Source organism: Urocitellus parryii, chromosome 10, assembly GCF_045843805.1.
Source record: "Urocitellus parryii isolate mUroPar1 chromosome 10, mUroPar1.hap1, whole genome shotgun sequence".
Classification (NCBI taxonomy): domain Eukaryota; kingdom Metazoa; phylum Chordata; class Mammalia; order Rodentia; family Sciuridae; genus Urocitellus; species Urocitellus parryii.
In genome coordinates this window covers 96,727,596-96,871,774 of record NC_135540.1, presented here as the reverse complement: position 1 = coordinate 96,871,774, position 144,179 = coordinate 96,727,596, and the positions used below count along the sequence as shown (strand labels likewise).

Genomic DNA, 144,179 nt, shown 5'->3' with positions numbered 1-144,179 from the left:
ACTTTAAGTGAAAGATTTAGTTTGTGGAAAAATAAAAATCATATTATTCAACAAGGAAATTTCCATGTGCATGGTACTACATACTTCAGATGTTATTACTTTCTTATGTTTTTAAGTTTTAAAAATACTATTTAACAATAAGATAATCTTTTGTTTTCTGAGAAAAATATATTTCATAATTTGATGTCTTGCATATTTTTCTTTATTTACAAATGAAAAGACATTCATTCATTTTGAATCAACACTACATATCTGATATGTAAACCAATGATGATTTTACCATAATCTGATTACTTTTATTCATGTGTTCTCCAAGCACAAGCTTTTAAATCAAAAGCGAACAAAACTGAAATATTTTTGTCTTGGCTTTGTGATTGTATACACTTACAGTTACTTTTAGAACTCATGGGAAGATGTTTTTGCATAATTTTGTGTCTTTCAAGTTCTTAAAAAAACTCAAAGCAAAATCTACTACTGAAAAAAATACAGTACAATAAAATAGATGCTTTTGCAATTTCTATTAATACTTTATTCAAAATGTTCAGACATGAAGAACACTAGATGATAAGAAAAAGCTATAAAGGATGCCTCACTGTGAAAGAAAGAAGAAAAAAAATTCTTATCTGTACATAAATAATGGCCAAGCTGTTCTATCCTACTGTTCCTGATAAAGGGAGAGGTCATTTTTGTACATATTTTCTGACAGAATGAGGACATTCATGTTATCCCTGATTAGGTGAATAATGTCCCGTGGCATTTTCTCCATTGATGCAACTTAGCAATGACAGCCTCATTTGCTGTTCACCCTGACCTTCCTTTTCTCCTCTTACTATATCCCTCTCCTCTCACAAACAGACTTAAAGTAATCTGTGTGTCTGAAGCTTCAAACAGGAAACACAACTTTTTTTATGCCTTAGTCTCAAAAATAAAATAATTCTCATCAACATTATTATATTTTTAATTTTTTAGAAATGCACATTTCTAAAACAAAAGTCATTAATCTTTACAAAATTAATTCCCCAATTAGATTAAAATTTAAGTGAAATTTAATTTAATTTTAATGATTTTTTCATTAATTTTTATACATACAAAATAGGTATATATGTATTGTATTTTAACTATATTTACATAATTTAATCTCTAAGTAGCAAACATGGTTTTGAGATGTTTGTAAAAGAAAAATATGTGCAATCAGAATTCTAAACAATATCATGTCTTTTAGGTTTCCATTTGTATCATTTAAAACTCTTTATCAGGAAAACTAAAGGCAAGTTTGATAATGTTGTATTTATAGAATAAAATAAATGTGTTATTTTTACAAACAAAAACACACCTTACAAAAATTCTTTTTTACTATCAGTCTAATCTTAAAGTTGATAAGATGATATTTCATAATTATACTGTACAGACTGTGGATACAGTTAGAACTTGCTTTCCTATTAGAAGCAATTTTTAGCCAGTGCATTTAATACTTCATGTAATAATATATATGGGACAAGATACATTAATAGATGCATAAAGAGATGAAAGAAACACTAGGCTGGGAATATAGCTCAGTTGGTATATAGCCTAGCATGCATAAGGCCCTAGGTTCAATCCCCAGCAACACACACACACACACACACACACACACACACACACAAAATTCAGATGAAAGAAACACGAATTAAAAGAAAGCAGATATTGTATTTATGGAGAACAGTGGATTTTTTAAAAATGTTTTTTAGTTGTTGATGGACCTTTATTTTATTCATTTATTTATATGTGGTGCTAAGAATCAATCCCAGTGCCTCACAGATGTGAGGCAAGTGCTCAACTACTTAGCCATGAACCCTGCCCCAAAAGAGTGTATCTTAAGGTTAAAAATACTACTGAATATAAATAAGAAACAAGAATAATTTGATTTTTTTCCAGTAAATTTTATAAATTTTGAATTGTGTAAACAAAAATAACAAATTATCAAATTACATAAAGTACAAATACAAAATAGATTTATTAATCTGGTAGTGTTTTGGAAAGCCTCTGTCAATAATTAAATAAGGAAAGCAGGTGAGAAAAACTGGTATGATGAAGTATGTAAATGTAACAGGTCCATATAATTATGCAGTCAGCATGTAGAGGCTATTAGGATATCCTAGTAAATTTTAAATTACTTTAATCAATGAAACTGTGTTGAACTCACAAAAGATGAGAAACAAAAATTGAACTTCATATTATAGACAAACACATATAATTTCATATAATGCACTGAATAGTATCACATATGATATAAATTGATTTTATATTTACCTTTAATTATATGAAATATAAAATATTCTACTTGTCCATTCATGGAAGTAGCTGTCTTTCAGATGGTCCAATAGAAGTATGCATTATTCTTAAATTAATATTTTCTAATTATATTTTCCTTCAGTAACTTTTTTGTATTTTTTTCTGTTAGGGTATTCCTTTTTCTTCCTCTCACCTCTCAATTTCCTAAGTATGGTCCAATGTATTCTTGTTTATTAAACATCACAACACATTATTATTAGAACCAATTATCACATTATGCTGCACTTGTCCAATTGGATATGGCATTATTTTGACACATCTCTATCATTCTTTTGCACTTTCTTACCTACTGATACCGGAGGTTTCTGGCCTATCTTTTACATTATCGGTCTTAGACCTGATATTAGGCATTTCTTCAAGTACATGGTTGCTAGTTGAGCTTGTTATAACTGAGCATCATTGCTTCTGGGAATATCCAGATTATAGAGCTAGGAAATTCTTACCACATATATGTGGTTTCAACTTTCTTCTCTGAGAGAAATCTGGTTCTCCCTACAATATCTAAAATCTAATTTTGTGTGTGTGTGTGTGTGTGTGTGTGTGTGTGTGTGTAAATAACCATTCCTTAAGTGATAGTATATTACTAACACAAGAACAGAACAGACTAATAGACCACTTTTATGGAATGGTAAGCTGAGAAGCAGCAATGCACGTATGCACACACACACACAAACACATGCACACAAATGTGCATGGACACACAAAATTTATCATTTGCCTTACAAAAAAGTTTCTACTTGAAGAAAATAGAAAAATTAACTTATTTTTAATAAATAGTTCTAAGTACATTGGGTATCCTTAACCATGTCAAATTAGACAACCTTAATCTCCACTTAATATCATTGTAAAAACTGCAGATAATTAAAGTTGTGAGAAAGATACATAAGGACAAGTTTTAAAAGATAAAAAGTAGAGGTATATTTTAATAAGTTTATTAAAAAGCAAATTTCCAGTATGAAAAGCATTAAGCATGGTAATAAATAGAAGACATAGATTGTAGGTGCTCATATTCACAAAGATACCCAAACCATATTATTTAATTTAATTCTCGCAAATTAAAGACATTACAACTGAGTGCTCCTCCCCTTCTAGACCACCATAGATAGAATATTTAAAATGGAACTTCATATAATACAATAAAACTTTCAATATTGTAAAGCAACAAAATGGACTTTAACATTTTGAATAATATAATTATGTACTCAGAGAAATGACTGAGCAAAAAGTAAACCAGACACAAAATCTTATGCAATAAGATTTGTTCTTTATAAATAAAATCCAAAAGTAGTTGAACCTAATAGATAAGGAAAACATTTTGACGAGAAACTGACCAGGGGCTAATGACATGATCCAGACTTCTCAGAAGTAGGTAATATTTTATATTTTACTCTGTAGAATGGTTAGAAAAATATTTTCACTGTAAAACTCCATTAAATTTACACTTGTGATTAATTTAGTTTTCTGTAGATAACTTATACTTTAATAGTTTACTTGAAAATTACTTCATGGGGCATAATCAATACTTACGTAAACTGATTTCATGCACATTTAACATAAATCAAATTAGTCTGTAAATTAATGAGTTCAATAATCAATTCTGAAAATTGGAAAAAGAGTATTTCAGGGAATCCAAAATAGGAAGGCAATTTTAACAAATAAGGCAGAAAAAAATTAAAGAGAAAAAAGCAAACACATTTAATAAAATCAAATTTAGAGTTTTTGAAATGACTAATGATATGAACAAATCCTTGCCCTAGCCTAATACATAAATAAGCATGAGAGATAAATATATAATAAAAATTTTACTACTAATCATGGGATAATATATTTATTATTATATGACACTGGAAGGAACAGCTCAAAACAAAAAAAGGTAACAATAAAAACACTAAGTCCCTACTAAAAATAGTATAAATAAGAGGATATCTATATGATTAAGGGTAGTATCTTAAATGTGAAGATCAATAAAATAAAATGTTGTTGAATATTTTTGAAACAAATGTACAAAATATCTTCCTAAATAACTTGTATAACCATTTGGATTTTAAAAATAATAAATTTAATTTAGTGGATTTAATTAATAAAGTTTTTACTTAAAGTTAATGATTTCTGTTTATGAAGGACACAATGAATAGAGTTAATGAACATATGCCTGATTAGGAAAATAATTACAATGTGTAAAAATAGCAAGGGATCAATAATTGAAATACTTTCAGAAGTAGTCAAGTGACATAAAAGCAGGAGAGAACAATGAAATACATAAAGGATTTGAAAGTTCACTGAAAAAAATAAATAAATAAGCTAAAAACAATATGAAAGACTGCTTAATCTAAATGGCAATCAGATAAATGATAAATATTATTATTATACTGAAAAATGTTATAATGAACAGTTAATATCAAGTGAGAATTTATAACACAGAAAGACATTTCCCAAAGCACCTCTCAAAGATGCCCATTAATGTGATAGTATTTATTATTAGAGTATTCCTTATTTTAAAATAGGAAATTCATTAGAAACAGGATTTTGTTTATTCTATTCATTCATATTTTCAGGAACATAGACAAAAGTTTTGGATATAAAAAGTAAAAATATCAGGGCCTGGGGTTATAACTTAATTGGCAGAATGCTTGCCTAGCATGTGCAAGGCCCTGGGTTCAATCCTTAGCATCACAAAATAAAATAAAACAAAACATCAAACTTAAAGGATATTGTACAAATTCAAATAATTGATAGAATAAAACCTCATATTCTGATTGAAACAAATTTAGATATTATTAGTGAAAAATTGAAACTGCATTTGAAGTTTATAAACATAGTTGAAAATAATGCATGAGTCAAAGAAAAAGGCAAATTTTAAAATAGTATAAGCTGTGACATGAGGAGAAATTTTTTTTAACTTTGATTCCCTTTATCTGAAAATGTCTCAGATTTCAAAGAAAATCCAATTTTACAAAAATTTTGAGAAAATTTATAGTCCTGAGTGATGGTATCAGGAAATTAGATCCCAGCAGCTTGAGAGGCTGGGGCAGGATTGCAGGTTCAAAGCCAATCTCAGCAACCTAGTGAGACCTGTCTCAAGATAAAAATAAGTAATAAAAAGGATTGGGGATGTTGTTCAGTAATTAAGCACCTGTGAGTTCAATCCTGATGCAAAAATAAATAAATAAATAAATAAAATTTTACCTAAAGTGTACATTTCCATTTAAGAAGTGTTTTAGTCACCTTTTTTTGGTTGTTGTTGTTGTTTGTTTGTTTGTTTTCCTTGCTGATGTGACTAATAGACCTGATAAGAACAATTTTAGGAGGAAATTACTTGGCTTACAGTTTCAGAAGTCTTAGTTCATAGAGAGCTGGCTGTATTCTTTGGGACTCTATGTAAAGCAGAACATCATAGCAGAAGGGTATGGTGGAAAAAAGCAGGTCAGAATATGATAAGCCAGAAGCAGAAAGAAAGACTTCAATATCCACATATAAAATACACACCTGTAAGGCAGGCTCCCAATGACCCACCTCTCCAGCCACACCCTTCCTGCCTGCAGTTACCATTCAGCTAATCCCTAGCAGGGGATTAATTGACTGATTGGGTAAAGCTCCCATAATCCAATCATTCACCTTTAAACCTTCTTACATTGTGTCAGACATAAGCTTTTGGGGGATACTATATATATAAAAAATAACAATAAATTACAAAAATAACCAAAGAATGAAAAAAACAATCTTGGCAGATTTCATTTTCTAAATTCAACCAATAATATATGCTCTTCGAATAATGTGGTTGAGTCTTTTCTGAATAAGAGGTATATTTTTTATTTGCTTCATGATGGCTGTAATCTTGTCAGTAGCTTAATGATAGTTGAAGGGACACTTAAGAGGTGGGACCTGGATGGAGGAAGCAGATCACTGAGGCATAGCCTGGAAGGATCTATTTTCTCTCTAGTTCCTTCCTCTCCCTCTCTGCTTTCTGTCTGCCATAAACTGAATAATTCTCTTCCCTTATGCCCTTTCACTGTGATGTTTCATTTTGTTTCGTACTGGGGATTGATTGAGCCCAGGGATGCTTAACCACTGAGCCACATCCCCAGCTCTTCTTTTATATTTTATATAGAGACAGGATTTCACTGAGTTGCTTAGGACCCCATTAAGCTGTTGAGGCTGGCTTTGAACTCATGATACTCCTGCCTCAGCCTCCCAAGTTGCTGCAATTACATGATGTTTCTGCCTTGGAGTCAATTAACTATGGACTAAAACTCTTAAAACATGAGCTAAAATATATCTTTCCTCTATTATTATTATCTATTTTGGTAATAGATAATAAAAGCTGACAAACACAGGTCTTTACTTTCAGAGATGTCAGAAACCACACAATTGAGGACAAGATATAAAATTGTCCAATATACTCCAGAATTCTAATGATCTTCAAAGTTCTGGCTCTGGCAATGAACAGTGGATCCAAGTCAACAGCTAAACCCTTCACTGTAGTTTCCTCCAAACAACAACATTCACAGATCTGTCTACCAATTCTCCTGTTTCACTTTTAGATATGCATAGCATCTAGGATTTTATTTAAAGCTCAAATGTGCTCAACCATTTCAACTATCCAAGGGATTGTTGACAGTGATTGTACCTTATCTTCCTGTTCTCATTTTTCTTTAACTTGAACAATTCTTCCCACATTTGTATAAATCCTAATTTCAATAGTAAACCTTATATTCCCAAATTTTTAATACTTTTACTGCCATAACTAAACAGTGGTTAAAACAAACATGAATTTATTACATTATATTAAACTATTTATAGTAAATAAAAACTTGTTTTTTAACTCACTAACTTACACATCATTGGATAAGAAATCTTAAGCATAAAATATCTACAAAATAAATGGCATGAGTTTAACCTTCAATGTTTCTCATATACATAGAGTAGGAGGGTGACAATATTTTTGTAAAGTGTCAATCAGTACATATTTCTAAAACATTTAAGTAACAGACATTATAATTTCTGACACAGCTGCTCAAATCTCCAGAGGCTTTGTGAAACTAAATAATATATTAACGAAAAATTCTGACTGCATTTCATTAAAATTTTATTTAAAAAATTTAGTCCAAAATTGGTAGTTTTCTGAATGATGGTCTGAGAGTCATATTGAAATAATGAAAAAGAAAAGAATCAAAATTCTTCTGATTTAGAATCTACTCAATTTCAACATATGAAACTGCCATGAATAAGAAATATTACTCTTTTCTTCTCTAGTCATTCATTATTTTTAAATTGCTATCACACAGGCATTTTCCTTCTGAAACTGGATAATTTAGATTACTCTACTCTTCAGCTTTGAAGTTCCCAGCCCATTTCCAATTTAGTTCTAATATCACATGTCTATTGACAAATACTTTGAGTTATGCTCACACAATCTCATGTTTATCAGCTCACTGTGTTCTATATCCTGCTATATTGATTATGAAAACCAAGTAAATGCATGGGATACTATTATCTAAAATTTCAAGGGAAGCAGGACACAAGAAATGCAGATTGATGGAGCCAGTAGTCTTTCTGTCACACAAATGTAAGAATTTATTCCCTTTGCTCCAATCTAATAATATAGCACTTAAGAATTGAAAAATAGAACAAAGAAAGCCAGTGATCAAAGAGCCTGAAGAGTTTGTTAATATTTACATTATATGGACTTCTTTCAGGCAATGGAATCTCAGATGAATTTTGTTTTCCTTAGAAGAGAGCAAATTACTGAGATATTCCCAAAACATTTGTAATTCTATCCACAGGCAGATTTAAAGCCTCTCTTTCATTAAGACTTTGAATTCTGTAGCTGTTGTTCTATGTTAAAGTCACAGTAAACACTGCTGACAACCAGCTGTTCCTTTCTTATGCCATATCAAAACTGCTTAAAGTGTATCCTTAATTGGCTGAAATCCACACACATTACACATGTCACTCAAATAAAAAAAAAATATGTGAAAATACTTCTAATGTGAGTTTTGTATAATATAATATACTTCCCCCAAAAGAGAATTACATTTTCAGTTAAAAATACATTCTTACAATGCAAGAGTTAAGATATTATTGAATATTCATTTTGCTATGTTTTGCCTTTGAACAATGAGTGGTTAAGAGGAATTTTTTCTTTCTTCCTCAAGAAGTAGCAACATTAACAACTTTAAAGACTATCAGCTATAGCTGCTGATTGTATGACATAATTTTTAGATATTTAAAATGAATGTCAGACTTCCTAAGGCATGATATTTTGTACTTTAAATTTAATTAAGGCAGGAATTTTGAAGCTAAGCCTACTGAGATATATGAATAGATTTTAGCACTCTCAAATCCCTTAAAATTGTGGGAACAGTTGAGGGTATGATTTTATTTTCTTGTGGAAAGTGCATATAGGTATTAATAGATTAAAAATGAAATTATGAGCCAAAATGATCATAAGCAAAAGAATCATTCCTATGGTATTAGAATTAAAATATAACTTTTAATTTTTCTTATTGTTTTAGTCATATTTTTCTCCACTCTGATAAAAAGACCTGACAAAAACCATTTTAAATGCAGAAAATTTTATTGGGGGCTTACATTTTCAAAGGTTTCAGTCCATCTGGATGTGATTGTGCATGCCTGTAATCCCAGCGGAGTGGAAGGCTAAGGGAGGAGGATGGGGAGTTCAAAGCCAGCCTCAGAAACTAGGTGAGGCCCTAAGCAACTCAGTGAGATCCTGTCTCTAAATAAGATTTTTAGAAAGGCTAGGGATGTGTCCTAGTGGTTAAGTGCCCCTGGGTTCAATCCGTAGTACCAAAAAATGATGGTGTCAGTTTATAGATGGCTGGTTTCGCTGGTATAAGCCTGAAGGAAGGCACAACATCTTGGAGGAAAGGTGTGGAGAAGGAAAGCAGTTTTGGACATTGCACCAGGGAGCATAAAGAGACACCCTGCTCCACAGGGACAAAATATATGCCCAAAGTCATGCCCCCAAAGACCCACTTCCTCCAGCTCCCTTGAGTTAACACCCAGCTAATCCATTCAGTTGATGAATACACTGCTTGTATTCTTAATAATTTCACCTCTTAAATTTCTTGCATTTTTTCACATGGGAGTTTTTATGGTATACCTATATCTAAACTATAACAATTACCTGAAATATTAAGAAAATCACAATGTAAATGCTTTAAATTCTGTTTTGAAACGGTTCTAAAAATATCTCTATGTTAAAATTCCTTCAGTGTTAGTCAATATTTATCTCACATTCAGATATATTTTGAAAAAAAATAAATAATAAAAGCATATATCTTTCAAAATTAGTTATTAAATAATATTGTGTGATATATTTAAGTATTGTCAACAAGAGGTCTTTATTATGCTTCTACTAATGATGTGACTTCATTGTATAGGACAAGATTGTGATTTAATTAAGTTTCCCAAAAGTGTGTGTCAGTGAAACAAATGTTACTTGCTTATTTTATTTAGATTCCCATTGCTATGACAAAAATACCTGACAGAAATCAAGTTTGAGGAAGGAAAGAGTTATTTGGGCTCATGGTTTCAGAAGTTGCAGCTCATGGTTGGCTGGATTCATTTTTTCTAGGCTTTTGGTGAAGCAGAAAGTAGTAGTGGACCCAAGCTGCTCATGGTAGGCTTTGGAAAACAGAGAGAGAGAAAAGAAAGGACTGGGCACAAAATAACTCTCAAAAGGCACATCTGTGACCTACTTCTTATAAATAAGTTCTTCCTTCTAAAGTTTCCACCACTTTCCCAAAGCATCCAACCTTCAACAAATGGGCCTTATGGAACATTACAGATCCAAACTATAAGATTTGTGGTCCGGCACTGTAAATGCTCAAGTAAATTTTTGCTGGTTGCTTGATTGATTTTGTTGTTTGAATAGCTCTCTCACTCAAATTTAAAACAAAAATCAAACCATTGGAACACATTCAACTACAAAATAGATGTGAGCTGATTTAAAAGAGATCTAACAGTGTATATTTCTAGTCATCCTTACGTAAGATTCAATTCAAAAATAAAACAATGCAGTTTCAGAAAAGTGAAGAAAAGAAGACATTCATTTTTTTGTACCTTTAGTTTTATCATTTTAAAATCACTTTCTGCTTCAAAATTATATAATTTCTATTTCAAGATAAGAATAGAAAATGAATCATAAAAATAATATTGAAATGATCAAGATAATGAATAGAATAAGATGTAATAAGAATTGGTGATTCCTTCTCAGAAAATTAAACATCTAAAGTCAATTTTATTCATCAGCCACAAGGTAAATATTTGAGCAGAATCTTGGCCTGTGTACTTGAATCAGTGATGTTGTACAATGAACACATTTAGGTACAGTATTTAATTTTACTGAGGCAGATGGCCAGTCTTTTCCTCTAGGCTTATTGGATTGACCTGACTATAATACTTATCAAATATTATAATTGGAAGGATGTTCCATTCTTTCATGCCATAAACCAAGACAGAAAATAAACTTTAGTAGTGTAACATCAGAGAAATGAATCTTCTGAAGTGAAATAAATATGCAAGCACTTCCATGCCAAGATACTTTGGTGAAAAATAATTATAATGAAATACTTGATTGTTTGTTCAATATTGAAATATATAGAGTGTTTTATATATGGAGGTTTATGTTTCTTTTGCTTATATTATTATTACCACAAGAATTGACTCACTCATTTTTTAGTGAAATGGTAAAGTTAATTATTTACATTGGAAAACAAGTAGCTACAATATTCAGCATTATTAAAGTAAGTTCAAGTAAACTGATAGGAGATGCCTACCTCCATTAAAATATGCTTAAAATACATGAGCAAAATTAATGCTAGTAAATATGAATATAACATAATACACCTGGGGAAAATAATTACTAGTATAATAGAGAAATAGCACATGGTTTCCCCTCTTTGCCGTTGTTTATGATTAGTTACCAATGCCTTTAGATAGTTTAGACCACCTTACTGAAATAGTTTCAAAGTATTTTTGTCTTTTACTAGCCTTTCATAAGACCTATGAATATTGTGGATTAACTTTGCAATAAATAAATAAATGCAAGCTATAAGTATTGAATATCTAAATTGATTTATATTTTTTAAAATCATGTTTCTAATTATTTTTAAAAATAAAAATCCATCCTACAGACTATGTAAAATAATACTACCAATTTAGAAATCATCTTAGAATTTTTTATGTGATTTAATCTTATAGTTAACCACATGAAACATCTATCACATTTTCAGGTATTTATGCATAAATATGATCATTTATAAATTTATGTTCAGACACACACACAGACTCCTCTATGCAAATATGTATATATATACACACACATATATGTAGGTGTATTTTATATATATGTGAGTGTGTATATATATATTCACACACACATACATACATACATACAAAGACTTTATCTGTATATCAAAACTGGAAACATGAAATATTCTTTACTGAATGAATACTGAGTTCTAGTACATTGGAATACTACTTAAAAATGAGGAATATTTCTTGATACACACACTGATATGAATGAATTTCAAGTTTATTGTGATGAATAAAAGGATTCAAAAGTGTGCTTATTATATGATACCATTCATGTGACATCCTGCCATCCTCATGATTAACATAATGACAGTGAAAAACTACTGGTTTCTAAGATTAAAGGATTTATGGAGTGGTTGAATATCAAAATACCATTATGGAATTGTCCTGTATCTTGGTTGTGGTAGACTATGTTCCTTGAGTTTGTGCATTTGTCAAATTCATAGATTTACCTATTAAAGAAAATTAGTTTTTGACCTGAAAATTTAAAACAATAAATTGCCTATTGTTATACAATTTTCATAAAAACTGTACATATGTATCAAATGCTTAATTTGGTTGATACAACCACTTTAACTTTTAAAACTTCAACTTGTCTAATACTTACATTGTTTCTGACGTTTAGTGTTATAAATAGGTTTAAAATGAAAATATTCATAATGTTTTTCTTCCATTCTTCATATTTTAGTAATTTCCTAAACAAAATATTTAATACTTACATATTCTTTAAAACATTGTCTACTTATATTCTGATAAATTTGAATTTAATTATAGTATTTAAAAGCTATTATGGTTTGGGTATGATTTGAGCATGTCTTCTGAGGACTCATGTGTTGAAACTTAGTCCACATTTTGGCAGAATTAAGAGGTGTTAGAAACTTTATGGAATGGGTCCTTGTGGATGTAATTACGTGATTGAGGGCTCTTCTCTCAGAAGAGGTTAATGTTGATATCCTGGAGTTATTAGTTCCTGTGAGAATTTGTTATTGTAAAAAGACAAGATTGGTCTCTTTCTACTCTCTGGTTTCCTGTACCATCATGTGATTTCTTATTTATGCAATTTTGATGCTATCATGCCACAATGAGGCTCTAACTAGTCGGCCATAATGATGAAGTGTAATCTTGGAATTACAGCTTTCAAAACTGTGAGTTAAATGAAACTTTTTCCTTTGTAAAAGAATATTATTGTTTTAAAACTAATTTGTTCTCCAAAACTCAAAACATCCAGACGCTGTTCTTCCATGCAGGAGACTGTAAAACTTGAATTACAGGTATATTGTTATAATAGAAGAAAATAGACCTATACACTCACAGGACTAATAATTGTGTCATTTTCTACTCATCTTTACCCAGATTTGGTATTGTCAACTTTTCAACTTTTTCATTGTGGTAAAATACAAATAACAAAAATTCAAAATGCAAACCATTTTGAATTATACAGTTCACTGATATTAGTACATTCATATCGTTATGTAACCATCATCACCATTTATTACCCTTGCTCTTTTCATCTCATGAAACTGAAACTCCATTAAACACTGACTGTACATTCCCCTACCCTTATCCCTTGTCAAGCACCATTCTACTGCTTCTAGGATTTGGGTAACTTTAAATATCTTATAAATGAAATCCTATGTATTTATGTTATTGTATATGCATTTATGTGATTGGCATAGTTCACCTTGGATACCATCCTCATGGTTCATTAATGTTATAGCATGTATTTGAACTTCCTTTCAAGGTTTAGTAATATTTTGCTGTGTGTATATATTCCACATTTTCCCTATTCATTCACCTGTTATAGATGACTGCACTCCTTCCACTTTTTATCTGATGTCAAACGTGCTATCCATGAATATGTTCATACAAACATCTCATTGAGCTCCTCCCTTCTATTTCTTTGGGTATGCACTTACAAGTGAAGCTTCCGGATTATATAAAAATTCTATTTGTAATTTTTTTTGTTTTATACCTGCTATTCAGTTTTACGTTCCCACCAACAATGCCCAAGTAATCCAATTTCTGCATATCTTCACAAACATTTTTATGGTATTCATCTAAATTTATGTGTGATAGTATGTCATTGAAATATTGATTCGCATTTATCTAATGATTAGTAAGGTTAAACATCTTTTAACATGATTATTGATCATTTTCATGTATATTATGTTTGTATAAATGTTTTTCTTGAACTTTGCCATTTATTTATTAGTACTGGCCACTAAACCTAGGGGTGCCTGCTAGATATTGTTCTTCTCAGGTGTTTTGGTCATAGACACATAAAGTTTACCAAAACATTACTTTGTATTTGGTGGATATATTGAAGTGAAACTTATTTTTTGATTATATCCTGTCTTCTTTATATTCTCATGTTCACTTTTCTATATTCTGTAATTATTTTCTTCTTAAAAAATTCTGCTCATTCATAACATCATTGATACTCCTTTCAATTATTTATTTCACAAAGTTATAGGCCTATATATTATATGTCCAAAATTATAAATATTTTTGTGAATCATTCTCTTAAATTATACAGAAAACAAAATATAGAGTTCTAAGTGCAATTTCAATAATTATAACTTTCAGATAAATAATTTAATTTAAAATGTTTATGCATTTCTTAAATCACTTAATAAACAAAAATAGTGTTGTAAACCATGGTTACAATAATTGGGCATTTTGTAATTGTTCCTGTAGATAGAATTATTGAGATCTTTATCTCTTCTCACACTTCAGGGTAGTGTCTAGTTTATTCATTTTCACCTTCATGGCTAGTATAATCTTGCAAAGGAGTTCTTATGATACCACATTTCTCTTTGTTTTTGTTTGGAAAAATTCCAATATCTTCCTCACTTTTGATGGACACTTTTGTTGTATGTAAAACTCTTGATTGGAAGGTTTATATATTTACTACTATCATTTTGGATATACTGGACAGTTTGCTCAGTATTTCCAATGATAGATTTCCTGTGGTCCCCTGTATCTGATAATTTATTTCTTTCTTATTGTTTTCAAAATCATCATTTTGTCTTTGTCTTTCAAGATTTGATTATAATATGTCTTTATGTGCAGTTTTTTTGAGGTCTTCAAACCTGGAGTTCTTTGATTCCTTGGATATTTATGTTCATGTCTTTCATCATGTTTTTAATTAAATTTTATTAAATAGTGCTGTTTATAAATTACATATTTTTGATAAGTAATAAAATTGATATGTTTTAATTTATCTTTATTTGGATTTTAAAATTGATTTTCTGTGATTTGGAAAATTGTTTTTGTTCAGTGAATTAAAGGGAGTATACAATGCATGTTTTATAATGTATATTTATTTTGCCAATGAAACCATCATAATTTTTTGAGCAATGAAATCAACTAATGCTATCAGGAAATGCAAGCAGCAAAAAAATTTGGAAAATAAACAGTGCAAATAAACTTCTAGATTAGGATGTTATTTTAATCACTGATAGACTAAAACATCAATAGATTTCATTATCATCTCAATTGTCACATTACTTAATTCTGAATATAAATGTGGTATTGGCAATTCTATTGATGTTTAATTTTGATTATATGTTGTCTATTGTTTTCAGCTTAATACTGAAAACATTTATTAGCATTTTGAGAAAACTTCCAGCCTGTTTGTTCAATTCATTAAATAATCCCACAAATGACAGTCTCCATTGTCTGCTTTTTAAATTTCCAATTATTTAATTACTTGTCTGTGATGAAACATTTGGAGAAATAGAATTGTATCTCTATTTTCCAAGTATTTTAAGAAATAATGTTCTCAGTGCTTCACAGGGTCAGACTTCTTGTCATCATGTTTTATAATGCATTAATCACAAATAATAGTATAGAAGCAGTGTGATCATCCATTATATGTACTCCAAGATTGTCAAAATTTTAAGATATTTTCTCAGATGATGTATTTTTATAGCCTTCAAGCCATAAAACTGCTTGCTTTGCTCAGCATTTCCCAGTAGTCTGTTTCAGCTGTATAAATTTAGTACCCTTACGTGAACTGAGTTAAAGCGGATGGAAGTGATCACTTCTGTTAACACCTACTAAATGACAGTCCAGTTCAGTGTTTTAAAATTGGACTTTTCCTTATGTTTTAGTTGCAAGAAAAATAATTTACCTGAATTATACAATGGTGGATAGACAATGATTTCATATTAGCAACTCTAGCTTTAACATTCCCAATTGAAATAATAATAATAATAATAATAATAATAATAATAATAAGCCCTACAAGTACATTCTTACATACATTCTTACAGAGGTGGTAACTCCATAGTCTGAAACTTTGTAATGTTCCATAATCATTTAGCATCACTCCAGATATAAAGTGATTAAGGCTCTATCCCTGCCTTCAATAAATATCTAGAATACTTCTATGTAGTAAAACAGACAGGCAAGAAGTACATATAGCATGAGAGATGGTATATGAACTAGTATAACAAAATATACTTGAAAATAATATAGTATGTATATTTGGGAGCCTAGAAGAAATGACAACCATAACCTGTCATATGAGAATAAAAAAATAAAACATCAATCGGGGAAAACTTTATAGAGGAAATCAACTTTAAATTTGATTTTGTAGCTGTGTGTTTTTGTACTTTGGAAGAAATGCGTACACACATACACACACACACACACACACACACACTAGTTAATTTCAATGAAGCCAAGTAAAAGCTGAATTAGAGAAAAACCTTTACAGGACATTTTAAGTATTAAAATTTGGCCCTGTTTTTTTACTGTTTCTTTACTCCTGAGGCTGTCTTACCAGAAGGCAAAGCATTGTTTTCACTTATATTTAATGTATCTTAAATCCACATGTTAATTGAATTGCATATGCTTAACAAATAGTGACAGGTAATTACAATGAGTCTTAACATTTAAAGACATTTATGTGCCTATTACCTGTAATGGGATGCCTTTATTATGAACAGAGATGTGGGGAATCAGGAGAAAACTGTTATTTAAAACAAAATATGTAAAACTGTAAATAAATTAAAAGATAATTTGCTTTCACTTATTTTCATTTGGTTTATATTGTTTTCTGGTTATTGTTTTTTTTTTTCATGAAACATTTTCTTTGGATAGTAGTGAAACTGCAACATTAATGGAGATTATGTTTATTCAAATGTTAAATGTACACAAGGGGATTAGTAAACTGAAGATTTTCTGGACCAACAAGAAATAAATTAGGGAAAAATGTGGAAATGTTCCAGTAGATGTAAGAACCTAAAGTGTCCAGGAATTAGAAATTAGGCTGTAATTAAGATTTGCTGCTATCATGGGATGACTTTATACACTGAGTTTTCAATTTCTAGCAAAATCATTTAACATGATTTTGGCAAGATAATATGTAACATTCTGAAGAGTACTGTGAAAATGGCTTTTACATACGTACAACTTTTCATTCATGGAATTAAAAGCGAAATTATAACAATACAGTATTCCAATGTTGAAAGTCATTTTCACTGAGTACACATAATATACATATCAATGCTACTTATACATCATGTAGTTGTAAAAATTTTTCCAAATGCAAAATTTATACACACATATTTTTTCCTCATGAAGTTTTAAAAAAGAGATTTTGATATTATTTTGCATGACTAACAAATATAGATAGAAAAATATTTAAAATATAGTCTTTCTTTTTCATTTTTTTATATTCAGTGTAATTAACTTCAGAGTATTTGGAAGGAGTTTACTGCTTTATAATTTCCAAATAAGTATCCCTATAGTGCTTAAAATCTAAATTTGATGAGATTTGTGTTAAAATCTAAATCCAGTAAATAATACTATGTAAAATACTAATTTCATATATATTAAATTTTACATTTAATTTATATCTGCATTTTCAAATAATTATTCATATAATATTTACAGGAGCATTGTAACATAAACACACCCTGAGGAGGTATAAAAGGTAGTAACACATAATGTAAACTTATTGGAGTATATTACCATGGGTCTTTCTTTATATATATATATATATATATATATATATATATATATATATATATATATATATTTATATTTTAGTTTTAGGTGGACATAATATCTTTATTTTATTTTTATCTTTCTTTCTTTCTTTTCAGTGCCAGTAATTGAATACAGGGTACTCTACCACTAATCTGCCTCCCAATCCTTTTTTTTTTCCCCAGTTTGAGACAGGGTCTCACTAAATTGCCCAAGTTGGCCTTGAACTCACAATACTTCTTCTCAGTCTCCTGAGTTTCTGGGATAAGAGTCATGTGTCATTATGTCTGGCCCACAACTGTTTGTTGAAAAGTCAGCCATATACAAGCAGACCAAGCTACATTTGGAGTTATTGATAGAGAATAAATCAGCTATTATTTTCATTTCATATTTGTTTTTAATCATTGACTCCCATTTTCTATTTCGTTCTGATTTGAACTAGATTTAAATATGCCTTTGCCAAAGTTAGTCTGTTGATATTTTGTTTCTCCCTTTGTGTTCATTTTATCTGACATGCGTATGGAAGAAAACAAAGCCTAACTATCAAATTCTGCCCTTAATCCCTAAAGTAGCAAGAGAATAATGTTCAAAAATATTCTTGCATAGTATGCTGGAGATATGGTTCAGCAATAGAACCCTTGCTTAGCTTGCACAAGATCCTAAATTCAATTCCCAGAAAAACAACAACAAAGCTTTTATATTTACAATTGTTTATTTGCATATTTATTTATGCCTTTATTTAATTGCCTTACTATTTCCACAAAATTTTTAAGATGTCATAAAGAATAAAACAGTTCAAAAATGCCTCAAGTTTATAATGTTGCTAATTAAAAATATCAACAAAGGTGCAACTGGTTATCTTTTGAAGGCTATAATTCAGTCATATGATAATCATTAATGACTTGAAATATTATATAAAATAGTCGTGCAAAGTAAGCATATTGGAAACTACTATTTACACTATTATTAGTTATATTATCCCAGTAGAATTGGTTTTATTATTCCTTTCCTATGTATCAGGAATATACTTATACTTAGCTTTGTCCTTATTTAGTTCTTAGTCACCTTCTTTTCAAGCCTCCCCCTCTGTTTTCTTTTCTCATAGAATTAAAGATTTCATATGTATACATAAGTAGAGTTATTTGGTATTGTGATCATTTTTGCAAAAATTACTTGCCTCTGGTATTTGCAGAAAAAGGAGGGTATTATGCCACAGTCTGGCTGGGCAAAATCACCAGGGGGGTGAGTGACAAGGAACTTGTGAAGGTTGATACAGCTGGAGCTGCTTTATTGCAGGACGGCAGAGGTATATATACTTAACTAAATACACAAAGCTTATCTTAATTAACATAAACTAGACACAGCAGTCAACCAATAAGGAATCATCATCTTAATGATCACACACAGCTTAACTTAATTGACATAATGTAGACACAGGAGTCAGTCATTAAGGAATCTCTATCCTCTTAATCGCTCCCTGGCTTTACTTCTCAAACCACTCCTCTTGGCAAAGTGCCAGGAGTCATCTTGACTTGTCTGTGGCTCTCAACAGTATTAAAACCCTAATGTGAGAGTATATAAAGAGAAAATCCCATTAGTTTCCAAGCATTTATTTATTAATAGTCTTATACATTGTAGTAGGGTTTAATCATACATAGATAAAAATTATGTAGTTCTTTTTCTAAAAGGTGGACAAATTAGTGCCTAAGACAAATACTTTTTTTTTGAGGTTAATGATATATGCCTGAAATAATAATAAAACTATAAAAGCTATAATTTATATTTTATGGATTCAGCACCAGGCCAGACATATTATTGTGATTTAATCATTTTTGTCTTCATTTTATTAAGTCCTAAAAATTTTAAAGTCTTTATCAAATAGAATTTAGTAAGTATGAGAGTTCAATTTGAAAACTACTCCTCAAAGAGGATATTACAATCCAAAATGTACAAAGAACTCGAAAAACTTAACACCAAAAATACAAATAACCTAATCAATACATTGGCCAAAGAACTAAACAGACACTAAACAGGGAAAAGTTTTGAAACATCAAAAGATAAAATGCAAATGGTCAACCCATACATGAAAAAATGTTCAGCATCTCTAACAATTAGGGAAACGTAAGGATGTAGAGAGAAAAATATACTCATATTGTTGGTGGAACTGCATATTAGTGCAACTACTCTGTAAAGCAGTATGGAGATGCCTCAAAAAACTAGGAATGAAACGACCATTTGACCCACACCACAAGATATATCCAAAGGAGTTAAAATCAGCATACTACAGTGATGATACTACAGCCACATCAATGTTAATAGCAGCACAATGCAAAATAGCAAAGCTATGGAACCAACTTAGGGCTCTTCAACAGATAAATAAAAAATGTGGCAAATATACACTTGGCCATAAAGAAGAATGGCTTTATAGTATTTGCCAGTAAATGGATGGAACTTGAGAGTAGCTTGCTAAGTAAAATAAGCTGGTCCCCCCAAAAAACATGTTGAATGTTTTCTCTGATATGTGGAAGTTAATCCAAAATGGAAGGGGGCAGATAAAAAAGAGAAAGAAAGAAAGAAAAATGGAGAGAGTATTTAATCAAAATAGAGGAAAGATCAGTAGACAAAGGGAATTAAGGAGGAGGAAGAAGGGACAGCAAAATTTTCAAACAGTGGAATGACTCTGAGCAAAATTTTCTATGCACATGATGAATTGATGTGTCATGGTGATTTCCAGCATCAGATGCATCCACAGAATACTTACTACAAAAATGTAAGAAGTAAACTGTAAATGGATTGAATAGGGATCAGTACAGTGAAGAGAAGAGATATGGGGAGGGATGTGGAGGGAACTGCTGGAGACTGAAGTAATGGGTTGTGTTCCACACTTTTGTAACTGTGTCAGGGTGTATCCTGGTATTGCATATAACTAAAAATAATAAGTAAAAGTAAATAAAAACGTTTTAAAACATCATAAATACAGAGAATGATAGTTATTTTAGATTTTTCTTGGAAGTGAAAGAAATGAGAAAATATGATTAAATTGAATGAGCATGATACACATGTATGTTTTGAGATGATGGCTAAACCAAACCTTCAAGCAAAGACTTAATGTTTCTTATGAAATTTGAAGCCTCTGGATGATCCTATTAAATGAGGAGATGGTAATTAGATGAATGCAATTAAGCAGAAGTCACTTCATATAATCAAGACTGAATAGGTAAGGGAAGTAAGAATGTAACTGTTGGAGTAGGAAAAGGGATGCCAAGCAAACAGGAGGTGCTGTAATTCTGTATTTGATATAAGTGAGACTCTGTATTGTCTTTTTGGTTCTCAGCTAGAATGCAACTTATTACAGACCTTGAATTCAGAGAGATTAAGAGCATCACCTGTTATACCTCTTCTCACTTGTTGCTAGTGGGGATAACTCTGTGTATCATGGCTGGAAGACAGTCACTCTGGCCGTATTGGATTTGGTTAAATTTAGTGGAACACTAAAATTAGATTTTGGCATTTTCACATTTTATTTGTGTTTGGGGATGCCACTAATTTAAAAAAAGAATAAATGAGGGCGGTAGTTTCTGGGATGCTGGTGATATTCTGTTTATGAAATAATCTGAAGTGCTTGGTTTGAAAAAAATTCATTTATACATAGAATAATGAAGAATTATCCATATATATTTTATATATGAATTGAATTTCAACATAATTTTCAAAAAGAAGATCACCTTAAAGAGATTTCACACTGTGTGTGAAAAATACAGAAATTTAGTCACATAAAATCATATGAAAATTCCAACACATATTATTTGTCACTATGGAACATAGGGAATATGAAAAGTCATGTTTAGAATAACACTAGACAGTAAACACAGGAAACTGTGAATAAAGACTTTGTTGAGTTCAATACAACATATTTTTTTTCAAATCTCAAAGTGGAATATATTACCATTTTTAATAGAAAATCTAGAAAACAGAATAATAGGAAGAAAAAATATTCTTAATATTTCAAGTCACAAGTTATTGCAAATATTATGATTGCATCTTCTGTGTTAATCCTGCCTTACATTATGACTTTAATATGTAAATTTGATTTTGTCTTCTTTAGTAGTTTTTCAAAACTATTATTATTAATAGTTATAAAATACCTGCACACTCAGATAAAGTGTTTGTCTATTTTTATACTTGCTTGAACTTTGATAAAAGTCTTATTCTGCTAATAAAAATTCACAGGATATTTATTCTAAAAGCTACATAGTGTATCTCATGACTTAGTAATAGTGTGAGTTGATTTGTTAGACATATTCTCCTTCTCGTCCACATTTAATGTCTGCCTAAGCATCATTACCATGTATATACATATAAATTTGAACATACATTCCCTTTTAAAATACAGCAAATCTTTTTTTTTGGTGGGGCAATTATTAGAAATTATTTGTTCTTACAATTAGTAATTACAATTTGATCAAGGTTGCTGACTTTATTTTTTATTCTGAACCCCTAATGACACTTTCTTGCCTCAGAAGGCCCAGAAATCTCAAAAAGATAATCTGACTGTCACAATGTGTCTTTGATGATTGCATTATTTGGACTGGTCTACATATGACATTGGTAGTATTGCTACCATTGCTTCACCACCATTGCTGAAGAGACAGTTTGTGGTTGGAATATTTCACTTTTGCACCCATTCAGTCTTTCCAAAAAGATATATTTGGGCAGACTTACAGATTTTGAAAAAAAATCCTACATTGCTAATGGGGAATGTAGTTCTGGGGTACTTTTGGCAAATACACATGTGACAATGGGCAGGAACAACAACAGTTGCTGACTCTTGCAGGGGCATGGAATTATTGACACTGAAATGCTTTATTGTGTACTGAGCTAATGAAAATGCTTCTGTAAGACTGGAAATCAGGGGTACACTGATTTCACTCTCATACTCCCCTCAATTTAAATGACCCAGTGTTGGGGAGCCTATATAAGTTTCGTTTTCTTTTTAAAGTAAAAGCCAAACCCAGAGAATTGCATAACAAATAAATAATTCTTTCTCTGGATATTACTGCATTCTTCTAAATGTTATCTATGTTGTCTTTTTTTCCCATTATCTTAATTTTTCCACATAAGAAACAGAATAAGGGATGTTAAAAAGTATATATGATCACATAATGTTTTTGATTGTCTATCATACATTTTTTTCTTTCATTTAGAATAAAATAGAAATTATTTTTCAATCTTTTGTAAATTTGCTAGATGTCATTTCTTATGTTTTTTTCAAATTCATATTTTCTTCTTTCCTACAACAGAATGGATTATTCTAAACTAGCATGTCAAAGTAAGACTCCTCTAAGGGCCATGCATGACATCTTGCTTCATGCTCTTTCCAGCTTCAGAATGTGCAGACTCTTCTCTTTTTATTCAGTACACTGCAGTCACACTAAGTGTCTTGCAGTTTCTCAAGGAATCCAAAGTTTCTTGTGTCAGTGCCTCAAGCTAGAGTTTGCTTTTATCTTTTCCTTCTTTCTGCCTTCTGGCCTTCCCATTTCCCTTTCCTTGATATCCTTTCCCTTCCTCTGGCCTCCAGTACCCTGACTCCCCTTCTACCTCTTTTCTTCCCCCGCCCCCCACCCCCTCTCCCCGCCCCTCTCTCTTTCTCTCTATTTTGGTCTATAATCTAAAATATTCTACCTGCAAAATACTCCTCCCTGAATACTCTGTAAGTGTTAGCTGAAAGTTCATGCCCTTTACAGGAAATGTAAGATCACAGACACCACGTGATTCATCATATCTCATACATTGCTCTCTATTTTGTCATAATTCATATCTACTTTATTTTTAGCATTTCCAGTATAAAGTTAGTTATCACTCACTTATTCTTATATTCTGATTTTCTACTTTGAAAAGAAAACTCCATTAAAGCAGGAATCCCATTTATTTTCATAGAGTTTGGACTTGGTTTTACACACAAAACGTTAATAAATATTTCCAATAAATTTATAAAAATTATGTTATATAAAATAAATGCTGTTCATATAATTCAAAAACGGATAATAAATGTAATTTTATACATTTCAAAGAGAATTGACAATTATTTGAATCTACATTAGCTTCCTGAAATAGTATATAGGAAACAAATATTATCGGTTGTAAATATTTCATTTTATAGGTAAAAAAATACTCATGTGTGAAAACATATGCGAACTTAGCCAGTGTCAGTTTTAAATAAATTACATATATTTCCAAAATGAATTACTTTTTAATGTTATTAACTTCAGTTTAAAGTAAAATTACTTGAATTAGAAAATTGCTATTGGATTTACATATAGTATTTTGTTCTCATTTGATTTAGTTTTAGATGATTAAAGCATAACATCTTCTACTTGGATATTCTATGAGGAAGTATGAAGAGCTTCATCTGGATAAGGGATCATTGAAAGAGGAAGAATGAATTATGGGTTAGAGTTGATCAAAGAAATCACACTGATTTTTAAGCTGGTAGAAAGAGGGAATACAAAAGAATTATGCTTTGAGGCTGTTGTGAATGTGATGTAAATAATGTTTTTGACAGCAGGCTTATAAAATTTAATTACTCAAACAAAAAATATGAAAATATGTCTTCGCTATTCTTAAGAAAATAAGTTTGTGATGACTGTCCATTCATTTTTTTTCTATCTCACATTTAAGCACCATTACCAACTAGAATTAAAATCCCAAAATTCTGTTTTAGCCCGGAGTCTGTCTGTGGAGATGATTTTGTACATTGCCACAACCAAAATTCCTTTGAAGGAAGGCAAATTATAGGCTTCAGTTTGCACCTGGGTGAAAATTAACTTTTAAGCAGCCTTTAAAATAAATGTTTCTTAATTATTATCATTATGCAAAAACTGGGTAAATGCCTTTAATTGTGCTTATAGCGCAACATTTGCTATAATCACCTCTAAAATCCAGGAGCAACTGCAGGGTTTTCTTCTCCTTTTTGTTCAATATAAATAAAAATAGAAGAAATCCTCATTGTTGATTCACAGATCATTTTTTCTTAAATTTGTGAGCATAAATGTTATAGTTGACCAATAATTGCTAAAAGTCAACATGTGCTGAAAGCTAACTACTTAAATTTGAACCTAAATATCTTGAAATGTGTTCAATTACTGGAAGAAGGCTAAAGGTCAACATACAAACATGATTATGAATTTTATGATTTCATTTGGCTTAGGTGTTATGCATAGCATTTTCTAGAGAGATAAGATTGAACATACACATTTAAAACTGAGAATATTTTCATTTTATATATTTTGTGTAAGAAGTGATACTACTTAGAGTTGATTCATGTGTGTGTGTGTGTGTGTGTGTTATGTGTGCTTGTATGATTCAGAGAATAATTTTTTCAGAAAAGTTTGATAAAAACCAAAATCCTTACACGTCTATTTTTAATCAAATTTAAACAAAGTAATTAAAAAATACAAAATACACTTTATATGTAGCAGTTCATGGTAGAAAACAGTTTAGGGGAAAAATAGAGATGCAGCATACTGTAACAATATGGGTTGGATTGGCAGCCAATTCCTTCGTTTATGTTTTGATATTTCTCTCTCCAGGTAATATTTGTAAAAACATGTAAGAGATGAAGATGTGGTACTTGTAAAACACTTTTTTTTTTGCAACTTGTTTTGGAATAAAGTATTATTCCAAAAGTAGTTATCAAAGGGGCTGGGATTGTGGCTCGGCAGTAGAGCTCAAAAAAACACATGTGAGGCCCTGTGTTCAATTTTCAGCACCACGTAAAAATAAATAAGTAAAGGTATTGTGTCCAACTACAACTAAAAAATAAATATTAAAAAAGTAGTTATCAGGGGCTGGGGATGTGGCTCAAGCGGTAGCGCGCTCGCCTGGCATGCGTGCGGCCCGGGTTCGATCCTCAGCACCACATACCAACAAAGATGTTGTGTCCGCCGAGAACTAAAAAATAAATATTAAAAAAATTCTCTCTCTCCTCTCTCACTCTCTCTCCTCTCTCACTCTCTCTTTTAAAAAAAAAAAAAAAGTAGTTATCAGAGTAATGATTAGATCAAATGAACTTTCCTGTTGTTTTTAATAATATATGAAATCAAAACTGTGTTAACCAGAAAATGTACTAAAATATATTAAATTTCATAGGTTAAATTATTTTTAAGCATTAAGTTATTAATTTATTGGCTACACTTCTTAACAAACTCCAAAAGCAATGTGCAAAACTGTCACCTGGGAAACTCAAAAGCAATGTGAAAAACTATCACCTGGAAAAGTCATAATCATCATTATTTTTAAAAATTTAATGTAGAAACTGAAGTCTGGATTTTATTTTCCCCTTCTAATTGATATAATTTTCAGTTTTTGCTTGGAGTAGGTACTTTATCTAAGTGTATCTAGAGAGTCCTACAATGATGGGGTAACAAACTGGTCCAGTCTTTCTTTGAGGAGGTTCATCTTGAATCATCTTTGAACATGTGGAAAAAAGTTACTAAACACCAAGTATATTAATGGAACAAAATTTGTGAAGGTTTGGAACATGAATGTATGTATCTATACATTTCTTTCAAAGAAAAATTTAGAGGTAGTCGTGATCTTTTTAATTTTTAGAGTTTTTGTTTTATTTTATTTTTCAAAGGGTTATTCCCTATAAAATTAATAAAAATGGAGAACAAATTCACTCTAAATACTTATAATCCTAGACAGAGAAATGGTCAGAAGACTGATAATGTGAATCAGATTCACAACAATTCTTTTAAGATAATGGTATTATCTTTTCCTAAGAAATTTCAAAACAACATTTTCTAGTTAAAATATATAATTTTGGTAGTACATACAGGAAATATCCAGCTATATAAGAATAATTCAAAGCTGCACTCCACATATAGCTGATATATGATAAAATACTACCAAGAGTCTTGGAAATCTATTCAAATAATGCATAGTCAGAAAAAAAGAATTAGCAATTGACAAAATTACTCTATAAAATAGCACTCTGGGTCATCACATACTACCAGTGACATATTACATAGAAGAAAATTAATAAGGCATATATATCTTAATGGGGCATATGTATCATATGTATCAATTTAGAGTTGCTTATAATGACTAATATCAAGATGATGAGTCTGTCCAAATAGAGGATTGGGGAAGATTATATACAGAGTCCCTATATACCACCACTTCCATCTCACATAACTCAAACATTTGTCAATCTTAGTGATTTTTAAATAAGCACTGGCAGGTTGGGGCAATATCCATCCATCACTTTACATCATCCCCTGTACTCAAGGGACAAAATGATGAAATATGGAGAAAATTTAATATCGCTTTAATTACATGCATTTTAATTATCTTCCTTTAATTCTCCTGAAGATTATTTTATTTTTATTAATAATGCTATGTTTATATTAAAACTGTGGTGTGCTTGTATGACTTTATTTCCTGTTTTTAAATAATGAAACAACCTTGGCATAACAATTTTCAAACTGCAAATTGTTGGTTTGATTGTAATTCAAGTCTTATAGTCTCCTGCGAGGAAGGGACAGTGTGCAGGTGTTTTTTTTTTTAATATTCATTTTTTAGGTGTAGACAGACACAACACAAAACCATTATTTTCATGTGGTGCTGAGGAAGGAACCCGGGCCCCGCCCGTGCTAGGAGAGTGCAATACCACTGAGCCAGAATCCCAGCCCCCAAGTGCAGGTGTTTCTGAGTGACACATAGATAACAAATTGGTTTCAAAACAATAATATTCCTTTAGTCACAATTATTGACAGATTTTAAGAACGTTTGATCATCCAATAGTAAAATTAGAACAAAACAACAAAAAATCCATGAAACTCTTAAGACATTAATGAAAGGGACAGGCATACTTCTAAGGGTCAAAAGAAATGTAGGATGCTTAGAGAAGAGCATGTACTTGTGAGGAATCTGAGTCAAATGGATCCCAGGAGTGTGGGAGAATTACATGGCTGCAGTTATCAACTTTATCTTGTTTTTGTGCATATGCATATTTTAAAGAATATTTAAGGTTTAAATATTCAATAATCAAGCAAGGATATAAGCAGAATTTCAATTTTGGTTTATTTTTTTGTCTCTTCAATGAGCAAGTTACCTAAAAAGTTGAGGCTGTTTTGGTCCCTTTTCTATTCTTATTGATTGTTCACATCTAACACTGAATTCCATAAACAGATCTATCTAAAAATGGAGTATGAAAAATTGGATAGGGAGTGTCAGAATCCCTGTACTGTTCTCCAATTGATATGGTTGATGATAGCAATAGACTTGTCCCTTTCCCAAATGTCAAAATTTTTTGGCCCACCACTTACCACTTTTATGAAGATAGCAAGTATATACATCTTTCATTAAATTAGAAATACACCTTCATGTATTTATCTGTTAAAATCATGGAATGTATTAGTTATTAATATCATTAGAATCTTACCTTAACATAAAAATTACAAGTATTGAAAACACACCTACAGAAACTTTAGAGTCTGAGAATGTAAGTACTGTTTTATAAGAGTAGAGGGTAGGCATTTTGTGAAAAGAAGGTGCAATGAAATACATGTAGGGCAGGATATTACTTCAATAACTATGTTAGCAATGTTATAGTTAATTTATCTAATGTATGTTTATATAGTTTTCACCCTTAAATTATCCTTGTTTTTTTTTAAAGCGAGAAAGAGAGACAGAGAGAGAGAGAGAGAGAGAGAGAGAGAGAGAGAGAGAGACAGAGAGAGAGTGTTTTTAATATTTACTTTTTAGTTTTCGGTGGACACAACATCTTTATTTTTTTATTTTTATGTGGTGCTGAGAATTGAACCCAGCACCCTGCACATGCCAGGCAAGTGTGCTACCACACGAGCCACATTCCCAGGCCCTATCCTTGTTTTTATAATGGATATGGTCAAATTATTACATACACTTTAAATGAAATATGGCATATATTAATTTTCACTTTAACTTTATACTTAAATGCCCAATTTTCTGAACTATCTCCAGAAATTACACTCCCCCTTAGCACCAAACCCACAGAGATCTAAAACCAGTAAGGACACCTAAAATGTATGCAGTAATGAAATTTTTTTTTCTACAAAAGATCCCATAAGCTGAAATTAAGTTATCTGTTTCAAAAGAACATCTGGGCTAATGTATGATGTTATCATAGAGATTTGCTTTGAATCAAAAGGAATGGCAAAGTTCTTAAATAATAATACAAAATATTATGTAATGAATACATATTATTAGAGTTTCATTCTAGTTTTTATTTTAAATTTAAGAGAAAAGCCATACACATTCATTTAAAGAGTTTAAATACAGAGGAAATCATAAGAGATCTGTTTCTGCTCCCCATCCTACTTTTCAAAGCATGATTATGAACATGTATCGAAGTCCAGAATTAGGAAACAATTGAGGTAAATATACTGGGGATGAAAGTCTTGGCTAGAGAAAGCTAGAGAAAGAGGAAATATGTAAGAAATTACACAACTCAAAGAAATTATAGTCTGCCTATGTACATTCATTGATGTGTGTGGGCAGTATATATGCCCTGAGGTACAGCAACTCTATGAAAGTCTATGAAAAAGAAAAGTTTTAAACTGAAGGTGTATATGTGGCTGGTGCAGGATTTTATATGCTTGTCCACCATCATAAAAAAAAAAGTGGTATAATTTTATCAAGCTCTCTTAGTGATGTGTTTGACAATAGAGAAAAATACAGAGAATAATGTAGAGAAAAACACACAGAAACCCAAGAAGTAAAAATAATTAATAAATTTTGAAAAACTTCATAATTGAGGTATCTGTTAACTAAGGCATGTCTACAACAATAATTGAGAAGAAACAAATATGAATGAACAACCGAGATAAGGGCATATATACACAATACAAAGAGAAAGGTCAGTTGGATATGAATTCCTTCCTCTTTGTGACAATAAAGATTTCCTACTTGCAAACAAATGTGCACATTTTGCCTAGGTTTACTCAGGATTCAGGCATAAAAACACCAATTTCCCTTAATGTTTCCAGGAAGGATATTTATGATAGATAGTTAATTACATACCTATATGAGACAAATGTGGTTTAATACACTAACCATTACTTTTAAGACCATTATATGGATGTCATGCTATTTTGCTGTATGGGTATTAGAGAGTTAGTGGTGGTTGTAACCTGAGATATTTTAACAGTAAACATTTAGGAATGAAGCTAAAGCTCTTAAAAGGGATGAAACTTTTATTTCTTAAATAATTGACCACATACAATAAACAATTACTTGGCACATATAAGTCTACCTTTCCCAAGATGTTTTTTCATACGTGTATATGATCTAAGAGCTTTGATTAGGATATTTTGTTACACAATTATAAAATCTGAGAATTAGAAAGGCTTTTGAAACTTACCAATCTAAAGAATCCCAGTTTTAAAATGAAGAAACTGAGAATTTCTTCCAAATATTTTAACAAGTATACACTTTGGTTTTTATAACATCAGTCTTCTCTGAGAAACATATGTGCATAATTATATGCACAATCATACACACACACATACACACACACACACACACACACACACACACACCTGCACACAGACCTGAGAGGTTATAGGCATTTAAAATATGTAAAAATAAAACATTTCCATTCTAAATGCCCATGAATTACTAATGTAATTTTAGCCATACAATCCATTTGAATTACATATGTGTATATATCTGAAAATATCCTATAATTTATCTTATAAAATAAATTACATATAGATATAAAATAATTTATACATAAACTTATCAAAATGCATATTTAAAAAGATTTAACAAATAATGTTTTGAAAATATTTTCATTGTCGTGTTTTCAGAATGATAATATACAATGTGTAGATTAGGAATAAATAAAATGTGATTATTTATGTAAAATTCACTTTCGAAATGAGTATTTCAAAAGAAATTAATAACATAAGACATTTCACAGAGTCACAAAATAAACAATAAAGGAAAAAATTAAATTGCTCTCAATATAATGTATGAAATTCCAGGGATGTAAAGGCTATGACTTTCAAAAACATTTATTTTAGAATTAAAATATTTTAATTGTCGTATGAAAGAATGTTGTGACATAATAAATAAATTAAAAAATTTATTCTAAGATCAATCTCTTGAAAACATATTCAGTGTCATTCTTCTTTAATTATATTTATTATTCTCATTTTTAACCTCAAGTTTATTATTTTAATTTCGGTGAATTTTAAAATTTTATATTTTTATTTGGTAAAAATGCCATTCATGAATTGCTAGAGCTTAACAGTCAACTATCTTTCACAAAGTCTTATTTAGTGAATTTATATATTGCCTTTCTTTATACAAGATAAGAATCTTTTTTCTTATAATATGAATGGAATTATTGCTGATTTCCTGTGCATATATGCGTTGAATTTCTTCACATAAATCTTATGTTTCTTTTGTGCCCACAAAGACATCTGGATACTCATCAGAAGTGTAAATATCCCAACTAGAAGAAAAAAAAATTATCCTTTCTTATTTCTATGATGAATACAATAACTTATTTTGAACAAAGAACCAGTATCAGACAGAACTTTTAAAACATTTCTGAAATATTGCAGTTTCTTATCAATATCCTTACATTCATTGACTAGCATAATGTATATTCAATCAATGTTTATTGCATTTATGAATAAAGATAAAAATACATAGCAAGGTTCAAAATTAATCCACATTTTTAATATCTTATTGCTATAAAATACTTCCAAATATAAATTTTTGATCTGAAATTTTTTCAATAATACTTTTCCATATGCATGTAATATGACTTTACATATATAAACACACACATAATATGATAAATCACATTAATTATGGTTCAAAATTGTACAATGGAACAAATAGATGAAATGGATATTACCTATATTTCTTCTAATATATAAAGAAAGCACTGCAATCAAATTTCTACCATGCACTAAGATGCACTATATTTGAAATTTCACATTCATGCTCCCCAGTTGTCCCTTCTTAGATTCTCATGAAAACTTCCATAAATAAGACATAAAAGGGACTGTATAAGTGTACAAGAGAAAGTTTCAAATGAAGTGCATATTATCACTATTTTTAACAAAATCTCATTGCTTTATATACTTGAATTACATTTCCTAGCTTGGTTACAGCAATAATCATATAGAGATAAATGATGTTTCAGTATTTTTAATACTAATAAAAAATAAAAATAAAGAAGTATTAAAATCCATTTGCAAACACACCAAATTAGTACAACGGTATCTTAATCTCAGAAACCAATCTTTTTTAAATATTCATGCACTTTGAGTAATTGTCAATAAACCTGTCAATTCACTTTGAGTTATGTCAATAAAAGTCTTACCTGGCAGTGTTTGTGTCATGACTGTGAAACTAATCCATGACCCAATCTGTTAAATTAAAACATAAATTAACACATGCATACAGTTAATATAATAATTTGTTTACTTGTGCACTTAAACAGGTAATTTAAAAGATTAAATTATTAGAAAATATAGACATAGACTAAATTTCCAAAACTAATACTTCAATTTTTACATATGAAAGTCCAAATTTCCAAAAATAGTACCCTATCCATAATAAAATAGAGAATATTGCTTAAAAATTTGGATAAATATTAAAATTCTTAAAATCTCTAAAGACATTTTATATAAAGTGTTCAAACTACTTAAATGCAGATACATTTATGCACAAATATTCTTAAAGTGAAAATAGTGGTTGAAATATACTTTTTAAATCTATAAATTAAATCGAAATCTATATCTCTGAACCCATATCTAGAGATAAAACAAATATACATTTCATAACAGATCATTATATATGATAATGTATTATATATATATGTATATATATATATGAACACATAATTTGCACATCATCATATAAAGTTCTATAATTTACATTTATGAACAACATACCTCATAGGTGTAGTTAGGACAAGAAACCAGCAAAAACAGCCATGTGAAGGGGTTATAATTTGGACGAGGAAAACAGGCATTATTTCCTTTTAGAAAGTAGAGTAAAATGTCAATGATGTCACATATTGTAAATTTGATTATATGTTTGTATAATACTAAATTCCTGAGAATAACTACATAACACATGAAATTACATTGTATATTTACAACAACCTATTTTATAAATTGCTCAGAAGAGAGCCAATTTCAAATGTTATGACCTTTTTTGACTCAGATAAATTTTTTGCCATATCTATAACTATATTGCTGTAACGTTGCACAATACTTAAGGATAATAAAGTCCTCAAAATTTTAAAGAAAAAATATTTAAATTTATTTTGTATATTATAATAGCTGCAGCAGTGTTATATGCTAAAATTATAAAGTATGCTTTGACAATTGCATGCTTCTTCACATTCTCCTTTAGTGTCAAAGTATATGTGTTTGGTTGAGATTATCAAATACCTCAAAACTCCCTTTGTATTAAATTAGCAAAAACCCAAAGGAAAAGATATAAGAATGCCATTTATATCAAAGGAGTGTGAAAATCTCTCATAAGAAGATTAAGTTGAAAATCAGTATAGTTAATATTCAGAAATACCATATAAATTATTTCTTCTCAGCAATTAAGAATGTTATTTACAGTTCTCATTATATTTAGCATATTGTCGCTTGATTTTTTTTATTTTTTTCTTCAAATTTTTTCAAGAAACATTTTAGAAAATGAAATTTATAATGATATGAAGTTGAACTTTGAGCTGTGACATTTGTAAAATTAAATATGAATTATAAATTTACTATTTTATTCTCCATAACAAGATTTAATCAGATAACAAATCAACTAATCTCTTTTGGTTGTAACTCCAAAGTCATAATGAAATGTCAGTATGTTATTTTCAAAATTGTAACTATGGTTGAAATATCAAAGTAAAAAATATATTAAGCACTGTGCAGATTTCATGCACTGCTCATTTCAAGGGCAAACACAAATGCCATTTAATACCAGAGATTATCTCATAAGATTTATGTAAACACCTTTGTGTAATGTGCCTGTAGTAATCAAAAGAGAGATAATTGAGGAACTTACCCCAGTTATAGTCATTGAATTTCAGTGGTACCATATTCGCAAAAGATAATTTGGATAAAGGCCTCTAACTTATGGGTTTTCAGCCCCTGGAAGTGGGGGCATGATCAAGAGAACACAAGTTCACATTTCTTCTAAATGTAATTTGTAGATTAATGGATATGTTTTATGACACAGAAAAACATATATATACAGAAAATGTTGTTTCTAGTGTATATAGTTGGTATTAATTGTAATAGTATGTAAGTCTAAAGATTACTAGTTTTATACACACATTCTCCATGAAGTTTCTAACCTACACTTGTTATAATAGAGTTTCTATAAAACGAAAATCATGAGATTCCTTTTCTTTTTTCTAAGTTGCCCTGATAACCTTTAACTTGTGATCCTGCTGCCTCAACCTCCAGAATAGGATTACTAGGTGTACTACCATGCCTGGTGAAAGTCAGAAGGCTCTTCACATTAAATTTCTCCACAACCCATATTTTTCTTCCAGAGGAAAGAGTTTATTCTGTTGATTCAGGAAGTGCTCCAGGAAGAACACCTTCATGTCTTAGCATTTCTTGGATTTTTTGGCTGAAGAAAGCAATCTAAAGCAAGGTCATCCTCTCTTCTTGGTTTAGTCTTCATCAAATATTTGATCAATACAGTAAAAGATGACTCAATTCAGAGCAATGTTATTTATTCATTCTTGCATTAGAATGCCACAAATGCTTCTTGTAAATACTTCCTGAGAATGCATTGTTATCAATTTTTTACATAAATATGATTTCTATGTTGTTGTTTATGAAATCACCTCCCTAAAAAACTTCTGAACACTAACCTTCACCTTTGCGTTGACATCTCTTGGTTGTCACCAAGAGTAGCTCTAATAGCAGATGCTAGAATGGACATTTAGAGTAGAGTAACCTAGTAAAGAGCCTGCAATGAGTACTTCATTGCTCAAAAATGCAAAACAGATAGTTTCTGATATAAGATAGCAGTGCAGGTGTGAAACCTTTTATTAATGTAATATTGATATGTTATATTGATGGAGAGGAATGTTTTATCCAATATAATTCAAAGAGTGGAATGAAGTGGTACTTTCTGTCAACATACTTGACAAAACAATTGCTAAAACTGAATCTTATAATTGGCAATTAAAAGTGAAATTTGAATATTAGAATTTTCCCTCAGTAACATGTAAAGACATCTTATCTTTTGCAATGAGAGGCCACAGAAAGCTGAATACCAGACCTAGACCCTGTACTTAATTATAAAAGTGGTCAAGCTCCAAGAATTAGACAATTACATTTGAAGGTTATCCAAAAACCTTAGGAGATCTAGATTTTCATGAACTTCATGAATCTACAGAAATGACTCACTTGTCCCAATTATACCCCAATTAAAACCCCTTTACTGAAAGTCAATAAAGAAGAAAATATGCTATAAAAAATCTTCTTTAGGTTCCTCCCCATATCTCCTCCTAACCTTTGCAGTAACTATCATTATATTAGTGTATTACCTACCTAAGGTTTTTCTGGGTTGGCTAAGGGAAAAAGAGATTATTTTCCAAAGTAACTGCAGGACTTAGCCAGTGTGAACCAACACACCATAGAAGAATACACGTGTGATTGGATTTTGAGGGTACTTGATAAAGGAAAAAAATATAAAATTGAATAAAGGTACATTTATAATTTCTAAGCACTCTACTTAGTATTTAGGATAGTATATAGTAGTGTTATGATTGCTATTTAGGATAGTATACAGTAGTGCTAAGATTAAACAAACATAGTATTAAAATGCACATAGAACAATGAACAAAGTAACCACCCACCTTAGTGAAGAAGAAAACACATTCAGCATAAACACACACACACACACACACACACACACACACACACACACACACCACAAGCATTTGTGAATATCAGGGAACATAATCACAAAAAAAAAAAACCCTCCAAAACTTAAGTAGATATTGAAAAAACAGGAAGGTAAAAAATAAATTAATTGAACTCAAGAAAAAAAACTGTAAAAAAAGAAAATCAACCTCAATAATATGGAACATTTTTCAATTTGCCTACAGGTGATTATCTACTAAATGTAGATAAAAAAGTTAATCCCACACAACAAAAGATAAAAATAGAAAGTAATGAAGATGCTGGAGGCATATGATGTATAATTTAACTTCCCTTACATTTCACACTATAACAAAACTAACTTTAAAACCATACTCCAACACAATTTTCTATAACTAAAATAAAATATGAATCAGCCAAGTAGAAGATTACCTAAAGTCCTGGGAAAACTGATCTGGAATTATCAACTCTGTCACATAACTTTAAAAATTAATAGACTGTTCTGACAAAAAAAAGTCGCCTAAGCCTTAAACCAAAAAAAAGACCAACTCAATCAAGAAAAGAAAATTAGGATGGGATATTATTTCTCAAAAAAAATATGCAAAGCTAGATAAATTGTGGAGTAAATATTATAATATGATGGCTTTCTTGCATGCATAATTTTAACATTGCAGGCTGTCTTAAAATTTTCATTTTGAAGTAATCACATCATACTCCAAATAAATTAAGAAGCTTGACAAATTGTTAGTAAGCCAAAATTATGACTAAAATTTGTGATATAAATAACATTAACAAGTTTAGCATTTTTATCAAATTGTATTGTGTTTTTCTCTACACCAAAAAATATTAGACTCTCAGAAAATTTTTACTAGAGATTCACATGCCTTTAAAGAGAGTCAGTATATACTATCATTTTAAAACAGATAAAAATAACATTTAACCTCTTTATAAAAGGTAAACTATACTTCAATACAAATGAAGACAATAAACCATAAGAGCATTTGAACTATGTGAAATTTTCTCACCATGATAAATCATGGCATAGCATTTTTAGATATCCACACACATTATTGATGATCAACAAATTCAAAAAGTTGAGCAGTAATCATAATTTTATGTAATATAATAAAATATATTCTTACAGCACAGCTTTTTCAAATATTCTATGATAATAAATTTACTTTGTAATGTTGTATATTTTATTGCATTCAGCAATTATTTGAGAAATCATTTAACATATTTCATCAGCCTATCAAGAAAGTGTGAAAAAATTCAGGTAGATCTTAAAACATGCTTGAAAACATCATTCTGCCTTTATATTTTTAGCTGGATCAATAAACCGAAGTCCAAATGTTGACAATTTCTACTTGAAATTTACAATAAATGTATGTACTATATAGAAATTGTTGTATATTATTAAATCTAAAGGAGAGGACTGATTTAACAAAGCCATCTTTAAATAAGCACACACTATAAACTTTTTAAATATGTATAGCTATTAAATTTAAAATATTCTTCCAGGTACTGCCTATTTTACTGTGATTGAGTTTTGGCTTTTTTTTTAAAGTTCAATCTCATTAGGAAAAAAAATTAAAAAGTCATTTGAACTATCAAGGATTATATAAATATTGGCAAATCAGATCAAGATTGTGTGTTCAGGAATTTGAATATTCATCAACTGATTTTGTACTAATTTACTTCTTAATCAAGAGGATTTTTATCACATATTTTAGTGTGATTGTTTGGTTTGTGTCAATGAAGGATGTAGCTGAAGACCTGCACGCTGCATTTTAAGGGAATTATCATCAGGGAATGTCATTTAGTTTGGAAAACATATATAAAACAAACAAACAAACAAAATATGTGGTACATTATACTTAAATTATTTCCAACTGTTAATATTCTCTTTAAAAAACTTGAAATAAAGCTTTTAAAAATAATTATCAACAAAATCACTCTAGGGAAGATAAAACACAAAAGAAATGAACCTGTATGATTAGGATGAGCCAACATTACATTGATGAAGTGATTTCCAGCTTCACAAACCTACAACATATAAATTATTCAGTGTGATAAAGAGATAAACCAATGCCTATTTTTTTAATAAACTGTATTCTACACAAAATAAAATCCATGTAATATATTAATTCCAAAGATGCAAGACAAACATTTTTACTTTACTTGTAATAAGAAAATTTTAAAACAATGTAAGCAACTATCTGACTATATTAAATACAAAACAACTAGACACAATGAGAAATTCTGAAAATATACTTTATCTTTTTTGATAACCAGGTTCAAATCACCTTATTAATCAATTAGTGTTTATTATTTGCTTAAAGCTTGTTACTCTATATAGATTTTCTTACCATGAACACATAGTGCACATTGATGAAGACAGACTTCTTACAGTATTCTCAGTTCATTAATGCAGTAACAGTCTTCTCAGAGTCAGTGAGGAAGTGTGAATCCCAGTGGTTTCAGCTCTTAAAATGACTATTGTAAGCATACTGCCCCACAAGGACCCTTGCTGCTCTTATGTCATGGGTCCTCTTGATCTTGGCTCTTCCACTAGTGTTCTGTTATAGGTCACTATAATCCTCTGAGAAGATCAAAGACTTACCACAGTCTCCTGGGACTAATAATATTGAAAATTTGCAATATCTATCTTTTGAAGATGAGATACTTCCTTTGTTTGCCATATTTACCTTATCTGGTATGATAAGGTATGAGTTAAACAAAGAAATACGTTCTTATTGATAATAGATTATTATTCAAAACCATTGTTATTTAAAGCCACTATTGTTTTAAAAGTAACAAATCCCCAAATCCAAGTATCCTTTAAAGTTAGTTCCTTTAGTACTTATTAGTCTCTTAAAACACATCTGATTTCTTATTTTCTTTTCAAACATTTTTGTATGCATTTCTTCACATATAATAATATTTTTACAGACTGCACTGTCTAGGTAATTCACACAAAACAGATGGCATAGATTTCAAAATATTTTAAATCTTAGAAAAGAAGTAGATTGAAAGAGAAAACCCAAATCCATTTCTCCTTCGTAAAAATGTTATTTGAAATAATCAACTTAGATAGAACTGTTCTTTAAGGACATAACATTAAAAGCATATAGAATACACTAAAACAATATTTGAAGATACCCAAAACAATATAATTATTAACTTCACACAAAGATAATTCCACAAAATAAGAGAGGCTCTGATTTTTAAGTCATCATTAGGAATATAAAGCTGAATTTTTGAGTTTTCACTTAATAAATTTTGCTTCATTTTGGTTTATTTATTTGCTTGTGTTTTATTAATTTTGTTTTGTTTTTACCTATGACTGTGGGTAAATATAGGATTTTAGCTACATGAGTCTATGTTTTCATACCACATCTTTCATTTACTAGTTGTGAGAGACTCAGTAAGTGAATTAGAAATTTTGAATTTTTTCTTGTCTCTTAAATGCAAATATTAATACTTTTTTCTTTCTTTTTTCAAAGTGCTAGGATTTGAATCCTGTACCTCACACATGCTAAACAATTACTCACCACTGATCTCTATTCCTAGCCAGCTGCAAATATCAATTCTTAAATCTAGGGACTTTATGATGATTAATTCAAGTACCTAACATATATTATTTATTTAATAAAGCTTGTGATAGTTTTAGTTACCTATGTAATCACTAGTAAATTATTATCCTACATTGATCTTCTCTAAATTTGTCTCATTTTCAACTTCACAAAACAATTAATTGTAAATTAATGATTTATTACATGAATGTTACATGTATAACTTTTGTATATGTGCACATTTCAATATAGATATCATGTCATACTTATTTTTCATCACTTACAATGCAAAATGAGATTATGATAAAAATATTTATTAAGAAACAATATCTTTGAAAATTATTATTTTTTCATCTGATGAATATGTTTGCTTTGAGATTATCAATATTTTGGCCATTTTAACCCTCAACCCATTTTCTTTTTCCTGTTCATCACAACAAAAGTAAACATTGAAATTATCAATACTGAAAGTCCAGGCCATAAGATTTCATATACACAGTGAGAGTATTCATGTATTGATACATAATTTATCATTGGGTGCCCTTCTCTAAACATACCAGTTACATACTAAAATCAGAAACACAATATAAAGTGAGTAAAATGTGGTAAATCGATAAGCTATATTTTTCATCTTGCAATGTCCTGATGAAACACTTATCTATATATTCTTTAAGGTTGGAAAAATAAAACAACTATATCTAAACCCTAGAAATGATTAATTTATTATCAACTTAGAAATTTCATAATGGATTTTTTTTCTTTTTAAATATATTTTATTAGTTCTTTTTAGATACACATGACAGTGGGCTACATTTTGACATATTATACATACATGAAGTATAACTTATTCTAATAGGACCCCATTCTTGTGGTTGTACATTACATGGAGTTTCACTGGTCATATTCATATATGAATATAGGAAAGTTATGTCTGACTCATTTTACAGTCTTTCATATTCCCATCCGCCCTTCCCTTCATTACCCTTTGACAAATTTATTGAACTTCTACTCTTCCTCTCTGCACTTCGCTTGTTGTGTGTTAGCTACAAAAATGAATAATTTCATAATGGATTTTAAGTAATTAGGACTAACAGTAATTTTCACTTTAAGATCCAGCTTTAAAACTCTGGGAAATGTAATAGAAGTCAGAATAATAAGCGGCCTGCATAAATGTTGTTGGTATAATTTCCTCTTAGGTTAGGGCTGAGTAGAATTAGAAAATTCTATTGTGTTCTAAAACTCCAACTTTGTATATTATTCCATTATTTACTGGTTAATTTCAGAGAACTTTAATACGAAACACTGGTATGCTACTCAGCATGATTTACACATTTATGGTGTATTCATTCTTAAACTGGAAGTCTTTATTTACCGTATTATATGTTAACAAAATGACTTAACTAAAATTTTAGGCATTTACTATCATTGCTCTTGATTTACATTATTTAAAGCTTAAACTGTATTAGATAATAAAATTTTCTTAGATAATAAAAGAAAACATATAGTCCCATGTAACAGATAACAAACATCATAGATAATAGACATACAGAAATATAACAAAAATACTAAAGCAAAATTGTTCAAATTTACTGAAAAAAAATTTAAATAAATATGCAAGTAACAGCACCATTTTCCTGCTTTATAGTAGTTTAACAAACGAAGTAATATTATGTTTGACTTACTAATATACAAATTGATATCAATTTTTACATAATTCAATCAATATACATGTTTGGTTCCACAGAAAGGTCTGAAGAACAGGACTGAAAGAATTTGGGAAGATGCAGGCCCTGGGTTCATTCCCCAAAACCACATAAAATAATTTTTAAAAAAAGAAAGATAAAAAATTGAGGACAGACTTTTTCTTCATACTGAACTAGCTACATTGAGAATTTGGCCAAAGTTGTTTGGGGGATGTTTATTTGGTGTACTTGTAAAAGTTTTTGCTCTTAAAATTTTATAAATTGGTGACTTTATAATAGGAAGAATCACTGACTATATTTTTCAATGGTTACAATAATTCAAATAATTTTTATTATTCTTTATAAGTGACTACAACATTTTGTTTAAAAGATTTAGAGAGCTAATGAATTGATTATAGGAATTTATTTAATTTACTTCATTTTATAGCATTATATATGTATATTGATACAAAAATAGATCTCATTTTCTGTATGACAAATCTTCCAAAGCAAAGTATTTTATGTTCTTAATAACACCAAAATTAGAGCATGAGTAGCAAGTAAATATTTGATACATACCAGGAAATTGATAGCAGATACTGTGACTTGCCTATTTCCAAATGCTAGAAAGTAGAAAAAGAATTTGTTATGCAAACACTCTGTATTGTCACACTACAGATGTAATTCACAACATGTTTAATGGCTTCATGGTCATGACTACTCCCTAACCAGCAGTATGGTGAGCTATATTATCTACATTTTAGGGTGATACTAAAGTGTAATTGTTTTTGTTGAAAATAAAATACCTCTTTTCTAGTGCTATAAGGACATTTAAAGAAAATCTCTAAAATTAATTGGTGTCATTTAGCTCTTTAAAAAATATTTTATCTCTCTCATTTATCATTTCTCATTTTAAAAGCAAAACTATAATGGCCTAACAACATATAATAATACCACATAATGATTTTATTTAATGTCTAACAATAAACATAAAATGTTAATAATAATCAGTATTTTGCATCATTGTTTTTAAATACTCATTATTTTAATTGGTCAAATGTATGGGAGTGTTTTATAATAGGCACTATGTTAGCTGGTTTATATAAATATATACACATTTATATATAAAATGTATTTATATATATATATATATGTATATATATATATATATATATATGTGTGTGTGTGTGTGTGTGTGTGTGTGTGTGTGTGTGTGTCTTGTTTTTTGGTACAAGGGATTGAACCCAGGGATGCTTAACTACTGAGCCAATTCCCAGCCATTTTCATATTTTATTTTGAAATAAGACCTTACTAAGTTACTGAGGATCTGAGGATCTGAGGATAGTCTGGAACCTGAGACCCTCCTGCCACAGCCTCCCAAATCACTGGGATTACAGACCTGCACCACCATGTCCAGCTGTACTATGTTTTTATTATAAAACTTATACCTATTCTTTCCCTTAATATTATATATGTTTCTTCTTATAATGAAACATTATTCTTTATCTAAATTGTAATAATCGTATTATACTAATTTCTATTTACCATTATTCTTTTACTTGTTGATCCACCTTAACGTAACTTCACTCACTCAGCAATTTCCTTTAGGAATTCATATAACAGACACTGCACTTACTGTATGGCTTGTGATAAATTATAGGAAAAGCCAAACCAAATCTTACTTAATAGAACTTAGTCTGATCAGGAAACAAATACTAATCACATGCTCATATGCCAATGAATGAAAATTTGTAAACTTGATAAATGGTACCAAAAAGAGCTTCTACATATGTTATTATAACAGATGTGCAGTTACCAATTAATGCCAGACATGACTGGTCACTTATGTATATCTAGGAATAGACTAAAGTTATGTAGATTTAAGCATTAGTTGCAAAATTTGCATTTTGTACAATTGCAATAACATGCTATGGTAACTGAAATTTAAACCATGATATATGGCTTTGGAATAGATACATATTTCAAACCTGTAAGGTGCGGACTGTCTATACAAGGTACTTACTTTCCACTTGAAATCTGTATTGTAATGTAACAGATGCTTCACTGAATTTGAGTCCTACTTAAATTTACACTTACATAATAATGTTCAACTACAAAAAAAATAGCAAATTTATATTTTAACAAATATTTTCAATATTTTTGTATAAAAATTGTATAAATTGTCTAAGCTAGAATTTTGAGGTTAGTAATTATGTGTATGGTTAGATGAAAAGAAATTCTACATACATGGTGGTGTATACTGTGGATGATTAATGTAGTAGGCAATCCAAGAAGTGAATCCCCAGTAAAAGGCACAACCCTACAAATAGACAAAGTAAAACAGAAGTTATGGAAACTATACTTGTCAAATCCTCTAAAGCTAGTCCATATATTCGTGTCATACACTGAAATTTTTTTTGTATAAAAAATTGTATAAATTGTCTAAGCTAGAAAAATAAATTTCTTCAATTGCTAAGGCAGCATTATAAAACTCTGTATCACTGAGGATGTATTGTACCATTATTATTAACATTAATGAATATTTACAATATAGGTAAAAAGTAATTTTTATGTTTTAGAAAGATTTCTCAAGAATGGTTTTGTATATTAAAAATATGAATAAAGTAAAAACTAATTGCTGCATAAAAAGTTCTAACCATAAATAGAAAAAGAATGAATTATTTAATCATTAGCAAATATATATCTTGACTGATTAGAACCTCTCTAATATAGGCCAGATTTATGAGTACTGAATTATAACATACAGATTGTCTAATAATGGAATAAATTTGATTGCCTTCTGTCGAAAATAAATAAATAAATAAATAAATAGTTGCTTCTCTTTATGATGTATCTTTTCTTAGCGTCCTAGGGTTTACTACTGTGTTACAACAGCAGCAACAACAAAATTAGATGGCTGTTTTGGGGATGTTTTAGAAAGCTGACATTTGCCCAAAATCAGGGTATTTGTGTGTGTGTATGTGAGAACATCTTTTAAATAAATTTCAAAGTGAGAATCAAACTAAATTTGAATTTGAAATGACAAATCAAAGTGACCAATAGTGTCCATTATAAGTTTTTAACTCAGTCTTTCAAAAATTTCCCATGTTTGATAGCTTTTTGGTAGTCAATAACTGTTGCATTCATCTTTTCTGGGAAAAGCAAAAATCTTAGCATTACACTATCACTTTCATAAATGAGATAAAGTTATTGTCATATTAATCACACACAAGTGTGTATTTTAAGAGAATTCATATGAAATATTTGTCCTTTTAAAGAGGCACTTAAAGAATCCAAATTCAGTGCTCACTCTTCCCAAAATGAAAAATGTTCCTTGGAGTATCTAGTTGGTCTTGTAAGATAAGGTCCTGGCAAATCTCTCTGAACTTTATTGGCTGAGGGTAGCTCAAATAGAATTGCTCAAGGAAAGACATTTCAGAATCATAAGTTTTAATAAATGTTGACACAATCAGAAAAATCTAGTCTTGAGGAAAAGATGATTCAAACCTTAAAGCTTTGCTAATGATCAATATACATATTTTCTCAATAATAATTAAAATACAAATAACATTAATTCTCACCTGTATCAAATTTTTCAAAGGTGTGCGTCCTGCAGAAACTTTGTGAACAAATAAAGTTTCCAAAAGATATCGGATATAATGTATGCAATGGAAGAGGCAAGCCAAACTGGAAAAAAACAAACATAAACATAAATATTAAATTATCTTCCAAAATTCTTTCTTGCTTTGAGTTAATTATTTTACATGTTTATTAGTTTACTACACTATCCACGTATTAGAAAATATTGATTCTGGTAACCAAACACAAATGTTTACTTTTATATTTTATTCTAGAATTCTTCTAAAGTTAATAATGAAATAACAGTTGTAAGAATCTGTACTTCTGATAATAAATATCATTTACGATATAAATCCTAAACTTTTATGCTCACACTCGCCCCACAAATAATCTAAACATCATAATTGCAAATGCCTTCATATCAAAATGCCTCGAGATTGAAGCAGACAATTTACAATTTTAAAAAAGTAGATTTTTAAGATTTATAAATTATGTGCTTCAAATAGATGCATTTGACACTTGATAATATACAGAATAATTTTAATGGTCTGGTTATCCTTTAGAAGGTAGTAAAATTGAGAAAGTTACAATTTCATTCTCTATGGAGTCATTAATGCATCATTTGTTTTTCTTTGCTTCTTACCCATATAGGATGTTGTAATATTTGGTCTTTTCATATATTTGTTTTTGTTGTACTCTAAGTTGCTGCCTCTTGTCATTTTAACGTAGCTATTATTTTAAAAGTAAATATTAAATGTGACTTACAGAAGTATATCATTTTTAGAAATACTAAGAAGAATTCCATTAAAATTAGTACATATTTTGTTTGAAGAAAAAAAGATCAAATCTCAAAGCTCTGCTATTAAGAAAATCAGTATGGTTCAAGATTATGGAACTTTACCAATAAAGTTTGAACATAAAAAATAGCATGCCATTTACTCTTTGCAAAATAAGATACTGAGATGATTTATCAAGTTGAAAATTTATTTGAACAAAAATGAATTAATGTGGGTAATTCATTAATTGAGGTGTAACTCAGTGATAGAGCACTTATGTAGCTTGTGGGAAGTCCTGGGTTCAATTCCCAGCACTACAAACAACAACAACAAAAATGATTACTGCTTTATCTGGTAGTGACTTTAAGGAAAACAAACAAACAAACAAAAATAGACAATAGTGTCAGGAGTGGCAGATGAATTATTACTTTGAACTTCAGAGCCTTGGACATCTTGACTGCTGCATCTGGGAATCTTTCCATGCCAAGGTATAGAAAGACAGGCCCATTTACAGGCAGCTGCTGTTAGTGGAGTCAATTCCCATACATGGCAAGGAATTTAGATCATAGCTTTAAATTTAGATGCTTGCTAGCCTTAGGTAAAAGAGATACCAGTGTGCCTTGAGGCACTAGCTGCCTGGAGGAAGAATTACTGTGCAAGTGATAAGGGCCCTAACAGGGCCAATTTCCCACAGCTTATCACCTCTTGTTTATCTTAAAGAGACCTTCTTTCCAATAATTACCTTTGGTGGCATTTGAGGGCTTTCTCTCTTTGTTAGGGTCAGACCAATCAGGTCTCTTCCACGCATTAAGCCTTTGCTCTAAATATATTTTCTTGCATCTTTCGTATTCTTTCTTTCTTTTGTTTTTTAAATAAAAAGCACTCACTATTTTTATATTTATTTATTTGTTTGTTTGTTTATGTGGTTCTGGGGATTGAACCCAGGGCCTTGTGCATGCAAGGCAAGCACTCTACCAACTGAGCTATGTCCCTAGCCCCTAGTATTATTTCTTACTACTACTTTTTCAGACTTTTATTTACAGTAGGCCCACACCTCCAAGTGTTATTTCTTCTCTCCCCATGCAGGCTGTGGGTCAATAGTATCTGGGTTAAGTCAACCAGAAGTCTATCATTTATGAATTCATAAAAATATAATATATAATATACCTCTAATGTTAGGTACATGTTCTATGTGATGTGTATGTTAATAATTAACACAAAAATTATTTAAAAGGTGAAAAAAAAACAATGTGGGTATCTGGAGTATAAACCTTCTTAGGCAGCAAAACAAACAGACAAAAAAAAGCAAATGTCATGATATGGAAGGTTGATTTGTAAATTCTAAGGATTGGTAAGGGAAATTATATCTCTCTTCATTTCTGGGTTATGTTTCAGAGTATTTATAAAAATGCTTGAGTAATACAACTTCCCACTTTTTAAAAGAAAGCATAAAATTAGCCGGGTGTGGTGGCACATGCTTATACTCCCAGTGGCTTGGGAGGCTAAAGCAGGAGGATTATGAGTTCAAAGCCAGCCTCAGCAAGGCTAAGAAATTCAGTGAGACCCTATCTCTAAAAAAATGCAAAATAGGGTTGGGGATGTGTTTTAGTGGTTTAGTGCCCCTAAATTCAATCTCCAGTAACCAAAACAAACAAAGCCTAAAATTTAGATTAAATCTGGCAACATACCAGAACTCTAAATAAGAAATTTTGGCTCAAGATATGATAGCCACGAAATAGGTCCCCAGTTTGTTTTATATTATTATAACACAGGGGCATAGGAAAGAGGAGACCATACATAGCATACACAGCTAGAACATTCCTGTTGAGATATTTGCCCCACTGTATATAGTTGATAACTAAACAAATCTAATTTCATTTTGAAATATTTTTATTGTATTTGATTATGTTGGGCTTCCTATCTAGCACCAGATTTTTCTTTGTCCATTCCCAAACTTATTGTAAATCCACAAATAAGTTTGGGTCTAGTTCTTTTTCCCAATCATAATATTTGAGAATATCTTATCCTTTATCAGGTAAGATTCAAGATGTGAGGGTTATGAAGTAAAGCATAGCTTTAACTCTACAGAGCTACAAGGGAGGCAGATCATCAGGTTTCTCTTGAAGAAGATGATGAAGGAAATGTTTAGCTAATAGGTTGGTATTCAGGAAATACTTGAAGAAGATAGAGATTTTGCAGGAGATATGTCTTTATTCCAGTGCTCAAAGGTTTCTAAGAGAGCCAATGAACTTCATGGTACTTAAACATTCTGTATAAATTTAGCAAAACTAAACAAAACAGAAAATATTTTGAGTTTATAACATGACTGAAAGCAATTTTCATGACTTAACATTTGAGTTGTGACAATTGGGTGTGGAATTTGAAAATCGATTTTCTAAATATTGAGAAACAATATTATCCTGAAGTTAAAGTATCTTAGAAGTGTTGAGATCATTTTGCACATTTCTGTTAAATGCCTAAATTTCAAAAGGAGTTTGACATCTACTCTGACATGCTTTGTATGCAGTTGTTATATTTGTTCTTCTGAAACAATATGACAAACAGACATTTATCAAAGAAATATTATTAAAGTTTTTGTGTTTGCATTTAAGAGTAGTAACCATTGTCAGTTAATTCTTTTGAGAATGCTGCTTAAAAATATTCTTTATTTATACTGTGCTATGTATCTAGTACATGTTACATATTTGCTCTAAAAAATTAGTGGTAGCCATTACATTTTCTTTCTAATCTCTCAGCCTCAGTTGTTTTCTAAATGAATTAGACATTCTCTTCATTTAAGGAAAAACAAAAAAAGAAGTTAATATTCCTAGGCAAGACCATCATCAGTGAGATCCAATGTCTCCTTACTTGGCTCTATCTCTGCTATCCTAGACTTCTTTATGTTGCTACCATGCACTAAAAAAAATTGTCATTCCTAAAAATCTATTACTTTTATTAGTATAACTGTATTATTTAAAATTTCCATTTTTCTCAAAATATAACAATAAATTTTGTGTAAATATGTTTTAACATTCTTTTTGGGGGGAGAGGATACCGGGGATTGAACTCAGGGGCACTGGATCACTGAGCCACATCCCCAGATCTATTTTGTATTTTATTTAGAGACAATGTCTCATTGAGTTGCTTAGCAACTTGCTTTTATTGAGGTGGGCTTTGAAACCTTGATCCTCCTGCCTCAGCCTCCTGAGCCCATGGGATTACAGGCATGTGCCATCTTGCCCAGTGATGTTTTAATTTTTTATGAAATCCATACATATTCAGTACAAATTTTACTTCAAACTTACTTTTTTTTTTTTTTTTGTTCCTAGAAAGGGAGATGTGGTATAAGACTCTGGTGTTCTGGGCAGCAACAGAATGTTATTCATCACTGATTGCCACACAATCATGAAAGTGAACAGCTGATAAGTCTACGATTTACTATGTTGTTAAGCTATAATGTTCCATAAATTAGGCATACTACATGAATTTAGAAATGAAATTTTCAATTTATAATGGGTTTATCCAGCCCTAAACCCGCTGTAATTTGAGAAGTATCTCCTCCCAAAAGTGTAAGAGCTATATGAATTACTTACTGTACCACTGGGTGGCGTATACTTCTAGTGCTCTCTTTCCTGTCATATACATATGAGATCCTCAAATAAAACAGGAGGTATATTAGCAGAGGTCCTGTGTATTCAGCCACAAATACCTGGAAAGAAGAAGGTAATTTGGATTTAAAATAATTTTATAAGTTTTTCAAGGTTTACTTATCTTCCTTAGTATTCATCTACTGCCTGAACTGGTAAAATGGCTAGGTGAAGACATGCTATTTTAAAATAATTATATAAGATGCTAACATAAATAAATCTTCCTTAGAAGAACCATGCAAGAGTTAAGGAGAACTCATTATATGCAAAAAGTTAATTTAAAATAAAAACAAATATTGAGACTCGGATGATGGCAGTGTGGATCTAGGCAGCAAACCCTGACTCTTCTACAAATTTCAGAAAAAAAAAAAAAAGCAGTAAAAGAACAATTGACCAGAAAGGTGGGTGACAGAATAACCCTCACCAAAACTCAGTATTGGACTACTCGGGAGATGGGGGGACTTGGAATTTGGTTACTGGAGTAGAAAATCAGGACATTTCCTAACCCTAAAGTCTGACCAGTGTATAGTTGGTGGAGGGGTAACAGAGAGAAAGAAGAAGAGGAAAAGCCCATAATCCTGACTTAACAATAGTTGAAAAGAAATGTGAATCAAATTAAAATGGGACAGAAGCAGCAAGAACAGTGAAGGAAATCACACAGTTTATCCCAAATTGTGGTCAGAAATCTGTTTCAGGCAAGGCAAGCAGTTTGTAGAGTCTAACAGGTAAAAACAATGATGTGCAGTAATCAGGGTGAGACTTCTGTGCAACAGTCTGTCAGCAGGAAGCTTGCTCTCACAGGCCCCTCAGTTGCAGACAGCCATCATGAGAGGGGAGCAGGTGCTCAAGAATTCACAATAACCAGACAGCTACTGGAGCTCACACAAAGCCTGGCCCAATAACAGCCTACACTCCAGTTGAGGAAAAGTACTCCAGTCACCCACATCAGGCAGAACAAGAGAGGTTTTTGCCACAGACTGCTCACAGGGAGCCTGCATTCAGGTGCCACACATTTGCAATCACCAAGCTTTATGCTGCCATAAAGAAATTCCAGCTGTGTGGAGCAGGTTGCCAGCATTCCAATCAGCAACAGTGCTCAGCTCTGCACCCTGTGCTTCCACACCCAACAAAAACAGTCAGAAGATGCACCACCCTTCCAAACATGCAGATTTGGATCTCTAATCTAACTAACAAGCACCATCTGGCAAGAAAACCATAACAACCATGGAAATAGTTTCTGTGCCCCAGAATCTCTAGAAGAATCCACAGCTGTGAGTTCCTGAGTTTCCAGACATAAACTAAAAGTTCTTCAGAATTATATATATATATATATATATATATATATATATATATATATATATATATACTGTTAAGATAAAGAACCTAACATATCTATAACGTATTTCATGTATGAACAATAAAATTTATTTATTTTCTTCTCAGTTGGATATGGAACCTGGAACTTTTTTTTATAATAGCTGTATTTTAGGACACAAAGCAAATCTTAGCAAAGAAAGAGAGGAGGTGGGGAGGGAGGGAGAGAGATTAAATTCTATCAGATCATATTGGAATAAAATTAGAAATCAACAAAATAAAGAACAGAAACTATTTGTAACTTTTGGAGATTAATTAATAGAATTTTGAGTAAGGAATGGGTTATGGAAGAAATCAGGGGAGAAATCAAACAATTTTAAAAACAAATGAGAATGGAATTAAAACAATTAAAACTCTCTTGGATATTATGAAAGCAATTTTAACAGGAAAATTTATAGCATTGTACATTAAAAAACAAAACAATTAATATCCCAAATAAATAATCAAATGTTATAGAAAAGTAAAAAAAAATTAAATAAGTAGAAGATACGAAATAAAATCAAAGCCAAAATTAGTAAAATTAAAAATTAAAGGTAATAAAAATTATTAATGTGACAAATATTTGACTCTTTGAAATGAAAAAGATTGCTAAACACTTAGCCAAATGAGTCAAAAGAGAGAGAAGACTCAAATCAGCAAAATTAGAGATGAAAGAGGAGATATGACCACATATACTTCTGAAATCCAGATAATCATTAGAATCTATTTTGAAAATTGATGTTCCAATAAATTAGAAAATCTAGAAGTTATTAACTTTCTAGATACAAATGACCTATCCAAATTAAACTAAAAGGATATAGATAGCCTAAACAGACCAATATCAAGCAATGAGAGTGAAACAGAAATTAAAAGCTTTCCAGCAAAGAAAATCTCAGGACCAGATGGATTCTTTGCAAAGTTCTAACAGATCTTTAAAGAGTAACTAATATCAATCTTTCTTAAATTATTCCATGAAATACAAAGAGAGGGAAAGACGGAATAAAAAACTCACAAATTCATCCTAAGACGCTAGTAATCATTTGGATACAAAAACCAAACACTCAGTCAAGGAAAGAAAGCTACAGAACAATATTCCTGATGAACATAGATGTAAAAATCTTTATTAAAATATTAGCAAACCACATTCAGTAAAACATTAAGAAGATAGTACACCATGATCAAGTGGGTTTCATCCTACTGATGTAAATATGGTTCTAAGTATGCAAATCAATAAATGTAATTCATTTAAAAAAAATTAAGGAAGAGAATCACATGATTATCTCTAAAGTTGCAGAAAAGGCCTTTGACAAAATCAAGCATAGTTTCATGTTAAAAATGCTGGAAAATTAAGGAATAGAAGGAACTTACATCAACATTATAAAGTCTATGTCTGACAAATGTAAAACCAACATAATGCTAGTAGAAAAAACCCAAAGCATTTCCTCTAAAATCAGGAACAGGAAAAAATGTACACTCTTACCAATCTTATTAATATAGTTCTTGAAAGTCTAACCAGTGCAATCTGGCAAGAGAAGTAAATTAAAGGTATACAAATAGAAAAAGAACTGTTAAATTATTTTTGCTGATGACTTGATTCTGTATGTGAAGACCCAAAAAGCTACACTAAAAGATTTCTAGGGATGATAGGCAGGTTCAGCAAAGTAGCAGAGCACAAAATCAATATAAAAGAAGGGGGAGAAGGAAGAAGAGGAGAAAGAGGAGGAGGAGAGAAACTATCACTATCCTGGAGTATAATAATTAATCTTCTGAGAAAAAATTAGGAATATTATCTCATTCATAATAACCTCAAAAAAATGAAAAAGAAGGAGGAGGAGGAAGAGGAGGAGGAGGAAGAAGAGGAAGAGGAGGAGAAGGAGGAGGAGCAGGAGGAGGAGGAGGAGGAGGAGGAGGAGGAGGAGGAGGAGGTAACTAAAGAGGTAAAAGCTCTCTTACAATGAAAACTATAAAATACTGAAGAAAGAAATAGAAGAAGACATTAGAAGATGGAAAGACTTCATATGTTATAGCATAGACAAAATCAACATCATCAAAATGTTCATATTAACAAAAGTCTCATAAAAAATAAATTCAATATCCACTGAAATACAACTGATATTATTTACAGAACTGGAAAAAACAGTGCTAAAATTTATTTGGAATAATAAAAAATACAGAAAAGACAAAGCAATACTGAGCAAGAAGGGTAATGCTTGAGGCATTACAATACCTGATCTCAAAATATACTACAGAACTACAGTAACAAATACAGAATGGTACTGGCATCAAAACAGGCATGAAAAACAGTGAAATAAAATAAAAGACACTAAGACAGACTCACTAAGATACTTTACTCTGATTCTAAATAAAGGTGGCGAAAACTTGTTGGAGAAAAGATGGCCTTTTTAACAAATGATGCTGGAAAACTTAATATCCATATGTAGAATAATGAAATTAGATCTCCATCTTCTTTCCTGCACAAAAGTCAACTCAAAGTAGACTACATACATAGAACTTAGACATAGAAATTAGATCAGAACCACATAGAACTACATAGAAAAATATAGAACTACAGACATAGAAATTAGATCAGAAACACTGAGACTATCAGAAGAAAGCATAGGCTCACTATTGGTACAGGTTCCAACTTCCTTAACAAGGCCCCTAAAGGTCAAGACACAAAAGTAAGAATCAACAAACTTGATGGCATCAAATTAAAACAAAACAAAACAAAAACTTTCTGCATAGCAAGTGAAATAAGGGCCTGAAGAAAGAGTCTAGAGAATGAGAGAAAATATTTACCAGTAACTTTTCTGATGGCGAATTAAAATACAGATATGTAAAAAGCTTAACACCAAAATAAACAAATAACTAACTGGATCAATAAGTGGGCAAAAGAACTAAACAGACTTTACTCAAAGAAGAAGCATAAATGACCAACAAGTATATCAAAAACATTTAATATCCCTAAGAATCAGGGAAATGCAAATTAAAACTACATTGAGATTTCATCTCATGCCATTTAGAATGACAATCATCAAAATATGAGTAATAATAAATATCAGAAACTATATGAGGAAAAAGATATATTTATACATGTTTTGGAGGGACTGCAAATGAATCTATCCAATGGAAAACAGTATGGCAATTTCTCAAAAGGCAGGAATGGAATCACCATATGACCCAGTTATAGCACTCCTTGGTATTTATCCAAGAGAACTAAATTCAGAGTGTAAAGCAATTCAAGCAAATCAGTGTTTTTAACAGGGCAATTCACAATAGTCGCGTTGTAGAACCAGCCAAATTGCTCATCAACAGATGAATGGATAAAGAGAATGCAGTATCTCTACAAAATGGAGTTTTACTAAGCCGTAAAGAATTATAGAATTTTGACATTTGATGGTAAATCGGTGGAACTAGAGAATATTATGCTAAATGGAAAAAAAACAGACCCCAAAGCTGAGGGTTTAATGTTTTTTCTCATATGTGGAAACTAAGGAAAATAATAAGAAAGCAAAATAAAGAAGATAAAAGGAGATCATGGAGTAGAGGAAGGTAGTAGAGAGGGAGGCAGAATGGATGCAGAAAGGAGGAACTGAGGGATGCAATTGACCAAATTATGGTATGTGTGTGTGTCTGTGTGTGTGTGTGTGTGTGTGTGTGTGTGTGAATTTACCATACTAGATTTGCCTTAATGTATATCTATAAAGCCCCCAGTTCAAATAAACAAATAAAAGAAAGACCAGAAGCATAGAGGAAAGAGAACAGGGGGAAGGAAAGAGGAAATACTGGGGACTGAAAGGGAGCAAATTATATACCATATATAATGAGGTCAAAATGAACCCCACTATTATGTATAACTACAATGCAATAAATAATAAAAATAAAATGGACAACTATAACAGTATACAATAGTGAAACTGCATTAATACGAAAATAGAAAATACTGAAACTAATAAACTGATTTTTAAAAATTGGAACAAAGGAGATTTTATTTCACTAAACAACTTTAATGTATTTTTTCACTTCCTCAACCCAATGTATACTCTTTCTTCCATAAGAACTGTCCCTCTCATATTCCATGTATTATCTTAACTCAGTTGATTTGACTCTGATTCAGACTGAATTAATTCAGTTCTTTTTTTTTTTTATCATACCTTAATTCTAATGAGTGTAGTTGTGTGGCAAAAATAATTGACTTCAAAGTGCTAGGGCAGGGAGAAATTATATTCTGCAGAATTTTTAACTAACAAGACACTAACAAAATTTGAAAAAAAAATCATCAGAAACAAGACAGTGTGACTGAGAAAAGAATAGTTGGTTGACTGGTTTTCTGATAATTTTACAAATCTGATAACTGCTCATTATTTGATTTTGTTTTAATGCTAAAATGAGTCTAAAGTCACTCTGAAATATTCAGAAAGAAAAGAAATGTAATTAACTTACTTCTGAGTATTCAAGGATAATAGAAACCATACAGATAATGCTAAGTTTGACTGCCATTAACTGCTTTGTTTTCACCATTTTCTAAAGGAAAAAAAAAACTGAATCTGCACTCTTTGTTCAAATATGAAACTAAGACATTTGTTAAAATTATGTTCACCACTTTACTGAAATTTGAATTTATTATGTATATGTATGTGTGTGTGATTTTATATAAATTTATACTTAAATGTAAGTCTATTACATGGTTTTTATAATAATAATACATAATAAATATGGCCTTTTTTACATGCGGGTCTCTGGTTATAATTCTACTTTTAGCAATATATATCTCATAAGCCAAGAAAGACTTCTGAAGGTAAACATAATACAATATCTGGTTGATCCATTGTAAAAGCAACTTTGTTTGAGAGACTATCTTAATTTATGACTTATGACATGCCAGATTTTTCAAATATAAGGAGAATGTTCACTATTGAATGTCTGTTGATAGGGTCTAGTCAACACATTGTAATAATGAGGAAGTTGAACATTTTTGTACAACAACAAAAAAAGTTTAAAAATATATCTCGGCATCAAATAATCTAATAAAATAACATTTGAGCAAATTCTCTAGACATAGATCAAAAAAGAACAATGATGTGAACAATAGTTAATCTGAATAAAAGTCACTATTAAGTTAATAAAAGCCTACCATAGATATGAAGTTTCTTTGGACCAGAGGAAATTAAATTATATTCTTATCACTATGTCTCATAAAAAGAAATCTGAAAACCATGCTAGTGTACATGAATATATTTTAGAAGGCTCAATACTTTATCACATATATTGTTAAGGCTGAAACATGGAAGTTAAAAAGGTACATAAATATGAAGTGTACATATTTAAATCACTAGAGGATGATAATAACTAACTTTTGGACAATGCATTTTTAGAAAAAAATTCATTTGAGTCTAAATATAAGAAAAGATGAAAGATGTTTTACTAAGCTGAGAAAGTAATCAAAAAATGTTTCAATATAAGGACCAAATATTAAAATGTTAATATAATAGCTTATCAAAATAGAATTGCTCTTCCACAAAGAAGTAAAAAATTAAAAATATATAAAAATCAGGCATAAGCAAACAGAAATGCATATGTACACAGGTCAAGTGAATTATAAGAACTTACAAAAAAATCTCCAATATAAACCATAATCTGAGATTCTATATCAAAAGAAGTAATTACATTTTCTACTTATTTTGAAGATATAATCTACATTTAAATTTTGACTTATTTCCGTTATCAACCTGTACTCATTTATACTTTTTACAAAGTTTCTGGATGAAATTAACATATTGCTTTTAATGCAAAATTCATTACTTCTGCTAGGCAAATGATGTGATTGAGAGTTGTTGGAATTCTGTAAAATCTTCAACTTGTTATGCAATCATCCCTTGCTATCTATGGTGATGGATTCTGGGACCAGTGCAGATACCACAAGCCATGGTTGCCCATGTCTGTAAACTGACATAATATTTACAAATTACCATTTGCATTTTCTAGTATACTCCAAATTATATCTAGATTATTTAAAATATCTAATAAGATGTAAATAGTATGCAAACAGTTGTATGCTGTATTGTTTAAAAAATATTGAGAAAAAATAAATGTGTTTTTGTCCAGTACAGATACAAACATTTTACATATAACAGCATAGTGTATGATCCATGGTTGTTTCAGTCCATGGATAGAGTGCCCCACAGAAATGGAAAATCAACTGCATATGTATATTTCTAAAATGCAAAGGGGAAAAGGCAACTTTATTTTTTAATAAATAGAAGCAACAACATGAGGCTGCATTGTTGATTGTTTGGAACTTGCGTACTCAAACAGTGTTTATTGCATTTGATCCTATCTTGAAACAGAAATCTTTTCAGCACTAACAATGTTAAGGTGTTGGAATTACTTTATTGTCATAAAATTACCAAATGGAAATTGGAAACAAAAGAAATTGCCTGTTTCAGACTTGTAGGAAATTAACAACAAAAATAAAGTGTTTCCAATCTTCATATCCTCAAGAAAAGAGAAGTACAAATAAAATTATGAGAACACTTTCCAAAAATAATATCACTTTGTATTAATGAATGTTATTGAAGATAACATAATATTACATGAAAATTGGTTTTAACATATTTTTAGTTTGGTTGTTATATTTGATTGTTATATGGAGAAGTTTAGTTTAGGTACTAGGTAATTTAAACAAATCATTCTAATGAGCCCAGAGAGAAAAGATTTATCAAAATATTTTTAATAGTATTTTTAGGTTCCAGAGAGCTCTTGAGTCTTTGAAGATTTGGGATTTCAAACCTTTGAAAAGGTGCTCTGGAGAAAACCAATTTAACCTGGGATATGAAGCCTAATAAGAGCATGAAAAATGAATAAGCAGATCTTTGACCATGCCCAGGAATGTAAATAATAATATTAATTTTAAAAACCTGTGGCCCATTATCTCTCAGGTATGAAGATACCTAATAAGTATTGTTTTCACAGGTACTATAGCTCAGCCTGAAATAATTTCAATCATTGAATAGATCAAGATGACCTGTACCCAATAGTGCAATCAGTCCATCCAGAGTATGATAAATTATCTTTGAAAGAAGATAACATCACCCTCAGACTGAGTTATCTTTCAAAGTTTTTCACATAATATTTTTGTACTTGTCAAAAGTATGTGGGTATACCATGACTGGGGATATTGTGACCCAAATTAAGGGGAACAGCAGACATTTGAAATAAATGCATTGAAGATTTACATGACAAGAATAACACAGAGAGAGAGAGAGAGAGAGAGAGAGAGAGAGAGAGAGAGAGAGAGAGAGTTAAAAAGCCTGTTGTTTATGTGTTCAAAGACATGGTTGAGAATTCCAGATACCTGAAAACCTATAAAGACAGTATTCTTAAATTAAATCATTTTCAAACTGAAAACTTTTTGCACAGTGAAAATTCTTGTTAGAAGATAAAAAGAAAAGTTAAAGATGAAGAGAAATTATTTGCAAATCACACATTAAACAAAGGACTTTTTTTTAGAATATATAAAGAACTCTCAAAACTCACTGTTATCACAGATAATTAAAAAAAAATATGTGCATAGAGAAATGTACACAGATGTGCATAGCAGTATAATTTATAGTAGCAGATTATTGGAAATCATGCAACTGGATTTCAGAAGGTGAATATTCCAATAAACTACATTTCCATTGTATAACCAAATACTATTCATCAATAAAAAAGAACCAAGTATTGACACATATAATAACTATCATGAAGGCATCGTACTTAGGGAAAAATCAATGTTATTCGCCCAAAAAACTGTTTATTACATCATTCTTCACAAGACAAAAATATTGAGATGATTGCCCCATGATAGAGAAAAGGGTATGCGAACATACAGGAGTAACATGAAAGAGTTCCTTAGAGGAGATAAAATAATCCTGAAGTTGATCTTGGTTTTAGAGGCATGAATTTAGGCAGGGAATAAATTGTCTATAGACATACACATTAATGTAAAAAATGTTGAAAACTAAGATCTTAATTTAATAGTATTTAGTAATGATGATTATGATATTTTCATATTAAGATTTTATCCTCAATCTTTTATTGAGGTAGGAGGTTTTTCAATAATGTGTAGCACACTTACTTTGTGCAAAACATTAAAATCTAAATTTTTACTTTGCTAAATTAAATAGATTATTTCCCAAAAAAAACCCCAACAAAATGCTTAGGAGCACATTTTAATGTTTTATAAATGCATATGAATGTTGTATGTTGTAAGCCATTGCTTTTGTTGTATAATTTATTTGATATAAAGTGAGTGTGATTGCAATGTAATGTGTATATTTTTAGCATTTAATAGGACTGGCTCAGTTGGTGAAAAATGATGTGTGAACCAGAGGACTGATTTAAAAATATCCAGCCTATTTCCAGAGTTCTCTTTGTCATTTAGATGACTTTCTCCTCAAATAAGATATAATTTTCTAGTACAGTTGTCATAGAATTCCACATTAGTGCTTTTACTATGCAGAGCTTATCCAAATGTTGCAGCTGGAAATTTTTAATGAACTCATGGTTAATGCTGCTCATCCTGACACAATTTCTGTAAACAGAATTCCCTTTTCATCATAAATGTGGGAAAAGAATCCTCGAATATTTTAACTTCAGTAGATCAAATCATCCTGTCCAGAATCCCTTTAAACCTGCTATGGAGGTGTCCTGTTTAAGTTTTAAAAACTTTGTGTACACAATGAATGCATGAATAGTTTTTTATTTTTTCCAAATATTATAATATAACTTTCAAGGATTTGGAACAATCTAAATTCATTTTTTAGTGCAACAAATTATCATTCAAAAGCTCAACAGATTTTGTAAACCGTAACAACTATTTACAACAATAACATCAGACCTTTAAAATAGAACTGAAAAAAAAAACATACAGAAAGAAAATACACCTCAAAAGCAAAGATTTTTAGAAAACTGACAGATATGATGATATTTTAATTAATAAATGTAAACTTGAATTTCTGTTTTAGAGAATTAAATAATAATGTGTGAATTAAGCTGCATTTGTAATATTTTTTTAATTGGTTGTTCAAAACATTACAGAGCTCATGATGTATCATCTTTCGTACATTTGACTCAATTGAGTTTTGAACTCCCATTTTTACCCCAAATACAGATTGCAGAATCAGGAAAGGTAGCAGAATACAACAGTCACTAATATGGCATTATGTAAAAATGTGGCATTTGTAATAATTTTTAAAATTGGTTCTTTAAAGGAAAAGCTCAAAGCACTATGAATGACAATGCTGATTTTTAATGTTATCAAAAGGAAAGCAACTTTGAAAGAAAAATATAAATAATAGTGATTTTATGGCAAACATGAAATGTAATTCGAAACAAAAAGGTCCAAATTTAAAGAGTACACATAAAAGAATGCCCTTTGTGAAAAAAATTAATTGAAAAAAATAGAATGCACTATTCTTTGTTCACGATTGTCAGATTAACATTACCTGCCTCTGTTACTAAAAATCTTATGGTATTTTCTCTTGCTGCTGAAACTTTTTCCTCAACTCATTCCATCACTTAAGAGTAGCTCAATGACTGTGAATGACCATTGAGTATTTTTACTTTTTTAGCACTTCATATTCTTTATTGTAGTCCTCATTCTTCTAATGCTATTGAAATCAATTGTGGCCATTTTGAGAGCTCCTATTGTCCCCAAAGAGAGCCAAAATAACCTTTCAAAAGCTGAAAGGAATCTTGCTTCTTCATTCTCAGAGTTTCCTGAAAGTCTTCCCTCTGCTCTCTTTTTACTGAATATTCTATCCCTCCCCTTTCCATAGTCAAAAGACAAAAGATTCTTTGATGTTCTTAGGCTCCTAGAAGGGAAGAGTAAAGAGATACCTTTCACCTGACAAAGCAGAGAAGAAGCACAGTTGATGCCCCAGGTCAGAAGGTGGATTGTGTGTGTGTGTGTGTGTGTGTGTGTGTGTGTGTAAATCCATATTTTCTTTATTAAACCATGGATTCCTTTCTCCCTCTCTTCCTTCCTTCTTTCTTTCTTTTTCCAATGGATTGAGCCGAAGGGCACTCTTTTGACACCGGGTCTCCATAAATTCCAATGACAGGCCTCCAACTTGGAATCCTCCCAGCTGAGCCACTGGGATTATGGGTGTATGCTCTAGCACCTGGCCATTAATTTCTGTTGCTCGAATTTTTCAATAGAACTTTGACTACCAGTTATATTAAGAATGTAGAAATAAAAATACCATCCATCCAGCCCAATACTTGTTTCACTGTCAATTTATTTGATAGAAATAATCTGTCAATATGTGAATTAGAACAAAATATGGGACATGTATATTGCATTTCAAGGTGACACTTACTGTGGTCCAGCTGACTTGCTGACCTAGGTCTGTAAAATACAGTGTTATAATAGAGGAAGCTGCAACACTTTGAATAGTGATGTGGTCCCTCAAAAAAGGTCCACCTAAGATAAAAAGAATAAGAAAATACTATTTAAATACAATTTGAAAATAAAGATAAATATTTTCTTAATTTGAAACCAATGACTGCAAAGAAATTTGTATAGAAAGTAAAATGCATAATAATCTTTCAAACTGAAAATAACGAACAATACATTTTATAAAATAAATGTATAGCTACTTTAAAAAATCTAGAATTAGAACCTAGTCAAATAAGATACAAGATTTTTTTATACAGTTTAATTTTAGACATTAATAAACCTAAATCTCAACTACTCTCTAAATGATTTTTTTTAATAAGGAAAATTAGATGCGGGTAGATGAATTCCAATGATCACTAAAAAGCATGAAAAGAGTGGCGTGATTTATCTTTTTAAAGATCACTCAGGATCTGTGTGGAAAATGAGAAGGGGAACAAAGAAGATTATTAGAGAGTCACTGAAAACTGATCAAGCAACAGATGATGTTCATTTGGATTAAAGTGGTAACTGATGGAAATATTGATGAATTATTCATTCCTGATATATTTTAATCACAGATCATGTTAAACTTGCTGATGAAATGGTTGAGAGGAGAGGATTCAGTGAGATAAAACAGTTCTTATATTTTTGGTTGAGTACTTAAGTGTATTATTATCTCATTTACTTACATGAAGAAGACTGAGAACAGAGCAGGATTTGGGAGTGCAAATTGAGAGTTCTATAAGCATATGTTACATTTTTGATATTTGTTATTCAAGAAATAGTTTTCATGTAAGCAGCTCAATGGATATCTCAGAAGATACTTGAAAGTCATTAACATTTAAAGCCACAGAGCTTGACTGGATGGTTTAAAAATTTAGTTTGAGGGCTGGGGATGTGGCTCAAGCTGTAATAACCCGCTCAACTGGCAAGCTCGAGGCACTGGGTTCGATCCTCAGCACCACATTAAAAATAAATAAATAAATAAATAAATAAATAAATAAATAGATAGATAGATAAATAAATAAATAAATAAATATGTTGTGTCCACTGAAAACTGAAAAATAAATATTAAAAAATTCTCTCTCTGTCTCTTCTCTCTCTTTAAAAAAAAGACTTAAAAAATTTAGTTTGAAAATAATAGAATAAAAACAAACTGAGCTCTCTAGCTCTTCAGGTTTCAGACACAGAGAGAGGAAGATACCCTAAAAGTTACTGAGAAGGACATTCACAAAATAGGATAGAAACCATGTCTTAGAAGAAGTAAACATTCTATTCATAACAATTAACACCAGACAAGTCTGAAATATTTGTAATAAAGATATGTATGTAAATTTTTTAGCATTGTTTATAATAACAAAAATTGGAAAAAAAAGCTTAAATATTCCTTAAAGAGATGAGATTAATGTGTTTTTAATTCATAACAATGTATATTATGGGGGAAGAAAAATTAGTGGAGTCACATGTACTAAATGGATAAATCTTGTGGGTATAATGCTGATATTTTTTGTTATTATAATTGCTATTATTTATATCATGCTTTATAGTGCAACTTGATTTGTAATATCCCTCTTATGAAAAGTTGTCATTCCATTTTCTTTTTTTGAAAGAAGCAGAAAAATGTTAATTTGAGTTTACCATGAGGTGATTTTTCAGAATTTCAAATGCTTATTTATATCCATAATCAGGGTTATTTAAAATAAGTTAAAATATATAGTTCTTGTGTATTACACTTAAAGATGGTAATATGATACATCCAATTTTATTAGTCAGAAAAATTATTTATTTTTATTTGTTCTTTTCTATTTTTATATTTGTGAGAGTTATAAAATTTGTATTGATAATTTTGAACCCTGACAACTTGACATATGGAGAAAAATAATATTAGTCTCAAAAATGACAATCTATTTTGAAATGATAGAGTTTTTACTTGAAAATATAGTATTCCAATTTTATTAAATTTTTTATTAATATAGTTCTAAATATATTGGGGTTCCTTTTGATATAATGACGCAAGCATGTTATATTAATTCAGTACCTAGTACTTCTCCTTTCCGTTTCCTCCTCCCTCCTGCTGTTCCCTTCATTCTACTCTACTGGTCTTTTTTTCCTATTTATTTATAGTTTGTTTTTTTAAATAATGCATTATAAACATACATAGAAATGGAATTCACTGTGATATATTCATATATGTACACAGGATAGTTTGGGCAGTTTCATTCCACTGTTCTTCCCTTTCCCATGCTTCCTCCCTCCCCCTCAATCCCCTTCTTCTACTCCACTGTGTTCTCATCTATTTTTATGTGATTCGCCCTCCTCTTATTTTCCCCCTTGTTTTGCTCTAGCTTCTACATATGAAATTACACATTCCACCCTTACTTATTTCACATAGCATGACGTTCTCCAGTTCCATCCATTTACTGGCAATTTTACTCTTCTTCATGGTTGAGTAAAACTCCACCATGCTATGGACCACATTTTCTTTATCCATTCATTAATTGACAGGCACATGGGCTTGATTCATAACTTGAATAACCGGAGAATTTAAATGGAAAAAGTAATAATACTCTGGGTACTTTAATGAGAACCATTTTACAGTTACACTACACAAATCTGCTTTAAATGTATACACACATACACACATGCATATACACATAAAATTGGTATTACCTTGAAAATGTGAATGTAGCTCAGATTTGTACTAAGAAGATATATGTGTTAGGCAGGTTTTTAATACATAGCTATAAGATTCTTGTCCTCTTTCTTATCCCTGGGATTGTGACTGTGATAATCATTGCTTTTTTACTAAATTGTGTTACTTGGCTTTTAGCAAAGGCAATTATCCAGGTGGACCTGATCTAATTGTGTGAACTTTAAAATCTATATTTAGAGATCAGAAACAAGAATTCAGAGATTGCATATGTTAGAAAGATTTGTGCTACTCTTAGCTGGAAGGCAGAGATGGGCACATGTCAAGACTACGGGTGGCCTCACAGAACAGATAAAACCCTTACCACCTGACATCCAGTAATTAAACAGAAGCCTCAGTCACATTATTGCAACAAACAAACAAATACAAGCACAATTTAAAGCACATACAAACTCTTACAACAACATGAATGAAGATGGAAGGGTGTTTTACTGAAGGGTCTTCAGATGAGAATTCATCTCCACCAACACTTTGATTACAGCTTTAACCTATGCTGAGCAGAGACTCCAGATATAATGTAAAATCAGCCTAATAAAAGGGAATAGCTCTGGAATGTTAAATTTGTGGTAATTTGTAACATAAAAAGCTAACAAAAAATATGAATCAAGATAAATAATTTGATTACTATATGGTCAATAATACTTTGAAATTGTATTATAGGAATGAGAAAATGTTAATAGGGAAAAAATTCTGATGCTTTGTATCACTTGAAAGTGTACTGAAAATACCTTTCCAACACACATTTATTGGCACTCCTAAAAGAAGGATTCGTTTTTATTCCTCTATCATCCTTGTTAATTTTAAGGGAGCACTGACCTTTTATTTTTAAAATGTTCCATCAATTTGACATTTTGAAAAACAACCTGACAAAATCCAGATATATCATAAATCACATCACTCTTAGATTTAGGAATCTGGACTCTGGTCCTTGGCCTTCCATGACTATGCTCCTATTCCAAGAGGGAGAAGCATGTGGAATCAAGAGAACATATCTAGCAGGAGATACTGCTGCTCTTTCTAGATGATAATTCAGTCAGGTAAGGACTTCACATTTCCTGCACACATTAACTCAAGTATAAGTTTGTCTTTGGATATTTTCTTAGGAATGGGCCAGGCTCTGGATTGCATACCCCTAAACCTGGGGTTTCTCAAGTCTGTTGTAGTTTATGCTTGTGGATATGTTTTATGTATTGGTTGCAGATAGTCATGAGAAGAGAATAAAAGCCAATTCTATCCATGTTTCAACTAATGTAGCGATCCAATAATAATAATAATTAGAAATTTAAACCAGTCTTTCCAGTTCATTATGAAGCATGTCATTAAGGTGGCAAAACAACATATTTTGCTTATCAGTTTGCATGACAGATTTACTGTAATAATAACTATAATTTTAACCATCCCCATATTCATATTATTCCCAGTATAACTTTGTAGTTTCTTCATAGACAGTTGATATGTACTTCTCCACCCTCAAATATAAGCTAATGACTTGCTTTGACTAACAGAATGTGAGGCAAGAGATCATTTACCACTTCCAAATCTGGGTCTAAAGAATTTTTGAGTGCATCTGCTTATTGTTTACATTTCTGTTTCCACCATGTGAAAAAGCGCAGAATTTCCTGCCAAAGGATGACAATCATATAGCACATGACCAAATAATTGGAGTCATGCTACAACAGTCATTAACAGTAAACACAGCTGCAAAAATTAATATAGTTAACTTCAGCCAAGTAGAGTCTGGTTCAGCAGAACCAGTGAGCTAAATAAATGTTTACCATTTTAACCATAAAAATCAAAGCTTGCCAATTTATAATAGCTAAGCTGTGGAACCAACCTAGGTGTCCTTCAATAGATGAATGGATAAACAAAATGTGGTACATATACACAATGGAATATTACTCAGCCATAAAGAAGAATAGACTCACAATAGGCTTTTGGGGTGGGGAGAGGGAGGAACACAGTTTCACCCAATTGGTCAAGGGTAATGTGGGAAGGGAAGGAGGATGAGAATAGGAAAGACAATAGAATATATCTAACATAACTTCCCTATGTTCATATATGAATACATGACCAGTGAAACTCCGCATCATGTACAACTACAAGAATGGGAAGTTATTCTCTCTCTCTCTCTCTCTCTCTCTCTCTCTCTCTCTCTCTATATATATATATATATATATATATATATATATATATATACATTCTCCTGTCATGTATAACTAAAAAAGAACAAAATAACTGAAAAACAATCAAAGTCTGCTAAATCTTGTTGATGCTTCAGAGATGTCTCTTTATAAAGATTTTGTATAAGTCTCTCATTTCATATGAGGTTATTGCCCATAAAGCAATTAATTCTGGTAAATATATTCTGTGAGCAAACATAATTAATTTTTCTGAGTCTGCTTTGTTTTATAGTACTGTGTATTTCATTTATAATATAATTATTTATTAATATGATTAGTGAAAAACTCATAGTATGCAAGAGTCATTACATGCTTTATAAAGACAATTTTTAGAATACTTAAAATGATTTAAGTATTTTATTAGTTCCACCTTACAAAAGAAGATCTATAGATAGGTAACTATAAAAGTCAAGGTTAAAATTCTAAAGTTACCTAAGTAAACTTTTTATTTTGCAACAATACTCTAATCTTTCAGTTAATTAAGTGACTCTTTTATCAAATACATTATCATGTTCCTATCCAAGGACTTATCAAACACTTATACCATGCTCAGATCAAATCCCAGTACACTCAATCAGGTAAATTGCTGAGGGCCATTGCCAAGTAGGAATGACGCATCGATATTTCCTCGCCAGCATACCCCATGTTAAATGGACTTGCCTTGGAAATTTGCTGTGACCTTGCATGTGTGTTTGAGAAAGGTGACCCTGCTCAAAGACCAGGGCGGATCCGGGTTTAGAGCTGATCAGGTTTGAGGAAGTTTCCCGCTCCTTGAGTTTAAGGCGTTCCCCGTTTAAGACAATAGGGGTTTTAGGGAAGTTGGAGGTTGAAGAATATTGCTGCTGGGATTAGGGTGTTCCTGCTGCTTGTTCCCGTTGAGTTCTCGTGAGATTCAAAATGGGATTTGGAAAAAGCCTCTTGGAGTAGGTAAATTGGGCGGAGAGATTTTAGATTGCCCCTGAACCTGTGTGAGTTCTGGAATAAAGGATTGATGTTTGAATCTACAAGGTGTGTGGTGGCTCCTGATTCTGTGCCAAGCAGAGACCTTGGCAGTAAATAAATGTAAGAAAAAAGCAAAAAGTTGGATTAACAATTCTGATTCCCTTATACTATCCTTGACATTCAAGTTACATTTCACATTGAGATCTTCAGCTGTCTTGGAGAACATTCTGTATATTAGAGTCAACGTCAGTAAACAGTATAACTGTTACATTTCATGTATTGTACTAGGATCTGTGGAGGAAGATGATGATGCTGTTTTCATAAACTCTAGGAAGTGAGAATTTTTCTTGAATATCTAAACAAGAATAATTCAGAGATTATCAAGAGTGTCACTTTTAAGAATGTCACGGATTCCTGTGTGTTTAATATACAGGTCTCATACAAAGAGGTCATATTTGAAAAAATATCAGTTAGAAAAAACATCTTTGAGACATAAGAGGAAATCTGCATTTGTCTTTATATGACAGTAATAGCTAAGAGTAGAGAACCTGAGTGTCAGCGAAAGCCTTAGAAAAAATTCAGTATATTAGTTAATGGAAATATTAAAAATGTAATTACTCAAATGTCTCTTGTAGATTTAATATTTTGGACTTTGTCTCCCTTACAATGTCTCCCACAAAATAAATAAATAAACAAATTAATTAATTAAATCTTACCCCAGCTTTCATTAAAATTCAAAATTCCTAATTTAAAAACAAGTTGACTCAAAGTCAATAATGATGATCCTTAAGTAAGACCCATTTTTAAATGTATTTATTGAAAAATCTCCTGAGAGAAACAGTTCAAAATTCCGAGAAACTTTAATACTGAATATAATATTTCTCCTCCTAGTTCACTAATTTTGCCTCTCATTACTTCGCTTTCCCTACTTTATGATTCCAAAAAGAAAAACAAACAAACAAAAATATTCAAGGAGTTAAGCATTATCTCCAAGAATATTTCAAAGAACAATAAAATGAGAGCGTAGAGCTGTTAACACTTTGGAGACAGAAAAAAATTTAATTTAGATCCTGTTTCTAATACTCAGAAAAGGTGAATATGTGAGAAACATCTTTTTGAGACTAATATTCCTCATCTATAAAAGTGAAGCACTTGGTGAAAATATGTAATATTTCCATCTACTCACTAAGTAATAAATATGAGACACTGATGGTAGAAAACTGATTCTAAATTAAATAAATGGATCAGTGAAAATTCTTACCACATTCTAGCTGTAGTCCAACTTGAGAAGGGCACCACTTGGGACCTATTCAACGAAAATTAACAAGTAATTATCACAAAAATAAATAAAGAAAACCAAACGTAGATTAAAAATCTAACAGCTTCCATTGAAGCACACATTGCATCTTGGGAATTGAATAAAATGGTTACACTATGTGAAAAATGAAAATAGTAGCTATCTTTGACAGAGCGCTGACCAGCAGTGGTGGTGAGTGAGAAGAAAAAATTATGAGGAGAGCTTTCAGTTGGCAATTTTCTACTTTTTAATCTTGGTACTGATGACATTGGTGTGCTTAGGCTACAGACATGTGCCAATATGTGTGGCCTAAGATTGATGCACTTTAGGAAATAACAGAAGCCATCCAGAGCCACGGTAAGGGGGTCCTTCTTCCTGCCACAGAACATGTAACCCACTGTACAAAAATTAAAGTCTAGAATGATCAGTGAGGAACAAAAGACAAAAAGTCAGAAAAGATAGTTTTAAAGGGAACTTGGAGCTTCTGACAGGTCCAGCCCATATAGGTGCAGGAGCTGAACAACTAGAAAATAGCTCCCATGTTTTATCTAAGGGGTACATCAAAGGCAGCCGTAAGGTTTTAGGGAGTCTTGCTTCATTGTGTCTTGCAATCAGCAGGTTTATTGGCATCTTGGCAGGTCACACCCATCTCTGAGAGACTGTGTGGCTATAGCAGGTCACCCCCTCCCCTATGCTGTGGGACCAGGAAGAACTTGAATAGGGTCACATGTGTTTGGGTGGTGTTAGCCAGAGGAAATTTCCAGTGGAAGTTCCCAGACACGAGATTCTCCTATTCACTAGGCTGTGATGCCAATGTAATCCACACACAGCCCACAGATGGCTCTTGACAATGTAAATTGTTATTCAATAAAGAACTTAAACATGTTTATTTAAACTTGGAGACCTTTAGTCTCATTTGAAATTTGTCTAATTTAGTACTTGAAAATGGGTTATTTTCTCTATAGTACTAGGACTCTCTTTCAGAATATGTATTAACAACTTCTAATATCATGATTGTATTGATCACAAAAGAAATATCATTTTAATATGCTATCTTTATTCCAACATTAAGAATAAATACAATAATGCTATCTGTACAGAATCATCAAAACAACTTTCTTATACACAGCCATATTGAAAATTTGATTCACAATTAGTATTTGATTTTCTTAACATAAATTCTATAACAGTATTTTACAATCTCTATTGAAAATTCACTTGACTTTGAGATCCAATGTTAAACAAATTTTTTCCATTGTATAATAAATTAAAAAGAAGTATTTCTTCAAAGGAATGTTCCACAATTATAATATTTATTTTCAAAACATTACCTTTTAAGTGTCAGCAAGAGTGATGATAATAGACTGTAAGAATCAATTCTCCCTGAATTTACAACTTATACATGGAAGTTGTCATGAAAAAGTAACCCATATGGCAAAAATTACAACCACAAGTTTTATGCTAGGTAGAATTATTTCTAAACAAAATTTTGGAATAACATGACAAATAGTAAGGCATATTTAACTTTGTCATTTTATTGTTTAGAAAATATTTAGAAAAAGACACTTTGTTTTTGCTTTCTGTGTGTGTTTACTAATACAATGCTAATATTTGTTGTTTTGTAATATATGTTAGTATCATTGGATCAAAAATATTTAAAAATAAATTTGTTATGGTGCAATTCTGCTGTTAAAGAAAATATGATACCTATTAATGCAACAAATAACAGTTTTAATTGAGTTTGTTAGCAAACTATGGGTATTGAACAAAAAGTAAACTTTTGAGATTTCATTTATATTTGACGAACACTAATTGAATACTTATAATGGGTATATACAAGTTGTCAAGTTTTATCTATTTTAATAATATCCATTTAAGACATCATTTTCCACAGCATTATAAGACACATTTTATGGTGAAAATACCAAACAAAACTATCATTGTAGACAAATAAAACTGTCTATGAACTAGATGAATGGCTACTTGGGTTTCTTGTTGGGATGAGATGGATTAGACTGAAGAAAGTGAAGGAGAAAAGATAAATTTATAAAACATAAAAGACATATATTATGTAAGGGTTCTAGTATGACTGAATAGTTTAAAAGGTTGTTGTAGTGCTGTTTACATTGAAGTTGGACAACTGGCTCACAGATAAATGATAACTATACCAAGTACTTCCAATGATATGGCAGGTTCTTATACCATTGTAGGTATTAAACTTGATTTGTATAATTTCTACCATATTGTGACTTTAGAGTTCTTTAAATGATAATTGGAAGATAATTGATCTTTAGTTATTAAATTAACTAAGTAATGAAATAAGTAATGTCTTGCTATAATTCACATATATTTATTTTAATAAGGTTGTTATATCCAATAAGCCATTCACAGGCAATTAATATTTGTAAAAGGAAATATAGTACCTATAGAATTGTATGTTTTTTAAAAGATAAAGAATGTGAAAAAATATATGTAGATGGATATATAATTAGAAATTTACACAAAAGAAATATTTACATTTTAGGATCATATCAGGAATAAAATAGAAAGTAAAAACGAGTATGTACAGAAAGACTTAGAATCTGTGTCAGTGTCTTAATGACATTCACTGTATAAAAATGAACAAAGGATAACAGTTGATGAGCAAGTGCTGATGATAAATACTGGAGCCACCATGGTGCATCTCAATTTTAATGAATCCTTAATCTTACCCAAAGAAATGTCATTAATAACATTTTAAATAAACATAGATAGGAGACTTTTAAAATTATACAAGAGATATTTTTTAAAAATCTCTTTAGTTATTAAATGAACTTCATTTAACCTAACTTCAAAAATTGACCCAAAGTAAGTGGATGTGTAACTGAAAACCAGATATGAGCCTGATAGCTGTCAAGGGCATTTCAAATGATACCCTGATTCATAATCATCTTGCAAGGTAAAGAAATTAGAGCAAAGGATGAGCAAATTAAAGGAGCTATGACCATGAGGTGAAACAAATAAATTGATTTTCCAGAAAATAAATGGTAACAGCCTTCTTGTACTTAAATATAATGAAAGGAGCTCCAATTTTACATCTACTTTTTGACTCAATATTTTAAAGGAAAGATAGCAGGCAAGAAAACATCAATAGAAAATGTCAAACATGATGACTGGGCTTGAAATGCGCCTTTTCATGTGATGATTCTGAAGTATTCCATATGGTGTATCTAAAGAAGAAGAGATTTGCAAGGAAATCAAGATAATTTTTTAAAAGCAAAAAATTGTTAAATGAAATGAAGATAGTCTTATTCAAAAGAATAGCATTAGGGTTATCTGGAAGAAAGAAAGTTTTTGTGTAAGCTAAGAATTTCCTAAAAGATACAAATAGTTAACATTGGTTTTCTCTCACAGATATGTGTAATATATCTATTTAAAGGATAGCATAGCATATATTCCTACATTTGGTGGGAAATGAAATGAAGAACTTTTAAAATGGATATCACTTTTAAAAAAAACTCTTATTCCATATTACTTAAAAATAATACTGTGAAATTTTTTTTCATTTTTTAGTCAGTAGGACATTAATATGTTAGTGATAGAGTTTGTGTTTCTGAAAAAAGGAACTGTTTTCTCTCTCATCTTAAACAAAAACAACTAAAAAAGTTAAATGCAAACCAGCACCAATAAAACATGTATTATTTTGCTGACCTTAGAAAGAAAAAGCATCTGCTAGAAAGTTCGCTATTACAAACTGCTCAACTAAGAAAGACAAGGTGCTATAACATTGTATAATCAGCAATTGCAGAACAGGATTTCTGCGGAAGTATAAAGAAATTGGCTTTAAAAAATGCAAAATTTTAAAGCGACATAAACAAATACTCATAATTATGAAATTACAAGGTGATGAAAAGAGGTATAAAACAAATTCATATCTCAGAACAATTCAAGGCACTAAATAAGAATTGTGTGGGAGGAAAAGAAGAACATAGAGTGAAACTGAACCATTTATCTTCACTAAAGTTTATAGACAATTTATTCATCTAATTACTCACTATCATCTAAAGAAATATCAAGACTGATTGCTATGCCTATATGTCGTTTCCTTTGGACATCATCAGCTATTTAAGTCTCCCAGAGAATGCATTAGCACAATGGCACTTTTCCTAATTTTTTTTTTTTTTTTTTTTGCACAACCACACTGATCAGACCTGATTGTCCACTTCTCCAGGCCTTTTCAGACTTTTTCAATGCACTTTAAACCACTCCTGGTCCAACATCTGTTATAAACTACTAAATATCAAATTACACTCAATATTTTTTTTATGTAATATAAAAGTTCTTTTAATATTCTTCAACCAGTTTTTATTACTCATGAAAAACCCACTCAATTGTGTATTAGAACGTGTTTTAGACTCTTCTTGCTATCAAATCTTGCCCCAAATATCTGCTTTCCATTCTCCCTGTGGAATGCACATCATTAGAACTTGATGTCTAATATCATTCTTGTTGCTATCTCTTATGTTCTTTTACATCAAATGGTTGATGACTTAAATTCAGAACATCCTCTTTGCCACTACTTATATATCAATGTTTGTAATTTCAGCATCTTTTTCAATTTCTGTCCTTTAGATCTAGATACTCAAATCCAGTCTTTGGTCTGCCATTCTTTCCCAGAGTCTTACACTAACAAGTCCAACCACTCCAAATACAAATTTTGAACATCTTTCTCCTCATTATTATCATCCTTCCTTCCTATTTACTTATGCTGATATTTTTGTCTTAAATATTCTTCAATTATTCAAGGAATGTGCATAAATTATTTTCACTATGACAAAGTTTTCAGTTCTTTAAAGTTTCACACTATTCAAGGTTAAATTCTAGAATTGTTACCTAAAATCACACCCTGACAAAAAGGGTTTTCTATTTTGCCTTACTTTCCTTCTGTCTTACTAACTGGCAACCCTGACTCTGGTTAAGCTCAACTGTTCCATCTTTGAATTAATGCCTTCCACATGGAAGGCATTTTCCCTGACACTACAAGACATAGCAAATCCCAGGTTATCATGCAGTTATATTTCCTCTCCTGTAGTTTTTGATCTTCCTCTCTGAAATTATTTTATATTCCATTAAGATATTTAAAGTCCATTTCTCATTATTGTGCAAGCTCTGTGAGAACAGGCACTGTTGAACATTTTGATCACCAGCATATGGTGGTTAGAAGATTGTCTGACATAGAAATGGGTGATTTTATGAGATTTCAATAAACATCCAGGCTTCTTTTAAAGAACTGGAAAAAGTTATATACATACCATAATTTTACTTTAATTTGAGATTAGTTATTTGTAGTAAATAATTTTCCTATCTCTTCAGAAAATGATTTGCCAGTTGTCATATATATATCATAGGGAAATAACTTTTGTGATTCTTACTTTAGCCACCTATTTGCCAAAGTAAAAGTAAATATGATGGATAGCAGAGTTATCTCACTATTTGGGATATTGTGAGATTAAATGAGATAAAGTGCAAATTATCAATACATAGTAGGAGCTCATTAAAGTATATCAACAACAGTAAAAATTTATTATTTGTACTTTTTATATTTTTGTTTGCATTTCTACTAAAACATTATACATATAATTTGAAATTTCTTTTTGAAAAATCATACTGTGAAAATAACAGGGGTAATAAATAGAATTAAGAGAAAATAACTTAAAATCTTTACAACTCTGAATTATGATCACTAAAAATAATAGTAATAGTCATAATAAAAATACCAGCACCATTTAAAATGTTCAAAATAAAATAATACTTCAAAAACTTAAATTTTTTATCTTTAAAAAAAAGAGTGAATAGGTAAAGGAAATATATGTAAAAATATTTTCCACTGCTAAAATTAACAAACAAGTGTAAAAGAGATAAAAAAAACATTTTCAAGTCAGAGGAAATGTTGGAATGAAATCTGGTAAGAAACATATCGCATAATACAGCATTTGTTATTAGTTTATATCTTCATCTGTGTTGCTTAGTTGGTGTTCAGTTACTGTTAGTTCATGTAAAAAAATGATACCATGCTAACAAATATGGGTATCAACATTATAAATTCCACATTATATTGATTCTGTAATCCTATTTATCAATTATATGCAAGCTACTTACTGTTATAGGAAATAAAAATAAACACTATAAACAGTCCAAATCAGGTGTACATCAGGAAATAAATCAAAGAACCATCTCTTACCCAACTCCAAATTATCTGTTAAGTGTTTTTTTTTTTTTTTTTGGACTGCCACCAATATATGTATGTGTGGACATGTGCTCAGGGACACACACACACACACACACACACACAAAAAAAAAAAAGTTTACTTAACATATTCTTTCCAAGCAAAGTCAGCATTTTACTGAGGGCCCTCACAGAACAAAAAAGCTTAGAAATTTTATTCAGGTAATTAGATAAATGTTGTTAAATGGAAAATAATTAAAATAATTCCATGTCACAAATTATTTAATAGCTGTTTCAGGTCACAAAAGTATGTTTTGTTTACAGAATGTTCTGGAAGATTTTTGATAAATAAATCTTTCAGGATATTACTATCAATTATGAATTATCAATTATCTTTAACAGCCATATATTTTAAAATGTAGGGAGTAAACAAAATGTCATGGTTTGTGGAGAGAAAATTATCCTTCCCAGCTGCAGAAAAAAATCTTTCCCAAAGCCTGGGAACATAAATCTTGGAAGAAAATACATCTTCCTTAATTCTAGTAGATAAAAAGACATATTCTATCTCTAAATACAATGCTCCATGCATAAGTATTTCTGGAATGTATGAGTGAATGCATTGTAAACCAATTACCATTAACAACTGGGATGGAAAAATGTAGCAAAATCATAGGGAAACATCCAGGTGTATAACATTATAACAACAATATCACCAATATATGTGTATGTGTATATATAACCCATATATGTGTATATATACACATATATTTATATATAATCTGTACTACATTTTTATTTAAGTTTCTCTATCTCTATATACCTATAACAGTACAGTTTTGGAGATATATATACTTTTTAAACAATTTTTGATATAAGAATTTGAAATTTGAGATTGTAAGTGTGGTATGAGACATTGTGTCCTAATAGAAGAGAATCAAATGTAGAGCATTTTATATAAATAATGTGAAAAAGGAAGTATCTTCAGTTCAATTGATTCAGACTGGAAATTAGACTGAGGTGAAAGACTTGATAATTGTCTACTATTTAATTTGCAAACATTTGTGGTGAATTTTGGAAATGGTGCATGCAGTTTCAAGTGTAATTTAAAACATAGCTCCTAGTTAAAAAGTTATGGATTTGAGGTTTTGAATAAAACTACAAAGCAAATGCACAAGAACAATCATGGTGTTCAATAACAAGTAACTGGTGGGCTGGGGATATAGCTTAGCTGGTGAAGTGCTTACCTTGCATGCAAAAGGCCCTGGGTTTGATTCCCAGCACCATAAAAAAAAAAAGAATAACTGGTAAAAGAAAATAGGGATTACAATCTCAAAATACCCAAGAAGTTCTATTTTCCACATCATTTGTTTTTATTGTCCTAAAATAGTGACATTTATTATTTTACACACCAAGACTGAGTTAGTTCTTAAAGAAGACAAAGATTTTCTAAGTCACAAACAGATTCCAGTGAAAGTCCTCTTGAGGGGGCCTCAGTCATGTCAGTGTCCTAACAGCCAGTGAGAAGGAGTGAGGCCAACCTATGAATTCAGAATCCTCATGATGCCAACAGGCACTAGAACAAACATCGAAAACTGTCTCCCCAGCTTCTTGGGGGAGCAGGGGCTGAGGTTTACAGTAATGGTTAATTTGATGTGTATGTGTTAAGAACTGCCCAGTTCACTCCTAAATATCACTACAGGGTACGTCTTTGAAAATGACATACACTCGTCTCTGTTTAATGTTAATCTTTTCCTCATGCTCATCTTCCCTGTTCTGTTCTTAGTTGCTCTCTTTATATCAAAGACATTTGGCATTTGTTTTTTAAGGATTGGCTAGCTTCACTTAGCATAATCTGCTCTAATGCCATCCATTTCCCTGCAAAATCTATGATTTTGTCGTTTTTTAGTGCTGCGTAATACTCCATTGTGTATAAATGCCACGTTTTTTTTTTTTTATCCATTCATCTAGACGAGTGGGGGGAGAGAAAGGGAGAGAGAAGGGAAACTGTATGGAAATGGAAGGAGACCCTCATTGTTACACAAAATTACATATAAGAGTTTGTGAGGGGAAAGGGGAAAAAAACAAGGGAGAGAATTGAATAACAGCAGATGGGGTAGAGAGGGAAGATGAGAGGGAAGGGGAGGGGGGATAGTAGAGGATAGGAAAGGTAGCAGAATACAACAGTCACTAATATGGTATTATGTAAAAATGTGGATGTGTAACCGATGTGATTCTGCAACTTGTATTTGGGGTAAAAATGGGAGTTCATAACCCACTTGAATCAAATGTATGAAAGATGATATGTCATGAGCTTTGTAATGTTTTGAACAACTAATAAAAAAAAAAGAAAATGACATACAGAAGAGACTAGCATTTGAATCAGTAGACTGAGTAAGGAACAGATCATCACCAGCATGCTTAGGCATCATCCAATCTTCTAAGGGCCCACACAGAACAAAAAATCTTTGAAAAGGCAAATTTGTTCTCAACTTGAGGAGGGCATACATCTCTCCTGCACTCAAACCCTGACACTTCTAGTTCTTGAACATTTATATTTGTAGCTGAATTACACCATTTTTTTTTTTTTTTGGCCCTACCAGTTCTTAAGACAGGGTTTGTACTAGAACTAGTCTTCTTGCTTTCCTACATCTCCAGATTGTTGATGGAAGACAGCAGATCATAGGACTTCTTCTAAAATCACATGAGCCAATCCTTCCTGATAATGTCCCTCTACATTCATGTCTCTATAGCTATATCCTTGTAGTGCTATTTCCATGGAAAAATCACAAATGATGTAGATGCTATATAGGGACCCTGTGAGCTAGTAGGTGTGAAATAACTTTTTCCATAGGCCCTGGAATTGACATAATTCTGACAAGGCCCTGGGACTATGATAAAGTATAACACAGCTCCTGAAATTTTCTCACACAGTGGACACTGATTGGGAAAACTGCCAGTGCAGATCAAGTTCAAATTCCAGCTGAGTGCCTCTCAAAGTCACTCTCAAGAGATCTTCTCTAGTTTGAGCCCTTTTCTTGAATAATAAGACAGTACATTCCTGCCCTTCTAAAGCCTATATATCCTGTGTGAACTTTCTGATTTTTTGAGCTTAGCAATGTAGCACAGACATTTCCAACATGGGCTTTACAAACCCGATGACTTTCTCATATATAGACTTGTCACTGAAGAAAAATGTGCAGTTGCAGCTGATTGTTTTTATTTTCACTGCATTTTTAGTCCTTTTCCCCCAATGTAAAAGTTATCCCTGCGCACCCCTCTGCACTAGATGTTTCTATGTGGCTTTCACATAATGAGGTGCATAGTGCTGAAGTACTGTCTGCAAGTTCCTCCCAGTCTCCTGCTCATGAAAAGCTTATCTCACGTACAGTCTCTGAATTCTTTCCAAACTGGAGACCTTGCCCCTATTCTTTCTGAAGTATTTCTCTTCTCTCCACTGTGTTGTTTACCATGCTGATGAAAATTTTGTTGATCTTTAAACTCTACAATGTACCAACTCCTGCAGTTTCTGCGTAGGGGGATGAAAAAAATCTTCTAAAGCAGAACATGTGTCTCACAAGAATGAGCCTTTGGGACCATGTACCTTCCTAGATAATACTGTCTGGAGACACACAAAAAATTCCAGATCAGAAAGAAGTCTTCTCATCCTCCACTTTGTGTCAGCAATGCAAGAAAGCTACAATGCAACATTGTCCAGATCTTTGAGACACATTAAGGATCTCCCATTTCTTCTGAAAATTGTACATGGCCACATCATCTAAAGGCACGTTTTATATCCCATTGTCTCCTTTGCATTTCTACTCTTATATGTTTTAGTTATTAATAAGTCAAATAAGGGTTATCCAAATACAAGAACTGTGATAACACAAGACCTATGATACTGTAAGAAATGACCTGATAAATGAGGTAACTAACAAGAGGGTAGTATAAACAGTGTGGAGACATTGGCCAAAAGGGTGACTCATGTGCCAGAGAAAGAGAAGGATTGAAATTTTATCACACTACTGTAAATTGTTTGCAAATTAAAACTTATGAATTATTAATTTCTGGAATTTTCCACTTAATATTTTCACACAGAACTAACTAAAACTGTAGAAAGTGAAAACACAGATACAATAGATCCTAAAAGTTATATCATATTGTGATGGTGAATTTGAAGAGACATATAATAGTGGGTCTAATAAGACAGAATTCTAACATTTCTGGAAGGCCAATTTTATTCCACAAACAAACCCCTTTACTGAAGATAGATGGAGATAAATAATAACATTTATATGTAAACAATTATAGCATAGTTGAAAGCAAAAAGATTACTTAGAAAACTAAGTAGAAGCTAATTCTTAAAAATTATTTTTCTGATATGAGTTCTAAAATAACTAAGGCACTACTTATAAGAAATTTTGAAATATGTAGCATTATTTAATGATTAGTGTTTAAAGAATACATAGTATCTTTTTAAAAATTTTAATACAAAAAGAGATAAAGGTTCTACCTTCTGCATAGAAACAGGATTTGCTTTAAGTTATTGTATATTACCTATGTTGCAGAAAATTATACCTTAAGGAAAGACAAACTGGATCAGAATACAACTTTAATTTTAAGTTATTGCAGAAAATATATTGAAATAGTTTTGTTTTCTCGCCATGAAGAATGATGACAGAAGAGCAGAGTTTTTCCATTTGAATTCGCTTACTGTCTCATTTTGCCTTATAATATTTTCAAAAAAAGCTTCCTGTAGATGCCAACTATGGATAAGGTAGATAGAATAAGCAATCATATTCCTTTTAATAAGAGATCAAATTATATAGCTAATGTGTCTAAACAATTTCACAGATATTTCTGTGAAGATACTTTTTTGGATGAGAATAACTCACAAATAGGTAAATTTTGAATAAATCAGATTGCACTTTATAAAGTGGGTAGGACTCATCTGGTCATTCAAAGATTATAACTGATAATTCTGCCAGCAGACAGCGTTTGAATTCAAATTGCAATTCTTTCCTGAGTTTCCAGTCTGGTGGCTTATTCCATCAATTTGGATTTTCCAAAACTCCACAATCCGGTGAACCAATTCCTTTTAATAGCTCTCTCTCTCTTTCTCTCTCTCTGTCTCTCTCTCTCACACACACACACACTCACTCACGCTGTCATTTCGTTTCTCTTGGGAACCCTAACTATTGCAGTAAGTATAGATAGTTGGGATATTTGTAAAATCTCCTGTGAACTGGTCATTTTAAAAGTAAGTTTTAACAGAAATTTTAACTGGTAATTCATATAAGATTAGATAACCAACACAGATTTTAAAACTCTTAAGCTAAAGTAAAATTACCATATAGTTCTTAAGCCATAATAAAATTAAAGATGCTTAGAAAACTATGTACACACATTTACTTAATCCATTCCAAAATTGTGAGATTTGACTTTGGACTACCAATGACAAGAGCAGTGCTAGGCAGCATTCACTTTATATTTGAAATGAAATGCATGGTGGATTCTAGATGATTTTAAGGATAAAGAGTAAATTGTCATACTGGTATGTCCCTATCCAAAATCTATGTCATAACTATTTTGCTCTTGGTCTCAGACCAATGATTAACCAAATATTGATAGAATGATTATTACTGGTGTTTAAAACTGGTATTTTTCTAGTTGAAGAATGATGAAAAGAAATACATATTCCATCACTTCAAGGAACTCACAGTGTAACAACAGAGACACAAGCAATTCAAATATGGTATGAATGGATCATTGAAAAGGTTATATAGACAACAAGGTAGATGGTACTATCCCTACTGGAGAAATTAGTGAAATAAGCTGTTTTTAAGCAGAATCCTGATTAATCAGCAGAAAGGCATCATGGAATGCAAAGTCTACTGAAGGAAGGACAGATGGAGATATAAATTAAGGTAGGCAAAAATAAGTAGTATATAAATCTTGGGGGAGCCATGCAGCTTTGATCATAATGTTGCCAATCTCAGATAAATATGCTTGAACTTAGAGGTTTTCAATGATTTTTCAATCAAGGAAATATTATTTATGTTGATATATAGCTTGAGCAGATATTAACTTTTCACATAAACTTCAACCAAATAAATCACCCTGTCTTCCAAAATATCTCTATTTGAAATAAATATTCTCCTATAGTAAAATTAATGTTTCTTGGAAAACAGTGTATGTAGTTAACTTGACTCATTTCAAAATTGTGACATTTGACTCTGAGATAGCAATGACAAAAGCAATGCAAAGTATGTTTCCATTTAATAAATGAAATTAAATGCACAATTGGAATCTAGATGATTCTAAGGATAGTCATTTTACTATGTTCCTATCCAAAAGTTGATATAGACATGTAGAAATATTACAGTGTAATGAACTGAATGTTAGGATATTAAAAAGACATAAAAATACTTAAGATATGTAGTAAGCAGAATAATGGCCCTTAAAAGATGTTCACTCTATATAATTATCAGACTTAAAATTTGATGCATGTCATGCTAAAAATGATATTGAAAATGTAATAAAAACATAGATTATTCTGGATTTGTTTTGTGGGTCCAGTCTATATGAGACAATGATTGGAGTCAGAAGAGATGTGCCAGAAGTTAGATTGAAAGCATGACAGACTGGATGCAAGGCTATTGATTTGAAGATGGTGAGGCAAGACTAAAAGAAATATAGGAAGCCTGTCATAGTTCAGAATGGCTTCTGACAAATTACTCAATGAGACATTGAAAGCAGACTGTTCTAGAACCTTTGGAAAAATGCCAGAAACTTACTTTTAGCCTTTTGAGACTGGGGCAAAGAATCTGAGACACCCATTCAGACCCAAGTCTAATACAACTGACAAATAAGAAATTTCTGTTGTTTTAAGAAGCTAAACATTACACAGCCAAAGAAAACTATTTCAACAAAGTACAAAGATAGCACATATTTCAATAAACTCTATTATAGTTAATTTAAACTGTCTGCCATATTAAGCAATTTTAAAGATAAAATATATTTAACAAAAATATAATTTTAAAAAGCATTCTTAATGCCAAAAATTTCTGTCAACATTATGTCTTTACTTTTAAATATTGAAAATTTTTTAATGGAAATTACATTTGTCTTTAAGAAAGTAAATGAAATCTGGTCAAATATTACCTTAAAAAAGAAACAAAACCAATATCATCATCAACAACAAATCCCCTCCAGTCTGACATACTTCCAAATGATTGGCCTAAATGATTAGAGAAATTTCCTCTGTATAAATTGGCCTTTTTTTTTAATTCTTACTAACTACACCTTGAGACAAAAATTCTAGGAAGAAGAATATTATGTAGTAAAATCTTTAAAAAATGAAAGAAAGAAAAAAGGAATTATTGATGTGTTCTTATTTTATTTTTTGACATTGTTTTTATGAGCTGTTCAGTTATGGAGAATGTTGATGCTTTTAAAAATGTCTGTGGAATTAAATCTCTAAGGACATAATTGGACACTCTTCCTCATGTTTTTACAGTAATGTAAGTCTGAAAGTCTTCTAAAGCTGTGTGTTGAATTATAAAAACAAAAATGGGATTATAATTGTAGGGAATTTTATAAGAAAATCTCTTCTAAAAAGAATGGAACTTAAAGAATTCTGAGAATATACTATCATTACAGTCACTTAACTTTTTATTTCCTTTCCCATTGTTATAGCTCTATAGAGATCAGTACCTTAAACGGGTGACTGTTCCCGGTTAGCTGACTAGACTTTTTCCTTTAGTTTCTTAGAAACCAGTGAAATGTGTGGAAAGATATAGATGACTCATGAATCACTATTTTCAGTAAAAAGAAAGAAGGCTATTAAAAAAAGAAATCTATCTTCAATGTGTTTGTATTAAGTTCTGTGAAAGAAGAATTTAAAACTTAGTAAAAAATATTTTAATTTTTATTCTAGAAAAGTTAATTTTTATTCTAGCAAGTTAACATTTCTTGCTTACAAATACATACGTGTGTGTGTGTGTGTGTGTGTGTGTGTGTGTGTGTGTGTTTGAAAATATAGGTGTGGTGGTGTATTCCTGTAATCCCAGTGGCTCAGGAGGCTGAAACTGTAGGATTGCAAGTTTGAGGCCATTTCATGTAACTTAGCAAGACCCTGTCACAAAATTAAAAAAATATATAAAAGGGATGGGAATGTAGTTTAATAGTAAAGTGTCCCTGAGTTAATATTCAGTACACCAAAACAAACAAACAAAACAATTATAAGAACAACAAAAAAGTATGTTCCCAAAATGAAAATGAAATTGAACCCCTATGTCTCACCCTGCACAAAACTCAAGGACTTAGGCATTAGACCAGATACCCTGTACCTACTAGAAGAAAATATAGTTCGAACTTTCCATCATGTCAGCTTGGGGACTGACTTCCTCAAGACTCCTAAAGTACAAGTAAAACCAAGGATAAATAATGGGATGGCCTTAAAAAAATAAAAATAAAAAAGCTTCTTCACATCAAAGGAAGAAATCAAGAACTTGAAAGGAGAGATTAGAGAATGGGAGAAAATCTTTGCCATCAGTATCTCAGATAGAGCTTTGATGTCCAGAATATGCAAAGAACTCAAAAACTTAAAACCAAAAAAAAAAAAACAAATAACCCAATCAACAAATGGGCAGAGAAGTTGTGTTTTTTAAACAAATATCCCTTATTATGTAGCAATAAAGATGAATAATATATTCCTCAGGAAAATTAAGAGTAACAGTAATGAAAGCTGACTAATGAAGGTGTCACCATAGAATAATGTGAGAAATTCTTGGAGAATGGTAAACACTATATTAATAGTAGGTGGGTAATATTTTATTCTTTTTAAGAATTTGTTTTTCTTTTTCCCCATATTTTTGTTGGTTCATTATAATGGTGCAATTCATTGTTATATCTAGTATACACATTATTTTATTATAGTAAGAATGTAAACTATTAATATCTCACAAAAATAATCAGCATTGTATTAAATAGGATGCTTTGCTAAGATAGTATATGCAAATTGTCTTTTAAAATCACTCATGAAAATCAGATATTGATATACTGTTAACTTTTGGGATAACTGCAAATACTGTTACAGTTTACCACATCTGAATTTAACAGTGAGATCAACTGTATTTTCATAACATTTAAAATGTTAGCATCTATACAACTTTAAATATGACCTATTTTAGGAACTGTGAATAATTACAAAATTTTTTGACCAACCATGTTAGTAAAATATATATAAGAAGAAATAGCATAATTTACTTTTCCTTGAAATAAAATGTATTATCAATAAAATTTCTCAAGAGTCTATATGCTTGTGTTTATTTTATTATATTGAAATCCATACCAATGCATTCCATTTCTTTCTGAAAATTTTCTTAAGCAGAAAAATCTCAGGAGGGAATGAAAAGAGGGGCCTTTTTCAAGCTTCAAGCCATGCCTCTAGTCTCCCCTTCTTTTTTATACTGTTCATAATACATAAAATATTCTTATAACCCTACTAAAAATGCAATTAAATTTAGAAATTGTAGCTGCCAAAAGCAAAAAATAAAATAAAAAATAAAAACAAACATATTTATTAAAGCTTGAGGCACTGCCTTTAACTTTTTTAACAATGCTTTTAGTACTGCATCTGCTTCAAGATTCTTATTATTGAGAGCATTCCTTTTGGAAATAGGATAAACCATTTTTATCACTATCCAGATATCTACTTCCCATTGAGTTTAAAATGTCATCATATAGTTGAATATTCAAAAATACATAAGAAAGAAATGACTTTGCTATAAATATAATATCTCTTTTTATATTTGGGGGCATTTATAATGTTAAATGCTTGCTCCAATTCAAAGATTGCTAACTCAACAATCTAGAGTATGGGAATTATAAAACATTATTCTGTAATAGCAGGCTTGGGAAACATCAGCATATTATAAAGGATGAATCAAAATAAACCTGACATTGTACAGCAGCATGCAGCTTTAATGTTGTAGCATAATGAGAAACAAGCCATATATAGACAGGCTCGCCCTTCATGCTGTTTAAGAATTATTATTAGTTATGACAGTTTTATTACATGAACCTTGACAGGCAAATGGCCATCCCTTCCTAATAGTTTATTCTCTTATAATTTAGCAAACAATCATATATCAAATAGGTAAATAGAATTTTCAACACTTATATGAACATTCAATGACAGTAAGCAATATAAATTTGGCCAGTATTTTAAAGTAGGCACAGAGAGAAGAGTCCATTTTAAATGCCAAATGTAGCTTGGAAATCAAACATGTTCCAGGGGTTTATATTGTAGTTTATATTGAAGCCACAAAGAAAATATAGGTTTAAAAAATTTAAGGGATGTACTAACAGCAAGGACCTTTAAGTGGAAATAATCAAGTAGGCTTATAGATAAGATTATTTTATTATGCTTCTATGTCGTTATGCAAATTTCAAAATACAAAACATTAGTGATGTATCACAAGAAAATACGTTCTGAATAATGTATTGTTACATATCATTATTAGCATTATATAATAACTAGTAAAGTGGAATAGATTTGAAATGTAGTCTTGTCTCAAGGATATTTTTCACCAAATTTACAGACCTTGATATTATACTGGTGGATGATACACATTTTAGATATTTTTTAGTGCAACTTGGATCTATAGAAGTAAATAAATCATTGATTTCCCTGAAATTTGTAAGTTAGGAAACTACTTTCCTCAAAATTTCTTGTTTTAAATTTACACATTTTTTAATTAATGTAAAAGAATTGTTACTTTGAAATATGCTTAAGCAATGATAAATTTGAAATATTCTGACAAATGCCTACAAGATTCAAGAGAAAACCTGTGACTATATGACTACACAGAGTAACATTAATAATACTAATATAAAATGAAAATCTCATAATTTTGACAAAGTCTTTAGTAATATATTCTAGAACATTATTGTTTGTGCAAAAAAGGAAAAATATAAGCAAATACAAAATAATCAGATACTAGAATTCTTCACATTTAATTGAGTACCAATTTATATTGCAATATAATATAAAAATATGTACATGAATATGAATATACATCAAAATTTTATAGTAATATAAATATTATCAGTATTTTAAATTAGATCCAATAAGGCAAGGTCCAGTTGCAATAAAAATAATGTAAAATAAAATTTGGTAAATTACAGTTACTGAGTGACAAAATTATGATACTCCTCTTTTATGAAATTGAAGAAAAATTAACAGTATGTTATATAAATTATATGAAGAACTTATGAAGTATGCCAAATAAAGAATAGAATCTCTGTTTAATTTTAAATTGATAAAATGCAATTCCTGAAAACTTTTTTCTGAAAAAGTTTCATGTTCACTGAGGATGCAACTACCTAATTAGGATTTCTTTTGCTGTGACCAGCTGGGGAAGAGAAAAAAGAAGAATGGAATTTGTTTTCTTTGTGTTCAGTAGGCACACTTGTTTAGATTTCTTTACTGACCAGAGCATCAATGCTAAAATTTTTGTGAATTTATTGCAATCTTCAAACTTATATACAGTTTCAAAAGAATTGTTACTACTACCAACTAGCTAAAAGGTATTAATGAACTTTTTATGTTTCTAGAAAGTTCCTAGAATAATCATTTTCCCCATAGTTTTCACAAAATATAATCATAACAGTTACAAAAAATAAATATAAATAACTTGCTAACTTATCCCCTTTTTCCATCTAAGTTTTTGACCAGGGTAATCATTTCTCTTACTGAATAAACCATGAGATAAAATATTAGCTACAATTTGATTTAATAGTATTCAAATTGTTTTGTCACTTCTTTCTTTGGTTGCATAAACCAGTTTTCTAACTTCTTTTTGGTGAGAAATCAAGAGATTCTTGTGTAAAAGTCTCGCCCAGTGTGGAAGAACACTAGAGAACACCCATTATTTCACACTATTTGTGATAAATCTTTCTGTTCTGTTATCTTTGTCCTGAATTACTAGTCTTTAAACTTTCAAAGTTTGGTATTTTTTATATCCCCTAGCCCTTGGCAAAGATTTATACGCTTCTCAACTGCCATAATAAATTATATATCCCTTTGTGTGGTTAAAATTAATTTCATTGTTTTTTCCCTTGCTTTTCTTCCCATGGTTCTTTACAGGAACTGCAGAGACAAGTAATCCAATAGATAATAAATGTTGAAACTTTTATGGTGTTGTCAACCAATACATAACAAAGAATTCATGGGAGAAATGATTTTGCTTTTTCTTTCAGAAACTTCTTTTTTTGACACAGAGTCAGTGTACAAATTACATTGCAATTGCTCATCATCCATTGACTTTTTACATTGGCTCATATGCCACTAGTCTCACAGGAAAAGATTACATTAGCAAGTTCGAGGCATATTTGCATTGTTCCTTATTTCTACTGACAGCTATTTTTACGAATTGCTAGCATCCCTGTGCTCTTTAGGTAGTAAGGAATAACTCATTGTGAACTGTGATTAGATTTACATTATTCTTATTCATTACACAATTTCTAAAATTAACTTTCTAGTTCCCTATTTAAATATGAGAACTAATGATAGCCTTTCCCCCCAAAAAATAACCAATATTGTTTGGTCATCTAAAATCGATGACAAATAGAAAATAGAAAAAGAGGTAATAGAGTTGGTTTTAGGACAGGTACAGAGACATATTGCCTCTGTGTAAATCACAGCTCTGACTTTTATTAGCTATGTGATCTTGAGCAAGCTTTATAAATTTGTTTAAAGAATTTCATTCATTAAATGAAAATTATTATTGTACTTAAGTGATTATAGGGTTGTCATGATATTTTAGAAATTTGCTACATGGAATTGTATTAGGAGGTTCATGGCAATGAGTAAGCATTTTATAAAATTTAATAAAATTTGCTCTTATTTAAAATGTTAATGCAAAATAGCTAAATTAGAACATGTAGTATTGTAAGCACAGTACTTGATGACAACGCTCAGATTTGATGTTAGCAATCATTCTAAAACGTAAAAACACACAAGAGAATAAATTAGGATACTCAGGGCAATTCTCATATAGGAAGAAAGTAAGTAAGTCTTGATAACTGTTTTTTTTTTAAATAAAGAAATCTTATTAACTGGTATAAAAAGACATGAGCAAGCATGAAAAAAATTAATAAGAGTACTCTGCCTAAGAGAAAATTTAAATTTAATGAACAATTTTCTAAAGGCAATTCAAGGGTCTAAAAAAACAAGAAACAATAATGTTTTAATCATTTGTGGAAAATAAGAAAATTAACAAAGAGAAACTTGCTTGAATAAGAAATGTTGATTTTGAAGTATTGAGGGACAGTCTTGTAAAGATTAAACCTGTCAATTTTGGAACTAAATTGTCCTATGAAAACACATTTTACCAATCCCAGAAGATGACAAAAATTGAGAGTTGTGTAAATATCTGAGTGATAATGTTTGAGGAGCACAAGGATGCTAATAATTTATAGATCTGAGGACAGAAAAATAAATAGTAACAAGACTAACATCAAAAGACAAAAGCTCCCTTTATTCCTAACACTTCACAGTTTCCTTCTGTTATCTTAAACACACATTTTTTTCTAAATTAACTTTGACAAATATATGTCAAGTTCACACAAAATTTGAGAGCAGAATATATGTAAAGGACTCTTCTACATAGTAGTTTTATTTATAATGACTTTCTTTCTTTACTCTTTATTTATCCTAAATGATTTTGATAATTTTAAAAGAAACATGATCTGAAAACACTATAAAACATAGATTACTTAATAATTGATAAAAAGAATATTGCAATTTTAATCTCAAGAAACTTTCCATAGTATTTACCACTATCTACAAAGAAAACTAGTATTTGTTTGGTACATATACTCACTTGAATCAAAATCTCACATGGTTCATCTTGCTAGTTTTGTGTAAATTTTAATGTTTTCAAAATATAATTATTCACATAATTGAAATAATCATATTAAAAGGTATATGATTTGCCAATTCAGAAAGTTTGAATTGTAATATTCTTCAAATACTCATTGCTTTTTATATTTCACCTAACTTCAAAAACATGGTTTAAATTACACTATGTTTTTATCCCCACTAAACAATCATTGAAGTGATCATACATTACTAATAAAAGCCAGATGGATCTATAAATTCGTTAATTTTTTTTATTTTAAACATATTCAAATAAAGACATATTGTACGTTAAGATAAATTACAGTTAAAATAGAAAATAAATGAGATAATAGTTGACTTGAATAACCTGAAACAATGACAGCTCTAGAATATGTAATTAAAAATAAATATGAAGTTTTTAAATCTTTATTGAAATTTTAGAATATAGTCACATATTTTGTGTCACAGTGTCACCTGGACTCACATAATCCTTTATAGAAATATCCAGGGGACTAATTGGTAATGAAAAATACAACATAGCATGGTTAGTTTCAATAGCTTTAAGATTCAAGAATTTATTGAGCACTCATATTAATGTCTTTTATGAGCACAGTTTTAATCTTTAATTAAGAGACTTATTTATACTGTGACCTTTTCTACTTTTTCAAAATCTTCTCTGCTCTGACACTATTTTAGTCATACAAAATATATAAATAGCATGCCTATAATGCCAGATACTCAGGAGGCTGAGGCAGGAGGATCACTCAGTTTTTATAATAATGTTTATTCTGTGCAACTTTTATGAGAAGATGAGAATTAATAGGGACATACAGGGACATTGTGTGAAGATTGCCAAAGATCTCCAAGAGACATTTGAAGATACAAGGAGAGTAGTGATAATTACAAGTGTTAAGGGGCACCTGTGTAGAGATAAAGAAAGACTAACAGAGTAGTCCCAGTAGAGGTAACTTCATTCATTTTTTGAAGCACTGAGTGAGGACAAAGAGAAATAGGTGAAGTTACATGTTTGCATGTGTAAGCACAACATAAGATGAATTTCACAGCTGTTTCTCTTTCATGGAAGCCATTGCTCTTTCCTTCTTATCAACACACACATTGAGTGTGGTTTCCTCATTTCTGTTTCTTTAGAGTGATCTAATTGGTGATTCTTACAAAAACAAAGAACTAAAAATTATTAACCTTGGAAGAGCATTGAGATAATCATTGTAATGGGGTAGAAAAAATAACAGCCAAATAAACTCTAAAATAAAATGTAAAGCTTATGTTGGAGAAGTTGTAGAGAGACAAAATATCAAGATCATTATCACTTAGGAAAAACTAAGGGAACAAAGGTTAGAGATAAAAGATAGGAAACAGTGTTTGAAAGCACAGGGTTATGATAAGAGTTGTTTATTTATTCATTCACTTATAAGATTAGTCCTGAAAATGAAGTGTCAGAAAAAACAAAAGAAAAAAAAATCTCTTAGGTGTTAAAAACTCTAGGAGTAACTTTGTAAATATTTGATATTGCAGTTTTGTATATGTATGATTATTCTTTTTATATATGCTTTAGAATTCAATGTTATCTTGTTTTAAAATATGCTAAGTATATAAGATCTTAAAACAATGAACAGACAATTTTTAAAAAGTTACCATTGTCCAAATCATCCCAGATTCTAATGTTAGCAGTATTTTTAAATGTCTTTTATGCTGGCAAGCATGTTAAGTATAATATATAAAACTGAATTGATTTTTAAATAATTTTTAGTAATGTAGTGCAGCAAAATATGCTTTTGTGTTTCTTTCATTTATGACAACTAAAGAACAGTAAGATTTTGAAAGATAGGATAATAAATGCAAAAAATGCTGAAAATTATTTCTCTTTTTCTAGTTTATTTTATGATTTATTTTTTTGTGGTATAGGGGGATTGAACCCAGTAGTGTTCTACCACTAAGCCAAATATTCAACATTTTTTAATTTTTAAGATAGGATCTCCTTAATTTGCATATGCTAATTTTGGGACTTGGGGCCCTCCTGCCTCAGCCTCCCAGTAGCTGGAATTACAGATCTGTACCACCATGCCTGAGTATTTATAGCCTCTAAATAAATTTGTATAACTGTCAAAGTTAAGAGAATTTTTTAAAAAGTATAAAGGTCAGATTTTAAATAAGTGTCTTAACGTCTCAAACTATGCCTGCAAAATAAAATGATCATGGTCAACCAATCCTTAAGTCTAACTATTGCTACTGCAACTAACCATGTTATTGCTAATTTTTAATTAGCAAGTTTATGCATTCAGATATTTCTAAGATTTTCTAAATGTTGCTTGGCTTCATTTTTTTTCCTAATTAATAGAAATGGGCCCCAATCACATAAACACCAAAATTCTCAGTCTAGTATTTAAGGTTTTACATAACTGTAATGTGTGTATACCATCATAAAATAAGCCATAGTTTTCTTTTAAGGTGATTGTTTATACACATAATGTTTTTAGTCCCCCTTTTTGACCCTGTGACCAAAATAGCTAAGAAGAACAATTTTATAGGAGGAAAAGTTTATTCCAGGTTCACAGTTTCAGAGGTTTTAGTCTGCAGACAGCTGTTTCCATTGCTCTTGGCTCAAGAAAAGCATTTCAGGACATGGCCATGAGAAAGCCAAGTAAGAGAGCTCCATTACTCTTCCTCCAGCCAGACCCTACCTGCCTACAGTAACCACCCAGCTAATTCCTATTAGGGGATAAATGCACTGATTAGCTTAAAACTCTCATAACCTAATAAACTTTCATAAATTTCTCCTGTAAACTCTCATAAATTGTCTCACAAGAGCTTTTGGGGGACACCTAATACTTAAACCATAAAAAGTAATTAAACTTAGATGTCATTTTTAGACAATAAATATACTTATTACCTTGACATAATTTTACAGTGCAATCATTTTGTTATATCTTTTGATCTTTCAGTTTAAAAAGAAGTCATTTTCAAATGTCTTCTCATTTCTACAATCCAAGATCAATTTATTTTTTAATGTCTTTTTATTTTATTTTAAAAATATTTTGTTAGTTAATTATAGTTGTGCATAATAGTAGGGTTTATTTGACATGCTCCTTCATGCAGGGAATACAATTTGTTCCATTTCAGTCTCCAGGACTTTCTCTTTTCCTTCTCTTCTTTCTTTCTCTATTCCCCTTCATCTAATCTATTGGTCTTCCTTATATTTATTGATTGATTTTAAGTTGGTGCTTTAGAATATACATGAGAGTGAAATTCACTGTGGTAAATTAATATATGTACATAGCATGATTTGGTTAATGTTATTCCTCAGTTTCTCCTTTTTCTGCAATCTTCACCCCTACCCCCTTCTTCTACTCCATGGATCTCCCTTCTATTGTCTTATTTTGCTTCTATATTTTATTATGGTCTCCAAACATGGAAGAAAATATTTAACTCTTGAGTTTCTGACTTGGGTTTGCTTCACTTAACATGATGTTCTCCAGTTATATCCATTTACCAGCAAATGCCATAATTTAATTCTTTTTTATTGCTTAGTAAAATTCCATTCTGTATATATGCCACATTTTCTTTTATCCATTCTTCTGTTGATAGGCACCTGGGCTGAATTCATAAGTTCACTATTGTGAATTGTGCTCCCATGAACATTCATGTGTCTCTAACACTCTATACTCTGATTTTATTTATTTTGGGTAAAAACCAAGGAGTGGGATGACTGGGTCAAAAGAAGAGTTCCATTCCTCATTTGTCAAGGAATTCTAATACTGCTTTTCAAAGTGGTACTAATTTGTAGTCCTATCTATCAACAATGTCACAGCGTACCTTTCCTCCACTATTCCTTATTATTTGTGTTCCTTATGATTGCCATTGTAATTGAGTGAGATGAAATCTCAGTATAGTTTTGATTTGCATTTCCATGATTGCTACAGGTAGTGAACATTTTTTTTTTCATATATTTGTTGGCCACAGGTAATTCTTCTTTAAAAAAAAAATGTTTAGTTCTTTTGCCCATTTATTGATCTAGTTACTTGTTTTTGCTTGTTGGGGCCTATGTTTACCACAGAGCTACAAATGTATGAAAAAACAGTCTTGTGATTCTGATCTTGTGGAATTTCCATGTACATGGCAAATTGAAATGAGGAAATGATTTACACATACGTGTCTGAACGGTCCCAAGATATGGCTTCCGCAAACACAAAGAATAACTCTCCAGCAACAGGGCCCCACATATCTCTGATTGGCTCCTGCCTTTGCCCACCCCTTCTCTTCTTTCTCCCACTATATAAGTCCTCCCCCTCTGCAATAAAGCGCAGTTGCGCCATCATATGGGCTGACTCAACTCCCGACTTGGTGTGATTTTTGCCAGCCTGGGTGGCTGGCCAGGTCCTGGACACTTATCCTCTGGCTCCACCCGGAGACACTAGCTGGTCTAGTGACTCTCCCCAACCCCTGTCAGAGGGCGGTTCCGACATTTGCCATTAAGATTTTTGAGTTATCTATATATTCTGGAAAATAATCCCCCATTGGAGGAGTAGCTGACAAAGATATCTGGCATAATTCGTAGGTCATTGATCCACTTTGAATAGACTTCTGTGAAGGGTAAAAGATAGGGATATAGTTTCATTTTCCTAGAACATATAGATATCTTCTTTTCCTAGCATATTTGATAACAAGGGTATCTTTTCTCCAATATATGATATGGGCACCTTTGTCAAGTATCAGATGACTGTATTTATGTGGTTCTGTCCATTTTTCTTCTATTCTATTCTATTGGTATTTAGTTTTAATCTCATTACAACGCTGTGCTATTTTCTTTCTTTTTTATTTTTGTCTCTTTTTTAAATTATCAGTACTTGCCTCCTCAAGAATTTAAAATTATGTAAGAATTTTTTAAAGAATTCTATTTCTTCCCATATATGTTTCCCATATATTGTTTCAATTCTAAATTCTAAAGAGTTGTTCCCCAAAATGTTTACAATTTTTTTGTTACATTGGTTATATGAGCCTTTTTTTGAAGGCTAATGACAATCTTCTACCTTCTCTGAAGTAGTCATTATTCCTGAGATAATGCTATATTTACAGAAAGTATTCCGTATGTATTCTATATTTTTCTTAAAAGAAAATAATGAAATGTCATTTTTTCTCTTCAATATTATTAAATGGCTTAATACATTTAATTGTCAACTTCAAGATTATTTTTACAAAAGAAGCATTGTTCAAGAAAGTCCCAATTTTTTTAAGTGCTCTCTAGCAAAACTAATATGAAATAAACACCATAAGTTAACACCAGTGATTTTTGTCATTATGATTGAAATTATAATCAATGATAGTAAATACACCATTTTTTTGGGGGGGGATACTTAAAACAGGAGAAAGTAGGCATGTGTTGGGTCATCAGTAGTTGTAAAATGTCTGTATTTTCCACTTAATTTTTTTTTCTGTACAAAATAAAAGTGCTCAAAAAATAAAGTGAGTTAAAAACATGGTTCCCAGTAATTACAGACATTTTTACAATGTTTAATGATTACAATAAATTTCATTAAAAAGATATAAAAACAAAATTCTACAAAAAGTATACCAAATATAAATATTTTAAGTAAATTGTAATGAACCCTGTTCAGAATGTAATCATAGTTATTAATGGTATTCACAGGTAAATGGATGGCATTGGAGAAGATAATGCTAAGTGGAGTTAGCCAATCCCCAAAATACAAATGCTGAATATTTTCTCTGATATAAGAAGGCTGATTCATAACGGGGTAGGCAGGGGAAGCATGGGAGGAATAGACAACTCTAGTTAGGGCAGGCAGGAGGAAAAGGAGTGGGCATGGGGTTAGCAAGGAAGGTGGAATGTGATGGACATCATTATCCAAAGTACATGCATGAAGACATGAATTGGTGTAAACATATTTTATATACAACCAGAGATATGAAAAATTGTGCTGTATATGTGTAATAAGACAATAGACACTAGTATCGCTGTGTGTATATATATATATATATATATATATATATATATATATATAGCCATATAACCAATGTGATCCTGCAACCTGTACACGTGGAAAAATGAGAATTCATACCCCATTTGAATCAAATGTGTGACATGTCAAGATCATTGTATTGTCAAGAGCAACTAATAAAAAAATTTAAAAAAAGAATTGTAATGCATTCTGCTGTCATTTATTTTTAAAAAATTAATTTAAAAAATACCTCTAATACACAAATTAAAGAATAACAAATACAAAAATAAAATTAAGTAATAAAATATGCATGTTTCTATTAAGAATTTCTATGTGGAAAAAATTTGACCAGTATAAATAATGGAATAAAATATTTGCTTATATAAATACTTTACGTCAATTAATGACTTTTATTCTTTTAGGATAAAATAAATTTAAATGATGAAAAGAAATAATTTATGATAAAGTAAAATGGGTGAAATAAATAAAATAATACTAATAAATAAAAATATATTGCTGAAGAATAAAGCACAAATTTGTGTTAAATGTGGAAATATTTACAGTGAAGAATTAACTCTTAGTTCCCTGCGAAAATATGATTTCTATAACTCTTGCTATCACAATATTTAACTTATTCTTATACATAAATTAGAGCTATTTTGAAAAAAATACATATTCTAAATTACATATAGAACTTACATATTTTATGAAACTTTTGTTTAACATCATGAATAGTAGCTGTTTGTGTCACCTGAAAAAGGAAAAGAGAAAACATAAGAAAAAGTGTAATTTTTTTCTATACATTTAAGAAGAAAATATATTTTAATATGAATAGGGAATACTTTTTTTTATAAAGTAAGCATATTTAATTTGTTTAGCTTTTAGTTACTGCTAATTTGCCATCTTGATACATTACAAATAATAACATATCTTTTAAAAATTATATTTATGGATGTCAATAATTATGTTATTTTATGAGTTTAGTCAAAGATTTATCTCTAAAACATATTTTGCAATTTTTTTCTGTCCTAAACATCCAGTTTCTGTCTTCAAAACTCATGAAATTAGCAATTAAAAATATGACATAATGCACAAGGAAGTATAAGAACATGAAATTGATTTATGTAGCATAGAAGGAAATGTTTATGTCAGATTTAGCATGTGAAAAATCACCTTTAGAAGCCCCATGTTTATGTTACCAAAATCTCCAGCTAAATATTTGAAAGGTCCATTAAAAATACATTCAAGGTATGGTATTTGGATCTTTTAACTGAATAATGGTTTGACCAAATTTTTTGTCTTAATTTACTAAAACTACCTCTTTAAAGTATAAAAATGAATAAAAGAAAATTTTACTCATCTAAATTATAAAGTTCTTGAAGATGATATTACCATCAAACGGATGAAGCCATCATAGTGGTTTTTGACTTTTTGGCTTTACTCTTATCAAACTCTCAAATTGGAATTCACATCCTCCAGCTCTGATTATTTTCATTTGATCACTTAATAAAATATATATCTGAATATGAATAGAAGCTTGATGAAATATACGATAATTATACAAGCATGCATTTTACTTATTTGTGCTACATTAAGATCGCCTTAACTCTATTATGGAAGAGTTAAGTGAAAAATGCATAGTCAAGCACATAATAATTGACCAGGCAATTTTTATTAATATTATTAATTTTATTCTAATAATGAATAAATAAATAAAAATTATCATATTTTTTGGCTTAACAAGACTATAAAGATTCAGTAAATTGTGAGAATTATTTTTATTTATATAACTATGTGGTTAATTTATAAGAAAATTGTAAGATTTAAGCCTTAGGCAATGATATTAATTCTCACTTATGTGAGGAATTCTGTAAATATAAAATTTTTTGATATTTTATATCATTAATCTTCTTTAAAACATTTTAGGAAATATTAGAAAACTGGTTTATAGAGAATGTAAAATACATTTATATTTTTTGCACTTTGTATTTAATTGCAATTTTTATGATTGACATCTAATACTTATTTTTTAAAAACATGACTTATTTTAATAGACTCCATTGTTTTATCTCAGTTATTTATTCACTCATCACTTTTATGTTACTTCCTCTAAGAGGGTAGCCTAAAGCCTGTGCTATTCCTAGAGTAACAAATATTTGTCCATCAGTTTTTTCAAGGGCTCTCAGATTTTGAAAACATTTGATGAGCAACAACCTCTCAATAAGGATTTAGTGTGTGTTCCTTTGGCACCTTATGAGGGTAACTTATTTTATATTTGTTCAACCTATAAGGATCTTGAGGACAATGACCTGCTGTGACTGTAAATTGTGTGCCAACAGTTAGTATTCTGCAAAGCACATAATGAAATTTTAGCTTTTGTAAAAGTAAACAATGAATTTATGTAAATTCATGTGAAAACAGTATAAAAATTCACATTCATTAATCAGATTAGCAATATCTTTCTTAAATGGATTACTATGCTATTTTTTTACATCATAATAATTTGAATGACAATCTTCTAATTCTATATAGGACTTTTTTTTTTCCCCTAAAAGCTGCACTCCTTGAAGCTAAGATTATGTTTTCCTGAAAGAAACCTACTTGTTGAATGGGATTGTATTAAAACTTCTAACAAAATTTTTCTTAAATTTCATCTCAGAAAAGTTCTGATCTGAATGAGTTTTTGAGATCTGCCCTTTCTACAGTGCTTTTAGACAAAAACTTAAGAAAAAAATTAACCACTAATTGATTCATACATCTACTCAATTAGCCATAAAACTGTGCTTATCTGCCCTTTCAGTCCTTTAGTTGTACTCAGAACACAAAGAGACGATGATAATTAACAGAGCACATAAGACTTTTTGATTGTTAAATTGATGTCCCAGCGGCTTCATCAGGGAGTTTATTCATAATAACTTCTATTTTGTAGCCAGATTTTAGCATCATAAAAAGTACAAATTATCATCACAGTAATTTATTCATTTTCATAAATCACAACTAATTGCACAAATGGGAAAAATAAGTATTTCTGCATTGGCCACCCCAAAACTCTCTTTATTAATGTTAATTTTTCATCAGAGGAAATTGAAACATAAAATAGTAAATAGAAAGGTAAATGTTACTTGTTAGTTGACCCCAAAATTCACTTTTAAATTTTAACTGACTATAGTTGACATTTGGTGCATTATTACTTTATCTCATATTTCATTTCATGGACACGAAAAAGCTTTTTCACGTTCAACATAAAATTCTGTTTTAGAGAAAAATTGTCTTGTATTTAGAGCAGGACCCTCTTACCAAGGTTTCCCACCTACTAACACTGAATAAAAGCTGCTTTCAAAAAAAAAAGAAAAGAAAAAATGTTTTCCACCAATGACCAGATCCAGGAGCTCCTGATTCTTCCTCAATGCCATCCTGCAACTCCTGCCAGGATACAACTAAGATATAATTTCCTGGAGTGGCAGCAGTGAGTGTCTTGACCATCTTTTGTGAGTCAAGAGTCTAGTTCAGACTGAATTGATGCATGTGTGCAAATCACCACTTCAAGTGAAAACCCTGGTGCCAGATCAAATAGCTGACAAAATGTGTGCAAAAATCCTGAGATTATACACAGCAAGTGACTGTCAGTCTGCATGAACCCACTTCTTTGGCTTTATAATCTTTACTCCTTGTGCATTGGGAAAGCCAGTCAGGAACACTTGACCTGGGCATTATTTCCCTTATGCTCAAGCATAAACTCCAATAAAATCTCATTTGGTTGCTATTTGCTTGTCTCTCCTTGATTTTTATCTCAAAATTGATCAAATTAATCAAAGACTTTGGTGGTAACAGTAAGAGTGGTACTCTTAAGAGCTAAGATTCCACAATGCTCAGGGCTGGCAATGGTGCTAACCACTTCTTTGTAAAAGTTTGGACCACTTTCTTAAACTTCTAAAATTAAGTGATAACTCCAAAATGCTATTGATTCTGCTTAGAGGAATGACAATTAAGTAATATAAAAAACAATAACTATTAGAAATTCATTTGGAAGAGTAATTATAATATGTAAATCAGAAACTGACAGTAAACACAGTGAAGAAAAATGTCTACAAAAACACAGAAAGGGGCTGGGGATGTGGCTCAAGCGGTAGCGCGCTGGCCTGGCATGCGTGCGGCCCGGGTTCGATCCTCAGCACCACATACCAACAAAGATGTTGTGTCTGCCGAGAACTAAAAAATAAATATTAAAAATTCTCTCTCTCTCTCTCTCTCTCTCTCTCTCTCTCTCTCTTTAAAAAAAACACAGAAAGAACAGATGGAAAGATAAATTACATATAAATTATTACATACAGAGCTATGAAAATATAACTAAAAATACTTAGTTCAGGGTAGAAAAGACACTGTACAAATTTTATACACACAAAAAAATATGTGAAATCATAAAATGTGTCATCAATTTCCCTAATGATTCAGGAACCCTGATTTTAACATACACAGCATCATTTGGGAAAAGACATCAGTTTTCTAAAAAGTAGAACATACCTACTTCTTTAAACATCAAATATTTTCAATTCACCCAATCTGAAAACTCTTCTCACTCTAATATATTTCTTATTTTACTTTGTGGATAAAGGTAATTTAAGTGGTTTGGGGGAAATTGAAGAACTGTTGCAAATTGATGAATTTTAGTAAATATTTGTTCTAATCCTCATCCCATTTCTTCAGGAAGAGATGCTTACTGTTGCTGGACTTGTCATTTTGACTTACTTTGACTAGTGGAATGTGGACAGTAGAGACAGTATTTCCATTTTAAGCCTTAGTACTTGAAGGGCATTGTATGTTTTTACATACATATCTGGAAGCAATTCACTTCTACCAAGATGAGTACTTACTCTCAAAGCTGCTGGTTCTTATTTCTTGAACTTGTTCCTGCACTTATCTATTATGGATTTCACATCTTTCTTAGAAACCAGATTATTAAAAACTAAGCAAATAAGTTAATAGATTTTGAATGAAGAATCAGGATGTCTTATATGGTTATAGTGAATTAATTTTAGCACATTAATTTTTGAATAAATATGTTTTTCCAGAGAGCCCTAGCTTACTTTTACAGATTTATAATTATTGAAATATTCTTTATCCCTATCTTGACATGCCTCCTAGATGGAATACTTTTTATCTTTACTGTGTTGAACTCAAGCACAGTCATGTGACTTGATTGTCCTGTGAAATGTGACAGGAAGTTACACATTATCATCTAGGTGAAAACTTCTAGAGGCAGCATGGAAGTTTGTTACCACTCTGCTCATTTTTTTGGAAAGTTACAAGAACTGCTTAATGAATTTGATTCTAAAACAAAGAGAGCTCAGCACAAGGCCATAGTTCATCCAGATTGGGCATATCACTTGAAAGAGCATTAAACATTGGTTGTAAAACATTATTGATTATTTGAAATCATTACTGAGGGTAAGCTGAAAGATACTCTTGTTTATTATATATTTATATATTATAAATTGCTAAGTTTTTTAAAGATGTATGCAAACTCAGATCCTACAACCCTGAGAAATACAGATTTAAAATAAATTTTGAAACCAAATTTTAAAAGGTCACTTCAAACTTTGAAGTTATAGTCTTGTGTGTTTTACCTATCTCAAGATTTATGTTACAATTTTTAAAGTACAGACAATGTGAAAGGAGCTCCCAGAAAAAATAATTAGACAGGAAAATAAACTTTGGAGAGTTCATATTATTAATGGACTGCTTGACATCAAACCACAAAGACAGAGGCTACAATTATTTCTGCCTCTTTGACTCAGTGTTCTCATAAATGCTATTATACATTGTCAGCCACTGAAAGTGATAATGTAACTTTCCAAATTTAACTGTGCTTATTGCATGTTCACAAAAGAATTCATTCTGAACACTTAAATTCAGAGTATTTTTCATCTTAAAGAACAATGAACACTTAGCTTTAAGTGTGTTTGAAATTTTGAAAAATGCTTGAAGATTAACTGATATATGAAGCTCTATCACATTCATTATATCACCTTTGTTATCCTGTGTAAAAATAGGTTATTTATGTAGAAGGAGGATATTATTAGTGCCATATCCTTAATATCATATTCCAAAATGTATACTCTTAATGCCAAGTTGTTTTTATACCTGCAAACTTATTTCTACAGTTGGATATTTAACATGTCTGCATGGATGTCTCAACTAAGCTCAAATTAAACAGAACTAAATGCAATATGTGTTTGTCCAAGATCTGCTGCCACTCTATTAATGACATCAATAGCCACAAAATTTTTCAAGCCAGAATCATCATCATAGCTGAACTTCATTTTCTGAGAAATTTCATAATTCTATTGATTCAACTTCATATATCTAAAATCAGATCTCTTATGCTGTTTTTTTTTTTTTACATTGAATGTTACCTGCTAGATCCAGAAATGGTTGCACACGCCTCTTATTCCAGCAACTCTGTAGGCTGAAGTAAACTGATCATAAGTTTGAGGCCAGCATCAGCAACTTAGTGAAGCCCTCCACAGCTTCTTATCTCAAAATAAAAAGGGCTAAGGATGTAGCTCAGTGTTAAAGTGGATTAAATCTCTAATACACACACACACACACACACACACACACATTACTTGCTAAAAATCTTAGTATATATTAGGCACTCACTAAATGTTCATTAAAGAGTTAAAAATCCCATGGTTAGATTATCTAATATAATCAATTTGTAATGCCCTACATGAACAATAACGTTGTAATTCTGACATAGAGTTTTATATGATGTTTGACATTGACATGTATACAAAGAATTAAGCAGAAGTATTTGACAATGACATAGAGAAACTTTTCTTAATCCTTTTTCTTTGTTATGGATGGTTCTGATGCTTAAACAATCTTTAATGATGAACTGACAAAATCATGAAAGCAATTTTAATTTCAGTTTAATTTTGTGTACCTGTTAGAATAGTCCAGATTGTGCTGCAAAACTCAGTGGTTTAAAATAGCCAGTGGTTATTTTCCATACACATAAGACATGTACTCCCAGGATTAGTTAGTAGTATATCCTTCTGCATTTATTTCACCCTGGCTTCTGACAAAGTAGTTATCATCTATCTACAACATTGTTTCGAGGGCAGACACTTTTAGAAAGGTGTTGAATAAGTTTAATTGTTAAAGCTTACCTGTGTTAATAAATGTATGTCTTCAACTGTATTTCACAGCACAAAAAATAATTACTTCATGAGGTAGGCAAGTTTACTCCTAACATGCTCCTACATCAATCAAAATCAAAAAAACACCTTAATACGACTATTAATATTTACAGAGTTCTCTCTTCTGATCATCAAATATTTGGTACAATATTCTCTATATTTTTAAAATACATTCTTCATATTCTTGTGGAAGTATTGTAAACTTCCTTCTGATCATAGAATCAAGCTCAAATTTCAGAGTCTTTGAATTATCTGATCCGGAATTCTCTTCCTATTCTTTCATGTTTAGGAGTCAACAATGATTTGAGTATTTAAAAAGTCACAGCTCTTTTTAGTCCAGACTGATATATATATTTTTGAAAGTAGGCTCAAACTCTTTTTGTTTGTTTGTTTGACAGCACTTGTGCTACTATGTGAACTCATTTCTTCTAGAACCCATTGCTAAAGGCATACAATAGCAAACCACTGGCAGTGTTAATTTATCCCTACCAATTTTTCTAGATCAGCAAATTTACTAGTTTTGTACTATAATCCATAAGTTAATTTAGGCAATACTTTTAGCAATTATTTTATAATTATATCACCAGGGTTTTTATATTTACAGTTTCTGATGGTTCCCTCACTCTGTCAAAAAATGATTAAGCTATTGTTGCATTATTTAAATATTACCCCATCACACCATTCTTTGTATGAAGTGGTGCACGTGTCAGCATCATATAGGTTATGCTTGACTGACAGACAAACCAAGATATATTAGAATCTCAAAAACTAAACTTTGATTTGTTGATCATGATAGATATTCAATACAAGATTATTCTTTTGCCAGTATCTAATTTAGGACTTTAACTACAAATATGACCATGACCTATGAGACCACTTACATTAAAAAATAGAAGAAAAATCATTCCAATTTTTGCTTAACTCAAATTTGTGACAAAAAAATAATAAATCTTATTACAGAAATTTTCAGTGAGAAAAATTTTAAATATAATTATATATAATTTTTAAATTCCTCTAGTAAGAGAGATTGTTAACTATTTATGCCAACTTCATGAGGATATTAAAAATAGAAAAAGGGGTGAGAATATTTCAGTTTTTTTGAGAAATATTGGCTATTGGTTTTCTATTTTTTCTGTGTTTTTTACTTCCAACATCATACAGAAATTTCCTATAAATATAATAAAGTTAGCATATGTATTGTTAGAGTATCAAACACCATTTGTATCTGGAAGTCACAAAATATGAATTATTAAAATTATTCACTGAAATATTTTAATTATATTAAGTTTGACTTACATTTTAATTGTTTTTTAAATGTAACTGTGTACAAATTCTTTAAGCTTTTCTTTGACTAAGTTTAATCCCAAAATTAGTAGATAAAGCCATGAAAGACTGCTAAAAAGTCTTGGAATTTTATTTTATTTTTATCCTATAAGGAATTCCAATAAAATATATTGGCTCAGTAAAATATGATAAAATAATCATGTGTCAGTGATTTTTGTTAAAAAAAACACAGTGGTGTTGCATTAATAAATGTTGGGCTCCTTTTCTTGTGGGAAGCAAATATAAGTGATAAAATATTATGATGTGAAAGTAGATTTTTTATCATTGTGTAGAATAGGTAATATCATATGCAATTCCAAATTCTATTACTATGCATCAAAATTTTCAAAAAAAATTTTTTTAAATGTTGTATTTGGACACAATACCTTTGTTTTTATTTATTTATTTGTATTTTTTTAAACATGGTGCTGAGGATGGAACCCAGCGCCTCACACATTGCTAGGCGAGCACTCTACCACAGAGCCAAAACCTCAGCCCCCAAGATAATTTTAAATGCAAAAGAAGTAAAAGTGTTATCGATAAATACATCAGAAAACAGAGACAAAAAGAATTATACTGATAAGGGATTTTACTTCTGCTCCCCTAGTTATAGGTAGAAAAACAATAGACTTTTAAAGAAACTGAGTGTTTCTGAATGTTATAAGTTAGACAACTTCAATGCTATATATATATATAATGTTATTTTCTGTCACTTCAATAGAAATTAGAATTTTTAATTGCAGAAGTAAATTTGCTAGCTAGTTTTGTGTTATATATAAATGCTTATTTCATTCTTGTTACATTTTTAAAATTACTATATGGCGACATAACATTGGGGAATCATTAATAAAATTGCTAACAGTAATGATTAACATCATTGAATATTTAATAAGTCCTATACTATTTCAAGACCTTTACCTTTATTAAATAATTTAATTCACACACCAAATTTATGAGAAAATTTGTGATTCAACATGATTAAATAATTTAAACTACAGAGTTGGAATTTGAATGTAAATAGCTGGGTTCCAAACCTTCTTCTTATCCACTACACTACACTCTTTAGCAGGAGAGGATAAAGTGGGAGAGGAAGGTATAGAAAAATATACTGAGCACTTATTGTTGGCAGGCATTATATTAGGATCTATACAGATAAACAACATAAACAACCTTATGAAGTATGTGATAGGAAGTTTTTTTAAAAGATGAAAAATAACTTCCTAAAAATCTAAAAATCCTAGGAAATTAGATATTTTAGCCAAAATCTATTTATATACTAAAATTATGATATAAATGGACTATTAATTAAAATTGTAGAAATTCTTTTTAAATGAAGTTCTTAAAAAGAAATCAAGTTTATAGAATGCCAGGAATGCTGATTAAAATATAAATAAATAAATAAATAAATAAATACTCTATTTTATAATTACAAAAAAATATTTAACTTTTCTTTCCAGTTTGAAATGAACAATTTTATTTTAGCAGTGAACAATTCAGATCTGTGACTGTTTTGGATGTTTACATTCTTACTATCTCAAGAGTTAAAGGAATTCTACATTTAAAAAATAGCTTTTAAGATAAAGGCAGTTTATTAAGAATTTTACTGGGAGATTTCTGAAAGGCAGTAATATAAAATCTGAATCATTTCTTCAGGTTTTATGTTAAAGTCCTGATTAAATTAAGTTCAGATTGTAACTGGATTTTATTAAATGAAGTTTCTGAGAAACACATAATAAATCCATATTCAGTGGTGTATAAGACAGTATTGACAAACACAAGATTCATTTAGACAGATAGTAATTCATCAAATGTTTTGCTAAAAGAAATTACTAATTACATTAGATTATAATTTTTAACAAGTCAAATAACCAATAACTGAAAAGTTATACACTTCCAAACTTGAAAAAATATTAAGGGTCTGTTTTAGAGGCATTAAAAATGCATAATGGGAAAACTCAAAAAGAAGTAAGAAAAAAGGACAGGTAATAATTCCTTTTGTTTTCACAAAAACATGTTAGAATGATGAATTTACAAGAAAGAAGAGGTAGAACATTCCTTGAAGGAATGATTAATTCTCAAATATAGTAAGTTATCTAGATGTAGTGCACAATTCAAAACAAATCTTTTACAAACAGAACCAACTTCTGGTAGAAAACTAAGCGGTTTCCATATCGATACGTTTAATGTGGTGACACAGGGTACACTCAGGTTACTCAGTGAAATCCCAGAGGATCAACATGAATTGAAGATTATTTGATGATTGTCAATTTAAAAATCCACTAATAAAATATTATATACTAATGGGGTTCAACCTGAGGGATTTGCACATATGAAACCTTAAGTGGGAAATAAATTCACCCTGGCATTCATTTCTGAACTCTTCAGAAGTGTCTCTATTGTACTGTGCTTTCAGTTAAAGCTGAAAGGCCAAGGATCTAAGGCACTTAGAGGAGGTAATTTCTACTGTAAAAGACTGCCCTTTACTGTTAGAGACATCCCCATGATAATCTTTCCATGTGCTGAAACTGTTAAAACTGGAAGAGATTTCTAGTTGCTCTCAAATTACTTCAGTAAAAAAGTATCATTTGGGCTCAATCTGCACCTTATTCCTACTTGTATTATAGTTTGTGTTATATTTTCCCTAGATTAATTATAACACAGGATACAATTTAAATGTTATGTAAGTAGTTGCTACACTGTAGTGTTGGGGGAACAATGATACAAATAAACAGTTGATAGATACTCAATTCAGTTACAATTTTTTTTTCAGAATATTAAATTCAGACATAAAAATCTGTGGATGTGGAACACCACATCCACAGATGCACAGAAGGGAAGGAAGGAAATAAATATTCTAGGTTTATGACTGTGCAACATATTTTTTTGCTACTTCATAATAATCAATTGAATGAACTTCAGGTGTAATATCATATTCAAATGAAGCTTTTCATTCAAAAGTTTGCGCTCTTGTCATGGGGTTATGTGCATAGCAAAATTTTCAAGGCATAAAGTAAGATACTACGTAAATAAAGGTAAATTTGAGATTAATCACAATTATATATAATTTAGTACTATGCAGATCTTAGGCATTTCTTTAAACAAATTATAACAAAAAAATACATTTAATCACTCATAGGCTTCTGATAACATAAGCTTAAACCTTTAGGGAGTACAAATTTGTGTCCAGAAATATGGGGTGTGAGAACTTAAAGTCATAATGTGCTATAATTATCAGTGTTGTCCTGATACAGACTTGCCCTTTCAGACCTTTCTATGGCTTTGGATAATTTAATATATATGGTAATGGAATGAATATTTTTTTAGATTAGTGCTCATTTTGTTAAATGCTAATTTTAATGAGGAATAAGTTAAAGAAAGTTTGTAAGTAACTTAGAGCACAAAAGTTGATGATATGCATACAATAAAAAAATCACAAGGATTCATGAAGCCCTCATGAATGGAATTAGTTCATTTTTAGAAGAGACCTGAAAGTTTGCTAGACCATTTTGCTATATGAACACATAGGAAGAAGGTGGCCATTCATTTTTACACAAGGAATACCTTACCAGATACTCTGTTGGCTCCTTGACCTTGGATTCCTAACTGGCAATATCTTAAGAAATAAATTTCTGTTTTTATAAGCCATTTAATCTATGATAATTTTGCTATAGCATCCCAAACTGATTAAGGCAGATTACTGATGTGCAGTAAAGACAGAAGTAGAATATGTATCTGTGTACATCTTAAAACCTCAAGTGCATCTTAAAGATGCACTAAAATATTTTTACTTACTTTCAAAAAATTTGTACTTACTTTGAAAAACTCAGATTATGCACATATATGGAGGAAATGTATTTACATTAGTGTTTTTAGTAGCATGTGAAATTTTTATTGAATTTTCTTTATATGTTAATTCCCTAAATATATAATGGATGTGAGAATTTAGTTTTATTATTAAATTTATAAATGTCAATTTGTTAACTACAGCCTAAATTTTTGAAGGCTGTATGTTATAACAATTTGAGGAAATTCTTTATGGAAGGTGGTAATTTGGGATACCTCCAACAGGATATCACATATCAATATAAGGGGAATGAAAATAATAAGAGCCTTGCCTAATGTCATGAGCTGTGTAAGTATAAGAGGTGTTTGAGTATCTGCAAAGCCTAAGCAAATCCCAAGAGATCATGTTGCCTCCCAAATATGGAACTCCTGAGCAGGCTCCCAAAAGATCTGCTTCTCAGTTTTACTGAAGCATCTTCAAACTCTTATATTTGTTCTATCTTCCACATAGTTGTCAGATTTAATCTTCTGAAACAGAGCTCTGAAAAAGCACTCCCCTAATTTGTGATGTAATGTCTGAATGCCTTAACAAGGCATCTAGGTCCTCTATCATCAGCCATGCCATACCATTTTATTCTGTTTGTTTCATTCTACAACAAAATTCATACACATAATAACATTAGGCCAGGAGTCTTACTTGCTACCTACCTGCTCTTTGCCTATAATATGCTAATTATTCTTTCTTGGAATGCTCTTTCCACATCACCCAGGCTAACATATTGTTTTGTATGATTTTTAAGATTTTTAAATGCATCCTTTAATGAAATACTTCTTTTACTCTGATCTTCACACCTAAACTTCATAGACAAATAATTATTTCCATAGCCATTTCAGTATGGTTTGAGGTAAATTTGTGTTTACCATGTGCTATATTACAATTTATTTTAAAATGTATAATCTTTCTTTCCAGGAAGGCTTCTATATTGTAAAGAAAGAAAAATATTTAATTTTCAACCCTTATAATCTGTAGTAGCCACTTATAAATAGCTCCTTCTGCAATATGAATAACAAAATAGGCATACACTTCTCACCTTTATTTATCTGTCTTGGTCATAGTCATTACTCTATTTCCTCATACAGAAATGTTATCAAAGTCTATGTACTTTTTGAACAGGTGTTTTTAACTATTAACTTTTTATATTCAATCTCAATTTAATAAGAAAAAGACTCTCTTTTAATTGTACAATATGTCCACTTATTTTTCTTTCCCTAATGGTTAGCATTTCTTTTTCTATCCCATCTTTCTTGATTTTATTTAAAGGAAAAAATTAAAAAAAAAACAGTTTTATTCTCTTTTCATAGGTCTAAAAGTTTTTTATTTTTTTTTTATTTTCAAAGAGAAAGAGAGAGAGAGAGAGAGAGAGAGAGAGAGAGAGAGAGAATTTTTTAATATTTATTTTTTTAGTTTTTGGCAGACACAACATCTTTGTATGTGGTGCTGAGGATCGAACCCGGGCTGCATGCACACCAGGTGAGTGTGCTACCCCTTGAGCCACATCCCCAGCCCAAGGTCTAAATGTTTAAGTCATTTAAGCTATTACCTATTTTCTATATTTATAACACATACCATTGAGAGTTATTAGTTTTACCTTGCCTGTCAACAGAATGCTATCTTTAGAATAGAGTGCAAGAGGAGCCTGGATGTGACATGTTCTAATTTTATATCCAATATGTATTCCTTGTACAAAAACATTTAGGTCACATGATTTGTTTGTTTCATGTCAATTTTAAGAAGTACATTTTCATGCCCTCTAACTCAGTGATTCTCAAACCATGTAACACAAAGTTGCATTTTATTTCTATTTTTCATGAACTGATACATTGAAAATACAATGGAAATAAATTACTAAAAAAATAATTAAATACTAGTTTAGCAATGAGAAGTCCCACTTCATTATTATTATCAGAGTGAAAAACACCGTTATTATTTCATTTTTCCGTGATAGCTTACAAAATCACATTACCAACTATTAGATAAAAGATATAATGGATGTTTGAAGCAAGTGTTATTGGCACGAAGAACACATCTGCATATAGGATCTCGTATGTGCCACACAAAGGACTTATTAGCTCCATTGGACCTTGTGAAATGGACAGATTGTAGTAGAAAACACCCCAAGCAAAGGAATCAAGGGAATCAAGTTTGCTCAAAATTCAAAAAATAGAAATTGCAAAATGTGGTCTAGGAATGGTGAGCAGGTTAGAATGATGAAACAAGCAGTAGTAATAGAGAACAGATTAAAGCAATTCCAAGAAGAGGAATCACAAGAACTTATCATAAGACAGAGTGAAGAGCTGAAAATAAACTGGTTACAAAAGAAATATCTGCCAACAAAGTCAAATTTTTTATCCTCTACTGATTGTCATAACCTGTTCCATATTGCACTTCCCCTCAAATCCCTTTACCTAAGGTAGCCTATTAAATACGACAATAAACACCATGACATTCAGTGCCAGGAATGCTTACAATATTTGTCTATGGTTCTTAACAATCTTTGACACTACCAATGTCTCCCTTATCATCGAAATTATCTTGCTTGGACTTCTGAATAAAAAAAAATGCATTTTCTAAACTTATTTATGTAGAATTTCTAAATAAAGTATCATTACATTTCCTACATTAGAGGACAATAATGATATCTTTATAGTTTACAGCCATGAAATTAACAAAACCCAATTTAGGCTAAGGGCACTCATTAATGCTTCTCAGGGTAGAATATTAAGACCTCTTGTTATGAACAATTTTATTCATAGCTATCTATCACTATCTCTGTGTTACAATGTCTTCCTCTATAAAGGGATAGAAAAATAATATCAAATTCATTTGCAGAAAAGGATAATAAGGGACAGAGATATTGGAAAAATTCCAAGAAAAAAGGAAATGCACCTTGAAGTTTGTATCAAAATTCTCTTGCATCTGAATTCAAAGCTTATAAGGTTTTAATTATGTCATGCTCTATCAGAAGCAGAAGGAGCAAGTGGAGTGAGAAGGAGAAGAAAAACAGGCAGAAATGAGAGGAAGGGGAGAAGAGAAGTAGAGAAAGAGAAAAAGGAAGAAAAAGGAAGAAACATGAGGTTCTGAAACTTCCAGAAGACATTCTAAGGTACATCTCATTTTCAAAACAAGGAAAAGTATCAGGTGCAAAGTAAAACATTAAAAGTGACCATCTTGACAATTGTCAATCAAGAATTCTCTAAATTTCTAAGAGTTAAATGTCCAATTTTTATGCAGTCTTCCAATTTCATAATGCTCCCTACTATTCTCTGTTATTTTGGCCACTAGAAAGATTAGAAAATCATTAAGCACTTTGTTTTATTTGTAAGAAATCAAGAAAGTTTTTCAGAATTTTGACATAATGAAAAAAAATCACCAGAAAAAGTGATCTTTTGAGGTCAATTTCCTTGGAAAAAAGATCAAAGAGTGACTGGGAAGATACTGGAAACATTTTTCAGTCCTAGCTTTTAGAGTTCTTGTCATGCTCTCAATTCAGTGACTTATCACCAGATAAGCTTCTGACATTTACCAAAATAGAAGCAAGGCAAAAATAGGCAACAACTGGAAATCATCCATTGTTAAAGTTTTAAAATTTAGGGGCTGGGGTTTTAGCTCAGTGGTAGAGTACTTGCCTTGCATGTGTGAGGCCCTGGGTTCAATCCTCAGTACCACATAAAAAATAAACAAATAAAAATAAAGATTGTGTCCATCTACAACTAAAAAAAATTTAAAAGAAAAGTTTTAAAATTTATTTTTGATATTTCAGTTTGAATCATCCTTAATTGGTTATATTATGCTAAGCACTCATGGGAAATAACTAAATTAATTAACTCAATATCTCCATCTGATATTGCTAAAATGTGCTAACTTTTGTCATCAGAGCATGATTATCTATTAATGAATTATTCACAAATACAAAGTTACATTATCTGCATCTGTGTTTGGGGAAGGCTATGAGGAATTTGGGATTTGGTGAAATGGTTTTAGAAAATGCCTTTTTAAGTTAATGTATTTGCATTTATTCCAATAATAATTCGATTCATAAAATAGATGTATTTTCAATATTATATTCGTCCACTTTAAAACTCTCACTACTAGATATGTGCACTTTCAAATCCACATACTTCTCAAACAGCTGTCCATTTATTCATTACATACTGGTTAAACACTTTGTGCCAAACACTGCTATAAACCCAGAAAATACTGGAGTGAAAAACAAGTAGCCAACAAAATCTTTGCTTTGTGAAGCTGACATATTAAGGTAAGCCAAATAATAAACTAATTTTAAAAATGTATGTTAGATGGTAATAAATTCAGTAAAGAATTAAAACAGGAAAAGTAATAGTGTTTTAAATAGCAGTTTTAAATAGTCAATAGGTTTGCAGGAATACCTAACTGTTAAGATATAAAGGAGGCTTTGACTAGTTTTGAGAAGAACATGGTATTATCTGACATAATTCAACAGGCTGGTTCTGGTTTCTATGTAGGGAATACATTGAAAGTGCTTATGACAAAAGCAGGGTAAAGATTTAGGAGTTCTGGCATTAGAGGTGGTGGAAGTTTGTCAAAGTCTGGAGATATTTTGGAGGTAATGCCAAGAAGATGGATTTCATGTGGGGTGAGATTAAGAGATGATGAATAAGGACTCCTCTAAGTCTTTGCCTTGAGCTATTTGAAGAATGTAGTTCCCACTTATTTATTTGGAGAACAATGTTGAATATTATTGGGAAAAGACAAAGTGATGTTTTAGATATACTAAGTTTGAAATACCTAGAAAGATCCAGATGGATTGTACATAAGTAAATAGATTAGATAGATGATAGATAACTAGATAGCTAGATATACAGATGAACAAAAAAAAATCAGGAATGGAAATAGATTGCAGTTATGAACTTTAAAGTCATCAATAGGGAGATGATAGTTGTAACTATAGAACTAAATATGGCAATTGCTGAAGATGGAAAGAAGTTCCTATGTCTGAGCTGAGCATCCACACCCAATACACCAGATAATGAATCAGCAGAAAGGAAAGGGAGTAGCCAACAAAGTACTACAGGTTAAACTACCTATACTCAACAAAATTCAACAAAATATTTTATAGAAGAGGCTCCGATTACATTCCTATAATGTCAGCAACTCAGAAAGCTGAGGGAGGAGGATCATAAGTTTGAGGCTAGTCTTGGCAAATTAGCAAAATATTGTCCCAAAATAAGAAAGAAGAGAGAGAGAGAGAGAGAGAGAGAGAGAGAGAGAGAGAGAGAGAGAGAAAGAAGAAGAAGAAGAAGGAGGAGGAGGAGGAGGAGGAGGAGGAGAAAGGGAAGGGGAAGAAGGAAGAAGAGGAGGAGGAGGAAGAGGAGGTGGAGGAAGAGGAGGAGGAAGAAGAGGAGGAGGAGGAAGAGGAGGTGGAGGAAGAGGAGGAGGAAGAAGAGAAGGAGAAAGAAGAGGAGGAGAAAGTATAAGGAGGAGGAGGAGGAAGAGGAGGAAGAGGAGGAGGAGGAGGAAGAGGAGGAGCAAGAGGACTAGGAGGAGGAAGAGGAAGAGGAGGAGATAGAGATCTGGGAATGCAACTCTGTAGTAAAATACTCCTGGATTCAATCCCCTATACCACAAAGAAAAAAAAAGAAAGAAAAAATGAGTTTATTAACAGTGGAAAATGTTGTCACCATAGCATGAGAATGGCCTTTTAAATTTAGCAAAAGTTTTTGAGACTGCCTCACTGGTGATGTCAGCAAGCTCTGATTCTGAGCAGTAATAGAAGAGACTTACATAGAATGAGAAAAGCCAAATGAGGTAGACAATTACAACACTTGAAAGCAAGGACAATAAAAGGCTGAAGCTGTAGAAATTAGTAGAAGGAGAGAAGGTTTACTGTCATGTCATTGGATAATCAAATATCAAAAAACATATTTAAAATTTTAAGCCAGATATAAAAGTTTTCTTTCTTTTAGATTTTAGGTATAAACCACATTGTCTTTCAAAATTGTTATTAAAATTAAAAGAAATTGTTACTGTAATGTTTAAGGCATTATTCTTCTCTTTAATATAAGCTCACAAAACAGATTTTATTAACCTATATTCTAAATAAAAGCCCTGGGAGAAGCAACTGATTGGCTTTTTTTTAGTCTTCATACCTAGGCATGATGTAGCAAGGATTCAATTCAGGCATGCTTAGTTCCAAAGTACATCATACTTAACTTGTACTAACTTGTAACATGATAAGTATTGAAAGACAGGGACCAAGTGATAAGCAACATTTCTTTTGTATATTGAGTAAAAGCCAAGTTCAAAAAACAGGGCTTAATGTGATCTTACTAAATAGCTTACTAACCTGTCTAAGAAAAACAGTGTCATGAATAAGAAACAAAATTTGTCTTTCTGATATTTATAAATGCAAACTGCTAGGAATCTTGAATCAAAAAAAAAAATAGCCATCCACTTTTTTTTTCTCAAGTGTGCCATAAGCATTATGAAACAATTTACCAAATTACAAAATAAAAATAAGAAAACAATACAATTCAATTCTACTGTGAAGTCAAAGGTTTGAATACAGTATGTTGTATGTCCTATAAATTGATTGTGCAGTACAGGAAGGTGAGGAATCCAAAGTTAATCTCCTATTTAGCCTACTGGACTTCTATAAAGTTTTTCCACTTGAGGTGAAAATACCAGGACTCTAACAGTTCACATATGAGATTAATAAGAAAAAATCTTTAAGAATGGTGACTTTCTGAATGTTTTCTTTTTTTTTTCAAACTAAGTGATATCTAGAAACACAAAAATTCCTCTTACCTTCAAATAAAATCTCAGTTATACATATTTTACATGTATGAAGGAACTAATTAGACACTGATTACTTCCTACCACTTCAAGGTAGCAATCTGACTTACTTTCTTTCTATTCCATTAGTTGTCTAATCTCCCCTGATTTAATGGTATCCTTGTTATACAATTTTGATTATTGATAATGAGATATTGCAAACAGTAGCAAATTCTGGTTGGTAATTTTATTTTCTAAGTTTATGATATTCTTGTATGCTTTTAAAAAATCCAAACCTTTATTGAGATAGTAAAAAGAAATTATATCATGTATGAAGTCCATATATCAATATATCAAAATTCTATTTTATATATTAATCACATATATGCCCCAGTAAAAGTATTAAAAAGCATATTATTCAAAATTGTAGAAAAAGAAAATTTTTTGATCTATTAAATACAATCTATGATCTGTATGTAATTGTAAAAGTCCTTAATCTTTTTTTTCATCACAAATAAATAATATTGCACAATTAATAGATTGGTTATGTTATTACGATTAGTAAACATGAAACTACAGATGATCTTGGGAATTAAAAGCAGTAAATAATTTATTCTCTTTTCCTCTTATCTAAAAGCCCATCTAGAGAATGATTAAATGGAATTAATGATTAAATTGAATATAATTTTTAAGTCGACAGCAAACACTCTTGCAGCATGTTTTTAAAGCAAAATAAATTAGGAAATGTTGTATTAAAAACATCAGCCTTTCTCTTCATAAACTAGTTACTTTTCAACTTTATGAGAAATAAATTATTTTGTATTTTTTTACATGTATATGTATATCTAAAATGTGCACATATATTCACACTTAAATTTTCTCTCTTGAGATGTATGTATTTTATCATTTCTTAATGATCCATCTGTGAATCTGAATATAAATTGGATGAATGTGAAAAGACATTCTTTTCAGGAATTTGAACTCGGGTTTTTAAAAAAACAAAAGTGAACTTGTGTTTTTAAACAAACAAAAGTTATTTTTTAAGTCAAATAACACCTTAACATAAAGTTTTAAAATGGCTAGATTTTATGATAAATACTTTGTATTGCTACTGGTAACTTCCATGACATTTTGCTTATTGTTTTCTACAAACACTTGAAATTCTATACTAATTTGCACATGCAATAAAGTGCCTGATGAGAAAATCTAGAAATAGTTTTATCATAGGCTGAGAAATTGATCATTAGAAATTCACTTGGGCATAATGGTCAACAGAAATCTGGAAAAGCAAATCCTAATTATTATTTACCATTTAATTAATTTAAATAGAATATGAAAACACAGCAAATATCTTCCCCTGAAACAATTCATAAAGTTTCTGGCCTGTTCAATTTAAAATTAAGTTTAAAAGTTAGGAATGTTTTCTTAACACAGTCCTGTCAGCATTTAATCAAGGGAGTAATAATCTTTGTTTGAGATATAATTAAACCAATTAAGTAAATAAAACTCACCTTATCTACGATGCATATCTGTTTCCTGGTTTGAGCATCAATGATTTCTATCTCAAAGTGAGTAGTTTTTGAGTGCTTGACTGCTGGAGTTGCTTTTAGAGGACCTGCTGAGAGTACAAGTTGCGACAAAGAGTGGAAATTTCTTATATCATTCTTCATTATGGACCTTGAAACTCTTTGGAAGAATAATTCTCGCTTGCGATCTGAGGAAAGGGACTTGTGTCTTTTGAACATTGTGTGAACTAGCAGGAGAAACTGTCATGCAAACAGGAGACACTTGCAAGTGAGTCCCCTTTACACCAGTTAAATACCTCTGGCGAACTCCTGAGAGGTCAAGTGGCATGCCATTCCGAGAGTTCAGTTTTATTTAGCAGGCTTGAAAACAATGACTGATCTTATTTCTATATATAACACACATTAAGAATTGCTGCAGTGTTGATAGGGTATTACTTTACCAGCATTTGAATTATTTCTTGCTGTCTCTTTTTATCTCTGCTTCTTAATATGACCAGTCTTATCTGAGATTCCAAAGCATGAAAATAGATAGTTTTTATTATTTCTGAATTCTGGATGCACTTATCTTCAAAAACATGCACACTGTTGCATGCACATTCACATTAAGCTATATTTAACTTTAATTAAATATAGTTAAACCATTTCAAAGTTCCAATTATGAAAAATTGCATTATGTAACACATTTTAAAATTTATCTTAAGAAAAGACTAATGTTTTATATATATATATATATATATATATACATTAATATATATGCACATTTACATTTACAACATTCTGAGAGATTTATTTTCATCAGCACTATTATACATTTCAAAAAACTCAAGATAACACATCAAAAAATGGTGAAGTTTTCACTCAATACATGGAATGAAAAGATGGTAAACAATGAGATTAGAATATGTAGACAACAATTTTATAACTTAGGGAGAAGAACCTAATCTTATTTTAGCATTTCTACACATTCTGTGTCTTCGGAAAATTATTGAATTGATATAGAAAATTAGTACTAAATATCACACTTCCCACAACATCAAATTGGAGCAAATTTAAATAATCTCAGAATAAACAATGAAATGTGATAAACAACCTGGAAAGAGAGATCTTCATAAAGATACTGCAACTATTCTTAGATTTTATATATGTTAAAGAAAAATTAGCAAGAAAAAATACTCTAAAATATATTGTCAGTGATTCAAAGGGATATTAAAGGAGAACATTCTAGAATGTTATTTTAAATAAAAACATTTAAAGGAAAATGGCTAAAAGTATGGAGGAAAAAATTTCAGCTATGTATATGAGGTTACCCTTTACTTTTTAAAATAAATATAATTTTTTTTCAAATGTTTACTATACAATAAGGACATCAGTTTCATTTATATATGGTTCAGTTATAATTTCATGTTGTACATCATCATTATACTCAATATAATGATGTGTGGAAATTTGCACAAGCATTTGCATATACTTCTGTGCACATGTGTTGCATAACCTTAACTCAGTTGTTCTGGGCTCCACATTTGGAGTGATTTTTTACCCATACTTAACATCTGATTTGTCAGAAATCTAGAATGCAATCTATTCACTATCCTCATAGCTATCATAACATCATCTGCCTCACTTTTATCATTTTTCCCAATTGATCTCCCTGGGAACATTTGCCAAACTATAGTTCATTTTAACATAGCAGTTTGAGTAATCCGGTTTTATATCTGAGCAATTAATTTAGTAATCTGCTCAGTACACTACAGGAGCATCTTGTTTTTTCATAAGAAAAAGCCATAATTCTATACAAAAGTCTACGGTGTTCTACTCCATTGAGCACCCTATTACATCACTGATCTCATTCTCTAGACTATCTACAGTTCCTAAAACAGAGACTGGCAAATGGTGAGTACTCAAGAAACATGGAGTAAATAAAAAGAATGAATGTATGAGCAAGAATTACATCTTGAAAGAGTAGAAGAATGATGTATTTTAACTATGTGTACTGTATAAAATGACATAACTATGAGCCATATAATCTTTTTATTAGAGATAATTTATATTTTAAAAAAGAATAGTCAAAAAGATAAATATAGGGCTGGGGAGGTGGCTCAAGCCGTAGCTTGCTCGCCTGGCATGCGTGCAACCTGGGTTTGATCCTCAGCACCGCATACAAACAAAGATGTTGGGTCTGCTGAAAACTAAAAAATAAATATTAAAAAATTCTCTATCTCTCCTATCTCTCTTCTCTCTCTCTCTCTCTCTCTCTCTCTCTCTCTCTCTCTCTCTCTCTCTTTAAAATAAAAAAGATAAAAAGAAAAAAACAACCTAAGAAAGCTCCCATAGCCAAAGTCAGAATAACTCAACAGCAATACGAGTATCAAAATAATGTATTGTAACTCAAAAAACAATAAAATACTGATAAATCCATACTGTTATAAAATACATGATAAAAAAGGAAAAATTCTTCATAACAACTTCAAATAATATATGTAGATACCCTCTCCTTAAGTATATATTTTACTGAGTGACAGACTTACAAAAATTAAGTAATGCAGAGAGAAACATGGAAACTCTATAGATAAGAAATCTGGCAGACAGTCTGTATCTTAACAATGTGACTGAGTCTCATATCACCCCAAATATTCACTTTTCTATCATGAACTCACTATCATATGAGATCAGAATACCTCATCTATGTGTTATTGCCCCACAGCTTATTATTTGAATACAACTGTGAAGACAGAAAATACAAACAGTGGGGCATTCCAGCAAGTATTCAACAATAGTCTTTGAAAGTCTAATGAATAGGCCAGGCATAGTGGTGCACTTCTGTAATACTAGAGGCTCTTGAGACTGAGCCAGGAGCATAGCAAGTTGAAAGCCAGCCTCAGCAATGACAAAGCTCTAAGCAACTCAGTGAGTCCTTGTCTCCTAATAAAGTACAAAATAGGAGTGAGTATGTGGCTCAGTGGCTGAGTGCCTCTGAGTTAAAAACAAACAAACAAAACAAAAAACTAAGACCTCTAATGAATAGGGGAAACAAAGAAGAGACTGACAAATTGAAGAGAAAGATGCTAAATTTCAGGAAGCCCACTGAAGAGATTAAAAAAAAAAATTCTTGATACTCTGTTTCCAAGGTTTTTATTTAAAAATTCCAAATCTAAAGTATAAAATAAACCACCACCACCAAAATAATAATTATTATTCTATTAATAATAATAAAGGTATAAAGAGAAAATAGAGGGGGGATGTTTCAAGATGATGGAATAGAGAAGGTTGCTTTCCTGACTACTCTGTGGTATGAGAGCAAGACTGCAGAAAAGCAGCTTTACATCATGGTGAGTGGAAAAAAGAAAAAAAAAAGAGGGACTTTGCTGAAAACTAATACTGGACATTTAAAGCAGATTGGCGACTCAGTAGCTTGGATATAATAAAATAAGGAAGAAAACCCCAGTGCCACTGCTGCCATTGGAGGTCCCAGTCAGAGCTATCCTTCTTCAAGCAAAGTGAAGGGATAAAGAAATTAAGGAAACCTTCATTTTTAGGAGGCCTGAGGCATGGAGAGTTCAGAGATCAAAGACACTGACCAACTAAACTGAAAGGTGTTCTGCACAATATTCTTGTGCTCAGAGAAACTGCATCTCTCCTGACAGTGTGCAGAGAACAAAGGAAGGACTCAATTTGCAGCTGCAATGAAGGGTACAGCAGCTGGGGAAGTTGATTCCTGGAAAATCTGAATTTGGCCTGAAATATGGGCCTGGAAAACCCACATTGCATGACATAGAGTGTATCTAAGTGACACTAGGGGAAAATCAAACTTGGAGAGGAGTTTACACAGGAGAATAGTGATTGTATAAACCCATCCAGCTCTCCTCCTCCAATTCCAATTCCAGTTGCTCAAAAGATGGGCTAAGAGAGATGTGCCTGGCTCAAAATTCAAAAGGGTAGGGGCAGGAGATGTTGAGTTAGGAGACTTGAACCCAGAGCAGAAAATGTAGGGTCCACAGGTGACAGGGGGAATGAATCTTCTCCTTCACTGAATAAGTGAAACCCTGGGGAGATCCCTAGGGTGCAGTCTTCCATCACAGCCTGACAATTGCTGGGCCCTGGAGATGAATTGATTTAAAATCTCCAAATTGCAATTCAACAAAAAATCTGGAGATCAGCTATGCCTAAAACCCACCTATAGAAGATTGACCCGCAGGATTTCCTCTCTCACTCCAGCAAACCCACCCTGAAGGAAGAGCAGGCATCACAGTCCAGGCCACACCACCTAGCACTGCTGAGAAGAGAGGCTGAGAATCTTTTGAACTTTATTGAACAAAAATTGTTTAACTTTTAATGGAGATCTTTTTTCTTTTTTTTTTCTGTTTAATTGTGACCCTAATATTTCATGAACATTTATTCATATTCATATTTGTGTTTTTATGCATTTCTAGCATTTTTGAAGCCAATATTTTTTCTGGATCATTTTTTAGGACTAGGATGTTTGTTTAATAATTTCAATTTTGGTTTGTATTCTTTTATTCTTAATTTAATTAACTTTTAAAATTTCAATATATATATATATATATATATATATATATATATATATATATATACTTCTCTCACTTATGTTTCCCTTGATTCTCTTTCTCTCTTTCCTTCCACTAACAGTCAAACTCTATTGTTCTCTCTTTCACTGTTTCTTTAAATTTTTACTTGTATTTTCTCTCTTCCTCCTTCATAATCATCACTTCCTACATCACTTTTGTTCTCTCCCTGTCTACCATTTGAAATTGTAAGCCTTTTTTTTTTCAAATTTAATGCTTTTACTCTGGGCCATAACTGATCATATCATTTTTGTTTATTGTGACAATTAATGTTGAATGTTGTACATGTCATAGCAGGAACTATTTGGGTTACTGTCTTATATTGTTCACCTTGTTTGTTGTTATTATTTGTCTCCCCCTAAACGTTGAGGTACTGGAAACCTTCAGTGATACCATAAGTCTACAGGGTAGAAACTCTACTGCCTCTGATAAATACTGTTAGATGGGTAGACACAAAAATAACACAAAAAAGTAAGGAAACCAATCACCCTAAGCAAATCAAGATACTTCAGTAAAATAATCCATCAACACCTCAGTGAAAGAAATGTCAGTGAAAGACTTTAGAATGTACAGAAATAAATTGATGAAAAAAGCATTTGACAAAATACAGTGCTCCTTCGTGTTCAAAACATGAGAAAAGCTAGGGATTGTAGGAACGTCCCTCGACATGGTAAATGCTATATATGCTAAACCCAAGGCCAATATCATTCTGAATGGAGAAAAACTGAAAGCATTCTCTCTAAAAACTTAATAAGACAGGGCTGCCCTCTTTTACTACTTCTATTCAACATAGCCCTTGAAACTCTAGCCAGAGCAATTAAGCAGAAAATACAATGTGGTATGAATAAGAAAAGAACAACTCAAAGTATTCCTATTTGCCAATGACATAATTTTATATTTAGAAGATCAAAAAACTTCACCAAAAAACTTTCAGAACTCATAAATGAATTCAGCAATATAGCAGTGTATAAAAATTGAAACTCATAAATAAATGGAATTCCTATATATCAATGATGAATCAGCTGAAAGAGAAATTAGGAAAACTATCCCATTCACAATAGCCTCAAAAAATTAGTTTTGAGTCAATCTATAAAAATAAGAGTCTCTACAATGAAAACTATAGAATTCTAAAGAAAGAAATTAAAGAAGACATTAGAAGATGAAAAGATCTCATATTTTTAGATAGGCAGAATTAATATTGTCAAAATGGCCATACTACTAAAAGCATTATATAGATTTAATGCACTTCCTATTAAAATTCCCATGGCTTTCTTCATAAAAATAGGAAAAACAGTCATGAAATTCATTTGGAAAGTTAAGAGGCCCAGAACAGCCAAAGAAATCCTTAGCAAGAAAAGTGAAGAAGGGGCATCACAATAATCAGACCTTAAATTATAGTACAAACTATAGTTTAAAAAAAAAAACTGCTTGATATTGGCGTCAAAGCAGACATGAAGACCAATGGAACAGAATGGAAGACAAAGAGACAAACCCAAGTAAATACAGTATCTCATACATGACAAAGTCATAGTAAACATATTTGGAGTAGCTTCTTCAATTGTACTGGGAAAACTGGAAATTTTCACCATGCACAAAACTCAACTCAAAGTGAATTAAGGATCTAGGTACTAGACCATAGACCCTGTTTCTACTAGAAGAAAATTTAGAACCAACTTTCCATCATGTTGGCTTATTAAACGACTTCCTCAACAGCACTCCAAAAGTGCAAGTAGTAAAATCAGGAGTCAATAAATAGGATGGTATCAAACTAAAAACTACTTCACAGCAAAGGAAACAATAAAAAACATGAAGAGAGAGACTACAGACTGAGAGAAAATTTTGTCAGCTGCACCTGAGATGGAGCACTAATGTTCAAAATATATAAAGTACTCAAAAACCTGCCAGACTCAGTGACACACACCTGTAATCCCAGAAGCTTAAGGCTGAGACAGGAGGGTCTGGAGTTCAAAGCCAGCCTCAGCACCTGGAGAAGAGCCAAGCAACTCAGTGAGACCCTGTCTCTAATTAAAATGAAAAATAGGGCTGGTTGAGTGCCCCTGAGTTCAATCCCCAGTACTAAAAAACAAACAAACAAACAAAAAAACACCTTAACACCAAAACACAAATAACCCAATTAATTAATAAATGGACAAAGAAACTGGACACTTTACAGAAGACAATCAGTCAACAAATACATGAAAAAATGTTCAACATCTTTAGCGATTAGAAAAATGCAAATTAAAACTATATCTAGATTTCATCTCACTCCAGTCATAATGGCAATTATCAAGAATGCAAGTAACTATTCTGGGTCTTTTATTTTTTCAAACCAAAAAGCCAAAAGTTGAATGTTTTCTGTGATATGCAGCTGCTAATTCACAATGGGGTGTGGGGTAGGGAAGAATATAGTTACATTAGATTAAGTAGGGGTCAGTGAAGGGAGGGGAAAGTGGTACCAGAGTAGAAAAGACAGTAGAATGTACAGACATTATTATCCTATGTACATGTATACTATTTTTTGGGAATCTACATCATTTATAATCAGAAGAATGATAAATTATACTCTATTATATATGATGTATCAAAGTACATTCCACTGTTATGTATAACTAATTAAAACAAATTTTTTAAAAATTCAAAAAAATGCAAGCAACAATAAATGTTGGCATGGATGTGAGGGGAAACGTACACTCATACACTGATGGTGGGACTGTAAACTGGTGCAACCACTCTGGGAAGCAGTTTGGAGATCCCTTAGAAAATTTGGACTGGAATTACTGTTTGACCCAGTTACCCCACTCCTTGGTATATACCCAAAGGACTTAAAATTATAATACTATAGTGATGGCAGCCACATCAATGTTTATAGCAGCTCATTTCACCATAGGTAAGTTATGCAAGCAACCTACGTGCTGTTCAATAGATGAATAGATAAAGAGATCATAGTATGTATACACAGTGGAATATTAGCCATACAATGAAATTATGCCATTTGCTGTAAATGAATGAAACTGGAGACTATTATGCTGAGTGAAATAAGCCAATCCCCTCAAACCAAAGGCCAAATGTTCTCTCTCATATATGGATTTTAACACATGATAAGCAGGTAGAGAGTAGAAATTTCACTGGATTAGACAAAGGGTAATGAAGGGAAGGGAAAGAATGGGAGTAGGAAAGACAATAGAATGAAACTAGACATTAACTGTCCTATGTTCATAAAAGAATACATGTCCAGTGTAACTCCATATCATGTAGTATAACATCAAGAATGGGAAGTAATAATCCACGTATGTATAATATGTTAAAATGCACTTTAGTAAAAATAAAATACCCTCTACTGTCATGTATTTCTAAAAAGAACAAATAAAGAACATTTTTTAAAAAAAATAGAAAAATGAAAGGGAATGACATAAAAAACCCAGAAATCTGTATATATTTATCTGATATATTTACTCATTTACTTACATCAAAAAGTGAGGATGAAAACTTTCAGACACTATAATTACTATTTCATTTTGTGAATACAAAGTAGCTTGAAAAATAAAATATTTGTCTTTATGAAGGTGTTACAAACATTGATATGCAAATGATTAAGAAAATAACACCTAAGATGATATTTGTTTGACAGCAGAAAATTTATGCCAATTTATGCTATACTGCAATTTAAAATATTAAGATCAGAAAAGTATTGTAAAAAAAAATTCAGTGACAATCTTCTTCCTAAAGCATTTAAATACTGTAAAATATAAATAAGGGGGAAAAGTAGCACATAATTGCTTTTACCTTGATATCTTTCATATTTGTTTTGACAAAAAATATTCCATTTCCATTTATTCCCTATTTGAAGTGCTATTTCTTCTCTGTTGATTTTTTAAAAATTAATCATCATTTTGTGAACAGTTTTAGTTAACAAAAAAAATGAACATAAAAACCTAAATTTTCATATATTTCTATGGGCCACTAAACCACACATTTTTTTTATTATTAATGCTTGTATATTATGGAATATCTTTTTAAAACTAAAAAATTAATATTCATAGATTATATGAACTCTACACACAAATTACTTTACTGTTTAGACTTTTGGTTTTACACTTCTGAGTTTTGACAAATGGTTAATTTCATGTTCTACAGTGACAATATTATACAGGTAGTTTTAATGATCTAAAAATATCCTGTACTCCACTTACTCATCATTCTTTATCACCTGATCCACTAAAAATTTCTGATTTTTTTTACTATCTTCATACCTTTAGCTTTTCCAGAATGTCATTAGTTGGAATTATTTAGCACGTCGTGTTTTTGGACAGTTTTCAGTTTGTAATCTCATTTAAGTCTCTGTTTTTTCAAAGACTGAAGGCTTATTATTTTTTTAATTGCTGATAATATACTATTGTTTAGGTGAATCATACTTTATGTATTCATTTATCTATTGAAAGACATCTTAGTCATAATAAATGTAAACATTTATCTGTTGCTTTTGGTATGAATATAATTTCAAATTTATTTAGGTAAATACCTAACAACATGATTCCTGGATTGAATGGTAAACTTAAGTGTAGCTTTGAAAAAAAATGGAGACAGTTTTCCAAATTGAGTGGACCATTATGCACTCATTCCCACTAACAATGAATGTGAGCTCCTGTCTCTCCAAATCCTCAGCAGAATTTGTTGTTGTCAATTTGTTTTATTTTAACCATTTTAATAATAATTTGTCAGGTCATGGAATTTCATTGTTTCATATGTGATTCCCTTATGGTGTATGAAGAATGTTATGTAACTTTAATTATCTTTATTTCCTATTTGTATATTTTCTTTGGTGAGGTGTCCATTCAGGTCTTTCATCCATTTTGTAATTAGGTTATTTTATAAATTGTTGAGTTTTAATATTTCTTTTTATATTATAATATGCTTTGAATAACTTTTTCAGATGTTTTACAAATATGCATTTACTGATTTATTTTTAAATTGGTGCACTGTTGTTATTCATAAAATTGGAATTCATTGTGATATATTTGTGCATGCACATAAAGTAGTTTGGTTAATGTCATTCTGCTGTTCTTTCCCTATCCCACCCCTGCTCCCATACCTCATTATCTTTCCTCTGCTCCACAGTTATCCCTTCTATTTTATACTTCCTTTTTAGTCCTCATTTTTCTGTGGCTTCCACATATCAGAGAAACATTTGACTTTTGACTTTCTGGGTCTAGGCTGTTTCACTCAGCACGATGTTGTTAAGTTCCATTCATTTGCCAGAAAATGTCATCATTTCATTCTTAAGGGCTGAGTAAAATGCCATTATATATATATATATATATATATATATATATATATATGTACAAAAATTTGCTTTATCTAGTTGTCTATTTAGGGATACATATGCTGATTTATAATCTTATTAGAATCCAATTTCTTCATTTTTTTCATTCATGGATTGTGATTTTTAGACTGTATGTAGACAGTAATTACCAAAGATAATGATAGCCAAAGTTTTTCCTATGCTACATTATAGATGCTATGCAGTTTCGTATTTTACATTTATTTCCATGATCCATTTTGTATTATTTTTATGAAAAATGCAAGGTCTCCCAGTTATTCCAGTACATTGAATGAAAATACTATCATTTCTTCGTTGCAATATTCTGTTATTTTGTCAAAAATCAAAATTATATTTGTGTAGATTTATTTCTGGACTCTCTATTTTGCTTCATCTATATGCTGTTGTTTTGCCAACAAGACATTGTCTTTATTACTCTCATGATATACAAAGTTCTTCTGTTGAACAGTGTCAGTCATCCACTGTTGTCAGGTCTTTGTTCTTCTTTTTAATGTTATGCCTAATATTATGAGTTTTCTGTCTATTATGTTAGCTATTATCATAGATACTGCACTGATTTCAAACTTGTGAATTTTCTAAATCATAATGTCTCAAGTTGGAATATCTATATGTGTTTCTATGTTTCCTATCATTAGACAAAGGTTCTTGACTCTCTTTCTAAATTTTATTTCAATTTTCTATATTTAGAATTCTTCATTAACAGTTAGTCAACTCTGCAGGGAATCAATGGAAGTTGTAATTATCTATTTGCATTTGTGATATTTAAACAATGATGGTTTCATCCACTGAAACATACAGTTCATGAGGCAGTGATTGGACCAAATTTCATCCAATGCTTTGTCTTCAAGATATAGAATGTTACTTGTAGTAAATACTCAATATTATTGGTTGAATGAATAAATCATCACATGAATAAATTTTCCATTCTAATTTAAACTATTCATTACTGATATCACAATATGGTAGTCACTGAGGTAAAGAAAATAAATTCATGATTAAAAACTATGATTTTAATCTGTGTTAAAAGTCACCCAAGGGCTAGGGATGTGGCTCAAGCAGTAGCACGCTCGCCTGGTGTGCGTGTGGCCTGGGTTCGATCCTCAGCACCACATACAAACAAGGATGTTGTGTCCACCGAAATCTAAAGAATAAATACTAAAAAAACTCTCTCTCTCCTCTCTCTCTCTCTCTCTTTCTCTCTCTCTCTCTCTCTCACTCTCTCTTTAAAAAAAAAGTCACCCAAGTAAACACTATAAGACAGTGAACCTGCAGAAGGATGAATGAAAGAGAAAAATATAGGAATCTAAAGATGAACCACTTGTGCATATTTTCAATGTTGATGAGAAAATTTTATATATTAATGAAAATAATTGGAGTTTAGGAAGCTAAGGAAAGACAGAATATCAAAATGTATATCAAATTATCCTATTCATACACTTGGGTAAATATGTAAACAAGCAGTTTACCTAGAAAATGGCACCATTATTTTAAATGTATGGATTCATATATCTGTATTCTAATTAAACACTTATGTGATCTGATGCTTAGGTCACATTTTACAACATGTGAAACTCACAAAATTTGTATTAAGTCTAATAGATCAATTCATACTTTAGAAAAATGGAATATATTCAACATATAAACTTAATTTAATTTTCAGCATAGGTTCCCAAACTGACATTGTTTTACTCTGTCACCTTGCTCAAACATTAAGATTATTCCTGTTTTCTAGCCTTCTAAACTTAAATGATACAATACCATTTCATAGAAAAAAATCACTCATAATAACAAAAACAACAACAAAAAACCAAGTAGGCAGAGTACTAATTCAGTTCAATTGACTTACTAAAACATCTGCAAATTGTTTTAATCTCTTACATTATAACTTTTATAGGGTCTTAATTTTTTCAAGTTTTTTCACTATTTTAAATTATTTTTTTAATTTATGTATGGCAGCAAAATGCATTAAAATTCATATTACACACATAGAACACATTTTTTATATCTCTGGTTGTATACATAATATATTCACACCAATTCATTTCTTCATATATGTACTTTGGATAGTAATGTCCATCAAACTTCACCATCATTTCTGACCACATGCCCCTTCCCTTGCCCTCCAACCTCTTTGCCTTATATACAGTTCCTCTATTCTTCTCATGCTTCCCCTCCGTACCCCACTATGAATCAGCCTCCTTATATCAGAGAAAACATTTTTGACATTTGTTTTTTTGGGATTGGCTAACTTCACTTAGCATTATCTTCTCCATCCTTTTACATCAGTTTACATCCTTCTACATCCACTTACCTGCAAATGCCATGATTTTACTCTCTTTTATTGCTGAGTAAAATTCCATCGTGTATATATGCCACATTTTTTTTTATCCATTCATCTACTGAAGGGCATCTAGGTTGATTCCACAGTTTAGCTATTGTGAATTGTGCTGCTATAAACATTGTGAATTGTGACTGTGTCCCTGTAGTATGCTGTTTGTCCTTTGAGTATAGACTGAGGAGACGGATAGCAGTTGGGTCAAATGGTGGTTCCCCCAATATTCTAAGAAATCTCCATAATGCTTTCCAGATTGGCTGCACCAATTTTCCTTCCCACCAGCAGTGTATGAGTGTACCTTTTCCCCTACATCCTCGCCAACACTTATTGTTGTTTATATTCATAATAGCTGCCATTCTGCCTGAAATGAGATGAAATCTTAGAGTAGTTTTGATTTGCATTTCTTTGGTGCTAATGATGATAAATACTTTTTCACATATCTGTTGATTGATTTTTATATAATCTTCTGAGAAGTGTCTGTTTGGGTCCTTGGCCATTTATTAACTGATTTATTTGTTTTTTGGTGCTGAGCTTTTGACTTCTTTATAGACCCTGGAGATTAGTGATCTAACTAATGTGTGAGGGGTAAAAATTTGCTCCCAAGATGTAGGCTTTCTATTTACCTCACAGATTGTTTCTTTTGCTGAGAAGAAACTTTTTAGTTTGAAAACATCCCATTTATTGATTCTTGATTTTAATTCTTGTGTCAAAGAAGTCTTATTAAGGAAGTTGAGGCCTAATCCATATGATGGAGATTAAGGCATTCTTTTTCTTCTATTAAATTCAGGGTCTTTGGTTTTATTCCTAGGTTCTTAATCCATTTTGAGTTGAGTTTTGTGCATAGTGAGAGATTGGGGTTTAATTTCATTTTGTTGCATATGGATTTCCAGTTTTCCCAGCACCATTTGTTGAAGAGGCTATCTTTTCTCCAATGTATGTTTTTGGCACCTTTGTCTAAACTAAGATAATTGTAATTTTGTGGGTTAATCTCTGCATCCTCTGTTCTGTATCATTGGTCAATTAGTCTGTTTTGGTGCCAATAATATGCTGCTTTTATTACTGTTGCTCTGTAGTATAGTTTAAGGTCTGGTAGAGGGATGCCACCTGCTTCACTCTTCCTACTAAGGATTGCTTTAGCTATTCTGGGTCTCTTATTTTTTCAGATGAATTTTATGATGGCTTTTTCTATTTCTATGAGGAATGTCATTGGGATTTTTATTAGAATTACATTATATTTGTATAATGCTTTTGGTAGTATGGTCGTTTGGGTAATATTAATTCTGCCTATCCAAGAGCAAGGTACACCATTCCATCTTCTAAGGTATTCTTTGATTTCTTTCTTTAGGGTTATGCAATTTTTAATATATAGCTCTTTCACCTCTTTCATTAAGTTGATTCCCAAATTTTTGTTTCTTTGTTTGTTTTTGTTTTTTTGTTTGTTTTGAGGTTATTGCAAATGAGGTAGTGTTCTTTGTTTCCCTTTCTGAGGATTTGTCACTGATTTAAAAAAAATGCTTTTGATTTATGGGTATTGATTTTATATTCTGCTACTTTGATGAATTCATTTACTAGTTCTAGAAGTTTTCTGATAGAACTTTTTGGGTCTTCTAGGTATAAAATCATATCATCAGCAAATAGTGCCCATTTGAGATCTTCTTTTCCTTTGTGTATCCCTTTAATTTCTTTTGTCTGTCTATTGCTCTGGCTAGTTTTTCAAGAACTATGTTAAATAGAAGTGGTGAAAGAGGGCATCTCTGACTTGTTCAAGTTTTTAGAGGGAATGCCTTTAATTTTTCTCCATTTAGAATTATGATGGCCTGGAGCTTACCATAGATAGCCTGTGTGATATTGAGATATGTTCTTGTTATTTCTAATTTTTCTAGTATTTTAAACATGAAGAGGTGCTTATTTTGTCAAATGCTTTTTCGGCATCTATTGAGATGATCATATGATTCTTATCTTTAAGTCTATTGATGTGCTGAATTACATTTATTGGTTTCTGTATGTTGAACCAAACTTGCATCACTGGAATGAACCCCACTTGATCTTGGTGCACAATCTTTTTGATATGTTTTTGTATTCAACTTGCCAGAATTTTATTGAGAATTTTTGCATCTATTTTCATTAGAGATATCAGTCTGAAGTTTTCATTTTTTGATGTGTCTTTGCCTGATTTTGGAATCAGGATAATATTGGCCTCATAGAATGAGTTACGAAATATTCCCTCTTTTTCTATTTCCTGAAATACATTGAAGAATATTGGTATTAGTTCTTCTTTAAAGGTCTTGTAGAACTCAGCTGTGTATACATCATTTCCTGGGCTTTTCTTTGTTGGTAGAATTCTGAGAGCATCTTTTATTTTGTCACTTGAAATTGATCTGTTTAAATTGTGTATATCATCCTGATTCCCAAATTGGGCAAATCATATGACTCTAGAAATTTGTTGATGACTTTAATATTTTCTATTTTATTGTAGTACAAGTTTTAAAAATAATTTCTAATTATCATCTATATTTCTGTAGTGTCTGTTGTGATATTTCCTTTTTCATTATGTATGTTAATAATATGAATTTTCTCTCTCCTTCTCTTCCTTATCATGACAAAAGTTCTGTTAATTTTATTTATTTTTTCAAAGAATCAAATTTTTTGTTCTTTTAATTGTTTTTTTTTTGTTGTTGTTGTTTCATTTTAATTGATTTCAGTTCTGATTTTAATTATCTCCTGTCTTCTACTGCTTTTGGTGTAGATTTCTTCTTTTTTTTAGGGCTTTGTGATGTAATGTTAAGTCATTTATTTGTTGACTTTTTCTTATTTTAAGAAATGAAATCCATACAATGAACTTTCCTCTTATAACTACTTTTATAATGTTCCAGATATTTCAATATGTTGTATCTGTGTTCTCATTCACCCATATTTTTTATCTCCTCCTTGATGTCTTCTGCAACCCATTGTTCATTTAGTACCATATTATTTAGTCACCAGGTGTTGGAGTAGCTTTTATTTTTTATTTTATTATTGATTTCTATTTTCATTGCATTATGATCTGATAGAATACAGGGTAGTATCTCTACATTTTTGTATTTGCTAAGAGATGCTTTGTGGCATATTATATGGTGTAGTTTAGAGAAAGATTCACGTGCTGCTGAGAAGAATGTGTATTCTCTTGTTGAAGGATGAAATATTCTGTATATGTCAGTTAAGTCTAAGTTATTGATTGTATTATTGAGTTCTATAGTTTCTTTGTTCAGCTTTTGTTTGGAAGATCTATCTAGTGATGAAAGAGGTGTGTTAAAATCACCCAAAATTGTTCTGTTGTGGTATGTTTTACTTTGAACTTGAGAAGAGTTTGTTTGATGAATGTAGGCACTCCATTTTGGGGGGCACATATGTTTATAATTGTTAAGTCTTGTTGGTGTCTGCTTCCCTGAGCAGTATGTAGTGTCCATTTCTATTCCATTTGACTGACTTTACCTTGAAGTCTACTTTATTTGATATGAGAATGAAAACCCCTGCTTGCTTCTGCAGTCCATGTGAGTGGTATGATTTTCCCAACCATTCACCTTCAGTCTGTGGATATATTTTTCTATGAGATGTGTCTCTTGGAGGTAGAATATGGTTTCTCCTCTGATTAGATTTTCCTTTAGTGTAATATATCCCTCTGCTGATTTTTATCATTGTTTTTCATTTCCTCGTCATGGAATATTTTGCTGATGATGTTCTCTAGTACAGGCTTTCTAGTTGTAAATTCTTTTAACTTTTTTTATCATGGGCAGTTTTTGTTTCATCATCAAATATAAAGCTTAATTTTTCTGGAAATAAGATTCTTCGTTGACGTCCATTTCCTTTTAGAGCTTGGTATACGTTGTTCTATGATCTCCTGGCTCTGAGGGTCTTGGTTGAAAAATCTGATGAGATACAAGTTTTTCTCACCCTCTATGTGATCTGATTCTTCTTTCTTATGGTTTTTAAAATCATATTCTTATTCTGTATGTTAGGCATTTTTTATTACAATGTGACTTAGTGTACATATGTTGTAACATACATTTGGTGTTCTATAAGACTCTTGTATTTGGTTTTTCAATTCATTCTTCATGCTTGGGAAATTTTCTGCTATCAAATCATTGAAGAGATTGTACATCCCTTTGGTTTGAAACTCTGTGCCTTCCTCTAACCCAATAATTCTTAGATTTGGTCTTTTGATGCTGTGCCATTATTTTTTTTTAATGTTCTGTTCATGGTTTCTTACTATCTTCATTGTGTGATCAACTTTATTTTCATATTATAGTCTTTTTCTTCATTATCTGGCATTCTTTCTTCCAAGTAAACTAGTCTATTTGTTATTCTTTCTATTGAGTTTTTTAATTTTATTTATTGCATCCTTCATTTCAAGGATTTCTGACTTTTTTTCAGAGTCTATGTCTATTTTTTAAATTATTTTTTGTTGTTTAAATATTTATTTTTTAGTTATAGGTGAATGCAATATCTTTATTTTATTTTTATGTGGTGCTGAGGATCAAACCCAGTGCTTCCCACATGGTAGGTGAGCGCTCTACCTCTGAGCCACAACCCCAGTCCTCTATCTCTCCCTTAAAGTAATCTTTTGCTACCTATATTTGCTCTCTTATCTCATTGTTGGAGTGATCAATTTTTACCTATATTTGCTCATTTAGGTCATTCTTTAATTCATAGATCTTTTAATTATGAACCTTCTGAACTCTTTCTATGACATTTCATGAACTTTACTGTCCATGGGTTCTGTTATTGTAGTATCCTGGTTGGTTTGGGGAACTTTCCTTCCTTGCTTTTTCATGTTGTCTATGTGTCTTCCTTTTTTGAAGTGTGGATCTGAGAAATTACAGTTTCTATCCTATATTCTTTTTTTAATTAGCTGCTCAAGACAATACAATGATCTTGACATATCATATATTTTATTCAAATGGGGTATGAATTTTTATTTTTCCACATGTACAGATTGCAGGATCACATTGGTTATACAGCCACGTTTATACATACAGCCATACTAGTGTCTGTTGTATTCTGCTGCCCTTCCTATCTATCCTATATTCTTATAGTACACATTCAGACTGTCTGTTTATCACTTTGATGTTGGGCTTCCAGACCTTTCTGCTGTCCCTAAATGTATGCTATTGCTACTAAAGGTGGTGGCGGCAGTAAACTAGGTAACTTGAGATAATTGTTGAGGTGTCCCAAGATGGAAACCATGTCTTAAAGAAATCGGGCTGTAAGGGTGGACCTCACACTCTTTGGGATGCCTGATCTGAGATGTAGCTGCTTCTAGGTCTTGCCTGTTGTCAAAAATGTAGGGGTACTGCATGGGGAAGTCTATGGTGATGACTACAGTGTCCCAAGATGGAAGTGGGTTATGCTCAGGTATTCCGGTGGGGTTGGGAGGCAAATTCAGGCCTACTCTGGACCTGGGTTTTGTGAAAGTTGGTGTGGGTGGATCTGGGCAGGGCCTGACCTCCTGCAGTAATCTGCTGGTCAAAAGAGGCTGTCTTGTGCCAGAGGATATGCTCTAGCTGGTATCTGTCAGTGGAGGGATGGACCTGGGCCTACTGTGAGCCTGGGACCCATGCAGGCCCATGTGGGTGGATCAGGGATGGGCCTGGCCTCCTGTAGACTGTTGGTTGGAAGGGCCATCCTGAGGCTGGGCTCCAGTGGGTGACTGCTGGTGGAGGTTGGACCTACTGTAAACCTGGGTCCTCTGCAGGCCAGTGTGAACAGATCTGGGCTGGGTCTGGCCTCCCATAGTGTGCTGGTCAGAAGGGACAGTCCTCTGTTGGAGGCTGGGCTCTGGCAGGTGGCAGCCAGTGGAGGGATGGACCTGGGCCTTCTCAGATTTTTCATTTTTAATGATCCTAATGAACTATAAAATGGGCTCTGAATCAGTAGGCTCAAATAGAAAGGGCATTATATACAAAAACAAATTATTTTCTGAGTCACAAGAGGATATTAATTTTCTTAAAATAATATTTTATTTATCAATCTATTACATAAACTTCTGGAAGTACAAAAACATTTTTTTTCCAATTTGTGATCAGTAAAATTTAAACCATTGATTTTAACAGTTCAATTAATACACAGTAGTTCAAAAATTATTTTGGTTACATAAAGTATATCACTTGTAACAGCAATAAAGCAGAAAAATGAAAATGGGTGTTGTTACTATGACACAATTTCACCTTTGCACTTTCAAGTAATAGATTCAGACTGTTGATCTAAAACAATTATCAATGAGAAATGGTGATGATTAAATCATTTCAGATAACAGAAATTTATTATAATTCTATTAAAAAAGATTGTAGCTGTGATAAAGAGCAAAAGCTTCCAGACTTGAAAGAGATGGTTGCCTAACTTTTAGGTCTGCCTGTGTTTATTGTGTAATATTAGATAAGCTGGGTAAATTCTCTGAATATGAGATGTTAATCTTAACATGGTCTCTAATTACTCTTCTAGTTATGCTTTACTTCATATTTAAAATCATTAATAATGTAAAGGTATGAATAGTCTGTCCCTCAGAAGGTTATTAGTTTTAAACTAATATGTAAAATGCGCTATGAAATTGTATGACCTTATTATTAATTAGCAAATCAGACTGCAGTGGAAAACTCTATACTTCTCCAAGGCAAAGTGAAAATTAAATAGCTTCCTGAAAAGCAAATAAATTGCACAGAGATTTAATCTTTCCTGAAGAAAATTGGGGAAACATAGTCTCATCTCATATATGCAAATGATCAGAGTTTCTTGTAAAATTAAAATACGTACTGGTGAGAAAAAAATAATAGGGAGGGCACAGAATTTACTTCATTGTCAGTTTGAACAAGGTTACACATATCTGTTGATCTTGACTGTCCTTTAATTTTTTTATGAATACTTAGCAAAAAGTTTTCTTTGAACAGTTTATGCAAGCTCAGTACAGATCCTTCAACCTCAGTCTTTCACTCAGTTCTACCTGTCTTATATTCCTGGGTTTCCTACTGTTCTTCTACAGGGGCAGTTGATTCTTCCTGCTCTTGAGTTCTCAGAACTCCCTGGGAGTTTCCAGTTCCCCAGAGACTGCCTTTCCCTGGAGTCCCAGTCTCACTACTACTTGCCTTCTATTTAGTGGTACATGTTGCCCTTTATTTTGGAACTGATAGGAATAAAACCTACAAAATAGTCCCTCCCTCAGAAGTTATTAAACTAATATGTTTTTAATGCACTCTGAAATTGTGTAGCCTTATTGTTAATTAATAAGTCAGACTAAGCCATTATCTGAAATGATTTAGTCTTCACCATTTGTCATTGATATTTGTTTTAGAAAAATAATCTTTTCAGAGATTCTTGCCATGAATTGTGTGGATGAAGAACTCCTTTATCAACACTGAAAGAACAACTGGGGGAAAAAAAAACACATTCAATTCTATATGTTTAAAAACCAAACCAACCACTTCCTATGTATATTTATCTTTACATTTTTTGGTAGGTTGTAGGGTCAAACAAAATTTAAGGTTCAATTTGAGAATCAACAACTCAGTTTATTTATTTTTATTATAATATTTAGTTTCTATTTTTCACTGGGGCAAGGAAAATTAGTCCAGTATGTTTCTTTGTTTCACAGATATTGAGAAATATTTTTTTAAATAGGAAGAATAAGAGTAAAACAATACAGAGTAAGGACATTAACTGTTCTTCTCCATAACTTTGAAATTGGTCATATTTTAACACAGGTCTATTATGCACATTTCAAATATCTTAAATTCTGACTTGATATGTTTATGGCACATTTTTGTCTATAAGGAGAAAGTTTGACTATCATCTTGAGTGTCTTCTTCTGATTTTCTTGGATAGTCCTTTTTGTTTTCATTTTGGGATACATTTTATGACACAAGATTTTCATGAATTACTCTAATTTTAAAAAGTTATTTAAGCTAAAATACTCGACATTCACGTAATAATACTCAGTGCTCATGTGAAGGTTATGGTCCTGGCAAGTTACCCCGGACTTATCCACTTAACAATTCTGTAAGATAGTTATTATTTCAGGTGCAAAACCTGGGTCACTAAGAGCTTAATTTGACCCAATTGATATAAAAAGTGGCATAATTGGTCATCAACTAGTCTAAGCTATTAATCATTTCACAGCATCAATTTTCATGGCTACACACATATACATAAAGACCAAATATATACATAGGTGTCTACTATTTATCATTATAATTAAAATCATTCAACACAGAAATATGCATAAACTTTTAATATATAATTGATACCGCAATATGGTAAATAGACACGCGTACATTTTTTAGTAGAAAACTTTCAAAACGAAAGAACCCTTAATACATTGTATTATCCATGTTTCGTGAGTGTGAGTGTGAGTGTGTTTTGTGATGATTGTGTGTATGTGAGAGAGAGAATTTAGAGCTACTGATTAATACTGCTTTTGAAGAGTTTGCTCTTAAGGAAATAGTAAAACACTATGTTTTTGACAGTCACATAAGCTCAAGTTTCTGGACTTTTATTCACTCTAAATGTGGACAATGAGTCACTTTTCCATCATTTCTAGTGCACAATCATTTTGACATTTAAATGGGCTGTAGTTAATGGTTCTAACCAAAGATAAACAATTTTCCTAAAAACTGAAGTAGGACCATAATAACCACCTAAACAATGTTTAGGGCATAGTATGGCAGGCAGCTGATAACAGATTTTGAATAAATGGCAATATAAAAATGATACTGAAGACAGTATAATAAAAAATACAAACGAAAAATAGCTTTAGATTAAAAATACAGGGAATTTCAGGATTATGTTAGAGTACAGGTGGAAACAAAATAGTCCATTGATTTTACAAGGAAATAAAGATTCAGTCAAGAGTAGTTATGTCCAGATTCTGATATGTCTGTCTCCTGTAAAAATGGATTGACAACAGATGGATGAAGAAGTATCATATGTAGGAAGATAAAGAATTTAAGTAATTAAAGGAAAACTTGATTGTTCTGAAATAAATGCTAAAACATAACTTGAAACAAAAGCTTCAATGTTAAGTTTCAGAGAACAAGTGGTTCAATGTCTATCACATGTTACAAGGAAACTTCCTTACCAAACAAACAATGAAAAAAAAAAACCCATGCAAAAAAAAAAAAAAAAGACTATGAGGTTTTTTCATATGAATAAAATTCACCCTTACCCTTAATATATCTCTCCCCTTGTCTCACTGGTTTGTGTGCATGTGGAAATTAAAAACTTTTCAGTTTTTTCACAATAGTTCTTGCTATTAAGCCTGATGGACTTCTTGTCACTTGACAAATTTATCAGGAAGACCAAACTAATCATGTGTCCTCAACAAAGTTACTAAGATCAGCATGAACTATTCCCTTGCTTGTGATCTCATCAACAGTGAAAACGGGAAAGATACTCTTCAGAGTAGAATGTCAACTGATAAACAATAATAGCATCACAAAAACACCATTTGTTACCATTGTAATAAATTTCTTTTTTCAGGGAAAATTCATCAGAGAATGTCAAAAAAGAATATTATATAATTACAAAGTGCCTCCCCATAGAATAACTACTAAGGTAGAAGGAGTTGGTAATATTTCATAAAGGCAATCTGGGGACCACCTCTGTAATCAAGAGATTTATATTGATATAAATAAAATTATAATAAATTGATATAGCTTGCATAATTTACCGAAAAGGACATAGTATTAATTATGTAGTATTCTTGCCAAAAAATAACAATAATGCATGGAATAAAATAAATATGACATATGTACTAAAATTCTCAAACATTACAATGCAAAATAAAGTAATTAACTATTCCACATTATGGAAAAATAAAGAATCCTGAACCTTAAGTATTGTTTAGGTTACAGTTGGATCTAGGATGAGATCGAAATTTTTGTTATAGAGACAATTTGAAAAGATTGAAGCAGAAATTATCTATATAAATAAATAATATTGTGAAAAATTAAATATGATGAGTTGGGTCATTTACTTATAGTTATGTAAGACAATGTTTTTCTTATGAAACACATGCTAAGTCATTTAGGGGAATGAGTCATGATGAACTAAAAAAATAATTTAGAAAATAAAATATATTCATAAATGTCAAAAATGCTAAACATAAACTAAAAATGTGCTTTATGTTATTATTACTGTAACTCATTTGTCAGCAGTTTGCAATAAAATCATATACAAAATAAATGTAAGGACCTAGAATTTTTCTTCAGAAATCCACAATAGCCTCATTATGTTACCAACTACAGCAATAGCTTAGCTTCTTGACTTGTGAGTTTTACTTTCATGGCATTATATGATATAATGTCATCTTAGTAATCTATATAAAAAGGGAAGTTTGAAAATTAATAATCAAAGCAAATTTTGTAGTAATTTGCATTGTAGCATCTCCCTGATACTAGAAACTCTGAGAAAATATTGTAAGAATTATCATATTCCTATGACTTTTTTTGTCTCTAACTTTTAGTTACCTGCAGGATGATTTTTTGAACACCATAAAATTTGATTGCACATATGGTAGATAATTTGCTATGTGATAAATATTAATGTACTTGTCATTTAACTTCTGATCCATATAAAATAATTTAGTATATTTCCTTTAACATGCCTATTTCTTTTAGTATTTTTAACTCTATTTAAGTGGTTTTACCAAACAAATAACATGTCAAGTATTGTGTTATTATTATTATACCTTTTAATCTTATTATTATGCCTATTAATCTTAATTTTCTTAACCTAATACATATTATTAAAATTTAAGACTATTAAAGTTTAAATGATGATAAAAATCAATATGTACATATTAGTATATACATATGTGAAAATATTCACATTTATCAAGCTATAGATAGAAAAAATGTCAAAGTTAAAAGAAAATAGTTATCTGTTATAAGAATAATTTTCCTTCTACCTAATATGTATAGAAAAAATCTTGGCAAAGCTAAATTTTATAACACACATGTGTATTAGGTGAATTATATGAATGTCTGAGGATTTCTCTTTTTCATTGTACTTTCAACACCTTTCACCACCTCTTTCTCAACCATTGAATTTTCTTCACATTGAACTAAGGACTACAGTTGATCATATTTGGCCAATTGTTCTGGCAAAAATTTGTATAGACAATCTTACCTATTCTGGCAAAAATTTGTATAGACAATCTTACCTATTCCCTTTCTAATAACCACCACCAAACCATATATAAATGCTATTTGCTATATAATTTAAAAATATCTAGAATCTGGGCCATTTTACAATCTCCATGGAAGCCACTGGTACCTAAGACACTATTGTCTCTCATTTTGAATATGTTAATAAACTCCAAATTGCTGTCTTTTGCTTTACTCTTGCTTCCAAAAAGACAATTTGCACAGAAATCAAATTACTCTTTCATCTCTACACAAGAAAAGACAAAAGTTAATGTGGTATAGTCAAGATCTTTTTTCCTGCAATCCTGATTGGTAACTTTTGTGCTGCTGTTTCCACATATTCGGCTCCTTCACTAGCCTAGCTGTATCTAGAACACTTTACACATGTCTCCATTCAGGATTTAACTATTTTCATCCTTGCTGGAGTGTAGTTATTTATATTATGAAAGACTTAATTATATTATGAAAGACTAAATTGGTTTCAGTTCTTTCAGATGTTTGCTAAATTATGACCATATCAAGGAGAATGTTCTGACCCACTCCATCTCAAAGGACATATCCCCACAAGTCTTGTTCTATTTCTCCTTTATTTCCACTTACTACATATCAACTTTGACACATTAAGCTTGATTTTTTTAGAGTTTTTCCTCCCCAACTTCATTAGAATATAGTCTTTAGAGTAGGAATTAGTATCTTTTGTTTACTATTAAATCTTTGGCACTTGGTTTATTATAGGTATATGAGATATATTCATTAAATGCACCCTGAATTAATTGGGTATGAAGCAAAGCAGATAGTTTAAATGTGTGACATGTCATCATAAGTGAAAAGAATCTCAGGCTTAGTTATCTTGCAACTATCAGAATCAAACCAAAATGGTTAATTTAAGAGACACAGTAACATATGTGCTCCCTGCAACCAGTAACACATTCATCAAATGCTTATATTTTCAAAAACTTACGCTTTATCATTTTAAAAAAGTATAGTAACTATACTACAGTTTTTCTAAATAAATTTTGCATACTTTATTTAGTACTCTCTTATGGCTTCCCCTATTCTTCACTAATATAAATCATAATTATATAGAGGTACTTTTCTCAAATTTCTAAATATTAATTTTCTTCTCTAATTAAAATAATATCTGTCATTCTTCAGTACATCATGTCATTGACATTGATGCTTATTGGGTTGACAAAGCTACATGACTTACTTATTCAGTTATTCTGATAGAGAACAGTGCTGAATAAAATATTGACAGAAAAATATAGTATTTATATATAATAGAAACTAAATATATTACCTGGTATCATACGGGAAATATGAGGACATTAATTCCTCTTACACTAAAAGTTGACTGCCTATATTTTGTAGAGTAGTAGTATTACAATTTTAGAGTAAAATACCATTAATGATGGCTGTTTCAAAAGACAGATTTGAGGTTTCATTTTTAAATTTGTATTCCCTTTTGTGCTAGACTCCGCTAGTTTTATGACATATATTGATATTATGCTACACAAAATAGTTTCAAATAAGTAAAATGACATATTCCTTATCCATTGTTTTTTTCTTAAATTCGGCATTATAAAACCTGGCTGATTTTAAGATATGTTATTTAGATTACTAGAGAATTTAATAATGGCTTATATTTCATTTGATAAGTTCATTTAAATTCTGTCAGAAAAAAATTCAAGAAAGACCATTTAAAGTCAAAGGATTTTGTTCTTCTAGTTCAAAAACATTAATTAAGAAAAAAATTATGCTATTATTTTACAATATTGTTTAATCATCATACTCAGATGTACATTCTTTCTCATTCAGACTATATTTTAAAATACTGAAATACATACATTTTTTCTGATGTTTCACATAGTAATCATGTACTTTAGTTGAAGAAAAAAAGTCAGTTTGAAAAAATAAACCAACTTTTTACTATTCTATCTTTCATGACCATTAGTCATAATCTTAAACTCTATGCTGCACTTTGGAGTCTCTGTTGTGTGGAAACACCCATCTCCTAAGATTCAAGGAACCCTGCAGGAGTTCATCTGCTGGGTCAGGTTGGGTTCATGAGGCTGCAGCCCCTGTATTGGTATAATAAAAAGTTTATGGGATTCCAGGGATGGGGAGGTACAGAGCTTTCTGGTTCCTAACCTAGAAGGAATTAGAACAACAGATTTTGGCACTTCTCAGGATTCCACCTAGCTCCAGCCACCTGTGCTCCAAGAAGTTGGCAGGAAGGAAATGTGAATTCCTTTTCCAAATCAAGGCTACTGTGCAGACTCCAAGTTGCAACCTAAAACTAGGTTACAAACCTGTCACAACTGCCAAATTTTAAGTAACTGATACCGCTGGCATTCATATTGATGGAGTTTGCTGGGACTCAGTCTCTCTCTGATTCCTCTTGGCAGGAAGCCAGTGTCACAGCTGCTGGAGCACTCTTTCATCTTTATATACTGCCAACTCAGGACTCCCAAACTACTCCAGGTTTTAATGACACTTTTCTATACTCCATATTTTAGAAGTAACCTCCATTTTGCTTACTTCAGCTAGGGTTGTATTCTTTACTACTAAGTAAGATTTAGATAGACTAGGATATTTGGTTAGTCTCAAAAATGTTCTTATACATTGTTGTTGCCTAGAATTTTAATGGGGTCATAATATTTGCATTTTTAGAATTGTGCTTGGTGAAAGCATTGCATATACTCTGAAGAAATATTTTCTTCAGCCACTTAAACTGATAAGTTCACTAGTGCATAATTAATCATATCACAAAATTGTGTTGCTCTTGTTATGATTTGGATATAAATAACCACCAAATGATATAAATCCACAAGATTTAATCTTTAGCTTGGGCCATCTTGGGGAACTGGTAGAACTTGTTAGGAGATGGGACGTAGAGTAAGGAAATTAGGACATTGGAAGCTTCCTTCAAAGAGAATATTTGCATTCTTGCACACTACACACACTCTCTCTCTCTCTCTCTCTCTCTCTCTCTCTCTCTGTCTGTCTCTCTCTTTTTTTTTGTTTCCTGACATATGAGGTTAACTATTTTACATTATCTGCCATGATCTTTTACATCACCATAGGCTCAAAAACAATGGAGCCAAGTGATTGTGTACTGAACCTTTGAAACTGTGAGTCAAAATAAATATTTTCACTTTTAAAGTTTATTATGTCAGGTATTTTGCCACAATTACAGCAAACTAACATTCCTGAAAGAAAAAAAAATTAAACAAGGATGGAATGCAGCCAATGAGATGACATCAGGTTATGGGTTCTATAATTTGATCTTTCTTTATTACAAGAAAAACAAAACAAAAAAGAATTAAAACCTTGGCATTACTATCAAAATTTGAAATATGAGCCAAGTAAAAGTTAGTATGTATTATAGAAAAAATGAATATATAATGACTCAAAATGATTATTTAGAAGTAGGAGTATCAGAATATTATTATAAATGCAGATGTAACTATAAAGTTACCTACAACAAAAATAACTGAGGCATACTAGAATAAATATCTTTGAAAAGTGTTTTTGATCTTTTGTAAGCTATTTTATTTAGATTATTTGATCCATACTGTATTTTTTCAATAATTAGACATTCATTCTTGTATTCTTATTTTGAGATATATGTCACATATCTCAAAATTATATATATATATATATATATAGTAGTTTGAGTAGAAAATCAAATTTGATGAAATGATTACTGTAAGTCAGATAATGTAATATATAATAATTAGATAATCATGATTTCCACAAATATGTCTTCCCATATAAAAAGTATATCCTGTATTAATGTTTGAATATAACGTATCCCCAGAGTGTTCTCTACTTCTTGGCTGTCATGTGTGGAGCAGCTTTCTTTGGTCATACCTCTATGTCATAATGTCTTGACTCATCTCAATCCCTACCCAATGACTGAACCTCTTAACTATGAGCTTAAAATAATCTTTTCCCCTTTTAAATTGTTCTCATCATATTTTTCAATCATAGTGCAGAAAAGCTGACTAAAATATCCCATATCAGAAAATATTATACCAATTATGTCTAAAACAACCTTAGCTAGGAGAGAAAGAAAAGAGAGGAGGGACACTGGGAGACTGGGGTATCTCATGAAAATGTAAGTGGAAGTTGAAAAAGAATACTCTGGATGAGCAAAACTGCAACTGGAATCTGATAATCACAATTAGCATTGGGCTGATTAGTGTATTCCCATTCACTTGTAATGGATACACCTTGGGACAGTTCTTTTTCATTATCCTCTTTGATATATACCAAATTCTTATGTGGTAGAAAATTGGTCTACCAATAACTGATGATGTTTAGAGATTTTGCTATTTTGAAGAGAATAAAGATTAATTATATTTTGTTCCCAAATTGCAAAAATCATGAATAAGGAACACATTCTATTCATGGTAAAAAATGTCATATGCTCATGAAAAATATCATTTAAATTCTGAAATTATCTATAACTTAATAAATCCTGAAATTATCATTATAATGCAATCATCATTAACTTATTGTGTCTCTAACACCACATTGTATTATGCATACTCTGTGTCCCAGGCAGTATCTTCAATAGATTAATCAGAATCAAAAGTTTATGAAATTATGTCCATTATGACATAGAAAATTTTCCACAAATAATGCATAAAATATCAAATGTTTTCCTAAAAACCAGAAATCCAGTTAAAATTTCATTTTAATATTACTCAATATAAACTGGCTATAGTTCATTCAAGATTCAACTGATTATTTGCTTGATTTGAGAATCATTAGAAAATTTTCTCTCCCCATAAGTTTTATTCATCTCTCATACATTTGCTAAAATTAAACTTCTCTGCTCTCATACTCTCTAAGTTGGAGATAAGAACAACTATCCACTTAAAAAAATATTTTTATTCAATGAATTTTTTGGATCAAAAAATAGGGCAGAGAATAAATAATTGAGATGGATACCAAGATTAATAATGGAATAGGAGAAAATTATACAGGAAAAAATATCATGTACTTATTCACTTAACTAAGAATGTACTGTTGTAGTGTCTTATTTCTTATAAATTAAATCAATTGATCCCTTTTGCAGTTTTAATAATACACACATAATGGATGAAATCTATGCAATTTGCATGGTAAGTCATTACAAACAAATTAGCTTAATAATTTGTAATAGTCATAAGAAGTCATAATTTTAGCTAAACATTTTTACTATCAAAATCTTTCTCAAATTTAAATTTAGTTTCTTTAAATTTCAAAGAATCTCTAAGGAAATATAACATGGGACTAAAATGTATATCCTTCTTAAATTTTTATATTTTATTTCAAACTTAAGAAGGTATATCAGTACATTTATTTTTATCTGTTTTCATATAATCTTATACAGTTGCACTAATAAAAATTTAATTCTGCATACTCCCTCTACTTCTTGACAAACAGGCTTTCTTCAGGGCAAATCCATAAGATTAATCATCTAGTTACTTTCTCATAAAAACACAAGTTGTAAAAGGGAATTAACTGCAAGCTAAAAAGTTGTCCTTGTGCATATCATATATATTGGTGATTTTTTTTTCCACCTGAGAAGTTTTGGTTTTTTTTTCATCAAAATAGCAAAACAGAAAAAAAAAAGAAAATATGATTCAATGGATATTGAAACCACAGATTTCCTTTTTACAAAGCTCCTGAAAATTTTTATGAAAAGTTCTTAATAAGGGAAAATATCCTCTAGCACTCTAAGAAGAGATATACACATTTTAGATTCCAACAGGAATTCATTCCCCATTTCTCATTTCTAGATAAAAATTTCTTATTTTGCAACCTTTCTTGCACCTAAATCCCTATTTAATTCTTTCAGCTGGAGTGGCCTGAACCACTCAGGAATGTTAATTCTTCTGAGCTTCAGGTCACCAAAGTAAGCGACCACCATCCACATACAACCATTAGTTACATAAATTTATTTTTACATATTTATATAAAAGTTTCTCAAATGGTTAATAGAAGTACATAATTAATACCTTAAAATAACACAACATAGAAGGGTAACAAAGGAAAGAAAAAGTTGATTCAGTCTCTTCCCCTCATTCTCATTCTTTCTCCACCTACCATTACTCAAAGTTTTCATGTGTCCCCCATGGCCAGTGTGAGGAGGGAATAAGTAACACTCGGAGGTGTGGGCCAATTGGAAATAATAGTCTGAAAAAGTAATATCAAGAAATAAAGCAAAAGACACAGAATTTTTTTTTAAATGGGGGCTTTACTGTGGAAAAGACCTT

General features: G+C 31.0%; 1 protein-coding gene across 1 annotated transcript; it reads right to left on the bottom strand.

The window, feature by feature from the left end:
- Nucleotides 1–29,886: 29,886 nt before the first annotated feature.
- Tecrl (trans-2,3-enoyl-CoA reductase like) lies at nucleotides 29,887–114,789 on the bottom strand. The gene is made up of 12 exons (XM_026395027.2): nucleotides 114,469–114,789; nucleotides 94,538–94,589; nucleotides 67,720–67,764; nucleotides 60,568–60,671; nucleotides 48,797–48,912; nucleotides 44,430–44,535; nucleotides 43,096–43,168; nucleotides 41,428–41,471; nucleotides 37,580–37,637; nucleotides 32,628–32,713; nucleotides 32,054–32,099; nucleotides 29,887–31,171 (listed from the first exon to the last, which is right to left on the bottom strand). The coding sequence occupies exons 1-12, from the start codon at nucleotides 114,700–114,702 to the stop codon at nucleotides 31,044–31,046; spliced, it is 1,092 nt and encodes a 363-aa protein (XP_026250812.2). The 5' UTR covers nucleotides 114,703–114,789; the 3' UTR covers nucleotides 29,887–31,043.
- Nucleotides 114,790–144,179: the final 29,390 nt, after the last annotated feature.

Coding starts and splice junctions, on each gene's coding strand:
- Tecrl (XM_026395027.2), bottom strand. CDS start 114,702: ATGTTCAAAAGACACAAGTCCCTTTCCTCAGATCGCAAGCGAGAATTA. Junction 43,169..44,429: donor CTTTGAAAAATTTGATACAG/GTGAGAATTAAT, acceptor GTCTATTTGTAG/GGTTGTGCCTTTTACTGGGG. Junction 32,714..37,579: donor GGCTCATCCTAATCATACAG/GTTCATTTCTTT, acceptor ACTTTCTAAAAG/GAAATAATGCCTGTTTTCCT.